This window comes from Aythya marila, assembly GCF_965140915.1.
Source record: "Aythya marila genome assembly, chromosome: 1".
Taxonomy (NCBI): Eukaryota; Metazoa; Chordata; class Aves; order Anseriformes; family Anatidae; genus Aythya; species Aythya marila.
In genome coordinates this window covers 193,103,629-193,226,545 of record NC_139042.1, presented here as the reverse complement: position 1 = coordinate 193,226,545, position 122,917 = coordinate 193,103,629, and the positions used below count along the sequence as shown (strand labels likewise).

General features: G+C 41.8%; 1 protein-coding gene across 10 annotated transcripts; it reads right to left on the bottom strand.

The window, feature by feature from the left end:
* Positions 1–4,001: 4,001 nt before the first annotated feature.
* ATXN7L1 (ataxin 7 like 1) lies at positions 4,002–119,418 on the bottom strand. 10 transcript variants are annotated; one of them, XM_082757080.1, is made up of 12 exons: positions 119,159–119,408; positions 118,585–118,653; positions 78,784–78,888; positions 36,780–37,002; positions 28,436–28,719; positions 23,614–23,696; positions 22,495–22,751; positions 19,856–20,048; positions 18,552–18,673; positions 14,392–15,343; positions 10,325–10,399; positions 4,002–7,283 (listed from the first exon to the last, which is right to left on the bottom strand). In XM_082757080.1, the coding sequence occupies exons 1-12, from the start codon at positions 119,271–119,273 to the stop codon at positions 7,275–7,277; spliced, it is 2,487 nt and encodes an 828-aa protein (XP_082613206.1). In that variant the 5' UTR covers positions 119,274–119,408; the 3' UTR covers positions 4,002–7,274. The 10 variants fall into 10 exon arrangements, with proteins under 10 accessions (XP_082613206.1, XP_082613204.1, XP_082613208.1 ...); XM_082757078.1 differs by having other exon boundaries at positions 4,004–6,853; XM_082757079.1 differs by having other exon boundaries at positions 4,005–6,324; positions 119,159–119,418.
* Positions 119,419–122,917: the final 3,499 nt, after the last annotated feature.

Below are 122,917 nucleotides of genomic sequence, written 5' to 3'. Positions count from 1 at the left end.
CTCGCTACAGCCTCCCTTGAGGTACCTGTAGAGAGCGATAAGGTCGCCCCTGAGCCTCCTCTTCTCCAGGCTGAACAAGCCCAGCTCCCTCAGCCGCTCCTCGTAGGACTTGTTCTCCAGGCCCCTCACCAGCTTCGTCGCCCTTCTCTGGACCCGCTCAAGAATCTCCATGTCCTTCTTGTAGCGAGGGGCCCAAAACTGAACACAGTACTCGAGGTGCGGCCTCACCAGAGCCGAGTACAGGGGGACGATCACCTCCCTAGCCCTGCTGGTCACACTGTTCCTGATACAAGCCAGGATGCCGTTGGCCTTCTTGGCCACCTGAGCACACTGCTGGCTCATATTCAGCCGACTATCCACCATCACTCCCAGGTCCTTCTCTGCCTGGCAGCTTTCCAACCATTCCTCTCCCAGCCTGTAGCTCTGCTTGGGGTTATTGCGCCCCAGGTGCAGGACCCGGCACTTGGCCTTGTTGAACTTCATGCAGTTGACCTCAGCCCATCGGTGCAGCCTATCCAGATCCTCCTACCCTCAAGCAGATCGACACACGCACCTAACTTGGTGTCATCTGCGAACTTACTGAGGGTGCACTCGATGCCCTCGTCCAGGCCAAAATGATTTTTTCAGCATCTCCATCACATGCTCCAGCTCCTAACCATCTCAGTAGCGCTGCACTGCACTCACCTCGGCACTCGTACTGCATTTCGTGCTGTGGAGGCCCAAGCTGGAGGCAGCTCTGCAGATGGAGTCTCACAAGAGCCAGAGCAGAAGGGGACGCTCGGTTCCTCAGACCCCTGCCCGCATTCTTGCTGATGTGGCCCGGTGTGGGGCTGGCTTTCAGCACTGCAGGGGCCTGTTACCCCCTACCACCAATGCCACCACTAACCCGTGTCCCCAAGCACCACGTCCAACCTCTCCTTGAACACCCCCAGGGACGGTGACTCCACCACCTCCCTGGGCAACCCGTCCCAGTGCCTGACTGCTCTTTTTGAGCAGAAATGGCTCCTCATTGCCAGCCTGAACCTCCCCTGGCACAACTCGAGGCCATTCCCTCTGGTCCTGTCACCAGTTCCCTGTGAGAAGAGGCCGACCCCCAGCTCCCCACACCTTCCCTAGTAGTGGGATGGTTTTAGAAAATAATGCCATCTAGTTTATTACACAATTAGCAACCCTTTGAGCAAAAATGTTCATGATTCCTCAAAAACAGGCTAACATTCTTGGAGAATGTCTTAAATACTCAGTTCTGTGAACTTTAAAATACAAAATGACGACTTGTTAGAGCAGACACCAGTTTCTCTGCCTTGCCCTACGCTGTCCCAGATACAAAGTAGGTAAATTTACTGAAACTCTACAGTATGTCTCTAGGGAGAGGCTTAGGAAAAAAAAAATCCAATGGAATATTTATCCAAGAAAGACATATTATTAGAGTGACAAGTAAAATGATATGGCCTCAGGTGTTACCAGCACTGAGTGGGAGATACAGCTACTGAAAAAGTTGGTTAATGAGTAACAGGCAGACCAGGGTTTGGTGTTAGGAAAATGCCCTCTGGAGGCCCTGTGGTGCATTCTTCAAAAAACAACCCTACTAGATGAGTCCCTGAAGGAGGAGGTGGATCGCCACCGTTGCTTCCTTCACGTTTGGCTCACAGGACAGGAGGGCTGTAGCCCATAATCCTGCTCCAGTGCAGCATTTCCTTTGGGAAGTGTCTGTGCTCGGAGTGTGAAGCTGTACGGGCCTTGGATGCACTCTGTAAAACACCATGAGTGAAAAACAGCTCCCTGCATCTTCCGTGCGTTTTCTCAGTAACGATGAAGGGAGGCTGGTGTGTTGGTGTTACTGCTCAGGCTGTGAGGCTGAAATACAAACCTTAAGGGGGTTAACAGGGAAGGAATAACTCCAGGCAAGGTCACAAACAAACAAAGCAAAACAACAACAAAAATGACAAGACAGCCAAACAACTGACTGCGGGTCAAAATATGAGAGAAGGAAAATGAGAGCAAACAGCTGCCATTTAAGGGTGGAGCTGGCCAGAAGGGAAAGTTTTTGCAGATGCTGTTGAGAGGTTCTTAAGACCGATGCCTATAGGGCCTATACATTCTGCATCGGTGGCAGGGAAGGCTGAAGAGTTGAGGCCAAGCAATCCTTTTTAATCAACCTGTGAGCTCTCGTGTGACACAGCACGCCAAACCTCTGGCAGGGATGGTGGTGTCTCTCCTGCAGCGACGCTTTGTCACCATTCCCTTCTCTGGCTCGGTAGAGGCCGGGCTGGAAAAAAGAGTGCTACAGCTCTGGGACTCGCAGGGTTACACTCGGGAGTTTGTCAGGCCATTTGTTTTATTTACACCAACAGGTTTTTACCTGCAGTGTTCTGTAAATGTGCCTTGTTCATGCCAAGCAGCTTCTCAGAAAAACTGCTCTCACGTGGTGTCACATCAACCTCGTTAACTGCTCCACATCAACCAAACCCAGCTCCAACTCCAGAGCCCAATCTTTCAGGTCTGGTAGAAGGGCAGAGGGGCAGCTGAATGTTCTGCACCACCTGGAACCCCTCCTGTTGCCTTTACCCTCGAAGTCAATCTCTCCTGATCCTGATCCATTTCTGGCAAGCTTCCCTTAACAAGGAGAAGTTTCCTGAAAGCTCCCTTTCTGTGGGGACAGCTGATCACAGCCTGGATGTTCTTATTCCTGCAGGCCAGCAGCATAAACCAAAACACTCTTGCACAAAGCAACCCAGCCCGTGTCACTGGCGATGGATTTTAACAAAACGAAACAAGAGCACACACACCATCTACCGCAGCTGCTATGGTTGAAGGACAAACGAGGATCCGCTGCTAAGGTGTCAGGTTATCTTTAGCTTAGGAAGTTAGGTTTTAAAAGAGGTGCGTACTTGGTTGGAGTAGAAGCTTTCAAGAGGTATTCGAGAGGAAACACAGCACTAAGAACTGCATGAAATAAACACTGTGTTCAAAAAGTCTGACTGTGCTGCATGAATCGCCTCCAAGTATTTCTGGAATCGGTACTTGGCTTGGCTTCCGATTGTGAATTCTGACAGATTTGGATGAGTAAAACAGACACCGGTTGCAGACAGCAATGACTGCCTTCTAAAATCAATATTTCTCTGGTAAAAACAGAAGCATAAGAACCGGAGTGCAATGAGTAACAAAACTTACTCAGTGATCTGCTTACCTCTGAAACTGGTGGCATTTAAAGCACGTTAGATAATACAAGAGGGTGCTGCTGCAAACAAAACACTTGTTGCGTAACCAAAAAAAGGGGTGTGGGGAACCAACTCCAAACAGAGAACAGCTTGTGAGCCAGTGCAACAAAGCAAAAAGTGCTAATAAACCACTTGGTCACATTTGGAAAATAATTTTAGTGGTCCCTGACCACTGCTGGCCATGGATGATGATGGTGAGCAACCAGTAACTCATGGTTGCAATATTGCATTTTCTTTTTTATAGCCCTCATTTCTAATAGCTGCAAGAAATATCAAATCATCTTGTAAACAAAACAAAACAAAAAATTGCAGTTCAATTTCTTGCTTTGAAGATCATCCATAATTGTGTCTCTTCCCTCCACTACCTCCAAGACTGAGTTTCCAGGTACTTCATGGAAGAAGCACAAAGCGTACATCTCCTCCAGACCTGCGGAAGAGGTTTGCTGTGAGAGAACAACCTGCAGTCCTCTCTGCAGAGCTGGGAAGTCAATGAACAATTTCAGTCACATTTGATCTGTAATTGGAAAGGGCTTTTACACAGAACAAGAATCTTAATGCCTAGAGATAAAAGTTGCATTTTTAGAATTAACAATGATAAAAACAAAAACTGGTTCTATTTTTACACTGCCTATTGAAGTCCAAATTCCTACATCTAGCAGCTCTGGCAAAGTTAATTCTTACACTGATAGAGTAAGAAAATGCAAATCAGCTCAGTGAAGGAATTCAGAAATGATTGATCAAAACAAAAACCTCAGCAGCTGATCATCATACATACAGGAATATTTTAGACCCGAGTGCCAAAACCGATCCTAGAGCAATTCAGCCCTGTGCAGACTGGGCAGGCCTTTTGGACCAGGAATTCTCAGTGCTGGCTACTGCATGCTCTGTTGGAGTCTCTGGGAAGAAAAAAGGCAGCCTTGCAATACATACCCCTTTCACTTTGCCAAGATAAATAATGACAAAACCCATTTGTTTCTTACAAACATATAAATTATTTTATTTACAAAGCCATGTTACAAAAAAAAAAATAATAATAATAAAGCAAAAAAAAAAAATACAATCGCTCACTAGAGAATATCTCCAGGCCCGGTGTTGAACCATGGCAGTATCAATCAGATACATGTTTGTTCTGTTTTTCCTTTTTTAAACTGTAAGCCATAGAATTTACTATTTACACCTACTTTAGACATTTATTCTGCTTACAATTATCACAAGCATGGAATGAATTCTATTTGATACTGCTAATACATAAAGGTGCAGGACAAAGAATGAAAATACTTAGTGTTACAAAATATGGATTGTAGAAAAGAAATTGGCTGTACAAGTATGGCATTTTTTTTCTTAGAATGATTGGACATGCTTTCTTCAAAAGTCTTCTGGAAAAGGTTCTAAAATCTGTAGTAGGAAAGCACAATATAGCAGGTGCAAATTCATTTCTGTGCAACAACAGTTATTTAATATACCCCATGACTGACCAGCTATGCAAAACCCACAGAGTTTTGTTAAAGTGCCATGGGTCAACAGCATAACAAAATATAAGGTGTAAATAGAAAAATTTCTTTTTTTCTTCTTTTTTTTAAAACAATAGTTCACTGAGAATCAGCAATAATAGAATATGCTGTATAAACTATTCTCTACAAAGGTCGATCAGCACTATTTACAATTGTTACATCGATACAAAAGAAGGCATACAAGTTATCCAAGTCGCTTTTTATGGCTGACGGGCCTATGCATTGCGTATGTGTAACAACCAAAGCTTCTGAGCCTCTATTGCTGGAAACAAATCACAAGATTTTCAGGCAAATGGGCAAGAAAAAGAACTACCGAGTGAATGCTACACTAATAATGCATTATAGGCTGGTCCAGTTTATATCCATTTATTCAAATGTTTGCTTCCATTTCGCTTTTCAGGCTGAATTTTTTGATACTTGCAATTAAATAATGATTCTTTGATGATGAAAGGCTGTGGGATTTTACTTGGTGCTGAACGTTCCTGAAATGCTGTCAGGTGTAAGCCAGTTGACACAAAATAACAAAGCAGCATTCAAAGGACAGGCTCCAGATTCCAGCTTTCCAATTAAAAGATGCATGGGAAGAGCTAAAGCTTCCTAAAACTACGAAATCGCTCCTTCAGTCACTGATTAGCATTAGTTCTCAGAAGCAACCACCAAATCTCACAACCACCGTTTTCCCTCAACAACTAGAAATAGCATTTCGTTGATTACAGAGGATGACTTTGTTACTGAGATTTTTAAACTCCTGCAGTTTTAAAACTCAAAATAAATTAAAAAAATCAACATAGTACTGCTCCTAAAACTGAACAAGACAAAAATTGTGCAAAAATAACAAAGATATGTACACATTTTTCAGTCTGAAGAAATGTACAATAAAAACATAATTCAAAGAACATTTCAAAAATATAAACATTGCTTAAACTTTCCTAAGTTTCATACTGTTTCTGAAACTATACGGTCAGTTAGCTCTGAAGTATAGCAAAACATAAATTATTACAAAATTAACACTATAAAAATTTATTTTAAGAATATTTCTAAACTTTTTTTCAAAGGGTCTAGCCTTGCTTATAATTGCTTAAACATTTTAGTCTTAAAATTTGCCTTAAGCCTTCTTTTTTTAAAAAAGAAAGTAGTAATAATCTCCCTATTTGCAGTCTCTCGCCTTTCCCCCAGATGTAAATAAACCAGCATATAAGTGCACTTTTAACACTGTAGAAATAAAAATTAACTCCTCTGTACTATTGTTCCAGTACCTAGTATTGGCTTCCTGATTATAAAATCTATATTTTATTAAAAAATTATTCAGTAATCCTATAAGAAACACTGTCAGTGCAATTCTATTAATGCAAGCCAATCTGCTCAACGCCCGTCCTTGCAAAGCCAAACTGTTACCGAAGTTATCAAGTACTGGGATGGATCTTAAGGGTCGAGACCTCCACCACGACAGGGGGATTTCGCGTGCTGAGCCTCGGATAACATTAACCACAGTTTGGTGCAAAAATCCTCTATGCATTGATTGAAGTATAGATTCCTTAAGAGCCTGATCCTGGAAGATGCTGAACACTCGGAATTCCCACTGAAATCATTAAATGCTGTAGGTAGAAGAGCACCAGTCAGGATTAGTCCCTAAAGTTGCAGTGCCCCAGCTGTTTGCAAATTACTAAGAAATGCACTCTATATTTATCCATAGGACAAGCTTAAATACAGAATTACTGTAATTTTTATTGAATGAAAAATTTTGGAGGTCCTTTAAATTCAAATCATGATTTTTTTTTCTTTTTTTTTTTTTTTTTTTTTTTTTTTTGGAATGTCCACTGTATTCTGGTAAGGAAACAAAGGGAGCATTGCAACGCTAACAGCTTCAAAAGGCATGAAACATAACCAAGCAGAACGCACAGATCAGTGGCAAATACAAGTGAAAAACTAAACAAATCACTATTACAGTTTTCTGTAAATTTGATTCTCTTTAAAACCACAAATTCATAAAAGGTTAAATCCATCTGCAGGACATAGAAAAGAAAAACCCTGTGGAGTAGGGCTGCTGAGAGCTAGAGATTATAGGCTGGTTCCTTTTCCTTGTTATGGAAGAGTCCTTATTCTACCAGTCCGGTTTGATGTCTTCTAAAAGAAAAACCAGAGCCAGGTTCAGAATCAGAAAATGTCTTTCAGTCCATAATACTTTAACAACGTCTGCATCTGAGAGCCACCTCAAACTATGAATCTATTTCAAGTCCATCCCTACTTACTGATTACATTTAAGAAAAGGACCTGCTTTGAATAAACTCGTTATTTCCTTTTGGGAAAGATTTTACTAAGCTTTGGCGAATCTTCTGTTCATTAACTGAATTTATCATTAGAAATAAAGAGCAGCAATTAGACAACAACTTTGAAGGATCTTTTTCCCTGCACAGCGTGTTTTCATGCATGATGGAACCCCATACAGCGCACACGTTGTCACCTTCCCTTAATAAAAAGATCTAGTTACTCAGTATTTAAAAACCACCGCATACTGAGGTCTTGAAGTATTAACACATGAAGGCACCTAAAAGCACTACGAAGAAAAAAACATTTGATTAGTTATAAACCTACAACAAGGTTTAAACAAAGTTTAAAATCTGGAGAAAACAAGCTTTTAACACAGTTCGTATAAACAGGTACAAAGAGTTTGATTGTAAAACTATCATTCCATTAATGCTTTTTAATACACAAGTAGATTTTGTAAGGAAAAGGAGTGTGTTGTTTAATTAAAGCAACAACAGTTGGAAAACCAGACATGCTTTTACGTATATAAGCACTTGTTCAGGTCTCAAATAGATGCAGCAAGGTTCACACTGAATGTGAATTGAGAACAACTCGACTGAGTTTAAGGTGAGTTTAATGTGATGGGGGGCAGCAGAGAGGCCCACCACAGTTGGCATCACAGCCCGCCAGTCCTAGGCAGGAATACCTGAGAATATAACGTGCCTTAGCAGATGTAGTAAATGACCAAAATAAACTCCTTTTGTGAAATGAGAACTATGGGCCCTCTTCTCTCCATACCAGTTTTGCCCAGGACAGAGCTCACTTTCTTCACACTGGCTTGCATGGTGCCACGCTTTGGGTTTGTAAGGCAAACAGTGCTGGTAACACTGCCACGTGCCAGCTGCCGCTGAGCAGCGCTCACACAGCAGCAGAGCCTTTCCTGCCTCTCATCCTGCCTGGCGGTGCACTTGGCAGGGGACACAGCCAGGCCAGTTGCCCCTGACCATCCAAAGGTGGCATCAGGAACAGCAATAAAAGCTGGGAGGAGGACGGTAGGACACTTAAAAGTTGTGGCATTTGTCTTCCCAAGCAACTGTTGATGAGGCCTGCCTTCCTGGGAATGGCTGGGCATCCCTCTGCTGATGGGACGTAGGGAATGAGTTCTTATTGCTTTGCTTGTGCGTGCAGCTTTTTCTGAACGCTTCATTTTCACACAGTCACTCTCCCTTCTCTTGAGAACCAGCAGCCTTCCTCCCTCCCAACTCCCCGCTCTGCTCCCCCGGAAAACTGACAAATTGCCTGGCCAATTGACGCAGCGGAGGGAGCCCAGAGGAGCTGCTCTGTACTCGTATTTAGCTTGATGGCTGCAATTCTGTTTCAAACTGAATTGTTCCAAATCTGCTTTTCAGGCTTGTATTCATGAAAACTTGCCTGGTTTATCCAACTGTTAAACCCCAGTGTGGTAACATAAATCACCTCTGCCTCCAGCCTTGCCTTGGCCTCCCTGCAATGGTTACAGTACTAACACTAAGCAAGAGAGCTCAGGATCCCCCAGTAATAACTTGATTGCCATGTCATACACTTGGAGATCCACTTATTGATACCTAATTAATAGCACGTTTATACAGACATATTACAGCACGCCTTAAGACTAGGAGTTTGTTTAGAGACTATTCAGTTGCCAAATTGGAGATGAAAGCTGTCAGCAAAGCAGCTCAGATTGGTTATGACAGTGGCAAGCATCTTTTAAGTAGGTAGTCATTATTCATGGTTCCAAACACTAAAACCCCATGTCAGTGTTAAAACAAACAAACAAAACTAAAAACAAGCAACAAAATGTTCAATAAAGCTTAATATGCCTTCATTTTCTTTTGTATTTCTATTCCGAACTCCATACTCAGTTAATAAACTGACAGAAACGTATTTTTTAACAATAAAGAGTCTGTGGGGCTTAGAGCAAGCAAACACTTCTGGTTTTGATAAATTCATGGAAACAGGCAGCTGAAAAGCTCAGCAATAGCCTCTGTTTATATACAGCTGCCACAAAATTGATGTCTTGTCCTGTTAGGTTTTTTCCCCATGGGATCTAGACAACAGATTCCAACAAGCTCTGCTCCTCGAGTAGCGTGCATTTTATGTCCGACAGGAGCAGGAGGTTAAAGCAGAAAGTTTTACACTTCAGAAGAGCTTTATCACGTTTGTCACTGGCAGTTGGCTGGCAGTGTCTGACACAGCAAAATGCCAGTCCCTCTGAGTGCTTGGGTAGGAAGAAACTTTCCACTTATTTCCCTTCAGTGTAGTTCTGGCCTATGTACAGTCCTTTGCATTCAGCACCAGGGGGGTTGTTTCACCATCTGACAGTTCATCTCGGGACGTGAGTGACTCAGAATATGCTTTACTGATGAGACAGTTGTGGGTTTTCTCCACTACAATAACCACAATTCTTTTACGGCATCTACATAGCAGAAACTAAGCAGCACAGCCATTTGGAGTAGCTACTGTGCCAGGCCACGTAACAGGATTCCAACACTGCTTGGCCACAGAGAAAAACCTGCTGGAGTTTTTATTTACTTGTGACTACAGCTTGGTGAGACGAAAGCCTTTTTCACACCAAGGACCTTGATAATGAATTCTTGAGAAATTACCCAGCTTGGAGAGTCAAACAGTACGGGCCACAATGAAAAAATTAATTAATCTATCAGTCCTCTGGCCAGCTGAGGGCTGGGCGACAGGTCCAACACCTGTCCTCACAAAGGGGCCGAATTACAGAATTTACCACCATTATCTGACTAGCAGTCTGTGTGATACACAGGCATGGCGTGAGTGCTGAGGATTTCACACACTCTAGGAGGAATTACACTTTCAGATTACTTTCTCTGAACAAGCGGGGCCTTCTGCCTTCTCTGTCCTGTTTCTGTCCTTCCCTCGCTGCTTTCAGTTTTTGCCTATTTTTAAATGCCCACTCTTCTGTGCCAGTTTGGGGACTTTGCCATGCCACCTCCCTCAGCAGCGGAAGCTGGATAGAAAAGGCACGCTGGCTTAGCTGGAGCCCATGGAGACACAGATTCTGCTGCCGCCGAGTTTGTGTCACCAGAGCAACAGGCAGCGGGCATCGCCTAAGCCAACCTGAACCACAGCACAGGTGGTGAAAAACAAGCAGAAAACTTGTTATGCGTAAACCTCAGAGGAAAACATCCTAAGTGAGAGGAAAAAAATCTATTAGTTCACTGAAAGAAAGCTTCTATACAGAACTGCATTTATGACAAAATTGTATTTTAAGGTTTTACAATATTAAATATTTCAAAAACCATTTATAGACTATTGAAGTGTAATTTTTTAAAAGCAACTTACTTGTCTGTTGTGTACTGGGTTTGATGTACTCGAAGGACTGGACTGTGACAAAGCTACACTGCTATTTTTTCCAATCTGAAAGACATTAATTGAGCAGCATTGAGAGTATTTGTCAGTGGAACGCAGATGCTGGTAATGGCCTTCCTTTTCCTGAATAAAGTGGCACTAATTGCTCTGCATTCGGAACACAGGTATTTTGCTAGTATAAAAAACCCAACAACTTCAGACAAAATTGTCATTACCTCTCAGAGCCTGTATTTTAAACAAACACATTTTAAAAGGCACATAAATACCATTACAGGTAGGAAAATAACAGTAAGAAATGGCTTCTGGTGGAATTTAGGTTGTAAAACCCCACCTCTCTGGACTGGAGCACTCGGCTGTCACTGGACTCGCTTGGAGCAGCTCAGTCGGTGCACAGAGCGCTCAGGGTCACTCCTGCCTTGTCCTGGGCACCCTGCCCACTGCTTGGGGTTCACCAGTTTAAAGCAACTGGCCAAGCACCACAGCATGCCCTAAGTTACTCTCCTTTTCCCCCCCATAGAGTCTCTTCATTTATCACTGCTTCATAAAGCAAATATTAACCAGTAGAATCAACCTCTGGAGGTTTAGATGTCCAGTTGTATCAATTTACTGGGTCAGAGAATGTCTTTGGGAATGAGTACGCATTTAACAGTATGTGTACATTGATTTTAAAAGTACTTCTTTAAAACAGTGTGATATTCAATCTGTATGTCAATCCCTGAAAGGTTACGGCACTCTGTAAGAGCAGTCTGCCTTAGGTTTTCTGCAGTGCCCCATAAGCACGTGGTAGATATTGGTGCTAAACAAAAGGGGAGAGCTGCTGGATCAAAGGAGCAACTCTCCAGGGGTTACAAGGCTGATAACAATGAACCAGGGCCCCCTGGTTACAAAATGGCAATGACTGGATCTGAACAGGATCCACATGGCCAGTGGACTTCAGGTAACATCAGCTCTAATCAGCTGATGGAGGAGCAGCAAGGCCCTGTCTTCTACATGCAACGAGAAATGAGGCTGCGGGTTTCCTGCTGGATGCATGGGACTCAGGCAACGGCTGGCAGGGCTTTCACCAGCATCAGTGTTTGCTCTTTCCCTTCTGCAACACCATTTCTTATTTTGCCATTTCATGTATGTACTGAGAAGCAGCCTTTGTATCCATATACGTATCTGCCCTTTCTCACAGAGACTCTCAGTTTTCTCTACTCACATCCTATCCAGAAGAAATGTTTAACGTTTTTATTTACAGCCAGTCCCGAAGGCAGTTCCCATGGCACGCAAACATTAAAAGGGCAGGCCTCTGCCTACCCTGCTCCCTCTCAGCATGTTTTGCATGTCACAGCTGTTCTTCTCCAGGCAGCTCTGTGCTGGATCAGGCTTTTCTTCAATATGCAAATCTTGGACAAAGACTCGCAGCCTTGTAAAATCTTTCCGAGCCATTCAGAACGCCGTGGCAAACCTGCAAACCTTTCTCCTCCATATCCACCACGGCAACATCCATGAAACTCTCGCACAACAAAACGCACACACACCTCCTCCATCTTCTGTACGACAAAAACAGCCTCTGAGAAATCGACTTGCTGGGATCCTGGAGTCACGAGAGGGAGCACCACGCGCCTCTCAGCCTTTCCTTCGTTCCGTGCTCCTCCGACTACTGGACTGACTGACTCGCTGCACAGCTCTGCGCCGAGCTGCCCCACCATCGTGTCTGAGCTTGGAGCTGGAAAGGCAGCGCTCCGCAACAGGAGGGTGATGCAGACAGGCTCGGCAGCTACAGCACTCAGTGTAAATAAAGAAAGATTGCCAATTGTGTTGGGTGTTTAGCGATGGGAACATTCTGAAAGCATTAGGGGTCAGGCCAGGAGTCAGATGATTTTTTCCTTTATCAGTACAGTGCAAAAACACGCAGTCAACACTTCCAGTTACTGCCTGTCCAGGCCAGACTTGAATAAAAAAAAATCCAGACCCTATCACCAGTCGTTTGAGCTTCTTCCTGTGTTCTTACTCTCTTAATTTGATTTGCCTTATTACAGCAGGGAATAGAAGAAAGATTTTAAGTAATACTGTGTGTTTTTTTTGTGTGTGCAATTTTTACTGTGACTGCATTTCTAGAACACAGCAAGTCGAAACAGCAGAGGTTAAAAGTGATTTCCAGTATTGTATTCTCTGGAGTTCTAATATTCACACATAGAGGACATAATATTACGAGACACATGTACTTAAGCGGATACAAGTGTCATTTGTTTATAGCACAAATAATCAGTAGGAAGAATCCATTTTGTATAGTGCACAATTCAGAATCCTTCTCACAAAGTCACCAGCTGTGAGCCAGGATTCTAAAACAAAATCAACTTCATTTTACCTTCTATATTTGATTGCTAGCGTAGCTCCAAAGACAGCAGTATGAGAGAAAAGGGATGGCTTCTACATATATATATACACACACATATATATACATCTGTAGGTGTATGTACACATCCATATGTAAAAACATTCTGTTTAAAAATCTGCATATCATCATACTCATTACATATATTTAACATTTCCTTAAGGGAAAGTGATTAGTGTGAATTACTCACACATTAACATGTATTCAGAGAAGACCTCTGATTGATTCTTTCTGGTTTATTTGCATCCATTACTACGCAACGTGCTGAAACACATCACACACTGGAACAGGAATGTCCCACAGGAACAGATGTAATCACTAAGAGAATCAGAGTTTGAACCTGGGACCTCCTTGTAGCTCTTTATATTGCCTGTATCTGTAGGACATCTCCAGACCACAGCAGCTACAGATATGTTTATGTAAGAAGTTGATACAATCCATTTCCTATTACCAAGAGTTGTACCAAACTAACAGTCTGTACTTTGTCTTCCCACTTGAGATACTTTGTCTTGGGGCAATTCAATCTTTTTGACACCTTCATTCTGTCTGCTGTATTAGTTTTTCATGAACTACTCAAATGATATGTTTGCTCATTCCCTTCTTAGACGCCCATTTCTGTCCGCTATTACCTGTGGATTGCCTTGCCCAAGATGTTACCCTGTCCAGTTCTGAATTCCACTTTATGTACAACATCTTTAGGAAATGAGTTTCACAACAGTTCATAAACAAAACAACCAAAAATTGTCCTAAGCCACCTCATCTGGTTTTTCTCAGGTATTCTGTTCTCTCTGTCTCTGTCTTTCAGAAGCCAGGACCGAGCTTTATTTTCTGTGCACTGCACAGCATTGCATGTAATAGCAAAATTAACCAGTACATCATTTTAAAGACAGCATTGGCAGCTTTTCCAGCAAAATTTAATTCACATCTACTTTCATCCTTATACAGCATCACTGAAAGAAAAGCCAAAGCTCTATTGTTAACGACAATGAAGGCCGAGCTTGCATCCTTATTTGTTGCACTGACTTCACCATTCCGAACACATGCGCACTAAAAAAAGGTAACTAAATGTCCATTAAAGGTCATCTGGTTAAGAGCTTAATTTCTTAGTTCTCCCAGTTTCAAACAGGAAACAGCATCTGAGGTCACACGTCTCAGATTTCCCCCACAGGAAAAGGTAGATGTAAGCATTTTGCATAAAACAAATGAGGTGACTCACATTGACATTAAAAGATGAATCAGCAACAAGGTTAGGAAAATGAAAAGCCAAAATGCTGACTCTTATCTTCCTGCTTTAAATGAGATATAATTTATTTCAGAGAGATAAGAATTAAGATCAGAAATTGGTTCCTAAAACTAATTTATCCATTCTGGACATTCAGTTTTACTTTAAAAATACAAATAGCTACTTTAGTAATTGAATAAAAATTCTGATTAAAATATTTTAAGTAAAAACAAACAAACAAACAAAACTTTCCCCCACCAGCATGTTTCTGTGATTGGTACAAACCAAATACAAATACAGTTCTGTATTAACCTAGAAAACACACTGTTCGATGGAAAACAATCTGAAGTGCACGTTTATTTTCTTTTTCATAATGCATGAAATATTTCAGGTAAGTCAAACATGACCGTCAAAAAAATAACTGGAAGAGTCCCTTACCTGTCGAGAGATGGAGCTGCTTGTAGGATCTGGCACCGCAGAAATAAGGTTGGCAGTGCTCTTTCTATGAACACTATTCATACCAGGCATTTTAGTGATTTTACAGGCTTTGCTACTAGAACTAGAGTTTTTACGTTTTTTTCCTTCTGATTTGTCGAAAGAAAGGGGTAAAGAAGACACTGCATTGTGTGCTCCCAGGGAGTGGTCCCCTGAGTGGTGCACAAGAGAAGATACAGACAGATTAGAAGAGTCAATACTGCTTACTACCATGCTCATGTGTTTCACTGAGTCTGTTGAACTACTTGATAATGAAGTCCGTCCTGAGGGCTCCGATTTGGCACTGAGTGGGCTTGTTCCGTTATTTGTATTGTGCACAGACATGCTGTTATAGGAAGATGTAGCCTGATAGGAGTTCAAAGTTGAACTGGGGTTCAGGACACAGTTCTTTTTGTGGGACCCTGAAAATGAAGACGAGGAAGATGTCTGCAAAGATAACGAGGATGATGACGACGACGATGACGACGACTGCGGCTTCTTCTTTTTGTTACTTGAAGACTCATCGCTACGAGATGACAGGTCTTTTACTTTTGAGGATTTGCTGGTTTTTGTTTTGGATGGCTTGTGGGATGGGGAAGGGATGACTGCTGGCACTGGTGACACAGCTGATGGCGCCTTAAAGGTTGAGTCCATGATACTTAGGCTCGCAGCCACGTGAGGAAAAGCTGTAGTGTGTGACATAATGGAATTCGTATCTGATGTTGTCACAAAGGCTGCGTTTGATAACATGGCTGATGTCATTATGTAAGAAGAAGTGATTCTTGAACTGATAGGGGTTGAAGGAATATACACGGCGCTGGGGTTGCTGAAAGGCTGTAAGACTGATGCGGGAAAAGGAGTGGAGACGTGTGCTGCTGGAGAAGGCATGGGGCTGTCTGCCGCAGGAGGAATTTTCCTAAATAGAACAGAAAAGGAGATTTAGATACACACAAAAAATTCCATCTGAACAATGCAGATGGGAAACAACTCCTGGGAAGGAAAAGTTTATTAATAAGGGCATTTTAGTTTTGATTCCTGTTCTACCAGTTAGACACATTTTAATATTCACAGTTCAAAATAAGTTCTACATTCTACAACAGCTTCAAAATGCTTTTACTTCTATCGTTTTTTCTGTTTAAACATAAGATTCCATTTTCAGGTTCTCTTATTAAGTTATGTGTGATTTAATACAAACAGCAAAAACCTACCACAAAGCATGTGTGTTTTAATATTGTAAGGATTCAGGAAAACTGGATTGTGAAGCGTATTTTCATCTGAAATGAATTTTCAAACCAGGCACGTTAATTCTATGAAGGCAGAGGAGACCTAACAGAAGAAGATTAGATGTAGCCCGACAGGAGTTCGAAGTTGCACTAGGGCAAGGTAAAGAATTACGCAGCGTAACTTTCTGCACAAAATTCTGCCATGGCACACGACTTCTAAACAGTGCAACTCCTCTGTTAAACCAGAACTCAGCTTCACTTCTGCAATGTAGCAATTATAGGTACGGTGTTACAATTAACCACTTTCTTGAAAATTTCATTTCCTTTTTTCTTTGCTTTACTAGAAAAAATAAAAAAAATGCAAATAAAATTCCCGATGACGGTACCTATCAACACACTAGATACTATGTTTCATTCACTGCCTATGTTTTGCCTGAAACTCCAAGTTGTAGAACAGTTACAAAATTAACCTGAACTCACAGGTCAGATTTGATGAGAGTAGTACATGGGTCAATTTGGGGGGCAGTTGAGATTTATTTATCACTGAGCGTAAAGAGGAAAAGGAGCAATCAGGTCATTTGGCTCATCCCTTTCTCAATGCAGTACTATCCCCAACAGCTCATCTGGGAGCAGGTTAGACAGGATTAACTAGTTAAGTTATTAATTGCAGCAATATTGAAAAATTGACAGAGTATTAAACAATGCTTGATAAGCTCTATAACTAGCTGAACACTATTCAAAGCATATAATATCACCTGTGAAATTAGTAGAATGTGTTCAACTTCCTCTCTATTAGGCCACTGATAGCACACCTTCTATTACTTTATCCAGTCCAGTGTTAACAAAGAAACAGGCTTCCGTAATGGTGTCTTGGAAGAGTATCATATGAGCTTTTCTCATTATTTGGACTAAAATTTAATTCTCAGTTTAATCCCGTTTTTATCATTAGAACCTACAGCCCACCATCATTCTGCCCTTGTTATCCTCACTACTGACACCTTTTCAATTTGCAGAGACTTAGTCCTGTCCTCAAAGAAGCATGATAAAGCAGCACAGGGTACTGTTTATAATAAAACACACCCTCTGCTGCTCTACCATAAACCAAATCCTAATTACTCGTGTTCTCACATAGTATTTTTCCTATGAAGACTCTCAGACAGAACATCATTTATGGTACAAATACGTAAGAGATTACATACAGACTATGCAACCAGAACTGAGCAAGCCCTACTGCCTGTGACTTGCTATGTGACTGAACAAAGCAGCTTATCAGGTCTGTTCCTCGGTGTATTTTTAAAGAAGAGCCAATGATTTATACCCACCTTTGTAAAATACTTTGAGAACTAGGATAAAATGCACTCTGTGGATGTTGCTATTGTTCTCAAATATGGCCTTGCATCCCTTTTACCTTTCGTCTCAGCTGGATGAGCCACAGCTAGAGCTGAACTAGCATCAGCTATAAAATCACAGCTTTACACACACCCCTGCTTGGCAAAGACAGGAAAAGATCAGTCCAGAGGACTGAGGACAACAGAAGAATACAAAGAGATGAAGCACTGTGAGCTTCCTATGTTACACAGACAAGTGAGTATGGATATAATACATGAAAATATTAGAGATTACACGAACAGCTGGAATTTGAGAAAACATTTACAATTGGATTTAGTGGGAGCAGAATGAGGCCTGTTTATTCCTTGTATCACAGAACTACAACAGAAATTATTTTAGGTCTTCATGAAAGGTGTGATACTAGCGACATTGATTCACGTGCCTGAATATCTTTTCACCTGGCAAATAAAGCCAATAGATAACGGGTTTTAATTTTACTATTTATAGAAACCAAATTAGTTTTATTTGTGGAAGGTGACAGACACTAGTTAGCTGCCAAATTTGCAAAGCAGAAGAGAGGAACCCGTTGTAGATCAAGCATCACCTGTCTCTGAACAGAGATGACACTGGCCCTTTCATGGCAAACCCACCCACCTTAAACTATGCCTCCCAGCGCTGTTATCACTGAGTTACCAGGTTAGTCAGACGAGCCAAGCTTTAGTGTTTCAAAAATATATGTAAATAAAAATCAAACCTTGTTTATCTAATGGCTGGCATCCAATGAATATAACACAGTCCTGATAATAAATAGTGACATGAAACACTGCACTTTAGTGTCATTATATTGGAAGAAGAATGCATGTTCCACAGTAGAATTTAAAAAAGTCATACCTGCAGACCCCATGAGTCTTTCAAATATAGTTGTATATTGTTTTAAAAAATAGCTTTTTTTTTTTTTTTGAAATGCAGTCTATTTTAATGTTTTTACACAACCTAAGCTTATAGTGATGTGGCACAGAGGTGTTTCAATACTAAGTCATAAAGAGAAAATTAAGACCTCAAAGCCAGGGAGCTTAAAGGGCACTATGGACTAAAAATTTCTATATTCCATCTTACATGTTAGCAAACGGGTACTGAATTCCTTATCACACAATCCGAGTCTCAGAGAGCAAAGTGTGAATGGTGATACAGTTGTGTGACACAAGTACAACGAGCTAGGCTAACATGTGTTATAAAACTGCATGGTATCAAGATGCATCTCCAAACACAGGAAACACTGAGCTTTAATGCACTTAAATGTTAACAGAACTAGTGAATTATTCCTCCCCAGATTTGGAGGGACTACAGAAAAGTCCTAAATCTGGGAGAAATCCACATCAGGATAGGAGATTGTTCTGCTGTGCTGCATATTCCTTAAAGAAGAAGAGAACATTTTTACTGGCATGGGCATATTACTGATGTGACTTAATGCAGAAGAAATTTTAAAAACAATCCCCAGTGGAGAGTTTAATTTTGTAGTTGTACAGAAATACAAATGTTGAACTACCCACCAAGTGTAAAACTCCCACTTACTTCCACATCTGTGAATTCAAGTGTTTTTCTACCATGGAGTTTAGTGCGAATCGAAAATGGTCCCATCTTCTGTCAAAGACGTAGTACCCTCTTCCCATTAAGCGACTACCATATGAACAAAACTGCAAGAAAAGATATTTCAACGTTGTTCATAGAAAAGTATTTCTACATTATGAAAGAATGATCATTTTTACATCAAGTAATAACTTTGTAATTTATATCACGAATACCTTTAAAAAGGTATTTCTCACTATCTGCAGCATAAATATTATTTAGCATGATGTATGAAATTTGCGCCTAATTTTTCAGCTTAGTGTAAAGTATACTTCATACTCCACTAACAATTTAGTTTACTATCAGGTAAAGAACAGAGGAAGAATATAAATGCTAAGGTACTGCTAAGGAAGTAATTCTGGCCAGTAGTACAGGTGGTCTGACACTGGAAAGTTCTCCTTTGCTCCAAGGACCACAGACAATCCTATAGTTACCCCAGTGTTAATTTTATTCTGCATATCATGTGGAAAACATATAAATGAAGTCTTTGCTAATTTTATTCCTTGGCTAGATCTTTATGAGAACCAACTGCTCACAAGTTCAAGAGTTCTCCCCCTGTTTCTTAGTTTCTACAATGTAAACAAATTCCCACTGCAAATCTAATGACACAAGGTTGCACTTTACTACTTACAATAAAATTTGCCACTAGCATGGGAGAAAGACAAAAACAGCTGCCGGAGAACATTCTTCAGCCCCTGCCAGAGCTGATGGGGTATGCTGTGCTCTACTTTCCATTTTTAGACGAATGAAGCGATAGCTTCAATGTCCACGTACACTCTCACATAAATGATATTTAATTACTGCTTCATAGCAGACTACAAAGATCAACGAGCACTGTAATAGCACCTTGCTGCCACATGATTTTCAGAGCTATAACCAATTGCAAGGGAGTTTCGTAAGAACTATGACAACAAATCATCTGTTCAAGTCACATTTAAAACACTGCAGCTTTTCTCTACAGCTTAGCAGAACTATACCTGATTTACAAACTATTGAGAAGAATATCTAAACCCAGAACTTACTTTCTCCTGCTTGTCCTGCAACCTACCAATGTTTGTCATATGCAACAAGCAGTCTTCTCTTCCTACCTTATCCCATTCATAAAGAGAACAAATGTGTTTGTTCTCTTTAGAATGCAGGCATCGCAATATAATTCCCTCATTCCTTACATTTTTACTGAAGTACATCTTTTTCTCCCCTCTTTAATGACTTAAGAATAACAGCAAGGCATGCCAGGGAGAGACACATACCCCAAGAGGTCTGGGATGGTGTCCAGAAAAATGACAGTCTAATTTCTCAGATTCTTCAGCTCCATCTGCTTCTCCTTCATCACTGGACAATCTACTGGTTAGATCTCCTCCCATGGAAGGCAGTGGCAGTTCTGGTACGTACCCACTGTGGTTTGAAGAACTGTTGCTGTTTATACTATTTGCAGATGATGGTCTAGAAGGAGAACAGACATTTACATCATCAGTGTTCGACAGCTCCAGAAACCCACCTGCCAGAGAAACGCTTCCAAGTAAATTACACCTGGAATGACCATGTAAAGGACAGTAAAAGATAAAGAATACCTGACACTTGGCCTTGTCAGAAATATATTGGGGTTATCACCAGGTTACCACTAACAGAAGCACCTGTGTGTTGCCTGAAATTTTAAATTTGCCGTGAAGTTGAGTTTAAGATCTTGAGGGAGGCAAAGTGTATTAAATATGCAAACAAAACCAGATGTGTGAAATCTTCTTACACAACACCGTAACTCTGCTACTTGATTAATCCCAAGTGTCCAGTTATGCTGAAATTAGCACACTAAATATAAACACGGGCGTTTAGCTTACTCCCTGCACAGCTAGTTTAGTAAGTGCAGTAAGTAGGAGGACCTCTTACATCATGGAGGATTTCTTTACCTCTGCCTAAAACCCAGGAAAACAAAGTGGGAAAGCGTGTACACCACAGGGCACAACATCTTCCCCTTCAAATTAACTTGGAAACAAACCAGATTTGAAGGTAGGTAGGTAGGGTGTGTGCCTGTGTGTGTAAAGGACTGGCAAATACAGTTTATACAACCAAGTGTGTATCTACATATATATATTTATATATACATGTGGAACTCTGAGGTTGGAAGAGACGTACACACTGAGCAAAATCAGCAGAACAGCAAGCTATCCAGCCAGCCTTCTTCAACCTAGTGAATTTATGCTATCAGCCACTAGACCCGCAGACAGGCGCTCTCTTCTGAACAGAGCAGGGGCTGCTTGACAACATCCATCAGCTAGAAACTGCTGCTGCAGTCACTGTTGCATTCATTGGAATTCATTGTGCGAGTGCTCTTTAGCCTTCGGGAAAAGCTGGCCAGGTCAAGCCAAGTCACTTTCAGTGAAACCAGACAACTTTGCCTCCGCAGAGCAGGCAGCACTCACATAACCCTTGCCAGCACCAGAGCAGCAGGCTTGCTGACTCCCAGCAGAGAGGTAGCAAGGCTTTTCCCTGGCACAGCTGCTTGCAAAAACAGAAAAGATGACACAACAGAGCAGCTGTAGCAGAAACAGAAGTATAAATTGTACAAACACAATGCATGACTGCTAGAATCCTTCTCCTCGTGTACCACTACCTTTCTTTGCAGTTTCTTCAGCTGACTCTCACTGAATCACATCCCAGTTTTGTTTCCGGAACACCTACCAAAAAACTGTCTGCCTGTCCCTCTGCACTCCTCTACATGTGAGGATGGCGTAGGTCACTCTTTTAACAGAGATTATGCTGAGTTCTCACCAGTTTACCTAAGTGTATTCTTTCATTCACTCCAAGCCCTGTCAGACCCACCTCTGTTGTTGTACAAACAAAATTGCATTATGACATGATGAACATAGAGAAAACATAGGAAATGTCTGTTTTTAAAACTCGAGATAGCAAGTACAACTAAAAATCACTTGGAAATACGGACTTTGTACAAAAGCCCCAAAATGGGCACCCAATCCTGACCAAGGCTTTTGCAAAGAACTGAAATATGAAACAAACAAAATATGAAATATGAAACAAAACCAAGGATCTTAGCTCCATCTATCCCAGTCCAAACGAGTGTAAAAAAAAAAACAAAAAACACACTCCAAAAACCAGCAGCCAACCAAAGCACATGGGAAAGTTTGCCAGAGGGTAAGGAGAATTCAGTAGCTCCAATACCTCGTGGCAGTTTTTCTAAAGGGACATTTTTGGAAGTTCACACTGTCTTTCCGAAGCCTGTCCTTGTCCTTTAAACGAAAAAATCTTTGAAATGAGGAAAGATGTGCTACAGGCAGTTTCAAATCTCAAGTTATAAGAATTAGCTGCTTACACCGTCATATACATGAAATCATACCTTTCTTTGAAGGACATTCTATTGATGTAATCGGTGAATTATTTGCAGAGAAAATTTCTATGTAAACATGCTGAAGTTTGCCACCAGTACTCCAATATATATAATCATAGGATCATACAATATCCCGAGTTGGAAGGGACCCATAAGGATCATCTAGTCCAACTCCTGGCACCATGCAGGTTTACCCAAACTTAAAATAAATTAACGTAAATATATTTTTATTTCCAAATGTGTCAGAAACGGTCTTGATCATTACTGGCCATCTTATACAAAAAATGCTGCTAGTCCAAGGTTCAGAGCAGCGGATGGACACCGCTCCTTACGCCATGCCCAACCAGACAACAGGCTACTGTGGACAAATTCAGGTTAATACAAGTATACTCTATTTTTTTACTGCTAAGAGAAATTCTTATAATTAATGTATGTTTTATCATGCAATAGCCCAAACACCGAATATTTATAACATAGCCTGTATAAAAGACTAGTACATTTCTAACAGCAACTTCAGAATGCAACACTTCACGCTGGAGAACTGCTTACCTCGGAAGTACAGAATTTGGTGGTCTAGATTTTGCAGGAGATGTTACTTTAGATTCTTGCCCAGAGTTCACTGAGGATCCTGACAGAGAGTCTTGTGCTGGTGTGGGCTGGCTCTGATAGCTTTCCCTTGCAGACGGTGGATGCTCTTTGTCTTTTGCGACTTCTTTTTCCCTGGATCGAGCTTTGTGTTCAGCTAGAAGGATGTCAAACTGTTTTTTACGGCCTGGAACTGCTCGTCGATGATTAAGTGAATGAGTCTAAAAATAGGGTGGTTAAAAAGCATTTGTGTGTGCATGACATTGTTTATGAGTCCTCTATACTTCCGATACACCACAACTCTCTACAAGATAAAAATCTACTTCAAACAACTTTAGCCACAGTTATGGAAATAAAGCTGTTATTCCACATTATCTTTGATAAATTATGAAGCAATTCTTAAGAAATGCCACATCGAGGCTAAAACTACTTCTGCAACAATCTTCATAATAGACTCTATTGACTTCCCCTTTCCAGCACAGAAAGCATAATTCCAATAATTGTAAAATATTAAGAAGTAACGTCACCGCAGCTCTTAACTTACAATGAAAAACTGATTTCATTGGATTGAAAAATGGGAATACATTTTTAAGCAAATGTAATTGATTGTCTCTACCCACAGGCAGCACATACACATACAAACGTTCATTATCAACATCTTACTTTGTTGCTTCTTTTTAACATGAGGCTTATTATTACCAGAAGTCAGCCTCCGTGTAATTTATCATATGAAAATCACGTTATATTTTCACTAAAAAGTGACTATACTTCAACATTTTTGCATATGTGAGCTAAAAAGAGAGTATTTAAAATAACTCTAGAGCTCCTACATGAAACATTAATGCTTTTTTTATAACGAGATGACAAGGAAAGAAAAACAAACATCTTTCTAGAAACATCAGTGGAATAATGCAGATGCTCTGATTCAAAGAAACAGAATTACTCAAAAGAATTACCTGAAAACAGCGTCTGAATACCATACCCATTGTCTGTAAGACAGGAGCAGGTATGACCTCTCAAACTACTGTGGTAGGATTTAAACTATAACAAAGCATCTGATATTTTATCTTCTAAGAAAAATACCTTGCAGGTGAGCGATCTTGTGCAAGGTTTCTTTGTTTCAGGATCCAGTACTCCACAGTGTTTATTTGGGTCAAATTCTCTTTCTGTTTGATGAGGGTGGAGGAAAAAAGGAGAAAAAAGCAGATTATTTCAGGAATTTTAACCGGAGCAACCATATTTGCAGGATTTCAATCACAGACTTCACAGGAGTAAGTCTGCTTACAAAGCTGTACTCAACACAGTGGTCTAAACGCGGGACCAAGCCAAAAAGTGGTGAGTTCAGTTCCCTCTCTAACACTGGCTGCCTGTGAGGCCTCGAAATGCAGCACTTGCAAATCTAGCCTTTGAGATCGACTCCGACACACACAGACTAAATACTGTAAGTGCTTTACACATTACTTTGACTTACTCAGAAACCCTGAAAAACAACCAGCGGTGCCTAAAATGTAAACACGAGATTACTGGTGACATTTTAAAAACAAAATTTATCTAAATCTGTCTCATTTTCAGGAAGTGTTAAAAAAAAAAAAAAAAAGCGCATGTTAGTTCTTATTTCCCTAAGTCAATGGCAGCAAGGAGCTTAAAGTTTGCAGCGATTATGAAAAAAAGTCTCATTTGAGTTCTACTGATGATTAACATTAGGCGTGCATTTAATATTTAATGTGCTATATTTGCATATTTCATTGTCATTAATATTTTAGTATTTATATACCACAGATAGAGTCACCTCCTTTAAGTTATATTAATATAGTTTTATGTTTTGCACTATAGAGCTGTAACAAATCTACAGACATAGAATTTTTATTTGATGCCACCTTAAACCTCCCGTTATCTTTATATTCCTAGACACAGTGTGTTTTAATTGGCAGAATGGTTTGCTTTTGTTTGATACTGGGATATAAACTATTTGTCAAAATCATTTTTAAATCTACAGCTGTGTTATATTCAGATAAAAATAATTATCCTATGCTTAAATGCAACAATTAATCCGAGTACTTAAATGTTCCTTATAAATAAACAAACAGAATCAGAGCTAAGATGAAGACAGCAATTCCCAGCTATGCTATAATGCTAGGACACCATACAGCAAGTGGAACAGCTGGAAGAAGAAATTTGAGGCCAAGTAGCCTACAGAAGGTAATTCTTGTCTTCCGACAGCAAAATTACTAGCAGTTATATGTATTCTAATATATATGGACTTACAAATGATAAAGCAAACATCAAATAAAAGGTTATGTTATTGGCCTACTAGCAGAAAGATACCAAAAACTGAGCTTGAAAAATATAGCTAATGCTATTTTTTTGGTGAAACCTAAAAAAATGGTCTGAAATCTGTCACACGCAGTTGTAGTTTCTGTGGCTTCTACAGGTCAACAGGAAGAGTAAAGTGGTCTGTGTACAACTAAGTATGATAAACATTTTTCCTATTTAATGGATGAAAATGCATGTTCAGGTTGAAGGAGTTAATTACTCCTGGTTTTCAAGTGTATGAGTTCTTATCTGAATCACCTGCCAAAACCCCAGAAAACACACAAAAACCCTAAACAAACTATATGGATTTATAAACGTGCCTTCTAATGAAAAATCAGTCCTGAAGGCAGTGGCAGGGCTGTGCAATGTATTCTGGAAGACACAAAATTGGGCTGTGTTGGACCAACGTGGAAACATACTGCAAAAATCAAGAATTTTGGGAACAGCCAGACTGCAATTTGTGTCCTGGCCAAGCAAGACTTTGGAGATTGATTGTAGGAAAGAGAGATTTCAGAAAACCATACAGAGGTAAAAGCTAAGCGTGTAATGGACTACAAGCACAAGAAGTGGAAGCCTCTGCCACCTACTGATCAGCAAAATAACGTGCTTGCTCTGAGGAACACCAAGTATTAAACAAACAGGAAACCACTTCTCCTGAGTGAAGCTTATGTGGCTGCTCCCGAGGAGTCATGAACAAGAAACGTAGCTACAAATACGCCTGGCTTGGGCAACACTTTAAATGAAGATTTTCACCTTCTTGTCAGTGATTAAATACAGCTTCTGTCTACTTTTGTATTAGGAATTGTGTAGATTCCTGTGCACATGCCCAGCTTGAGAAAGCTGTTTCTCCAGAATGGGTTTCACTTCCTTTTGGTGGCCAGAGCAAGGAGCATTGTAGCTTCACATACAGAAGGAAGGTCACACTCCTGTTTGAAACAGCACAGATATTCTTAAATAAAGCTTAAACCGGGCATCTGTGTTTTTTAGTTTTACCCCAAAGAGAACAAGAACTAAGGAAAATTTAAATACGTGGGGTTGTTTTTTCCCAGTTTGCTACCAGGGAACACTGATCCACTTGTGCTGGGCAGCTACAGACTGTCTTTTGTGGGTCCACGAGCTGACTCCCCTCGCTCACCGACAGTGCTCCTGAAAAGAGGGCAGGTTCATTCATCACCCAAACAACCACCAGCTCTCAGCAAAGTAAAAAACAACAACAACAACAACAACAACAACAACAACAACAAAAAAACAAAACACAAAACAAAAAAAACACCAACCAAGCAAAAATAAACCTTCAGCCACAGGAAGGGAAATGGTATGAGAGAAAGTGGAGGTTGCTAAAAAGGAAGGAAAACAGATGTAAACCAGACCTATAAAGAGTCTTCAAAAATTAACAGCTGCACCCCTGCATGGCAGAGGACAGGGAAACCTAAATCCCCAGGCAGCTTCTCCTTTTAGTGTGAAAAGAATATAATTTATGGTCTAACTAAAACGATCATCTTCTTGACCCTCCAAGCTCTTTTTCTCAGGCTTTATGCCCTTCAGTGTAGCAGGATCCATCAGAGTGACACACAATCTACAGACAATTAATTTACAGGGCTCACAGAACTTTTGTTCTTTGCATCATCACTGATTTATTGCCTTGCTGCACGAACACATGGGACAGCACAAGCAAGATTTAATGGATTTAAAATCTGATAATGATAAAGAAACTTTACTGCAAGTATCGGTTTTGCGCATTTGTTAGCCATCTAAAAGTAAACCAATGCCTGTCAGAGTGCTCAGATAGTCCTGCGCAGAGCCCCAGCCTACTTGGAAATTTCCACCACTGAAACTTTCCCTATCCTGGAAGAAATCATGAGTGATAGCTTAGAGACAGAATAATGATGGAGTCACCTCCACACACGACATGGAAGCTAAAGGAATGATACAAAAATGATTCTCCTTTATGAGCATATTTCAGCAAGCACTTGTACAAAGAAGGAGCAAGTATCTCCTACAGCGCTGCAGAGGTACATGGTGACATGAAGAAAATAAGTATCAATTTCAACTACCCAAGTAAGAATCGATCTGAATCGATCGGCTAAATTAAGCCCATAGAGCATTAAATGAAATAATGGTTTAAAACAAGCAACAAATTGGATCTTAGCAAGTAAAGAGTAAGTTATAAAAGCCGAACCAGCCACTTTTGCCTTTTTTTTTTAATGCTATCATGAACAACTGCTCCATTTTCTTACTTGCCACCTTTAACTAGTTAAGAAAGCAATCAGTGTGCTGAATCCTTGAAGGCGATGGCATTCTTCCATACCACACACAGCCCTAGCAAACACCTCTCACTGGTCTGGAATCAAGCCACGGATGCAGTACCAAAGAGCTAACTGCCAACTTGGAGAAAATGGAAAAAATAAAACTGATATTCTGTCAAAAATAGGACACACTCATTAACTGGAAATGAAAGCATTTTTCTTGTACACTTCCACTTGATTCAGAGCTTGTGCACATTTGGAAATTGTATGAACCAACTCTGCAAGCAGACGATCTAATGCGGATCGTGCTGCCATTAGCAGAATTAGCCTTTCAGTACACACAGGGAGTTGCTGCCCAAATCACAAAGCACTGCCAGCAGATGAATAGACCCTGCACAGCTTCTAAAGCAGTCAAATTGAATCAGTTGCTTTTGCTTTAAACGGTATATCCCTCAAAACACTTTATTTCCCCCCTTTTATTCGAAACAAAAATATGTTTTTGGCTTTAGAGGACAAATTACTTACACGCTGCCCAACAGCTGGCATGGGTTGCCTCTGGGGAGCTCTGTGGAAAAAAAAATCTTCCTCCAGCAGATGGCAACCTCCCGACCTGCCCCCCTGTGCTGTTCTGTGCTTGACTGGTAAATCTGCACAGGGATCTCCTCAGTGCCATACTGCCTAAGGCCAGCCAGAGCATTTCCATTTGAGATGCCAGTCCCTCAGCCTCACTGCCCTCTCTGCCTCAAAAAGATCAAGATCCCTGCGCTACCATCTTCTTACTTCACCCACACGTGAATCGCAGAGGTAGAAGTGGAGGAGGAAAATTATGACATTTAGGATTCCCCCAGCATTCCCCGTACATTCCTGGAATTTTCCAGTGTTCACTATCAAGAAAAATGACTGTTAAATAAAGTTATGACCTGGCGGATAATGCAATGTCCTCAGCTGCTCAACGTGGTCATGACCATAGTATAGTCACTCAACCCAGGCATATTATCTTTTGCTGTAGACAAACTGGTATTATATAATCGATGGAAGAAGCTTTCTACCTTTCTGTTTTAATGAGTTTTCTTCCTTAAAATTTTACATTTGACTTGTTGGCCAATTGAAAAAATAGACTAAGACACTCCACATTTAAGCTAAATGGAACATGCATTTTGAAAATAGTTTACACGTGCTAGGAGTTTGAAAGCTTTCTTTTTCATATATGTAAACAAGCATCTTACAGCAGAAAAATCAAAACAAAAACAGGCTACAGCAGTTTATTAGTACCTTATGTCTGAGCCACAGAAAGATAAATGAAGAAAGATGGACTACATCAAAAAGCAAACCACGACGCTACTCACCTGAAAGTCTTTTGTAAGGCTTGTTACTGCTTTTAGTGCCATTTTGGTGTTTCTTGTCTATTGAAGGAGCTATAATTCCTTTGCCGTTCAGAATCTTTTCTGGTGACGGCGGCACTGATTTAGACGTCAAACCAGATTTGACCAAGGTTGGAGCAGGTATGGTGGATGAAGAGGCTGAGGAGGAGGTGATGGTGGTAGTGGTTGCAGAATTCATTTTAACGTTGGCACCATCTGCCTTCACTAGATTAGGAATTTTCTCTAGACTGACTACTGGAACAGGAACACTGCAAAACCAAGAAAAATCTTCAAGTTGCGTTTTCTGTATCACAGATTCACAGTTCATTAACTCCCTTCCACAGATAAAAAGATTTTGTTGCAAGTAAAACATCTTCAGACCAAAATGGAAAACTTACTACAGTTATTGGCTACTTTTGTTCAATCAAATCTTTACAAAACCAGCCATCTGTAGAGCCTGGTAATGTAAAGAATTATGCAAATAAAGCTTTTCATTTTTAAATATACATTTCCTTACTATTCATAAACAAAATGATTCCTCGGTGCCTAGCAAAACACGTCCCCTTACATCCATGGTCTCATGCCATTAACACCAACATGTATCGGGTGTGTGTATGCCATGCTAAACTCACCATGACACAGAAGGAGTGTGCTAACAATATTTGCAGTTTAAACAAACACAAAAATAATTCATTTGCTCGAAAGTGTGTAAATGACATATAAATTCTGGGAACAAGGAGAAAAGACATTTTGAGTATAGCAGTCTTAACAGCGATCCCTTTAAAAGTATCACCATGCTTGATGAATTGAGCACTGTTTTTAATAAAATCTTGTGAATGTATGAATGGAAATCCCCACTATAATTATTACCTTGGTTGCCCCTTTTCAGAATAAGCTCTGCAGTAACTAACTTCACCTAATTTAACTACTGCAACAGCATTATTTGTGATGCTAACAGAAGTTACATTCTGAATTTGGTAGCAAAAAAGATTAACGCGAGTCATTTTTAAATCCAAAATTATAACAATATTTCTGAGTCATATCTGCATGAGGAAATATTCAACAATAGTCGCTGCTTTCAATCTTCCAAGCAACCCCCAAACTGGATGTGTTAGCCTACCAATTAAAATTCTAATTACCCCTCCTTACTGAAACAAACCCAGAAAGAAAACATTAATTTAAAAATACATATTTAATTTAAAAGCCTAAATGCTCAGAGCTTTAAGCCACGGTTTCTCTAGAGGCTACAAGTGGAGTTTCTTGCCAAAGTACACACTGCCGTCAGTGCCCCAAGACAGGCAGCAGTTGCCTGTCTGTACCTCACTGAACCCTTTGGGGTTTCTTGCCATTCATAAATTCCACATAATTCCAGTCTTTTGTGTCTGAAAAACGTCACCTTGCTATGTGAGGAATGGTTAGCAGGTAGGAAGTTGCTACGATCAGAAAAAGATGGCTTTGGCAGGACATCCTCCATGGGATGCCCTACAGAAGCACTAGAAGCAGGGGCCAAAATCACTCAAGTCCTGACCTTCATGGGATCCTACAAAACCTGTTTCCTGTTGGCTGCTGAAGATGCTAATCAGGAAGTGCAGTGTATGTGGCTGGAGTGGACTCTCCTAGAGCGTAAAGTTGTTTAGTTTTAGTCTAAGGATATTTTAATAAAGAAAAATGTATCAACAATGACAAACAACAGGTATATAAAATAAAAATTAAGCTGCAGGCACCAAGACACGTCCTGCAGCTGGAATTAACTTACATAAAACTTCCTTATCCTGTGGTATCATAAACATGCAAGTCAGGTGGTCAGAATACAGAACCAACTACAGTGAGATGCACAGTGTTGGCCAGTATGGAAAACAACTCAACTTACTCATAAAACCAGAATTGCTTAAGTACTTCAATAAAAAAGCAATCATGAAGCTATGATAAGAGGACTTGATCCTCTGGTAACTTTTTTAACCTGCTCTGAATTTACTAAGTTAAATGACAGATATAAATTATAACGTCTTAGGGTGAGGATTTATTTATTTTTGCTTTTAAGCTGCTGACAATTAAATTTAATAAAAATGGGAGAATTTCTTTACTCTAGATCAAGTAGTTTTACTACACAGAAACTATATATATACACATATACATGTATAATAGAGCTGAACAAATGTTCATGCCATTTATAAGGTTTGTCTTAATTCAAAGTACTGATGACACAGTGATAGAGTCCAGTATCTTCTCTGTTCTAGTAGCTAAATGTGGGTAATTTAGAAAAAGTTTATCTGCTTTGCGGTGTGCAGAACCCTAAGTCCTAGAGTACGTGTGGGTGCTCACTGTGAAAATGAACAAAACCAAAGGGAGGCTTTGGGTTTTGCTTCAGTTTTTTTCCAGACCAACAAGTCAAGCTTGAGAATAGGTGTAATTACTTGTTACGCATTTCACTGCAATGTTGATGAAAATAAAAACATTCTCGTATTTTAAGATGGCCATTCTATATGACTCCTGGTAGTCTACCATAAGTTTTTGGAGATCTTAGAAATTACAAATGATCACTTCTCTTAGTGTCAGTGGGAACTACACTCAACATTAAGGAACTCTAATTTCATGTCAGCATAACAAATAAAGATGAATTGATAGCTGAACTGCAATCTGGAAGCTGCACAGGACCAACAACCGTGATTAACTGCTAAGGACTAAAAAGCTAAATACATCAAACGCCCATATTTGTACTTGATGCTTCAAGAGAGTTCTTTGTCCAAACCATTTTTTGATTGAAAATTAAGGATTTATTCATAAAGTTCATTAGATTTTAAAAAATCTCCTTAATCTATTTACTACATATAAAAAACAATTTTCTGCACAAAGAGCCTACTCAAATTTAGTAAAGATAATGGCTGAAAGCAGACATGCAACAAACACAAGAAGAGGAAGGGCACATGGCAATCAGTGAAAATGAGAGTAGTGGGGGTACAGAAGATCGCCACAGATATGTGGAGAAAAATTTGTATTCATTAAAGACAGGTTGTTCTCCTCCTCCTTTTTACAAAGGAAACTAACAATAACAGCAGTATTTACCTAATGGTCAGTAAAATATTTATTAGCATGCAAAATAGCAAAAATGTTCAGTATTTTTTCTATACTAAGAATGAAGCAGGATAATGCACCTCGATCACAAAAAGATGGTTTTTGATTCCTTCAGTAACTGTAAAATGCTAGCTGAAAAATCAGATTTTTTTTTTTAAATAAGCAAAGCTGGACAACATGGCCATGAGTTCCAACAGAGCTGAAGAGATATCTGATGTCTGCACATTAATTTCTAACTGCATCTTGGAATATCTGGCAACTTAGGGAAGACAGCCTAGTGCTGATGTTATATTCACACCAAAAACCCACACTGGAAGGTCTTGGAAAGAATAATGGAAAAGCTAACAATAACAAACTGATAAACAATTTGTTCATATGGTTGTACTGAAAAGCAAAAGAAATCTGTTTTCACTTTCTGGTGAGGTTACCAGTTAAGCTGACAAAGATAACTGTGAAAATTCCAACTCTTGGAATGCATTATAAAATAAAAACACTTTAAAAGCACATGTTAAACAAACAAAAATCAAAAACTAGTTTTCAGAGATTCCAATGAGGGTGTTGCTAGTGGGACTTCTTAGCCATCATAACCCAGTCTGACACGATTGAAAACTTCACTGGCATTTAGAAACAAACACTGGATTCCTGTCGGTGACATTTGCTGATGGAATTAGGATTGAGGGAAACCGTGACAGACAAAAGAAGTTATAAAAATTAGCATGGGATGTTTGGTGAAATGCATTCATTCAAAAAATAGAATCAAATGTAAAGTTATACATGAAGAAAGGAGCTATTCAGTGTACAGTAAAATATGGGGAGAAAACATACTGGAAATACAGACAAAAATATTTAGTGGTCAGTGGATAAACAATATGAGCTTTTACTGTATTGTGCTGACATTAAAAGAAAAGGATATAGCAAACAAGATTTAGGAGCAGATTTACTTTTCTCATCTCCTCAGTTATATTGGTACGTCTCCCAGTTTTGCTGACCAGTGTTCAATACTGATGTTGATGAATTAGAAAGGAACCAGAGAAGCCTATGAATATATCTGAGGGCTACAGAAAGTGCTTTATCATCACAGGCTTCAAAACCTCATTCTCTTTTTTAGATAAGGTAACTGATTTCCCTGTTTTCTCATGTTCTTAAATAGACAGTAAATAGTAACTCCTTCAGTGGAGCCTGTGACAAACTCCTGAAACAAGACTGTATTTCCCTCCTCAGTAACTTGTGATAATTTCTTTCAGTTCCAAGTCATTACTTGTCAAGTCATTCCCAAGCAAGAAAAATAGTTATAGTATGTCACAATACTGGCACTCCTATCTCCTTATTACCTACACTTCCCTTTCTTCAGGCTTTATTAAATAATTTTCCCTTGCTATCATGTAATTTTGCTGTGTTTTTTTTTTGGTCATTCATAGCCATATTAATTCTAAAGTCTTAGCTACCTGTTCAACTCTTTTTTTTTTTTAATTTGTTTTTATAGGAAATAAAATTCAGAAACATTTACAAATGTAAAACACTTCCATTTTTTATTTCTGGGATTGCCTCTAGGTGTAAGAAAGTATTTTTGATGCAGTGATTAGAATATATGGCTCAAGTTAACTCTTTTGAATTTTGTTCACAATTCCATGTTGCATTAGAATTTCTTGACAAGCTTCACTTCCTCATCTTTTCTGTGTACAAAGGCGTTTCTTAAACACAAAGAAATAAAGACTAAAAGATGGTTAAAAGATTCCTGTAAGTGACATTACAAACCGTAAGTGGTTACACACAGGTATACCTTTGTCATCTTACTACAAAAAGACCATAAATTCCCTACATGTCGATGAAAACTACAAAATTTCTGTTTCATTTCCTTTATTTTCAGAATTTCTGGCAGGCAGCAGCTAATCCTCACGGAGGGAGGTCAAGGAGACTTGCTTCAGCTGGGATCGCAGGGCTAGCTGGCTTTAACACTTCACCGTGGTCTTACACTGCCTCAGGAGCATGGTGCAGGGAAATGAACATCCCGCAGCATCAGGGCAGTGCTGGGAAGGTGAAGTGGTGTCCTTCAGGCATCCAGGGAGGAGCCAGGAGCTCCAGGCCCCTGCAGTGGGGCCCATGGACCCCAGAGGTGCAGTTCCTCTGAGGAGAGGGGAGCAAACTGTGTCGTGAGGCGAGGAGGGATGACCAGAGACAGGATCAGCTCAAGTGGAGAGATGAGTCAACTGTCACCTCCTTGGCACCAGAACACTTTTTACAAATGGTATCTGGGCTGTTTTTATGGATCACCATCTCATGTTCATTATTATTGTTATCACTAACAATTAACTTATTTGTTGCCTTTTTCTATTTTCTACCTGTTTGCTGTGTCTCCTACAACCTCAACTGCAAGCTCCAGAAAACCCTGGTTCACGTTTATCTTGCGCACAGTGCAGTCGTGCTCCAGCAACCGCTCCGGTCTCTGCGCACTGCTGTATTAATAGCAACGATGCTAGAGAGAGACAGGAAAAAAATCAGAGCCGAGAGGTATTTCTGGATGATGTATTCACAGTAATCTCTCACATTCCAGCTACAAGAAGGCAAGGATTAAAACAGCAGAGACAAAAATGCAACAATCGCAGCTCTCTTTCACCTGAGCATTCTGATCACGCCTTCTAAAGCATTAGCTGAGGAGTCCTCTGAACCGCTGCAGCACGTCTCAGGACATGGATGTGAAGAAAACGAGCTGCTGGGTCAATGCTTAAGATGATGACTCAAGCAAATCAATAGTGAATTAACAGAAGAGCTGGGTCTACATGCAGGCAGGCATGCCAACAGAGATCTACTGGGCCATGCTGTCGCAGAGGCCATTTCTGAAACACTGCTATAAATATAGCATCTAAAAATTAAAAGAGAGACTGAAAAAAATGTGAAGGAATCAGCTAAGTGCAATAAAGGTTATTCCAGGTCTGGAAAGCACTCATTACAAGTGATACGGCTCCTGAATGAAGCTAACCTATGTATTTGTGGTGTCTCATAATTACTGCAATGTAACGGACAAAAGCACTGAATAACTGGAAGCTTCAGATGACGATAAGCTGTAACGCATGGATACATGATGAATTCTGTGCATATTTTTTGAGACAAATTTGTGTCAATTCAGTATGTCTTTCTAAAAGATAAGTGGGTGAAGTTCTATGCCTTGTACAGAATGGTGAATGGAAAATGTAATTCTTTTTTAAGATAAGATTTATATTTACAAGTAATTTCTCCTTTAAAAAAAAAAAAAAAACAGATCTGCTGAATAATTCCTAGAATTCTAAATAAAAATGACAATCCACTAATGGAACAGGAACAAACTGTTTGTTAACATCTCACTATAAACTGTGATGATTATCAGACTGATTTTATTCTCTAAGAAATCATGTAATCTACGGCACTTGACACTACACTCTGAAAGACAAGTTTACCGATGCCCAATTCGGACTGTCAGTGATCTGTTGTGTGATGATTACAGTATCTTTAACCAGTAGATGCCTCATTTTCCCCTGGTAAACAGAACCACAGTGTTATCTCCTTGCAGAGCTGCAAGAATTTGGTAATTCACAAAGTAGAACTACTGACATATTAATTGCCAAATAATTAACAAGTCAGTACAACAGTTTTAAACAACTAAATCTAACTTCTTAATCATCAGTAGATGTTTGGGATGTTCCCAATAATGGGAAAAAGGGTTGGTGAAAATGGATATTTTGTTCCCTTTCAGCTTTTACTGACAGAAAGCCATCTGTTGCCAAAACGGAGGATACTGTTTAGATTCAGTTAGCAGGCTGAAACATAGATACAGAAATTGCTGTCTTTAAAAACGGGTAACAGGTTTGTAGAATTAATACTCTGAAGACCTTTCTGAATTTCTTTTAATTAGATTTAAAATAAAAATGTTCATTCCTCTTTTTAACATTCACAATAAAAGGCCACTATTCAAGCAAGAGTGTTTTTTTTTTTTTTTAATAGTAAAGGAGGCACTTAGATGTTAACTAAAATAGCCCGTATCTCATGTGTGTGTGTGTAGTCTAAACATCCAAAATTTGTGTTTTCAGAATTATATACCGTAATTGTCCACAACATTCATCACATTTATAGAAATGGTGGGTTCTGACTTACAGGAAGATTAGATATTGACTAGGTTTATTCCAGTGCAAGGTAAATTCTATGGCTAGGCAGATGCTGCAGTCTTCGAACTCATGCCAAGGAGTGTATGTTTCAGGCAGAAAACATGAGCTACTATTTTAACATACTAGGAGTTTATGTTTTGTCTCACCGGTGAATGGTTTATTTACTGCTTTAAGGCAGTTGTGTCCAGAAATGCTACCTAAAATCATGACCCTCTTATGCTAGATACTGCATATTATATAAGTATCCTTCCCATTTGTAAGTAGATAAAGCTTGAGGAAAAGAAAAAGGAAGTCCTTTTATCTCACATTCACAGAAACGGAACTGAAGCTGAGGAAACTGAATTGTAACAGTAGCCTGTGTAGAAGCAGGAACTGAACCCAAATCTCCTGAGTCACCAACCTAGTGACCTAATCACTAAGCATCTTTTCTGTAGATAACTAAATATCAGTTTCTTAAGGGATAAAACAGTGACCCAGTTCTGCTCTCTTTTACGTCTTTGCAACTCTGCTGCTATCATCACAGTCATGGGAGGATGAACCTGTCAGTCTCAAGCCTAGATGTGTTTATCTATCACAGTACGTGATGCAAGACTCCAAAAAAAAAAAAAAAAAAAGTGATTTTTGCAGCTGGAATATTCTTCTGTCTTCTTATAAAGCAGCACACATTATCAAAAAGCAGAATGAGCTCCAATGGCAGCTGCCACTGAAGATAAATGACTATAACCAGTAAGTTTTCATGAACATGAACTAAAACAATGTTAAGAACTTTACAAAAATTATCTATTTAAAAGCATTGGTTTTAAGGGCTGATACTGTAAAGGCAGATGGACCTTGAAGATAGCAAACTGACTCAACATCTCACTTACTATATGCATCTCAGAAAGGCAGACATTTGATGGAACATCACAAGAGTAAATCAGTCCTTTTTCCTGTTCACATATATATATATACGTATATTTAAAAGACATCCCAATTTTCTCCCTTAAGAAATGTAGAGGCTTAAAAGGCAAACTTAGAAAAGATAAAAATAGACTTTTTTTTTTTGGCAATTGTGAAATGTATATATAGATACTGATTTTTTGAACGCCAACGGCTCAACTAACTGTTCTTTTGGCACTTACCATGGTTTATCCCTTGATACTTTTGAAGGAAAGACTGTGTGCTGTTTGCTACTGGAGGTAAGTAGATTGTCTTTGGGCGTTTTGAATGGCTTTGAGTTGCTGCTGACAGGGTTATGGCCGCTGATACAGGATTTCGGTTTCATCTGTACTAGGGATGTCCTGGAATTACAGGCTGGAGAAGCTGGAGAAGGGGAAGGTTTACACATTGAACCGTGTCTTCGTTCTGTAATGGAAAAATAATATACTTAACAACATTTCATAGCCTAACATTAAAAAAAAAAAAAAAAAAAAAAAAGAGGAAATTGTTCCTCTCTATTCTAGTTACAATGATTTAATCAATCCAAAGAATGATTACCAGTTCATTACTGTAGCGAATGTAATCATGCCAAAAGATAATTAAACAAAATCAACTCTGTAAAGTGCCCTGAACAATGTAAACAGAGCACAACAAATGCTAACTAGCAACACATATCTCCCAGAAAATTTCACTACGAAATCTCAAACTGTTGCTCAAGCACCAGGTACCCACCAGCACCTGTGTGAGCTACCCTGGGTGTCCCAGCTCCTTCAGATATGCAGCACCAGCCCAGATGACTCAGTGAAATACACCCTGATAGACAGGAGACTGCTTCTATCCGGGCTCATGGCAGATCCATGTGACCTGGTTACTGGGCAGTTTACCTCAGGACTGCCTTGCTCCAGTTTAATGGGAAGCTGTAAGGACAACATGAGGAAGACTGAGTGGTAGCTGAAACTGAGGGGCCTCCTGGCCGTGCTGGCCCCGCAGCAGGGCAACAGGCTTCAGGACAGGCAGCCGTCAGAGAAATTGTTTGTGTTTAGTCACTAATATTACTAATATTCCAATCTACATGTTCTACTCCTGATACTACAGCCATTTGCTTCGGAATAAAGATGTTTCCTGGGGAGAAGTGGTTTCCAGTCAGCGGCCGACCAGGCCCACACAGCGCTAGGCCATGGGCACAGCCACCAGACACAGCAATACGGCCTAAAAACTGACCCAGAGCGTCCCCAAGGCGACTCTCCCCTTCAATACACATCATTTTTCCTAGTCCAAAGCCTTCAGCACTGAAGCTGAAGAGTGCTGGGTGTTGCTCTCCGAGAGGGCTGGGGAAGCATCAGCAACCTGCTGCTCCATGGGTTTGTGGTCACATCCCAAACCCGGCGCTTGCTGCTTTGGTAGTTCAAGGATAACGAAGAAAAATTTTCCCACAGAGAATCAAAACACGACAATTTGTCAGGCATGTCCGCAAGTAAAAACTTGCCAGCAGCAGAGGGATTCATCCATGATTAATTTGCAATAGGCGAATACCTCAAGAACAAAGAGAAACGCTTAAAAAAATCTACGAGGAGTATTTCAAACTGTTTTACTACATCTCCAGTGGCTAAACAAAGGATTTTCCATCAAAGCCCAGCACTTCCAGATCTCCATACATTCACAGCTTTAACTACAAATGCTGAAATTCCCTCACGATTCTCCTGTAACCGAAGAACAAAACTTCCATAATTATTTTCAGTGCAAGAAGCTCTCCTCAACCCCGAATGGCAACCATCGTTTGTTGGTTTTCACCCGGCCACACAGCTCCGTGTACAGTCCCTGCCTCCAGAAGTCCTCAGCAGGATGTAATTAATTTACATTCATTTCACTCCACGTTTGTGTGAACAGCCATGTGAGCTACGCGTCTGTCTCTGAAGTGCAGTTCTATTCACAGATTATTCATTTAGTTAAATAATCGCTGCTGTGTTCAGGTTTACCAGCCTTCTCGGCAACTATTTAATCAGTTTAAATTAGATTAATAAAAATCTGCACTTTTACCGTTAATTACTTGAGGGCTAATGAAAAGGAACTGCTGTGTAACCAAGAAAACCAAGTGACATTGGTGAAACTTTGGAAAAAAAAACAACAACACACTCCTCAGATACAGATTCTATAAATTCTGGATCAATCACTACCCAAATCTTCACCATAGCTTCTGCTTTTCTCCAGACTGACTGCCCTCGAGTAAACCATATCTTTGATATCATCCCTAAGGATATATTTGGAAGTGAAATACACTACTCTGATATTAAAATTAATCTTCCGGAAAGACAGACATTCAAGATACTGACCATCTAAAATTATATTTAAAAGTCATCTAAGTATCACATGCCACAGCAGGTTATTTTTTTTAAGAGTCACCTTACACTGCATTTTTAAAAAAAACACCAAAGCTGAACATTTGGTGTTCTTTCCAAGACGATTTTTTCAGTTCATTAATTCCCCAGAGCCAAACACTACATTAACATTTTTTTAAACAATGTAACATAAAGTAGTAGAAGAGGCATAGCAGTAATAAGAAAATACAATAAGTGCATCCCACTATTTTAAATAAACGTTTACCTGTAAGATAGGGAAGGAAAAGCTCAGAAGATTCTATATTTTATCTCAGTGTGCCAGATTGGTGGTCAGTGTTGCGATCAGAACTGACTGCTAAATGTGGTGTTTCCTCTCATCTCCTCCAGCTCCATTCTTCCCCCAAAGCACAACTACAGAAAGCCCTCTGCGCTTCAGAGAGCCTCTGATACTTTGTGAATTAGCAGTGTTACTCAGCTTCTCTTGAAATTTCCTATATGCAAAATGGAAATTGTGACCCCTCTAAAGTCACACAGCAGGAAGAACATAAATAGCCGGGGCCGCACAACTGTTGATAGTGTCGGACACCACTACGACAGGGAAAAATCGACAAGGTTACTCATGCAAGGTAACATCGCCTTAGTGTGGGCAGCAGCACCTTACCAGGAGGGCTGCAGAGGAGTGCTGGAGGAGAAACTCCTCGAAAGGCGGCAGAAAGCAATTCTTTAAGCTGGGCAGACACTGCGGCAGGAGGTTGGGCTTGCCAAAGGTGTGAAACCTCATAGAAAATCCTGATGGTGGGGGCATAAATCATAGCTAAATATTGATAGATTTCTTCGCAAGAGCTGTTAGGATAAGGGCTATTATTGCAGGAGCTCCTGTTTCTGTGCGGTGCTTCTTTATCAAACTAAATTTCCCAGTCACATCTGTTCTTTAAAAATTTCTACTAATTTGTCTATTAATATTTTACTTATTACATTATTAATCTGCTGTTACTCGGCCTAATTAGTAAATTAATAGGTGAATAAAAGACATTTGCACATCAGATAGATATTATCAAGTCAAATATTCACGTGCTAGCACATCCAGAACATAACTAGCCATCCATGTAGAAGCTTCTACACTCATCTGCAGTTTCTACATAGATGAATTAGATCTAGCAGGGCAGATGAACTCACACACACACAGCTGTGGACGTATCTGTCCCTGTTTACTTGAACAAATGGCAGAGTCACTGGTTATACACGAACAGAAAGTAGGATGAAAGTTTTTGCCCCTAAAAATAATAAAAAAGTCCTGCAAGACAACTAGAAATCCAGTCACCGCTCCTAGAACACTGACCCAAGTTTTACACCCATTTCAGTTTCTGCAGAAGCTTACAGTGCTGTGAATGTGTTCAAGTTTAAAATATGAAAAATGCCCCCAACTCTTCCAGTTAATCTGAATACTTCCAACTACGCTTGTGCTCCTCAAAAATAACAACACACATTCTGTTTTCTTCCCAAATAGCAGTTGCTGTCAAATCCAAAGAACAGAGAGAGCACAATCAAAGTTGCAATCCTCTTTACCGCATTAATCCTTCTGCAACCTCTCAGCTGTCTCAGAGCAGCCACTGCAGCAACTGACAAGCAACATGTGACTCGTGCTGTCAAACAGTTAATGTATTAACGACAGGAATCGCAGAAGTTTAACACGCTCGCCCTGAATTCACGGCGCTTTCTGAAGAATTGATCGCAGATCGATACCGGTCGTTTCTTCTGGTTAGTGCCCAAAAGCTCAACGCTACAGACCGTCCTACCACACCTCGCCAACTCTGCATCAGTAGCATTGCGAACGATCTTAAACTTTTCCAGGAGATTCTCCATGTCCTATGGAAACATGGACGCAGTCCAACTTTCTCAGCCAAATCTGAATTGTTTGCTAGATGTGAAGTCCTTATGTTGTTGGAGACTTAACAGTCCCTGAATCTCCAGAGCTTCTCTCCCCTGCCCTTGCACTCAGTTTCAACTCCTCCTTCCTGCATCCTACAGAACGCAGTCCCCTACCTTTCCCCAAACCTTTGCTGCAGCTGCCAAAGTCCTCTAGGTCTGTCTTTGAATCTGTAATTCCACTGGATCCTCTTTGACTGGCCACCGGGGAATACTAGCAGCTGTTTTGCAGGAAACGCCACATCTCCTTCTAATCATAAGCAAAAAAGCAAAGCAATAGGAAGGCAACATGATCTCCAGATCTACAAATAGTGTGTGGGAAAAGAGGCAAAACACGTTTTGAAGTAGACTGCATTTTCTTTAATTTTTGCCTCGACTATCCCTTATGAAAGATGCAACACCCCCTTAGCTCTCAGCAAACCTTAAATACAACAACACAACATTAAATACATTGCTGGTAAATTATGCCAACCGCATATTTCTAGGTGCACTGCAGCAGTAATGCACCCAGAGAAGACCTTTTTATGATACTGAAACCACAGATTTCTCCAATTTGGACTACCAACAAATACCATGCACAGTATATTCCACCTAAATCCATTCTTACCCAACATGCTCTACTCAACATTCATCAAATCAAGTGAACAGCTTTTGCCCACAGTAAGCGTCTCATCCGCTGGCGAGACTTAGAAGACTGCAAAGGAAAGAAGTCATGAGACAGCTTGAGCGCAGAGACAGATACGCCTTTGGTCTTTCAGTATTTTTTGCAGGTACTTCAAAAAAAATCCCTCTGTCGTTGACAGAAGAGCACACTAGAACTTTGTCAGCAACAGTCATTTCGAAACATAATTCTCGTTCAGCACGATCCTACTTCCTGCATACAAGAGGCCTACAGCAAAATCAGTTTTAAGTTGACCCATGAGTAACTCAGTGACCCGGCGTGAGGGATTACAGCTTGGTACTACATTTGGAAAAAACAAGCAAAACATAATTGCTAACACCCAGAAATGTAAGTTATTTGCTGTTAATAAACAGATTTAGTTGAAATAAAACTCCTTAAAAGCTTATGTTCATCACAACGCTCAAGCTTGTAGTATTTAAAACAGCATAAACCTTCAAATCTGAGTGCCCTTTACCCACCACGAATACCATTTATTGTTCCCTATTTACAATAAGCAGATGTTAATGAAATTTAGTATCTACTCCACAGCGTGATTGTGTCCCAGCAGTACACCCGCCTTGTTGATGACCGTGTTACTTATGGTAACAGCAGACACCACCTATGCACGAGTTGCAGTTTTGCTATTTACAGTATATCCTGAGGTGCTTTGTTACACAGCCCTTCGCCGTGCTCAGTTGAGCAATGTATACTTACAATTTCAGCAAACAGTAAAGTGAAACCTTCCACCTTGTACTGATCCCAGTTCAAAGTTTAAAAATGCACTTGGCATTAATTCTAATAAAACCCAAACAGAAAAAAAACAACAACCACACATGCCCGAAAAGCTACGATCAGCCACCAGAAAATTGAACAAGTAGACTACTTGCAGAAATGTGTCATCCTGCAGTAACTGGCAGCTGGTTCATAACAAGAGTTCATAAACACCTTGTAAGCACTTTCATTTTGCAGCCACAGTCTAAAAAAAAAAAAAAAAAACAACAACCTAACAAAAGCCAGTACGTGAGGCTAACTAAAAATAAACTCCGATCTGAAGCTAACAAACTACAGCAGAACGTTGCAAGACCGAAGGACAACTTTACCAGCTTTTTGGACAAAATACTACTCCGAGTCCAGCTGAAAAAGTTTGGAAATTATATCCGCAAACCGTTCCTCCCTCCTTGCACCGTGCACTGTAAAGGAAACGGCACAGTCAGTTTCATTTTGATACTTCTTGTAAACTGACAAAGGAAATAAACTGCCAACTCAAACCCCAGCACCGATCCGCTGCACAAAACGCAGCTTGACAATTGCGAGCTTCATTCCAGGTCAAATGACATAATTGGGAAATTATCAAGTGCTAAAATAACCGCCGTTCCGCTCGTGTTTATTTACAATAAACACAAGCCTCGCTTTCTGACATAAACCCACGAAAACGGTTCTCCATTTCCCAAAAGCCTCCGACGGAGTAGGATCAGCAAAATTATGCAAAACATCCTGCGAGGAGAAGAAATGTAAACCGAGCCACTTACAGCGAGGAGCAGGCTGCCAACTTAATCTGATTCTACGACGACTGTAAACATGTACTTTTGGAACGTGAAGCGATTCCCATTGCCACAGATGCCGTCAGAGGAAGGCAGCGGCGCGAGCAGGCATTCTGCGCACGGCAAGAAGCGGGCGGGCGACCTGCCGCAGCGAACACCCCACGGGCGCTCGCGCGCACACCGCCTGTTTTGACTCCCGGCACTTGTTAAGCACCAAGTTTCAGGTCCTACCAGTTGGACACCAGAGCTGAGCCCGTGCCAAGGACAACAAGCCCTGAAAGCGGCTGCGTGCCTTTTTCTTTTTTTTTTTTTTTTTTTTTTCCTCCCGAATTGTTGATCCAGCCCAAGGAACTGCAGAAGTGAACCAAAGTGCAACATTAAAAGCGACAAGAAGCACAGCCTTTTATCAGAAGACACTCTTTTCTTTTTTTCTTTCTTTTTCTAGGGTGTTTACGTCTAAGGGAGCAGGGCAAACCTGCTGTTTTGCTGAAACATCTTTTATTTAGGGAAGAATGCCTTGAGCTTTTCCAAGGGTAGTTACAGATGAGACAGCAGGATTAATCTCTAGAATAACACTAAATTACTCCAAAGTGGCTAAATTTCTTAAAAATGGCCAAATTCCATAAAAAACACTCAGCATTTCCCAGAACACTTATTTCTTTTTGGTATAAAGCATTAAAAAAACAAAAGAGGAAGGGTCGAACAGACCTCCACCACGGCACACAAAAGCTTCAGATGGCGGGATTAATTACGCTGAATGTGAAACGAAGCTGCTGGCTACTTGCTTGCTTCTTTGCGAGTATTTTGAGATCTAAAGCTGAAGCTCCAAGGCCCTGCTGGTGTATGAGAGAGCCAGGAAAAGGATGGAAGAGTCAATACCTCGTCCTGGTGACAATGTCACTCCTCACGTCACGCCGTTAGGAGACCTAGATTTAATGCTGGTGCCAAGGCCTATTTCTTCGGCTCTAAAAGGGGATACTAATGATTTAGGATATTAACTTGCTTAAAAAAAAAAAAGACGTTGGAGATTTTGGAGGCACAATTCTCTACGTGCAATCACTATTTGCCACCTGACACTGCAGGAAAGCCACCTGTTTTTCTATCACAATTTACACGCTCTCCTCAGCTCAGAAAGACCAAAAATCCCTGGGCAAAAAAAAGAGCTAACAGAGCAAGTGAATCACGGGCACACACTGTTTTTTTGCGTGACACTCTACTACAGAAAAGCAAGGAGAGCTTAGGCATGGAAATTTCCAGTTCTGCTGGAAGAGATGCCCTGGTAGCCCAACACGAAATCTGAGAGACATCCCGAATTCCCTGGGAGGGTGTGGGGTGAGTGCATCTTACACCTCGTGCCCTGCGCTTATGCCATAAGGACAGCCCTCACCATCCTCTTGCGCTATTTTATTACCTGCTGACCAGTGGTGATAATATTTCCAGTGGTGGTAATACTTTTGCTCTCAGATCAGGGAAATATACTACCAGCCCTAACCTACGAAGTTGTCAAGCAATAGTACTTCCCTTTCAGGCAAAGGCAGCACCACAGACAAGTAAGAATTTTGTGGGTGATCTGTGTACGTGAAGAGAAATCTTTAGTTAGGATATTTATTGGATGTAACTAAACGTTGTATTCCAATATTAAACATAACGTTAGGAACGGCACGCTAGTTTACTAGAAATATAAATTTAAAAGCAACTCATTTATTCACTCCCCAAAGAATCTGGGGAATAATTTTACTCCAGACTGTTGCAAAAAGAGGAAAATTTGGTATCGCTGCTCCCTCACGCTTCATACCGTGTAGCAGAGCCCTTTATTGGGCCTAAGGCAGATCTTTTACACTCAAGGTCATTTGCTGATACCCATTTTTATTCATTTACTTGTATTTTTCAGAGATACCCCGGAATATTTTACCTACCTCCATCTTCAATGATATTTACAAAATAATTTATATACATTAATGTTTCAGGAACTCATCAGATGTTGCCCCTGTAATAAGACTATTACAGAAAATTTGTACTTCTACCTCTTCAATGTTTTGCTTAATCTAAGCAGAGAGAAAACAACACTTCTTTTGGTAGTTAAGATAGCCACAGACGAGTACGGAGGGACAGCTGAGGTGGCCTGGCAAGTCTCCACAAGGAGCTCAGGGTTAGGTGTCACGTATTTTCTCCACACTCAGACCCAAACTGATCAGACGAGCGGTGCTCAGCTCCTACAAAGCTGAACGCAATCACTACGGTTTTGCAGGTAACTGAGCTAATGGTGCGAACCATATCACACAGACCAGCAGAAGGCCATCATACTTCCACAAGTTAAAAACGCCTCTATAGGCAAAAGAATAAAACAAATTTAACAGCAAGATGAGCCTTGTTTAAGCAAAATACCCAGATTTCATGACTCCACCAAAACAATGCTGTAACTTACTGAAATTGGCCCAGAATAATAGTTCTGTAGCACTTGCATGTAACCTACTATTTAAAGCCTCTGGCTTTTTCAGCTCTGTTATTTGGGATCCAAACCCAGCATCTGGTGAAACAACATATTTCTTTTTTTTTTTTTTCCTATATTAACAACCAGATGTGCCATAAACAGAAAAATGATGAAAAATGTTTTTCTCAAAGTCCATGGGTTTGATCCCTAGATTTTCTCCATCTCAGTTACCCTGAACTTCTCCACCCCACAGCACCCTTACATTTCATCCCATATCCAGAGTCTTTTGTGGTCCCTGTCCCACCAACTTCCCCCAGCAAGGTCTAGAGGTACACACATGACAACTACCAGCACAAGTGTGCTGCTGCCACAAGGAAAGCTGTTCCCTGGGGGCACAGTAAGGTGTCTCCTCACAGTTGCTGATTTTCACAAAATCGCTGAAACTTGGCCTCTTTGAAGACAAATTGGCATGGAGTTAAAAATTCTTCAGCCAGAATCACTGTAATCACATGAGCCTTATTAGTATTATTTTCTGGAAAACTCAATTTGAAAAATGTATATGGTATTTTTTACCTGCTTTTGTGTATTTGTTACTCCTCATGGATATTCCCTGGCCTCAAATTAATCCCTTTGGAATATTCTGACATCTTTTAAAAATCAAGTTAACCAAACACACCTGCCCAAGAGAGGACTGCTGTTTTGTTCTGAAAACTGAATGAGCTTGTATTTAAGTTCCAATCCGTATTATCAAACCTGCAATAAAAGCAGCATAAGAGCTTTTTAGAGTATTTTTTTTTTTTTTTTACTTTTACAGTATTTTTTCATTCCCAGTGTTTTAGATAAATCAGCTCATGCGTTTTTTTCAGGCACCTCATTTGCCACAAGTAATAAACCCTATTATTTAGAACACTGCGGGAATACTAAATCGCAGCCTCCAAAGTGAATGTCCAAAATAATTCCCGAAGAGGTCATTTATTCCTGTTTCTCTCACTAATACAATCCACACAGAAAAACCCCAAACCCTCACCCTGCTACAGAAGAAAACTGTGAGCAAACCATGCTGAAAGGCCTACCTGTAAAGGCATTTTGTTAGCTGCTTCTTTTCCTTCAGAGTTCCTTTAGTTTCCCATTTATTTACAATTTCAGGTCCGAAAAGATGGTTTCTAATTTAACTTGCATCATTTCTGACATCTAACAGTGCAAAATAAGAAACTCAGCCCTAACTGCACATAAACGACGTAGATGTAAATCAGCTTAAGACAATCCATGTGAAATGCACCTGGTATTCTACCTCTGAACGTGTCTTACCCATTTGTCACTGCAAGTAACTCCATGCATTACAGAAGCCTTGCTGGGCATAAAGCTGTACCCGGTCATAACACCAACAGTTTTTCCATCACTGCCCTGAATGAGAGAGACTGATACATGTCAAAGATGTTGTATTGCCTCTGCCACATATTAGCGTGGCAGGAGTGGCACAGGGGAAAGAGGCAGGTGATTCCCATTACAGCTACACACCGAGGTGCATTTGTGATCTCTACACCATGGCAAGGCTGTGACAGCATGGCCGTGCAAGGCAGCTTTCCCTCCTGCCACTTCCAGTGCCATCCAGTTCAGGTGGTTTCAACTTTCTGTGCATCTTCTCAGAAGCACACACATGGTTTATTTTATAGAAACTTTTAGGACAAAATGAGTATGTAGAAACTCACCAGCTGACGACAGGGGTTATTTTTCCTATGAGGCACCCTAATTACTTTACTGTAATTAATTGCACAAGTTCAGTGGGAAAAAAAAATAAAAAAAATCACTTCTCAGGCATAACTCAACTCAAAGTAATTCCTGCAAGTTTCAGCACCGATGAGCTTGATTTGTAAACAAACAAACCAAGATCATTGCAAGTCCAACTTGTAAGCGAGTCCACATACGGAATCAGTTTTGCCTGAAGATATTTAACTATGAGAACAAGCATGCACTAAACATCTTCCCAAGGTATCACATTTGACATGTATCAGTTGGTTTTGATTTAAACCACCTGAGTCACTCGGAGCACAGGTAAAGCATTTTAGGATGATTATTTCCCATCGGAGCTGAGCTGGTGTCACGTCACTTCAGGTGGGAAGAATGAACAGCACAGCACAGCCTTTTGTCAGGGGACAGAGCAACCTCTGGCAGTCAAGAAATCATTACAAGGGGAGTAAGCTTGGGAGCTAACAGGAAGGAGAAAACAGTTTTAAGGGTAGGATTGCAAAGTGTACAGACGGTTATTTATAGAGTCAACACTCAATTATCCATGGTCAGATTATCTGTACCAGAGATGCAGAAACAAATGAGCTCCAGCTGGGCTCATTAGCCTACATGCAGCTCAGTGCAAATGTTCCTATACTTCTAGGGCTGGCGTGGGTCTGGAAATAATGCAACAACTTCTTTCCAGCATAAGGCCGAAGTCCTTTTTGATCTAAACTGAGACACTTTGGTTGTCTCCGTATGACATTTCCAAAGACAAGAACACCGGGGAGAAGGGCCCGGAGTCCAGCTGAAGGCACTGCCTTGCAGCATTAGCCCCGTGCCCCAGGTCCCGAGCTGTGTTAACTCAGGCCCCGCGTCAAGGCAGAGCTGGCTGCGTGCATTCCTGCCCTGCTGCGTCAGGGCTGTCCTCCGCCTGGACTCCGGGGAGCTCGCTGCCGACCAGAGCGGGATACTTGTGACAGCGCAGCAGCCAGCACCAGCCAGCATGGCAAACGCTAATAAAAACCCAAATACAGCTGGGATGGCCTCCGTGCTGAGGGGCTGAGCTGCAAGATCACTTGAGGTTATGATTTACAGCCAGGTCACTCAAGCCAGATACTTAAAGTAAGGGGAAACTTCAAATGCAAGCGTTTTCCTAACTGAAAGGAAAACAAAGCAACAGACGGTACCAGTCCAGGCTGAAGCGGTTTTCCTGGCCACAAAGCCAAAATTTCCCTGTAATTAGCAGTGAAATAAAAAGGTACACAGGGAAGGAAATGGAACAAAAGAGCAACATTGCTTCCTACCTGCCAATTGCTTCCTCTGAATCAAGCTATCTGTGCTCATGCTGCAGGGCTGAATCCTTTCTCCCATCTACCAGGAGACAGCAGACTCCAGAAGAGACTTTACGCTCTTTAGACCCTTCTGGAAGTTGTCTCTCCTCATCAAATCGATGCTGCTATAGCTGAAAGAAATCCTACTATTTAGAGATAATGCAAGATATTTCCAAATTGGAGGAGTTTGGAATTCTTTTCTTTTTCAGCTCTGGGAGTAACTTGGCCGAAGAGGCAGACGGAGGACAACATGCAGGATGCTGCCATGAAAAATCTCAGCTATAATCAGCTGACTCCAGCTTGATTACAGAGGAGGAACTACACTCTGTATTTGGCAAATTGATCACAGAGCAAGGCTTTTCTAAAGCTTATTGCTGAGTCTGCAAATTGGTAGCTAGACACAGCAGTAGGTTTAACCAGCAATGGCTAACAAGAGAACCAAAATGAACCATGCCTGAGCAACTGACCTTGTTTCTAAATACTGAAAGGAAAATACCTATTTACACCGAAGACAGCAACTTATAGCATGGAACTACTTAAAGTAGTTTCAAAGGCTAGCAAAAACCAAAGTGTCATGGTAGAGAACACAAGGTAGAGAAAGCAGCGATCTATCCCAGAAGAACATCACTGTAACACTTGCAGGAAATCTGCAGGTGCTAAATCGACCACCTTTAAACCCCTCCTTTCCTTCTCCCTAGTCCTAAATGCCTTGAATTCTAGGCTTCTTAAAGTCTGAAAAAGAAATAATTCAAGGAAAAAAAAAGTTCAAAACCAAAGTTCACCCCAATACTACTTATCAGAGACTTCTGGCAGTTCCAGTTGTTTTATCTGCTTAGATTACAAGTGCCTAACACCTAAAAGCTGATAGCACTAGAAGTTACAGAGGATTTATTGTCTTCGCTATTTTATCTTAAGACATTAAATTTATTCTCATTATTAGGAATTAATACATTTTGGGTAGTATAACACAGCCAACAAAAACGGAAGAGAAATCTACTGCTGTACATTATCTGCACATCTTGTGTATGTTTTTTTTTTTTTTTTTGAGTACTTACTAATGCTGGAGCATCACAAGCACTAGAAGGGAGCAGACTCGATTACTGATAAACAACTGGGAGGCAAAAGACTTTGCCAAATGTTTGACGACTCATATCAGCAGAAGGTTTACAAGTTTTCGCCTCTTATTTACTGTAACAAGGTACAGGCCAACGCTCCCCTCCTCCCCCCCACCAAATGCCACTGAACTAGGAAAGACCAGAAATGCAAAACACATGACCTGAAAGCACTGCGCTGAGTCTCAACTGTTGTAAGGTTTAAGGAAATACGCCCAAGGTATTTCCCCTTCACGTGGGCTTCTGCCACAGCAAATTTCAGCCTGCAGCTTCCAGGTAAACTGTCCGCGTATCTGTCAAGCACACACATGTGAGCTGTGTTTAAATAAACTTTCCGCTCCATTACTGCTCCCCCTGCCACAAGATATCAGCTCTAGCCAGGAACACGATTAGCAACAGGCTGTGAAACGCTTTCACAGAACTTCAGAGGTGACACTTACTGAAGGGCAGTGAAATTTTATGGCCTGAGGGCCCCGGGGCAAAGCATGGAGGCCAGCACTGGACCTTGTGTGTGACTGCCGCAGCCGTACCGCGACCAGAGATGCGATTTCTGTACCTGCTCCGCCTCCCTTTCAGAAGGTTCCTGGTTCACCTTTGCCTCCAACCTTGTATTAATACAGGGCTGCCTCACAGTGTAGGATCAGAGAGGGGCGAATTACAATAAGGTCACCTCCAGTCCTTCAGCAATTGCTTCCTCTGGCAGGCTGTCCCGAGGCATGGGCTCGCAGACTTGCTGCGCTCAAAGGGAACCCGCTTTCACAAGGTGCCTACGTTCACCCTGTACCAGGGACTCTCCCTAATCATCTTATGCCAATCCGCCGATCACAAATCTTAGAAGCAATTCCTAACTCTGTTCCTGGTTACTTTAAAATTATTATATGGAATCACAAAACCATTCAGGCTGGAAAAGACCTCTAAGATCATCTAGTCCAACCTTTAACCTCGTACTGAAGTCCACCACTAAACCATGCTAAGTTCTACATCTACACATTTCTTGAAGACTTCCAGGGCTGCTGACTCAACCACTTCCCTGGGCAGCCTGTTCCAAGAGCCTCACAACTCTTTCAGTAAAGCAATTTCCCCTAATACCCAACCTAAACCTCCCCTGGTGCAACTTGAGGCCGTTTCCCCTCATCTTATCACTTGGTGCTTGGGAGAAGAGCCCAATCACCACCTCACTACAGCTTCTGTCAAGGTACATGATGAGGAGTCCTCTGAGCCTCCTTTTCTCCAGGCTAAACAACCCCAGCTCCCTCAGATGCTGCTCAAAGACTTGTTCTCCAGACCCCTCACCAGCTTCGTTGCCCTTCTCTGGGGATGCTCCAGCACCTTAAACTCCTTCTTGTAGTAAAGGGCAACAGACTGTGGTGAAATAGACTACCTCTGTATGACTTCTGCTTTCCCCTTTAAAACTACCTGTCAAAATCTTTATGTGGCCACTTGTAAACAAATTATGCTATGCCGGTTTTGTAGTTTAATTAACGTAGAGCGGTACTGGTCAGATACCTCAGAACATCCTTAGCTCTACAGATAAAGCTCATTTAGCAGCCACAAACTTCCACAGATTTACAGGTAACCCCTCCATCAGCTGACACAGGTTTCAGGTAAACAAGCAGGTTTTCTTCCGACCCGGAAAATCCATACAAGTTTTCTAGGGTCACTTAGTTATAACTGTTTAATAAGAACATAATGGTGATAAAGAACTTCTTTCTCTTCCCAAATTTTTAGTACAAATAGAGGAAAGCTGTGATTGCTGCATACAGAAAGTAACTGAGCTGTAATCCATACTAGAGCACAGCAGAGGTGAAGTGGCAATGCCGATGTTACAGCTGATGGTAAGCAGCCCTTAAAGCCTGCAGGCAATCCTTGTCTTTCCAATAACTCCAAACTGGAAGAAATCAGATATATTTAGAGAATAACTCAGTATCATGACAGTACTCTCTTTTAATTTAAATTTACACAATTCAAGCCATACTGAAGCCTCCAAAAGCAAACGTTCGGTAGTTCCCTTGTTCTTTATTTAAGAAGCTCTATGGAATTTACATAAAGAAGTCCATTAAGAAGTTGACAGCTGCTAATTCGAGAGTCAGCAATTTCCCACTATAGTGGCAGACTGTGTTTAAACTGCTGTGGTACCACTGTCATGTTATTAATCAAGTAAGGAGAAAAAGGTAGGAATTATGTATTTCTGAAGCACTACCTTGTATCGATACAGTCAGATGGAGCTTGCACTGTTTTTTTTGGCACCCCACGGCACGTGAAATAGATGTGACGGTGCAAGCAGAGGGCGTACAAATACATACTATGAAAAAGGGAGAAGTCGTGGTAACTCCTCTGCAGGTATGGGTCCAGCTGAAGCTTTTCTGTGCTTTTTGAACCCTTCTGAAGGGACAGCAGTGCCGGCTGCAAGCGGCACCCAGCGCCTGCTCCCCAGCCAAAATCCCAGGCGCAATTCGTGGGGGTTTGTGCAAGCACGAAAATTGCAGGAGACATCAGTCCCCGAGACGGCAGGCAACGCGAGCGATCGATACTTGCACAACAGCACGCTGATACGGCTGGAAAGAATAAAAAAAAAAAAATCACACATAAAAAAAAAACCACCACAGATAAGCGAAGGGGCAAAGTCCCGCGCTCTCCTGAGGCGCCTCCTCAGAGGGGCGCGAGGCGCCGGCCCCAGCGCGCTCCGTGCTCCCTCCCCAGCCCCGGGCACCCCCCGGTACCCCCCGGGCACCCCCCGGTACCTGCCGCCGCCTCGCCGCCGCCTGCCCGAGCCCTCCAGCACCGGTTGTGGCCCGAGGCCTCGCCCGGCTCCCCCGCAGCGGGGCCGCGGCCGGCAGCGCTTCCTCCGGCCGAGCCCGCCGGGCCCCGGCCGCCATCCTGCCCCCGGGGCCGCCCTGCGCTGCGCTGCCCGCCGCGGGGCCGCGGGCTCCCCCTGGCGGGCCGGGGGGCGGGCTGCCGGGGCCGCTTTATTCGGTGTTTTTTTTTTTTTAAACTTATTTATTTATTTATTTATTTATTTATTTATTTATTTTACCTCTGCGCCCTGATCAGGGAAAGGCCAAAAGGCGACAGGTTCGCCAAGCGGCCCAGAAGACGCCAGCTCTTCTGAGCCGTTGTCCAATTCCTGCCTCAAGTTGAGGAAAACCCGGAGGAACGCCCCGCCAGCTACCACAACCCCTGGCCTCTCCAGCCAGGTTATGCGCTCACCTCGTCTCTCTGAGGCTGTAGCACTGGCTAAACTCCACAGAATAACACACAGTAATTAATTTGAATCACACATATACATAATCACGGATAGAATAATGGCCGGGGTTTGAATATCTCCACAGAAGGAGACTCCAACATCTCTCTGGGCAAACTGTGCCAGTGCTCTGTCACCCTCACAGCACAGAAATTACCACAATTAACGCATATTCTTTACAATACTAAAAGATTACACTTCTGAGGTCTTATTATCTTTGATTTTTACACAGTCACATCCAAGAGGACATGGGATGAGGGCCCTGCTGCAGGGCACTGCATTGCCCCCAAGCCCTCTCCTGTCCCCACAATCAGCCAGCCCCGCACAACCCTACCAGAAATGAAGGGCTCTGTGAACAAGCTGGGCTTGCCACAGCAGAGCTCCACATGCCACAGCACCTCTCAAGCAAGCCCACATGCAGCTGACCACTGCTGGGAATCCTAGGTTGCCCATTATCTGGAAATACTTCCTCAGGTGTAAGTCTCCCCTTTTATTCATTAAGGGGGAAGAGCACAGCCCACAGGTACAGCCCGTCAGCAGAAGCTGCTCCACCTGCAGCAGAGCAGTTGTCAGACCATACAGAAAGCCAAAAACATCTATATTTGCAGCAGCCTAGCACGGGACCCCAGTTGAATGTAAATTTATTCTCACAGCAGAGACCAACATAAAATACTCTGACACATGCAAGCCCACATCATGAGGCACTTAACAAGTATCTCAGGATTTAACTTGCATATATTTGCACACATGCATGGAGCCCTGGTCCCCAGGAAATTAAGCTCAAAGCTGTTCCCTGGGGCACTGCGCTCCCCGGCTGCTCACCCTCCCTGCCTTCTGTGGGGATCCCAGGGGGCAGGCGAGGAAACGGCCCCAATTTATCCGAGTCTCTTTCTTAACCACAGAATCCTCTGCCTGAGGCCCTGGAAGGAGAGAGAAAGAGGTTGGGGAGTGTGAAAATACAGAAGCAGCACTCTCAGAGATTAGTTACGGTAAGTAAGCTCTTCAGGGGGCACTTCGGGTCCTCCTGGCAGCAGTTTCCATAGGGCAGAAGACAGAACCGGATTCAAGACATCCCGACCCACTGGACCCGAAATGGAGCCCAGGCAGACCAGTAATGGAGCCAACAGATCTTTGAAGGTACAGAACCTGTTTTTTTTTAAAATTATTATTATTATTGTAATTACTTTTTTTTTCCCGTTTAATTTCAATGCGGGGCTTGAAATAAAAAGAAACAAACACAAAATGACAAAACAAAACCCAAAAAAACAAAAACAAAACCAAACAATATGTTGTATATTTGGGGTATGAATCTACCTAACCAAAACAATACTAAATGCTTCTGGGATTTCTGAGTGGGGAAACATTAACCCTGTAGGTACACTTTCCTCACAGAAGAGGTAATCACAGCAGCAAAGGAATAATGAAACAAAATAGTATTAAAAAAAAAAAAAAAAAGAGAAAGTAATCAAGTAATAAGTACAGAAGTAGTAGGTAATATCAATGTGTAAATAAATAAAACAAATAGTTAAGTAAAAATGCTTACAGACATGCTGATAAAAAGCTGACAAATTAAAAGCTTAAGGGAAATTCGGATTGTGTCGCATACTCCATCACTTATGGCTAGGATGCTACAGACACTGCTAATGCCCATTTGCATATCTCAGGCTGGTGCTTGCAGGGCAGCTGGCAGAGCACCCTGCAATGGGTAATCCTGGGGAGCCACAGGACAGCACGGCAAGTGAGTGGCAATTGCTGCCTCACATCCGCGTGTGGCAAAGTTTGCCTTCCAGTCCTTGAATGGCATGCAAGTCCCAGCATGGTTCTGAAAATTTAAATTGTAGCAGAGGTTAACGTTAAGGAAGGGTTAACTTCCGTGTAAAAACAAAACAATACACTATTTTGGGGGGGATGTGGGTTGGAGGGGCGCACAGTAACCATGCAAACAGCCTAGCAAATATAATTTTACAACGATGCTTTCAACTCTCTGAAAAATAAAATTCTACTATTTGAAAAGCAAGGCTAATATTAGCTTTTGATTAAGGTACACCCAGGAGGTTGTCAGTTTTCCATATCTTAATATTAGGTGTCTCAAGTGATCCATCAATAGATTGCCTGAGCCAGTGTTTCAGGAAGCCATAACCAGTGCTTTCGTTTTCAATCTAAAAAGGGGAATTCATCAACAATATCAAAACTCTTATTTAAATTTAAGAGGTCTTCTTCAGTAGAGATGAAGACCGCAAACATTTTCCTTATAGATTAACTTCCAGTAAATAGCTTTAGAAAATGCTCTACTAACAGAGACAGCTCATGCTAATGACAGACAAGTTGTGCACTCAATCATACGCAGCAAGCATTGCAAGTAATTGCTTTCTACCTCTGCAATTCTGATATGGAAGTTTTAACTACACAACCCAGAATCTTTAAAAAAAAGGTTAAAAACAAAACAAGCCAAGGGTGAGAAATACAGTATCATCGTGGATAATACAGAAAATAATTTTATTTATTTATTTTTTAATAAAGGATCACTCTGTTTGTTCGTTGCAGAGGCTTTAACTAGGTTAAGAAATATGGAGCAGCTCAAAGTGATTCCTTTGTAGCCTGCTTTTTTGGGTCTGTAAATGTGGCTCAGGTAATAGTACTACTACATAAAAATATTAAGGAGACTGCCTATTTGCCAGTGCATAAAATCAGCCATTAACACGCCTGATGTCAGCAAGAAGATGTTATCAAGGTGTTTTTAAGACTAATTTGAAAAGAAAACATCTCACCTCTGTAGCTAGCTTTGGACAGATGGAGCTGGGCTTGTCCCAGCTAAGAAAGGACAACATGCCAGCATCACTTTGGAGAAACTTCTTTGGTGCTGTGCAACAAAATAATATTCCTAAGGAATTTTCAAGAGAAGGCCTCAAATCTAAGAAGTGCTTTTCTGATGGACACCGTTACTGTCGGAGAGCTTTCACATTTTAAGCTATTTGACCCTGGGGACATTTCTTAGCACCCAGTACGTGGAGACTGGCGACTCTGCAACGTGTTCAGTGACTAAAACTTTAAGATGCAGAAACAAGAGTCCAATCTGTTGGGAGTATACGTGTTTCTTGCTAAAGCCGCGTGGGCCTAAAATAGGGACAAAATTAATTTTGTTTCCTCGTAGTGCTAGGTAGGTCAACACGCAGGCTTTTTTCCCACCTAGAAACAAGGCTACAGCTTCAGCAGTTCAGCACTGGCAAAAACAACAGAGCAGACTTCAGGCAAAAAAATTAACCCAGCACAGAAATGAAATACCAGCTCATATATTTGAGCAGCAGCCGCACTAAGTGTTTCAGGTTTTTCTGTAATTGTATATTAATCTCACTCTGAGGCCCAAATCAGTTTCCTAGTGTTTCAGTGCCATGGATATCTCAGCACCAGTGGACAGAAGAGGATTTTTAGAGCAGTGCAGGTCAGAACATTTGGGAAAGCCAAAATTCTACTGCTTTTGTCTGCAGAGATCATCTCAGAAGAATCCCTCAAGCTCCAGCTGATCATTTCTGCAGACTGCTGGTAAAAATTACTGGCAGGTGTCATATATAAACAATATTTAGCAGCAAACAGATTTCTATGAATTCCCAGTACCCCGACTCGACAACTCCAGTAGATCAAGTGTCTGATCTATTTTCAGAAATACACTCTACGAAGCTATGTCTGCAGCCTATAAAACACTCCTGCTACTCTTGAAGCATCACAGATCTTCATAAACAAATCAAACAACTATTATTGTATGGAAGAAGAGTACAAATCCTTGACTAACAAGTGGTGCTTGACAGACATTCAAGTTACACTTATGTTCTCCTGCACATCAGACAGATGCAGTCCCAAATTTTCAGAGCTACTCCTCCAGAAAGGCCATGGCATTCTGCCTTCCTGTTTAACCTCCAGGAAACAAGAAGGCTGGAAGGTGAGGAACACAGCTTTAACTGAGGCATACATTACTCCTGAACAGTTCATTCCTAAAACCCATAAATTATTCTATTATTTTTGGGAAACCCTAGGAGGCCTGAGATACACCCACTTCCATTTTTTTTCTGTCTGCACATCTGAAATTTGTCCATTTTTCAGGCAGGGAATAGTAATTTCAGTCCCTTCACTTGATTCCAGTCAGTCCTTGCAAGATGTTTGCCCCATCCTGCCTGATGAGAGATATATGACAAGTACAGGTCTCTTCCTTTTCAATCTGTATCCAGGCCAAGAAGCTGTTGCCCATTTAGATGTCAATAGACATTCAAGTGACAGTTTAAAAACAGCTCTGAGTACCTTACCAGCATAGGAAAAGACAACCCACTATCTGCTTTCTTAGGAAAAACGTCAGCTTTTCAGAAAGCTCGTATTCAATGGGTTCCTCTTTCTTGACCATGATCCCTAGGGGATCCTTAGACATAAGTTTCTCTCATTAAAAATAAAGTATTGTAACAACAAAAATAAACTATTAAACTATTTAATAACTGTAACTATTAACTATTAACGAACTATTAAACTATTAAGCTATTTATAAAAATAAACTATTAAACTATTTATTTTTGGAGTTGAACACAATTTTCTTGGTGTAAAACTTCTAACCCAAATCGTCTAAGCAAGCTGAAATTCCAAGAGGTGTCTGTCTTCCCAGAACGTAGCTACAGCTAATTGTAAGCAATCATATAAAAACCAGACCTTGTTCTCAATTACTTATAGAAGATGATCTGAACACTTGGGCACCTCCCCAGTGCCACGGAGCTCAGCAGTACCACTCTGGGTGCAGCATCGGGCTTACATGCGTCTAGGGAAAGAGATGAAACTAACCCTAAGAGGAATAAACATTCCTTCTCCAATATTCAGACCTGCAATTCTTAGAGCAAGCTCAGGAAGACAACGGGTCCTTCATTACTTCTCCTGTGCAACCTTTTCCACTGCTCTAGGACTCCAAAAGCTTCTGAGTATTTTTAGAGAGTATTTAGATGCAAAGGATTCATGTTAAATGATATGTGAAGATTTAATGCACAAGTAAAAATCACAAAAATTATACTTCTAATGTATACTTCTATACTTCTAATATACAGCAATGCTGCTGTATATTGTAGAGTTTTAAGCTTATTGCTGTAGTCCTTGTATGCACTTTGCTTCCTTAAGGGGTTAAATGGCAAAGGTCTCCAATATTAACTACTTAGAGCAAACAAGATCATATTTGTTGCTTGATCTGTGCAATGCTATAAAAATCTTCATGAGTGCCCCAAACTTGTATTTCTTAGCCTTAGCTTCAGGCTCCTCAATTCCAATTAATATTGATATCTCTTACTGACTTAATTAAAAGGTTTTGGTTCAGTCAGTCTTCTAGTAGTGCATTAGAATTAGTGACTTAAATTTAAATGATATTCACACAATTATTTTCATGTAATGTGGATATATGCATTTTGACAGTATTGCAAAAATGTACTTGCATAGAAGTTGCATAGAAAGTTGTTTGAAATTGTTAAACCAGTATTTACTTGCTTGTGGACATGAACTTCAATATATACTTTGGGAAAATAGTCCAGAGAGTATTTATCTAAACATACGGACGTATACTTGTACCTTTTGTACATAAAAAGTACACTCAGAAAATATGTCTTAAAGGTCACCTGCATACATAGGAGGAATATAGATATTATTCCTACATTTGCTTATTCACTAATTACACATTAATTTTCTCCATTATTTGTTCTGAGACCACATGTACCACCCTCAGACTTCCAGATTCTCTCTCTCCCCCCAAATTCTAAGATTAAAAAAAGAGTGAAAATGTTTCAAACATACCAAGTTTCTTACTTCTTTAGTTCTGATCTCCAGTCTGAGAAAACCATAACATCAGTGCGTTCTCACTAAATACACGTGCTCAGATAACGTACAATAAAAGCTGTTCTGAGGTAAATTCACAAAGTTTTTGCAGAAACTTGTGCTCAATCTGCTGCCTCTTCCCTGCTGAACGCTGTGCTGAGGAAGCCAATGTTCTGGATATGCAGCCCAGCAGGCCCCACCACTTTTTGTTTTCATTTAATTCTCATTTTCTACACTGCATATGGAATTTTAGTTATGTTGTCCCTGACAGAGTTTCTGTGTTTTTTGATAATATGAGCAGGCTCACTCCATACATTAAAACTTTCTCCCTACTACATCCCCTTTTAGGGTTCTGAATTCCTGTTGGAGACGAGCATGCCTTTTTGGGGGAAAAAAATAACACACTGCCACTAAATCTTAAGATATATCATCAGTCTGTGGATACCAACTAGCAGGAAAAACACTCAAATCCGAACAGGCATAGCCCAGAAAACATCACTTTTAGGTTAATTCAAACAGCAGATCTTTCATCTTCAAGGTCAGATGCCCTTTCCAAAAGATACGCTTTTAAGATTGTAGTTTAGATAAGACAGGCTGAGCCGATTTAATAATTAATTGCCGCTGCTGTTCCCCCTGAACCATGTACTCTCCCAGCTTTTTCTTTCCACTGCCCCTGGTATTCACCTGCTGCCCCGCCGTGCAAGCTTAGCTTGCTCAGCCAGCTGAAAGCTACCAAAACAAAGGGGGGAAAAGTGTGAAACCACAAAAAAACAACAGCCCAAACCTACCCAAATCAAAGCACAGAGCTTTCTCGTAGTATTTATAGCATCAGTAAAGGGTGCGAAGAGCCACAGAAGCGGGTGAGGAAGGTGATGATGTGAGCGGGGCAGGACGGGTGTGATGAGAGGAGCAGGTAGGGCTCCTCAGCAGCAGTGTGCCACTGGGGCAATTCACACCCCCATCGGGTGCCCAGCAAGCAGCAACCTGGCCAGTGACAGCCAGCGGAGCTGTAAAAGGGACACCGATGTCACCAGCAGAAAAAGCACCCTGGAGAGATGACGAGGTTTTCAAGTTTTGTTGCTGCTGAAGCAGGTTCCTCTCACAACCGAGCCTCAAACCAGTATTTTCTTCTTCCAATCTATGAAGAATTACCACGGCTGAACAGTTTATTCCTGCAAAGCATCACTGAGCACTGCCCTGTTTGTAAGGATGTCCTTTTGGAAAACAACAGCTAACACTCTGGCCCTGGCCACCCCATAGGTTGTGCCTCACGGCTCCTGGCTGCAGCTAACCGTGGTAAGGAGGACATGGCACACGCGGCAAGGACAGGCAACTCCTCACACTAATATTTTGAGAAACCAAACGGGTCTGGAAAGAACTGGATACAAAAGGAGAAAAGTTCTTTATTCGCTATCTATATACACCACCAAGAACCTGTCTTCTTCACTTGTGAGACCAAAACGAGAGCTGTGGAGCTTACTTTACGTGGCAGACCTGCTTCATCAGTGACCTGGTGCACCTAGGAAAAGCCAAAGTCATGCAACAGGGGTCTGCTACAGCACTTCTACACTCAGGGCACCTTGCTAGACTTGCGACACAACACTATCGTAATATTACTACCTTGCCTGAGAGACTCATCGATTTCATTACAAAAAGTCTAAGCCCTGCTGCTGAAAATTCTCCAGAACCAGAACTTGAACAATTCTGCATTTTTAATCTGCCCCCAAGTTTTCAAACTAGAAATATATTGCTGCACCATCTTATCTCCTAGTTAACTGAAAGCCATATTTTGAGTTGAACACTGCTCAGAAAATTTCACTATGTTAAAACAAAGTCCTACATTATAACAGTTTCACTCCATTAACATCAGGAAGTCAGCGAGCAATAAACAAAACAGAGGTTGCCTGTTAAAATAACAACTGGTATGAAAGACAGTGTAACACTCTTAGGCATAAAAACGTCACTGTCTGTTTGCACCACAAGAATATTGGTTATTGTATTTCTTGCAACCACACACGAGTATTCCATGCATTAAGAAAAGACAAATCACTAAAGCAACAGAAATCAGGAAGCCTTTCAATAGGTTCAAAATAATAGATGGAGGACATCCAAAGATACCAAAGCAAACTGATATAGTACCAGGAGAACTTTTCTGTAGATGGATAATCCACATTAATTAAAGCACTGCTAGATACCACTGCAGCTAAGCTGTTAGTTTAGCTTAATACTAAGACAAAACATTTTAACGTAACAATGTGGGTTACATTTTGAAAACTGTTTAGTCATTTTTGCCCTCAGTACAACCTAATGTTTCTAGGAATGCAAGTTATTTTTATTAGGCAGCCAGCTGCAGACATTGCTGGAAGTTAACTGCGTTAAGTTCCAAAAAAATGAGGAAAATTACAATTCTGCACATGCCTTCAAAAGTTTCCCTAAGACATGAATGGAATCTGTGTTTGAACAGCAAAAGTCAAACAATTTTGAAGCTCGATTAAAGGAAATAATGATTTATTTGCAAGGTATCTTTTGATTCAATGTAAAGCTGTTTGTGCTTCAGTGTCTGAGATTTGGTCCATACTTACAAGAAAGTATTGCTGCAATGATGTATTACAACATAACCTTAAAAAAAAATAACTCTGAGCAACTGCCTACATCTCTACATCCATGCTGCATGATAGGATGTGGAAAGCCAGGTGATAAAATCTTCCTTTTACAGAGAAATCAACAGAAAAAAGGTATTTTAAGCCATGGCACAGTTCCATATTAAATACTTAACGTAACTGTCATCAAATTAAACAAGTTATTAATTACTACAAGTTCACCCAGCAACACTTCCTATGCTTATTTCTAGATGATGAAATTATACTTTTGCTCATAATAAAAAGCACAGATTAGTTTTTGTAAATAGGCACGCTTTATTTTTTAAACCACCAAAATACGCAGTGTTTCAAAACTTCCAGAATTATTCCTGCTTTAGGCGACCTGAAGCAGATTTGCACACGCAGTGCAGTCGCTGAGGGCGTGCTAGCAGGACACCCAGCACCACGTGGACCACGCTTTACCCCTGAGCATAAAGGAGCCGTGTTGGCCCAGCATTGCGGCCGCTCAACTTGATCAAATTTTAAAAAAACTTGCAAGGAAATTCTCGGCAGAAACCTTTCAGACTCTGAACCCCCTCCCCATTTCTCCCAAACCAAACCGGTACACCTGCAGGGTGCCTCACAGGAGCCAGCTGTAGGGGTTTCCAAAACGTAAGGTGGCCGTGCTGTACCTGCGGTCCCCCTCCATCCTGGCAGGGTCTGTATCGGGGATGGGCATATTTAAGGAAAAGCAGACCTGCCCCCGACTGACAGGTAGCTGGAACGTTTTACAGACCAGCTGGTGCTGTGTAGCCGAAATCAAGCTTTAAAGCAAAGTTTGGGATAAAAAGGAGAATGGCAAAGCTTAACCAGTAAAGCCAGCGTAGGTCAATGCTGCTGCCGCCTCATCCAGTGTAAACGTCTCATGGGAAACGCACTAAGAAAAAGAACCCTGGCTGAAAGAGAAAAAATAAAAGGAAAAGAAAAAGAGGAGGGCCAGGCAGGGTGAGATCCTGCCTTGAGAAGCCCAGCACGGTCTGCAACACAAACACCGGGGAGCGAGCGGCTTCCTCTGCGAGTGAAGCAAGGCTCCGAGCCCTTCCTGTGTCACAACTCCTGCGCTTCCTTCGCGCGCCCGCTGCCGCAGCGACGCGCACAGCCTGCACCGGCACCGCGCTGGGGCTGCGGCCACTGCCCAGGAGATGCAAGGCACCCAGGGGACACACCCAGCTCCCGGCTGTCTGGACTGCCCGCTGAAATCACCTGTGATGGAACAGCTTATAACTTATAACGAGCTTCAGGTTTTTTTTTAAGGAAAGGCTGTGCAGCCACGTAAGAATGAAAAGTTGCTGCTCTAAAATTTACAAAAAAATGAAAGATAAAGGAAATACTATTTTGCATCTCACGTAACTCCAGAAGTCCACTTTACAAAACTGAGTTCAGCAAAGCTTTCTGTATTGATTCCCTTCACGGGCATAAAATGCCCAGGTCAGACATTCAGCTAGCTGAGTATGGCAGAGACACAAAAAACTTTCAGGTGATTACGTTAACTGAATCTAAAAGCAGGCTGTAACACATTTTCAAAAGTATTTTCTCATAAATGAAAAGAAAAACTACTACAAAGGTAGCGGTGAACTCCTCAAAATCATGCTTGGGTCAGCTGGAGTGCAGTAAAGTTCGCATTTGCTGAAGCTAAGAGAGGAATTTTGTGAAGTAAAGGTGTGACGTGATGAAGCAGCAAGATGACAGCTTTGTTAGGTGATAAGCACGTAAAGTGTCACCTGTTTTACTTGCTTTTCAAGTGATAATTGTGCAACTCTGACTGCAGAGATTATCTGCCATAAGCGTATTCTTGTGACATTAAACAAAACTTTCAAATAGATTCTAACTCTTCTTCAGCATTAAAGGACATTGCATTGTTTTCATTTTTGTGCTTTATATATTTTTTGAAAAAACAAAATCAATCTAATCCTACCCTAAATATAAAACTTAAAAACCAAAAACAAGACATGAGGCAATTCTACTAAACTGACATTGAACCAAGGTTCGGTTTAAAAAAGAAAATCTGTATTTTTTTTAAATCAGAACTACGTATAGAACAAAAACCCAGGAACTGAGCAGAAATAAAAATAAGGCAGCATACATTACTCAGTGAGTAATTAATGGTTAAAACAAAGTCTTGCATTTAGCAAGATGAATTGTTAGTGTTCAGCAGAAAATATTTGTTTCTATAGCTCTCTTATGAAACCATTATAATTTACACTCAAATATCTGTTTTCTGAACTTTGCTTTATCTCACTGATACCATCTAGCTAAAATTGCCACACACATCCATATCTGTGAGTTAAAAAAAAACAACACACACAACCACAACAAAAAATACGTTGTCTGCTTAAACTTTGCTTCTGGTGCACATGCTGGCAACACCTCCATAATTTCTTCATATAACTGCATCACATGATAAGCAACTGGAAATAAAACTGACCTAGCACATGCACTACCAAGTAACTTGAATCCCTCGCTGCGGGTGAGGGCGAAGCAGCAGAGCCTGGAGCCAACCTCGCCAGGTTTCACTGACACTGACCTCAGAAACGCACGGGAGGAAGGGATTTCACCTTCTCCTGCTCACGCTTCCAAAATCCGCTTTCACCTTCTGAGTTTTCATCATAAGAAGAGCAAAGGAGCCACTCACAGGATGAAGTTGACCGGGCATCCTTAAGCTAGGGCACAGGCACCGTGTCGGCTCAGTTCCCCCACGCCTGCTGGCAGCAGCGTGCTGTGAGGGCTCAGAGAGATGACGGGAGGCAGGAGAGCACGTGGATAAAGCTGGCACACCGTGTCCTGGAGGAAAGACCTGAGAGTGCGCACAGGCAGGATCTTCACTTGGCTCGTGCTAATTGAAAGTTAACAGCTTTTGGGAATTTCTCTTTCCAAGATCTCCGTAACTGGGAGACACCAAAACCAGCAATGCCTGTGGGGTGCTGCAGCCTAGCGCTCATGCAGTTCTTTCTTGGGTTTGTGAAGATAACGTTGGGTACAAGTGAAGCTGTGAACATGACATGGACTGGATGCAAAAACATCCCGAGTGGCTTCTCTTCCTAGTTCCCTAGAACAAAACAACACAAAACAGAGCAAAAAGCTCCGTTCCTTGCCTCAGCATGTGTTGACCTTTTCAGTCTCGTCCCTTTCCAATTGCAAAGCCAGGCTAGCTCTGACCTGACTGACTCCCAGCACGCCAGGTAAGGCTTGTGGAGCAGCAGAAGAAAACCCAAAGCGTTGCAGATCTTCCCAAGACTGACAAATGGACATGGGTGAGGTTCTCGTGACTTTCAGAACTCCATGCGAGGAAATGTGAACAGCACCCCTGGGGCTGTGCATTACGTTCTTGGGTATGTCCTTCCGCTGCTCTGGGGGGAGAACACTATTTTATTTTTTTGTATTTATTTTTCTTCTCCCTTCTACCTCGGCAAGAAAAACACCTGATCTTGACAGAGCAAGTGTTACAGGACAGCGGGGCTATTAGCACACCATGCACTTGAGAATATTCACCCTGGTGCACACACAGCCATAGATCTCTGTGCCCAGCAGTGGCACAGACCGCACTGTGAGGGAACGCTGAGCCTTTATCAGCCAACCAAACCCTGATAACTGCTGGCTGAGCATCCTCACCGCCCTCAACATCACTTTATATGCAGGACACGTCAGTAGCTATCACTGATCCAATACGGACAGGAGCTGATACCGCTATGGATTTTTTTCCCCCTCAAACATCCATTTACAATTCTCTGACTGGCTTTATTTTTCTTAAAGACCAGCAATTTTGGGTTGGTTCAGAGAGTGCTTTGCTTTTAAAATTCTGACTGATCAAAATATTTCCAACTTTTTATTATTATTATTTTTATTAAAAGGCCATTTAAATGGCTCTAAACATCAGGAAGGTGATGAACCCCAGTTAGAGGACTGCTTCCCTGATGAAAGCACTCCCCTTTCTGCCATAATGGATTTGAACCCAAGTATTTCACCCTGCAGAAGAGGACAAACTATTGCCAAGGGGGCTCAGGTATTTGTTCTCCCTTCCTCCTGCTGAAATTATTTCACTTTTTATAAACACGTTTTCTGAACCATACACTGGATCTTATATGTCAAAGGTAGGGAATGGCTCTTCCTTGCTCTGTTCAACAGCTATTTGGCAGCTTTATTCAAAATAAAAACTTTGATAGGACAGAAGAAATCAGCGTGGTCCTGAACTTGTGCCTTCCCGCACAGGGGGACTCGGTCCCTCAGGCAGCAGGTAATTCAGAGCCTCCCTCATTTCCTTCCATTTCTTTTCCATATGAAACACGCAATCAGAGAAACAGGCAAAGGCTCTCAAGCACGGTGGTTAGGGTACTTCCTGGGAGATGAGATAAATCCAGCTCCCATCAGCATTTCGTTCCCCAGAGGAGAACGAGTCTGGCTGAGTGATCACAAACTCCCACCGACACTAGGTGGCCTGCTTAAGATGCTCTTGATTCCAGTCCCCCCAGATTAGGGAAGGATAGGGTAAATCGGGTGTCCCACATCACACACAACCGTTCTGATCTCCAAACTACTGGGTAAGGGAACAGAAATCATTTTGAAAAGGTTGTCCTTTATTTCCTCTGTTTTTACTTCAGTCTCCTAAAAGAGATTTCAACTCAGGCCAAGTGGAACACTCTGCTTCTCTCAGCATGACATTTATTTTGTTATGAAAATGAGAGAAAAATTAGTTATACTCTTTTAGCCTTTTTAACACAAAAAACCTGTGTGTTTTCTTCTTTGGCAAGCTGGAGGAAAAAAAACAACTTATTTTTTCTCAAATGTGTCTACCCATTAAGTGGCAATAAATTACTCCCTAGTATTTATTCCAGATTTTTTTTTTTTTCCAGAAGGTTTTGTTTTATGGAATAAAACAAAGGACTGAGATCCCATCTCCAGCTGAAGGACGGGCAAGCTGGCTGCAGAGCAGGTTGGCAGAGCCAGGCCGTCTGCAGTCACTCAGGAGCTCTCCAGAACCCGTGGACGCGGTTTTTGCGTTATTAACCCAAAAGCAAAGCCTCTCGCCGAAAACCACCTTATACCTAAAGATCAGAAGGTACCATCAACGCTTGGCAGAACACAAACAAGCCGACAGCTGCAGGTCTGAAACACGTTCAGGCCAGAGTGGTAGAAACTATAAGGAACCAAATTAGCACACGTACAGATAAGTATGATATACTGGGGAAAGGTCAATGGAGTTTGTTAGAGTTATGAGTCACAAACGTACTGGAAGGCATAAATGAAAGTGTGGATAGGAGAAATCCAATTAACACAGACTATTTAAACTTATAAGTTAAAGGAAACCATGTATTTGCGTTTCCTAGAGGAAAGGTAGCTGTCGAGGGAGGGGAAGGAGCATTCAACCCCTCCTCCCGAAGGCTATCTACAAGGCAAAGAGAAGAGGGTGAAAACAGTCAGTTTTCTAGGCAAGAATTTCACCAATGGCATGCAACATGGGGCTGTATTAAGGCCGGACCTATCCAACATATCCAGAGAAGAAGGTGGTTAGCCAGCAAACAAGATGTTTGGTATTTAATTACTCAGAGAACTAAAGATGAAAATCAGCAGATTGCAGAAAGACCTAATGTTGCTGAACGGAGTAATAAACCAGTAAATGAGATTCAATGTAGAGAAATGTAAAGTGAAAGAATATGGAAGAAAAAAAAACCAACAATATATACAAAATGACGGTCTCTGAATTATTAGTACAGAATAATGAGGTACTGGTCTTGTAATAGAAGTTAATCTCAATGATCTGCGGTGGTCAAATGTTATGCAAGGAACGCAGCACGACACCACTGCTTCCCTTTCAAAATTGGTTTAAAAGAGCTGGGTAAGGTACAAAAACACACAGTGAGGACAGGGACGGGTCTCTATAGGAGTGACAATTAAACAGATGCAGACTTGTCAAACTAGAAAAGCGATGACAGAGGAGGGTTACGCTACACACTCATTATGAAGGTGGACAGGAAATGAGTGTTCGCTGTCGGACAACAAGTTCAAAACAAAAAAAGGGAGGTACTTCACACAGCGGACTGCCAACTGTTGAGAATCCTTTCCACAGGACCCTAAGCTGTTAAGTCTCCATTATGTTCAAAAAGCAATGGGTCAACAAAATTGTTTGGCAGCGCAGTGACAGACACCGGTCTTTGCAAAGTTCAATTCTTTTTTACAGAATTTCTCTCCTCATCTTACTGCGTTTCCATCTCCCAGGAAGGTATGCTGCACGCCAGGTTGCTGAATGAAAGGCTATCCTGTTCTTCGGTGACTCAGACCCCAACTATCTGCACTGATACAAAACTGTAGGATTTCAACTTCTACAGAACTATTTTCGGTCGAGTACAAACTCTTCTATTACAGCTAGTTCCTGCACCAAGGCTGTGATGGCTTCACACACGTTTTTAGTTAATGGACAGCAAAAAAACCCTCACAACCCTGCTACTGAAAACATGCTGTTCTGCACCGTGCTGTTCTCTGCAGCAGTGCCTGGGTCTGACTACGCCTTTCCTGCCCGTGTGAAAATGCTGAAAAGCTTTGCTGCTCAATTCAGCATTCCCTCTGAATGCATCTGGTGTTAGACAGCAATGAAAAGGTTTACTTACGCTGCAAACTAATCCTTTGTCGTCCTAGCCAAGTTCGAAAGCACCATTTTTACTGATAGTCATCTACCTAGAGTCACAGAACGAGAAACACTTGTCTCCAGACTCATCTGGACATCCCCGGGTAGTCCTGCCAGGGTGAGAAAGCTGGAAGTACACGCGAGGATGCGCTGGACCGCACGCTTCGTGCAACCCGATCAGCAAACACAAACTAAATCTATCCGAGCAAGTCTAATCTACATAAACCTTTTCTGTATTGTTGGCCAATTCCTGGCCCGTGTTTCAGCTTGCACAGATGTATTCCTGCTTCAGTATTTTGAGGTAAAAGCTGCACCAAAAAATGAGACTCCTCCCTGCCAATCCTTCTCCCAGCAAGCTGGATTTTAAAATGAAGCAATTTTTCAGTCAATCTCAAGCCTAAAACACAATTAAAAAAACAATAATTTTCTAGTTATGTAATTAGCAAACTGCAACACCAATGATAGACACATGGAAAGAATAACCCTATACAGCACACGATTTATTCACAGGGAATAAAATGGAAGCAGGAGCATAAAATAATGATAGATTAGCACTAGCGTTAGACGTATTTCTCATATGCAAGGCTTGATATTTTATGGAAGTATGGTATTAGTTATACTTCACTAGATGCAGAGCAGATGCTAAGCATGATAAAAGATTATTTTCTCGGATACCAGAAGTCTGTCCAAAAAAAAAAAAAAGGGGGAAAAATCTGTTATTTCCCAGAACACCAGTCAAGGGAAACGTTCCTGGTTAACAGCAACACTAGTCTCACAAGCATAAATAGCTAATGAGGCAGATTTCCTAAATTTTATTTAGGCATCTTAACAGTAGGTAGCTCTTGGTGCAGGAAGCTAAATCGAGCATTAAAAATTGACTCCAAATCAAACTACACACCTAGTGAGGTGAACAAGTTGCCCCTCATCATTCGCCTAATGTATTTCAAACAGTTCTCTCATTGTGTCTCATAGAATTTAATTAATTACTCTATCTAGATGAATTTAACAATTTTATTTTAAAACCAGAATCTTACGGTGCTTCTAACCTATCTGTAGTGATAAAGTGTATTTTAGAAGAAGGTCTAATTCAATATTTTTAGATTTGAATATGACAATTATTACATTAATACCACTAGTTAAATAGAATAGCATTAAGCTATTAAGATAATTACATGAATCACTACAGGATTGTGAAATGGGAAACACACAGAAGAGCTTCAGCTATAGTTGAAATGATGAGAATTTTAAGTACAGTATTTTATGCATGGAAACAAAATGTTTTGAATAGATTTGGCACTAGTCAGGTACCAAGACGCTGTATACTACTAGTACACAGTGAAACGAACAGAACATTTAGATTTTAAACATGCAGCTGTGATAAACATGTTTGCACACTGGAGGAAAATAAAAATCATGTTGAAATAAAGAAGAAGAAATACTTTAAAAATTCAGAAGAATTTATCTGGGATAAATATTATTACTGAGCATTGTGGAGAAAGTATCTGAAGTAGATTTGCAAGCCTTGTACTAGCTGGTTTATCAATAGCTGACATTTTCCTCTACTAAAAAATAGAATATTTTGTAAAATACCGAATAAATTCATTTATTCATGAAAGGCATTTAGCATAACTACTTCCAACTTAAAAACCAAACAAACAACAAAAGCTCTCGAACCTCAGCTCCATTCTTATTTCAATTGCTCTCCGTTGCACCTCTCTGCAAAAGGACAGGGTCTATCCTATCGCCCTCCGGCATGCCAAAGGACTTCGGTCTTCCACGCTGTACCCCAGGTGGCCTGTAGGTGTTAAAAGAGGCCATGGAAGTGGCAGCAGAAAGTGGTATTTCGGACCATCAGAAGTGGTATTTCTGGACAAGTAAGAGACTGATGTTCCTGCTTGCTTTCTGCTCACCACAGAAGCCTGATCGGGGCAGATGTGTGGGCTGGAGCTGGCCTCCAGGTGCTCTGGCCTCCTCCAGCCCTGGCTCTCCAGCACTGATCTCCAACCCTTCCTGCCCTCCACCTGACCCAGCTCGTGGCACAGGAGGTGGTCGGCTGCTAGAGAGGGCACTGCCCCAAAACTGCTGCTGTTTCCTTTGGGAAGAAGCAATGGACAGCAGAATCAGTTTTTTGAGGCAGCTTTCTGGTACAGGTTTTAGTAGATGAAGAGCAAGAAGTTGCTAAATCTATGCTTTGCGAGAAATTGCTAAAGATAACATACTATAAATGCATAGAAGAGTTAGAAAATTAACTATACCTAAAATGTTTAGGCAACTGTGAGAAGTCATTGTCGATGGGCAGGCCCATACGCAGGAATGACTTCAACAGGACTGAGATGGGACTTATAGCATTGGGTAGTGACTAATCCCAGCGTTAATTACCTTCTGTGAGACACACTGAGTACGACGCATCTGAACGTAGTACTACCAGAAAACAACCACACCCAAAAAAACCCACCACATTTTTCTTGCCTGATCACAAGCAGGATACATAAAGAGATAACAGAGGGAAGAGAGCTGCTCTTGAAACTTCTGTACTTTTGAATACAGCAAAGAAGCAAGGATTTCAGATTTGGGCCTTTGGCAAAGTTGGATTCCACAACTGTACCTTCTGGACAGTACATCACAACTTGATATAAAAAAGGATTTGTTCTTTCTTATCTTTTACTCAGCAAAACACTTCCAAGCAGCAAATTATAAAGCTTGTAAAACACCAACACCGCATTCTTTCTCTAGGATGGGAGACATCTACTTAATTCAGCCCAGGGAAGGCATGCTATGGAGAGCTCTAGCACAAACAGTCCCATTTCTAATTTTGTCAGGTTTTTACAGGTTATGATGTTAAGTTTTCACTGCACCTCTTCCCTCTGCCTCACTACCGCAGCCCCAGCCCTCCAGCAGTGAGGCAGTTGGAAGGAAGAGGCCCTAAACTCAGCCCTGTAAATTATAGTATGTAGGAGATTAAACTTAAGCCTAATGCTACAGTCAACCTTCAACAGCTGAGCTCTATAAATGGACACTCCTTAAAAGAAATCCTTATTGGTTACTATTTAAAACTACATCTCTATTAAAATCTCGACTGAAAGAAATTACAAGCGATACACATCTCCCATCAATGCCATGACAACACCACCCGCTTCGAGTATGCACGGTATCATTTAGCACAATTTGCTTGCAGGTTAAAAAAACATGTAAGGGCTCACTAAACAAATATTACCAATGAATACGCTATGCGAAAGAGAATTTCTATTGTTATAAATTAGCTTAGGTGTAAACTAGAACAATACACTTTCAGGGCACTGAAAAGCCCAGCTCTGTCAGTCTGCTTCCTCTGTAGATTTATTTAAGATCAGCACTGTAAAATTACAGCACAATCAAGGCACTGTAAAGGCAAAACAGAGAAAGTTAGGGAAAAGATGACTGATCGATGTTGTAGCCTCAGATTTTTCAATTTCATACACAGGTAAGGGGCGGAGGGGAAAAATTACTATGCTAAATAACAACTGTATACATGCTGCTCACTGCTGAGTGTCTTCTGCTGAATAAATCCTGCTCCCCAAAGTGCAGTCCCTTGAGAGTTCAACCCTGCCAAAACGTTCCTGCTATCTCATTCAAAGAATCTTTTGAATGAAGGAATTGTCAATTATTGATGCATTGACCTAGGGCGAATTTTTGAAGCATCTAAGTTTTTTATGGGCAGTTGTGAGCTTCCCACTTAGGCTACTCATTGACCTTACCTCTCTCTACATTATATCTATGTATCTATTTGTATATAGATATATATCAGAAACAGAGTTCAGACAGATTTATAGATAGATATCCATATATCTATGGTCTGTTTTAGGCTCTGTCACTGGTCATGAATTAGTAACAACAAACAAGACAGCAGTTTAAGCAGTGGAGTGATAGTAGAAAATATATATTTTAAAAGCCCCATAAAATACTGTGCTACTTTTTCTAAGCAAGCAGGCCAGCCAGTCTGAACACAGCTCCACTTTAAACTCGCAAGCTAGACTAAGAGAAGAAAACACGACAAACTCTTTCCAGCCTCCAGCAGCTCTCAGCAACCTGCAAAGTGAAGACAGTACGTTTGCTCTGAGCATCAGCTGTGCATCTTTCAGTCCCTGCCACAGTCCGTCCCTTGGAGCTGGGTGTTACTCTCTGCATTCAGGTTTACTTTGTGTGATACATCTCCAACACAAAATGCGTTTGTTGCTCTTGCTTTAGTGTGGCTTATGATGCATCTGCTGGTTAGGACATTCTCTTCTCCTAAGAGGTGGAAGATGAGAGAATAGCTCCTAGGCAGTAAGGCTACTAAATCCAAATCTCTTGCTTCCTGGCCAAGTTATTACAGAGAAGGCAGGATTTTGTTTTGTTTTGTTATTCTTGAATGAACATGGCCTCGCCAGTGCCTCTTTCATGGAGCTCTCTCTAGGGTACATCCAAAAAAACCCAACCCAAGCTGTCTGCAGTTCTGGCCGAGCACAGGAGCCAATACTGAGGTGACCAACACCCTCATGCATACAAGCAGCTACAAAGATTTTAATTTACTTCTTGATTTGAATTACATGTTAAAATTTCATTTTAGCTTTTACGCACTTAAGTACTTCTCTGAATCTGGCCAGAGTCTATCAGCAGTCAGGATACAGAGCTGTTCTCTCCAAGACAGATTTTCCATTTCTGCACCTATTCAGAATCCCAAGAATTGCTCTGACAGTCTAAAAATACAGCACTCCAAGAGTATGTAGGGAAAGAGCTGAATTCAGAAGAGTGCTGTTTTAGTTTTGCTTCTGCAAGGGTAACATCCACCCTATCTGGATTGTCCAGGCAACGACGTGCTATTTAAATTCTGCAGGAATGGTGCAGAAAATGGCTCGTGGCCTCAATTTCAGAGACTGCCGCTATGCTGGGCCCACAGAACTTGCATCGATGGAGTCAGGACCAACCTACATCACCTGCAAGTACCATTGCAGGAACTGGAGCTCATGTTTTCACCATAGACAGGAAACAGTTAGGTCACTGACTGCAATTTGGTCTTAAGATTTCTGATAGAAAGACTGTAAAGCTAGAGAGAATTTTTACATGCTTGTAGCTACCAGGGGGTTCCAATATAAAGTAATAGAAATGAAAGATACAGACAAAATGTGTGTATACTAGGCAATTGTACAGGTCAAGTTAAATGTACGAATACAGTACATATAAAATACTCAATTTCTTCTCTCCCATCCCCCCAAAAGAAAAAAAATATGGATTCTTGCCAGTCCAGCTGCTAACATTAAACTGTTGCCATATTTAACAAAAAGCAGGGGGGATGAGAGTAATTTTCATTATTGTAGTTCTCTTCTGCAGTGAAACCTTACCGTGTGACAGCCCCAAAGTTATTTGATGAGCAGCGATACCATATAACAAGTTTTGACAAGGCTGTGAAACAAGAAAATCCCAGCAACAGAAGGAGAATTACTGAAAATGCCATTGTCCTTGAAGGGCACAAGAACGCTCCCCTGACAAAAGGTCAAATGCAGTGGATAAAATATTAACAATTACAAAACCCCAAACAGGCGTATTTTGTAAAAAGCAAGCCACTGAATAATTGAAATAATATCAAAGCTGAGAGTAATCCATCAAACGTGACAGTGATACCCATATCAAAATCCTTATGCAAAAAGAGATGCCAGCTAGTGATGTTCCAGTTCGTGGTAAGAAAGCAAATTGTTCACACTGGAAGCTCAGCCTGCTTTTCTTTAATCGTGGTTCATTAAATTGTAACACACAGCTATTACAATGGAAAATAGCTAGTCTGAGTAATTCAAAGAATATAACCTCTCTTAGAAAATAATTATGATCTGGAAGGGAAAATAATTTATTTATATTCTCCTGTACTTCAGTACTTGCAAGCTTGTTTGTCTTTTAAATGGTGCTTAAACAGCCCAATAGAAGGATAAAAGGAAATATCCTTTTCCTCCTTTCATGAGGACATGAATAAGTTGACCCAAGGATTTATAACGCAGAAGTAATGAAAATTAAGGGCAGCTTTTTTCTTTTTTAAGGGATAAGAATTTTTACTTCTTAATCAGAAGCCTACAAAAAAACAACCTTAGAGACAAGAAGGAAAGACAGCAACGAACCTGCAACAGAGAAGTGAACAGAGGAGGAGATCTACACATTCATTTTTCCTTGACAAAACAAACGTGTTCTCCTCTATACACTACTACTTCATCAAATAGGGGTCTTAGCTATTCGGCTCGTTAAAATACCCTCCTCATTTTTTTGAAATCATTCCAGAGTATGTTTGGAAACTTTCCTTGATGATTATACTGCAGTGATTGTTTAAACCAAGCTTCGCTATTTAGCTTAGCTAATTCATGCCAGCCCCCCCCCCCCCTTTACTTTTAACACTTTTTAAACACATTAATTTGTTTCCTCATATTAAAAGAGGAACTCCAGATGTTTTGACAAGCTCTCTGCTGCTCCAGAGCTACCTTTTGTAAGAGGTTTTCTTTTCAACAGGAAAAGACCAAAGTTAGCAAGCCTATGATTGTATGGAACCTTCCTGAAAAAGCAACCAGAACTGGATCTGATGCTCTTTATTCTGGTAAAGGGTAATGCAGTTTAAGAATATCAAGCGTTGCTCCGAGTGCAACTAACAAAATAGAAACATCTCCTGGGAAATGGTACGGGTCCCATCTCAACAAATAACAGATATGTCTTCTCTTAAGTTCTGTGATAGTCTACGACAGACAGCTCAGCACAGGCTGCTACCCTAAAAATCTTCCAGAAAACAGATATATCGGAGAAAACAAACAAAAAACAAATACCAAGGACACTGTGGTACTTCAGGGATACTAAAACACTACACTTCCAGTGTCCCAAAAAGCGCTCTACATCTTCATTGAGGTCAGCATTTGAGAACAAACAGTCTCAAAACAAAAATTCCCCACATGCCAATATACTTAGACACTCTGCGAGCCATCTAACTAGGCTGATGCCTCATTTCAAAGTAGTTTATGGAGAAACAAAACAACTGCATGTTCGCATATTAAACAAACAAACAGAAACCTAAGATATTGTTGCACTGCAACAAGTCACTGAAAAGAACTGGACTCAGAAGCAAATGACACCATTCCAATCCTATTGTCGCTGACATGGTGATATATTATTTTCAGAGTGTACAATAGTACTGAGCGACCTCCAGAAATGATTTGATTTATATTTCCTACCCAGCAGCCTAAAACAGCAAGTAGCTCTTTCAGTTGGACTTACACCATACGAACATGAATGGTTTAATCCTCATAAATGGATGCAAATGCTTATCCCACAGATGTAAGGACCTGAAACTGCTCTTAATAGCTCAGCACTTCCCTTAGAGGCTTGGAGAGATCTCTTGCTTCGCAATGCCAAGCTTTATGCTGGGTTCATTACAAAGACTGTCAAGATCAACAAGTCAGTCCTCTAATCAGCCAGATCTCTTATTTTACCTTTCTAATTTCTACTTGTCTGAGGCTGTACGATGCACCACTTCTCGTTTTAAAAGCCTGAACCACAAGCAGATTTTTGTCTTTTTCTGCTCAATAGTCCAGGAAGCAAACCCTTAAAAGTTAAACAACAACATCTGCTTCTACAATCTCCACAACTTCCCAGTGCCATCGAGGATGGCTGCCACATGTCTGAAATTAGAGACAAATGAACCACTGGGTCGACTTACGCTCTGGAGAAAGGCAAATGCCATCAAGGACTCAAGAGAAGTGTACCACAGCCCAAATGTTCACTAAAGTAAGCATTCCAGTGCTGCTCCAAAGCCAAGACCTTCAAGTTACAATGCAGAGAACCTAGAGACATAAAGCACATGTCTGGCATGGATCTGAATCCTTACTGAGAGAATATGCACTGGATCTTACCAGGGATATTAGCAACAAACCACACTTTGCAGGAGATTCTGGGATAAATCTCTACTAGTCCTTGTCAATAGCAATAAAGGCTCCCCAGGATGCAGCCTTCAAGAGCCAAAAAAACCACCAGTGCTGGCTTCTAACTCTGCCTCATTTCATTGTCTTCGTTTCAACTTTAAAGCTGCAATTCAAGACATGTAAAATAATGCGTTTTACAGTAAACAGGGCAATCTAAAATAACCTCAAAGTCTACTGACTGAGGTCTTCTCTGTCACTGAATTTACAGGTATACTGCTGCATGACCTAATTAATTAAACAAAATTTGATTAATAAGATACATGTCTAGCTCTTCTTTTAATCTTACTCATTTCATATTAAAATGATTGTATGTTAGCCAATGTGTGCCAGTAACACAACCTGTAGTACTTTCAGCAATAAATTTTTTTTGGAAAAAAATCATTATTTTTCAATAATTACTAAGACCTCCAAGAACACTTCTCTCTTCTAAAAACTTTTTATATAGGTTTAGTACATCACCTTTACTGTTTTTTCTTTAAAACAATGCATATATATATATATATATATATATATAAAACAAATATATATACACACACACATATATAAAAAATATGTATTTAAAGCTCTTCTCTAGGCCTTCCAGCAATATTCTAGAATACCTTCCCTGAAATAAGTCTGCCTACATCAGTTTGTTAAGTATATTAAGTACAATCTTCAAGGGGCAACACCTCTGTTCAATTATTTTCAGTATGCTCCATTTCTTTTAATGCAGACTTTTTAAAAGTCTTTATTAACCTTAGGTTCTTAAATCAAGTAGTTCAGAATTTAACTCTCGGTTGTTCAGTGTAACAGGATTGTGATGAAGTAAAAGGGATTGCATAAATAATGGAATAATGGAGAAAAGAGAAAAAAAAAGAAAAAAGGCCAGTGACTCACGGGATCTCTGCAGTTCACAAGCAAAACACTAATGCTGATGTTAATTGGTTAATTCCAGAGAGCTCAAAAAGTTCCTTCCAACACGGATTACTTCACTTTCATCTATAAAAAATACCATTTTGTCCAGCTGTTTAGTTTTACAATATCCTTTTACAGCTCTTCAGTCTCCTCAATCTCATTTAAAGGACGTATCACCAGCAAGTTCTTCCACCTCTGCTCTTTCTAGCCGAGTTCACAGAATGGTTGTTTTGGCTATGCTACCCTGTACCAAACTTGGACATTAAGATAAAGAATTCAAAACACTAATCCAGCATCTCACTTTACACTTCTTGCAGGAGTTTCACATGGCTCCTACGTGAAAACAGGACCAGCTTTCATACCACTCTCCAGACCAGGTGGTCACATCCAGGAAAGGGCACAACTACCGAAGGCTACCGCACAGCATTGTCAATAGCTATGGGTCAGAAATTCAGCAGCATTTATTTTCTGTTCTGTCATACACCCCTGTATAATGCACCAATGCTTATGGCACCCACTGTACCGATCAGCACACACAGAGAAGCTTTTCTGCTGTCACCGAAAGAACCATAAGATACCTGAAGCTGGACAAGAAAAAACTGAGTATAAGAGCAAGAAGCAAATTTTGGAGACAAAAAACATAAAAAACCCACACAGGACTGCTTGTCAAAACCCTGGAATTAGCATCCTACCCCTCCAATTAATTTAGAACGTCTTTTTCATAGTAATACTCTTTCAGATCATAAATTACTCAGTGGATGCTAAAAGCTGTATTTCCTTATTAGTGTTTTTTCACAGTTATTTCAGTCTGGGCCAAAGGTACCAGTGAGTTGTATGACTGCTTTTGAACATGAACACACTTGCTACTGGTTGGTTGTCAGCAGTCCATCCGTACAAACCCAAGGTAATACTTTGTTAATCTCTCCTTCAAAGTAAATACACTTTTACATTTTCCACTTACTGAGTTGCTTTGCTGTCAAGAAGACAGAAAGGGACACAGGATTTATGAAATCTATTTGTTGTTCGTAGTCAAGGCAAACTTTGCTGGTTCTTTTTTTTTTTTTTTTTCCCCATCAATGTATTTCACTGACACCATCCTCAGTACTAGCTCCCATTCATTATTTTGCAATCACCTTCGAATCAATTTGATTAAACTGAATTTTAAGAAGAAAAAACTTTAAAACTTCAAGCAAATCTAGTCATTCCAGTCACATTTTGCAATCATTTAAAAAACAAAAGCCAGGAACAAAACACTGGACAAATAACAAATAAACCACCAGATAAATAATAAATAAACCAGACCTTGAGATGAAGTTTTTCAGAGATTATTTGAGAGTAGTTTGTTAATCAATAACAAAAATTTCTAATTAAAGCAGTTTTGCTTAGAAATAAACAAAATAAAAGTTATCTAATTGTCATACTAATTGAGAAATAAATATCTGCACATTTCTGGTTTCTCAAATGAACAGCTTTCAATAGAATCTTAACTAATGTGATGTAACATGCCAATTATTTCAAAAATTAAACCATATAAGAGATATAAAAACAAATCTGTAAGTTCCTACATATAAATCCCATCAGAAAACAATCCATCATAACATCCAAATTCTGGTTAACATCAATCAGTATCACTCACTGTGCCACTTTGATAAAAGACAATCCAATATTATATTATAACAGCTTTAGGCTAGCTAGTATCTAACTAACAGGATTTATTTATTGTAATAGGTTAATTTAGTATAACAAGTTCAACTTGAAAAGCCCAGCTTCTAGAACAACTAATTTAACTTCCTTCTTTACAGGAAGCATGCCTATTGAAGGCATTCCTGATATTTTCTGTGGAAATAACACAAGATAACTGGACAAGTATCTGCAATGCCTCTGTCACGATTGTATGCAAGGATTCTTAAGAGAACCATACGCTGGTTTGGCACTGTAATTCAGGAAAGAAAACATTCACTTACCGCAGTGTGACTGGAAAACCTGTGGCTTGACTACCTGATTGCAGATATTGCACACTACAAGATAGAAATCATCATGAGCTGGATAATGGCCAAATAAGTGCATATCTGTGGGAAAGTTAAAAATATATACAAGAATTAGAAGTTATGCTTTAAATAGATGTTAAGAAAAAAAAAAAAAAGAAAATACTGTAGGGCCGTTACTGTTATATTAACTTATACAAAACAATTTTATACACTGCTCGATTAGGGCTTCTTACTACGTTAAAGAGACATTTTTCCCTCTTCTGGGTTTCACGGAGCTGTGCTAAAGCTGCAGCCACATCCCCTCGGTCTGAGTCTGAACAATGCTCACTGCCAACAAGTGGACTGAACGTTTCTGTACCGGTCAGCCACAGAAAGAGCAGAAGAATATGTCTTTTAGCATCCCTTCCTAAGGATTATGTTAGAAAACAGGATGCCTGAGTTAGGCTCCATGTTACAATATTCCGAGCATGACTACAGAGTGCTGGAGAAAGTCTCCTGCTTAAAAGCTGGTTAGAATAACCAAGGTCAGCTTAAACCAGTCAGAAACACCATCCCTGTTTTGAACCAGGTGTCATGATGTGAAATTCCCGATCCTTTGCAAACACCCCTCCTTGTCCAAATGCCCTCCCGTTTGGTTCCCTGACAAGCCACAGACGGTTCCTGAGGTATTTCCCAGTGACAGCATGAGGAATCGCATGAAATCAAATGATGGGACAGGCAAACGATGACAGGCACTTGTCCCTCCCAGCTGAAACACAGACTGCAAGGCATGCATTAAGCCATTACAGGCACCGAGCACAGTGGGCTTCCATTACTGCCGAAGGCCTCCCAGCTCTGACACCAGCAGTGAGTTAGCGCGTTTCACTGCCTTGCCGCAACTTAAGAACAAGTGTGTGGACTCATCCGCCAATTTTCAGCTCTGAAGGCAGTCAGTACGGTCACTCCTGTTCCTGTGACCGTGTTACCACACCCAGAGGTGCTAACGAAGGTGCTGCTGCCTTTGTGACCGCACGCCTCGCGCCAGCTGCACAGATCGCACTGCTCCCCGAGCAGGGCCGCGACATCTTCGCTTGCAGTCATTTACTCAAGGACGTCACCTCTTTGTTGAAGGATGACACTAAATGACATTCCAGGGTTATTCAGCAGCTTCCAAAATCTATTAGAGAACCTGCAAGTGCGACTTCTGACTCAGCCTGAAACGCCAACCTGGCACCTTTCAGGCAGGCGCTTTTCTGACAGGAAGAAAAATGGGGAGGTCCTCGGTGAGGACAAACACGCACGGCAGCAGCTGAGCGATAACCATCAGTGATGAAATCTTACTTCTGCAATACGTTTTCGATGTGCAAGTCATAGTTTTCTTTAAAAATAGCTATTTATCTCAAAAAGCAACTTTAGCAAGTACATTATATCACCAGTTCTTAACAAAAGCAAGCATTTGGGGCCTAGCATTATTTTAAGTGATTCTGCCCTGTGGTCTTCCCTGCTGTGCAGTTGCCTGTGATGGCAGTGCTGGCAGCCATGAAGTGGGAAGTGTCTCCAGGCCACGAGAAACCCACAGGGCCCAGGACAACCACTCTCATGCTAATTTAGGCAGCACCACAGGCAGATGCGAACAGGCTCACTAACACATCCCTGGGCATGAACCAGCACTCCCGACCCACAGATATTCCTTGGTCTGACACGATGAGAATTATTTGTTATCCCCTGAAAACCAAAAGCCTCTTTCTCTGTTACTGCTCTTACCAGGCCATGAAATCCCACTGAAAGGTTTACTAATTGCGACCCCTTCGCGGTGCTAGCCTTGGACTACCCAAGGCTTTAAATGCACCACAAATAGAAGGAAGCAATCAACACATTCAAGGTGAAACTTAAAGAACTGCAGTAGTTAAATATAACTACTCAGGTAATATTTTTGTGCCATTAGTGTTAGTACTGATGATGCCAACAGCAGGCCTGTTTTCTTTCTCGTTTTTCATGTGGATAAGCTCATGATCTTAAAGATCACTTTACATCAGCAACTCTTACACTGGCAAAATCTCATGTCCAATTGTAACACATAGATTCTCACTAACAGACTGACAACCTACACAGAAAAGAGTATTTCTCCATGGTATAATTTGATACAAATTCTCTGCTCAAAAGCAACCATTTCATTACACTTCCAAGATATTTCAAAAACGGTTAAAACATCTCAAAGACTCGAAACTTTTGTTCCTTCTGCTTGAATAGCCCAGTGACAATCTTGCTATGAAAACATGCAGGATTTGCCCTTTGCAAACACAAAAGATGCTTATACTTGCAAGTTTTTTTTCCATTTTAAATTCTTTAAGTCCATTTAGCCTTCACAGCTCTGTATGCTAGACTATAAAATATGCCTAGCCCTGAAGCATATGAAATCTGGCTGGGTCTGAGTCTGAGTTTTATGAAGTCTGGCTGCAGGGAGCAACTTATAAAGACGCATAAGGTAGTAATACTGCAGAAATCTATCCAAGGACATAGAGTAAGAAATCAGGTTAGTTCACAGGATCACTGAATCATCTGCTTTTTCCACCAGACGTGGTCAAGGAGCCAGAGCAGTAAAGGACAGGTTCTGGTACCTGTGAGCTCACTGCACAATCCTGGCAAACAGCAGACATTCAGGTTTTGGGGATACCCAGGTGGCAGAAGCTGAGATGCAAGGAAACTGCACAGATGCGTGAGAGATCACACCCAGAGGGTGCCGTGAGAAGCACAGCATCAAAGAGCTGATGTGGTGTACAAGATGTTCCGAAAGGCAGCGCCTCCAAAGTTTTTTTCAGTTTGCAGATTCTTAGAAATAGTCCAGTGGAGGTGAAAAACCTCTACTATAAACGTGGGCCGTTGGATACTAAGTTGATTTACTAGCCACCTGTCAAAAGTCTACTTAAACTAACCCAAGAATCGCAAGGATTGAAGACCAGAAGTTGGAAATCAGAAGCAGAAAGACTACACAAATAAATTGTTACTATTTAATCACAGTACCTGCAAAACAAACTGAAGACTATCATTCAGACTGGATTCCTTAAAAACTCATTACGCAGGAATTTGTAAGAGGGAAAATTCATCATGTCCAAACAGGTTGAACTAACCCTGGTAGTTCCATCAATGCTAACAAGATTGGCACAAATTGGTCTTCACGATTAAACTCATGATCCACAAGCACGCACACAGTATATATAAATTATTTTTTAATTAAAAACAGTACCAAGCATTAGTTTTGTCTCGCCAGAAATTCCAATCAGGGACTCACTTTATTAGGTGTGACAGTATTACAAATGCAATCCGTATCATAGAGAATTGGGAATGAAGAAAACAAGGAAAGTACAAAATGATAAAGAAAGCAGAAAATAAACAAGCATACATCTTTTTATAGATGTTTTCTTGTTTTTAATAAGAACAGCCTAATGCTAGTATGTCCTACTCGAAGCAGCCAGGACTAAAGGGTGATTTTGGACAAGGAATTTGTTCTCAGATCTGATTACAGCCATTTGACAATCTAGATCTTTTTATGTGCAGCAAAAAAGACAACAGCCTCTCCAAAGATTTATCTTCTCGAGCCAACCATCACACCTCCTTGGCTGCTAAGCTGGAAGCAACAGCGATAAGCTTCTCAGGAAAGGTTAACTGTGGAGAAGAGAACAGAAAACAGCCCTTTCCAAAGCTAACTCAGGAAAGCCCTCTTCAGGAGAGAAGGTAAGAACATGGAAGAAGAAGACGGCAGATAATCCATGAATAGGGCGAGCACCTACCAAATGATACTGAAATCATTATTAAAGCACAGAAAGAACAGGGAGGGACAGAAGAGAGAAGGAGGATTGTGAAGAGTATTTGTTTTCTACTGACACTGTCAGAGTCTGTGGCCCACTTGTTTCCTACCTGCAAATACAGACAGCTACAAGTCCAAGGCAGAAGAAGAGCTGCCCACTGCTTCTAACGAGTAAAAGCTGTCCATGGCCCCCATCACAGTTACCTCATTTTACCAGAAGATGCTTTCAGCAGACTGGGAGTACGGTCTTGATGGAAGAACGAACAGAAAACTGATTTTCCAGTCCCCACAGGCTTTGTGGAAGGGTTCTCTCTATATACGCCTCTCCTCGTAGTACCAAATCATTGTCCCCTCAGAATGAAATCTTTTGGCCAGCCAGGTCCGTGATAGCAAACACTGACAACAGCCTTGCTTGAAAAGGAGCTATTTGACTAACAGGATGCGGAGTGTCCCATATCATGTGAAAAATATGCAAGATACGTGAAAATCAGAGACAGTGAATGCTGACTGTAGGAAACCTGACGTTCCTAGATTAAAATCTTAACCCAAATATTACTGTGTGTATACTTTGCCATGGTGCTTGGGAAACAAATGCAACTTCTGCTTGTAGTTTTATCACTAACATTTGCAAATAAAAAGACAGCTGTAGCCACATGACACAGTTTTGTAAGACATCAGCTTCGTAAAATGTGCATTGAAAACACAAATACCATAGAAACAAAAGAAAATGTTGCTTCTACAAACCGTGGCAGGAACATAAAAATGCAGGTGTCAAATACGACTTTTTATCTTCTACGACAACACACACAAAGGAATTATTTTTAGTTACAATCAAAGCCAGATGACTTATATGAAGTTCCTGCTCTGACATTATATAATTCATAATCACTTACATCCTACCATACAATAAAACACAAGCTAGAAGTAATCTAAAACACTCTTCCACTGCAGAATTAAGGTTGTTGAGCGGCAAGATCTCATAATATTGCGTGGGAAATTAAATTTTTAATGATGATCTTTTGCTATAAATTATACACACTTTAAACATTCTCCTATATATCAGCTGCTTCACTAAGTGTTCGCACAAAGCCTGCTTTAAAAAATATTAGTGATGCATATGGGAAAGAAGAGGGGGGAGGAGGAGAGATGGAGAAAGAATATTCAACTAACACTGGTTTAAAAACTAATAAAGAAAAACTTAGAAAAGGCAGTGAAGAGAATTGTAATGGGAAAAAAAGAAATCCATGTGCAGACACAGACTTCCAAATTCTGTGTCTAGGAACTTGCTCAGTATTTCCCTCTTGTTCCACAGAAGTGAAAAATCCATGCATCATTCAAAAATGTGGGAAAGCAAAGAATCTTTCAGTGTATTACATTACTTTCACATTTGAGATTTCTTAAAAAAAAATAAGTAATTTGAATGTTGACTTGAAACTGAAACAATATATTCAGGGTATTACTCAGAGAGCAGTTGAATGTGCTTGCATAGACAGGATAGCCTTATCTCAGATATAAGCGTCACACTCCTTGCATCAGCTTTCTTCTCCACCAAGTACAATTTTCCTTCGTTTTCTACTTTTCATGAAAAAAAAGGTAAGTTGTTCAGTAACTATTTATCCTATATCAACTGCATTTTACCCCTGAAAATGTTGAAGTCAGAGATGCAATTAATCACAGAATTATTTAAGCTGAGGAACCTCTGGATGTCATTAGTCCAAGCCCTTGCTCAAGTCATGGGTAACTTCAGGGTCAGAGCGACAAAGTAATGATCAAGCTGACTCTTCTGATGAATAAAGGCAGGTCATGGCTGAAGTAACCATGAAAATGAGGAAAAAGCAAAATTAAATATTCAGGACACAACTAACATAGAGCCAAACACAACTGTCCTAAGTCCTGAGCGATGTGCTTTGGGTGTTAGTATAAGGAACCAAAGACTGTGTATGATAAAAACACAAGTATTAATGAGAATAATACAGAAATATTGGACTTTTCAACAATAATAAATTAAACAAAACCATGACCAAGACAGAAAAAATGCAGGGAAACAAGAAACAGCAAATAGAACAGACAAGAGTCAGAGTGGTAAAAGGTCTAGCTGGTGACACCTTCAAACCAGACTGGGAACATTGAATGGCATGCTGCCTCCCAGGTCAGAGCAATCATGAGGATGCTGGCAATCCTAAAGAACATTGGCAATTTTCCATTAATTACAGTTTGTACAGGAAATACCACCCCCAATGACTTTGAAAGATTTTGCACTACACTGCATTAGGTAGGCATCTTGAAATTGCGTCGGGTATGGAAGTGGTGCCTTCCGTTCCCAAAGACCCATAACAAATGAAAAAAAACATACAGAAGTGGGAAATTAGAGATCTAAACAAGTGTAGCGGATTCATAGTATCTGTGGATTTTTCAGAACAACAAATTGCTTGTAGAGATTAGAAAGTGCCCTATGCTGACATTGCTGTTTTGGACAGGACACTGCATCAAGAGAAAAGAAACATAGGACAATGAGAAAATAACCAAAATAAGAGCAAGAAAGAGCTCTTCTTGCATAATTCTGAAGCCCTTGATTAAATTTATGCAGACTGTTTGCAGTCCCAGCCAATATTAATTTGGCAACACAGGATGAGAATTGCCTGGACTATCAGACTAATGCACCATAAGAATATAGGAAGAGAAAATGCAGAACTTGCATATCAGAAAGTACGCTGCATACCTGTGACACCAAGAAACCTCAGCTTTCCACACCTTAAGATACCTAAAGGGTAAGAAATTTGCTAATGCAAGTTCTTCCTCCTTGAAAAACTAATTTCTTAACACTTGCTAATATGGAGGCAGGCACCCTGTACCTCCTGGGGCAGGCAGAAGACAGCTCAGCTCATCTGCCTATGGAGTCTTTATTGCCCTCCCTGTACAATAAGACAAAGCACAGCCTCCAACACAGAATAAACCAGCAAAGTGCACAGCTGCTCTTGTATTTGCAAAGGCAATTGATTTCTTCTGTAACAACTTTCTTTCCATAACATTTTATGACACTCAAAATATGTTATTTTGCAGTTTTCTGTTTCAGTTGTAAATCAGGCTTCCAAAAGAATTTAGACCAATCAAAGTTAGGCACTGGTACTCCCCTGTGCCATCAATTGTCTGATTACACAAGGAGTCACGTTCAGAAAACTCTGAACTAGGAGCAACATAGCAAGAGGAAGGACAAAACAAAACAGGAAAACGTTTTCTGGCAGTTGAATTCCCTGAGCTGTCCCGTTGCAGAGCCTGATGACCACTGCTAACAGCACAAGGGAGGGGAAGGAAATGCACAGCCCAGCACTGGAGAGCAGGAGGACCCACAGCAGGTAAAACTGCAGCAGAGCAGCTGAGCCTTGCCAGCTTGCTCTGGAATCTCTCACACAGGTATCTGTGAAACGTTCAAGGAGGGCACTAAGCTCCAGAAGCAGCTTTGTAAAAATAAAGTTACTTGTGGCTCAATTAAAGACGGCAGAAAGCAAATGGATTAATTTGTACTGTAAAATTATTCTGAACCACATCATCTTTTATACAGTTCTTTAAACATTTCTAACACTTCAGATTACTAAATTGATCTTTAAAACTGAGTTCCCACTTTACCATTTAACTCCTCAATTATTTTCTGCAATGTAACCAGACAGGTTAATTTTTACCTTTTCAGTTCCTGAGCACGCTGGCTCTCCTGCCTGTCCCTCCATGACCAAGCCTCCTCTCTTTCTGATGCAAAGGGTGTTGGCAATAACGCTAAGAAACCAGAGCATGTTCAGAAGGGGCCACGTGTCACTGGGGTCTGTTTGGATGGTTACGTGAATTTCTGTTAACACTTCGTTGTTAATTCTTTATAATGAGATTTCCTACCACAGGGCAAATACAAGCATTTGCACAGGGCAAATACATTGCATATGGTTGCTGCAGCTCAGGACTGGAGAGGATGGAGGTGGCCCTGCGAAGGAGCAGCCGGGGCAGAGACAGACCTTCCCCTGCACTGCCCCTTCTCTTCTGAGCCTGCATCCAAGAATTTGGAGAGCAAGACAAGGCTGAAAGGCAAAGGCAAAGGAGTTCAGCAGGGTGACGGGCAATAAAACCCGTGCTAAGGGATCAGAAACATTGCCTAGAGATGGATTGTAAAGTTAAGGCTTATAAATACTATCTATCTCAATTCACTATTTAAAATTAAGTGCAGTGTAAAGTATAATCATAATGTATGAACATGCAGCAACTGTAACAACCCCGGTTACATAAAATACAGTCTACAAAATTGTGACTGTTCTTAAGTTTTTCTTTAATGATTAGATTACACTGCAGGTAAATTAATCTTAAGGATATTAATTGTTAGGACCCTGTCCATATCCAGAAGCAGTGATGACATCCCATTTGTAGAACACACAGCACAACTACTCCTGAGCTTCTATATACAGAGAATATGGGGAAGAAGCCCTGCTCAGGAGACCTTCTTACCCCACCAAAGCAGTAGCTTTCCTTTAGATGCTCACAGATATCACTATTGAAACCACCAAAGAGTGAACACGTCCACACACAGGTGTGCACACATGGGAGACAGAATATGCAGGAGGACTGCCTGTCTATTCATCAGACTTCTGATTGCTGCAGTGCCCACAGCCAGGCCAAAACGGAGGAAAGGCTGGAAAGCATCTTCATTTCCCTCATAACTCAAAGTCACTGCCACACACTTGACTAGAGCCTCCACGAACGTAGCAAGAGAACAATTCTTCCTCCCTTGAACATGTATCAAGAGGAGGCTTGTTGCAAATGAGACTTGTCAGCACAAGTGGTATCCATCATGGATGATGGGACTGCATTTCAGTTCGGATTGATGTGTGGCTCTCCAGAATTAGACGTCTGACCTTTAGCAACAGATACAGGGTTTCACCACACACAGACTTTCTCAGAGACCTCCACAGCAGGTGGGCTCTGCCAGCTTTTCTGCTGGGACAGCACACCTTGACACTGAAAAAAAAAACAACACAAAAAAAACCAAGAAGAGATCTCATGTCTGCCAGTTAGCTACAATAAGTGACTGAAATAGAGTTTCAGCTTCTGATTTTCTGTCAGGAAAAGCTTTCTGATACACCAAACACACCGAAAAGGCAAGGAAACAACCTGAACATACTGGGACTGCAGAAGTAGAAGGGTGAGGATCTAGAGATACTAAAAGCCAGCTGAAATGTTTGGTGCCTTTTTAATGTTTTTCTCAGTATTTCACAGAATTTTCTAACATTTTTAAGCTACAGAAGTACTCAAACTATGAAGAGGGTACCTGAGACCTCTCCTCAGCTTTCACTTTTGGCATTACAATGGCTGATGATTACCACAGGGCAACGGCTTGGTATCACCATTCTTCGTGAGAGTAGTGGGCAACCCTTGCTGAAGATCGAGACTAACAGGGTTTAAAAAAGGATATCAGACTTCTGCAAGGCAGGAGAGTCTTGACAAGCTAAATAAATTACGAAGTGAAGAGCCAAAGCTGAAAACAGTATCAGTGACAATCAGGGAACCTTTTTCTGGAAAGACGAGCCATGCAAATGCTCCTATTGTAGGCCTACCTCTTTTTGGTAGTTTGGCACTAGGCATTTGGCTAAGAATGCTAACGGGGAAGGAGGTTTCTCTTTTAGCAGTTGTGAAGAATGTCTTCTCTATTCCTCTACAGCCATCCATCCAAACACAGATGATTTCCAAGATTGCCAAGATAGGCACCGAGCCAGCCAGCAGGGCAAACAGTGCTTGGGGAGTGGAAAAAAAAAAGTTTTTCCAGTTCCTTGGAAGTGAAACACACAGAATTTGAAGTGGGTTGCTATACAGCCTCCCTTACACTTTCTTTATCAGACTCACATCTTCTTTCTGTCTGAGCTTCTCGGTCAGCATTTGGTGTGATCCCACTTGGAGCCCGACTGTTCCGAGCAGCAGGGCCTAGTCCAGAGGGCAGCCACTGGATCACAGTGGTCAAAACAAAAGATAAGGGAAAAAGGGTTGAGGATGCACACGTTTATTAACTTGAGCTAAACGCAGGATATTCACCAACTCCTGACTTCGTACAGACTGTCAAAAATACTCAGTCACCCCTACAACTGATATGTACCACAGCAGTGGGACCGACAGCGACACTGATCCCAAGAACCTGTTCCATCTGCATAAGACATTTCCTCCCTACAGTACACCATCAAAAAAAAAAAAAAAAAAAAAAAAAAAAAAAAAAAAGCCTTTTTAAAAGAAGAAAAAAATATTAATGCATTTTTATTCAGGAGAAAATGCAGGTCTTTCTCTACTTCAAAGCAAATCTTGCAAATACCTTTTAATGTTCAAATTTAGTCGACAATTGCTAGCTGACTACCTCGAGGAACACAATGAGCTATTGTGGGGTTATTAGAATAGCTGAGAAACTGCCAGAGTGACCAGAGACATTTTTTTTAGTTCTTGTTCACCAGAAATGTCACTTCTGATTGTGGCTAGACAAAGAGGTGAGAAGACAACATCAATTATTGTCAACTACTGCTCTTCATTACAGCACAATAATCCTACGGGTTCACTATAATCAATAAATATTTACTAATGACATAGATAGTTTATTACTTAATTTCAAACCAGCAGGCTTTCTGCATGGATTTAGTGCAAAGATTTGAAATATTTTGTTATGCGAGTCAAAATAAATACCTGAAATCAAAAGAAATTAATAACCCTTCTCCAAATTACACAACCAATGTACTACAGATCACCTTTGCAATAGGTCATGGGTCACAGTGAACTTGAAAGTGTTTTTTCCCTTATTTTTCCCCATTTGCTAAAACAATAGCTTAACAATAATTTAGCAGTTTAATACAAGATCGAGTGATCTGAAAAAATAAAATTTGAAAAGAAAGTAATGTATCTGATACTTATTAATGTTTTACCTCTTCCCCCTCCTCCTTTTTTTTTTTTTATTTAAAAGAAATGTTGAATACATCTATGTTAGGGGCTCCTGCGTACGGAGAAAAAAAACAAACAGAAATGTTTTAGATACAATTAATTTGTAATAAATTGTTTTAGTAAATCCATCATCTGAAGTGCTAGTAACGAAATCCTACAAGGAGTGCAGGTTTGCTTATTTCCTTGACAATACAAACCAATAAAAGTATGTTCACTCCATAATCAGTCCTCAGGAGAAAATCCCACTAGTGAAAAAACAAAAAACCCTTCACTCCTATTTCTTCTGTGCAGACTGCCATGCAACAGACCTGAATCCTCCAACTGGCATTTTCATCATAAACACCCTGCAAGACACAACTGGCACCGATGTGCGGGCCTGGAAAGCTGCATTATCTTCTGCAGAAGAGCAACTCTGGTTTAGGGCAGTACAACTGGACTGGAGGAGAGCTGGCTTCGTTCCTGGCTCCAGAACAACATACTTGTATGACCCTGATTAGATTTTTCTGTGCCTCAGTATCCCATCTCTAAAATCAGGATAATATGCTCTTTGTCTGCCTTGCCTGTTTAGATTGCAGCCTTTCTGTATTCTCTTACTATTTGTCCATACACTGCAGCCACAGTGGGGCCCTTCTTTTTGGCTGGGCCTCCTCTGTTACTACTGAACAGGGAATGAATAAGATAACTCTTGGTATGTTTTAGGACTGCTCTGTGACAATTGCGATGCTACTGCAAGGACTTAAAGAAGTCTTCATAACCTTTACAGGAGCATTTTCAGACCCAACTGGCACACATCGTTACAAAAAAAATCATAGAATCATCATAGAATCATAGAATATCCTGAGTTGGAAGGGACCCTTAAGGATCATCAAGTCCAACTCTTGACACCGCACAGGTCTACCCAAAAGTTCAGACCATGTGCCTAAGTTCACAGTCCAATCTCTTCTTAAATTCAGACAGGCTCGGTGCAGTGACCACTTCCCTGGGGAGCCTGTTCCAGTGTGCAACCACCCTCTCTGTGAAGAACCCCCTCCTGACGTCCAGCCTAAATTTCCCCTGCCTCAGCTTAACCCCGTTCCCACGGGTCCTGTCACTGGTGTTAATGGAGAAAAGGTCTCCTGCCTCTCGACACCCTCTTACGAGGAAGTTGTAGACTATGATGAGGCCTCCTCTTCTCCAGGCTGAACAGGCCCAGTGACCTCAGCCGTTCCTCGTACGTCTTCCCCTCCAGGCCTTTCACCATCTTCGTAGCCCTCCTCTGGACACTTTCCAACAGTTTCATGTCCTTTTTATACTGTGGTGCCCAGAACTGCACACAGTACTCGAGGTGAGGCCGCACCAGCGCAGAGTAGAGCGGGACAATCACCTCCCTTGACCTACTAGCGATGCCGTGCTTGATGCACCCCAGGACACGATTGGCCCTCCTGGCTGCCAGGGCACACTGCTGGCTCATATTCAACTTGCTGTCTATCACGACCCCCAGATCCCTCTCTTCTAGGCTGCTCTCCAGCGTCTCATCGCCCAGTCTGTACATGCAGCCAGGGTTTCCCCGTCCCAGGTGCAGGACCCGGCACTTGCTCTTATTGAACTTCATGCGGTTGGTGATCGCCCAGCTCTCCAACCTGTCCAGATCCCTCTGTAAGGCCTTTACGCCCTCATTTGAGTCCACAACTCCTCCAAGTTGGTGGAGAAATATTCTTCTTTGTCGACGTTATAGAAAACTATTATGTATGCTTTACAGAAGTCACACTTTTTGAGTAAGAACCTATATATACTAAAGGTTACTGCTCTCAAAGTATCATTTGCTGCTAAGGAAAGTCTGCTTCCTCATACGCAACAACTCAGGCATCAGAAAACTTATAGAAATCTCAAATCTAGTTCCTTCTCTCCCAAATTGTTCCACACATTTTTACAATCAAGTTACTATTTCTTTATGACAAATAAAGAAAATCCCTGCTGCTTTAGTACACCTAGGATGCAATATCCAGCAGTGAAGTGCAAGTTTGGCAAATATCATCTTATACCACTAGGTTGCTACTTTGAAGTAAATGACTAATGGTTAGCCTTGTCCATCAAACATTTGGTGTCTACTCTATAAATAAGTTTAAGTAAATTTTCCAACAAGACAATAGTGACTGAATGAATTCATTGGGGCACTTTCTATGCAGCCACAAGCACCAATTTCAAATTCTTCCAATAATTGCCTGTCTTCTCCCAATCTCCAAGTTCTCATCAATCATTCTGTTTTGTTACTCCGACTCTCTCTTAAAAAGACTGAGAGCATCTTTTAATATAGGAATTCTCCTCTTACTGAAGATCCAAGGTGCCTGCTGGTTCCTAATTGATAGCTGGATATTACATGAAACTGTATTGTACTACTATTTTAGAAGTACACAATACTTCCTACGCCTCTCTGAGAAGTTACTTTCAGACAGACTTCCAACAAAATCATGTTTTATCTCCTTCTCTCTTTCCTGTAATGATGACTTTTACATTGTATTTCCAAAAGATCCTGGAAGTGTTTAGTGGCTTGAAAACATCCAGCCACCTCATTCAACAATTGGCAATAGACAGGGAGGGTAAAGATGTCCCCACCTTACAATGCCTCGTACGTGTACAAATCTCTATCTATCTATCCCAAAAAAAAAGGGACTTCTAAACACAAGTCTCAGAATTTGCTCACAAAATGCTACGTGAACTCAGAGTTGCAGCTGTTTCCACAGTCTATTTCACAAAATACAGCACGCGTGAAGAATTTTTGTAGTCAATATTGCAAAAGCCTAGAAGATGGCAGCTAGGAGGTTAAGCCTGGAGCCATCCCTCCTTTTCTTTTTCCTCCGCACAACTCCAAATGACACGAACTTTATTCTCATCCTTGTTGATGTGCAGATTGAGGTACCACTTCAGCACTCATCTGGGCTTTTATTTCAGTGAGAGGGTTTTATGCCGAAGAAAAATACGTGAGAGAAAGGTCATTAATGGATAACAAGATGTAGAAATATGAACGAGCAACTTCTTAATCAAAGTTCGAACATCCAAAAACTCTACCTCAAGGCCACTCAGACAAAACAGTTGAAAGAGGAGATCTATTTCTAGCAGATTAAAGAGCAGTCTTTAGTTCCACTAACACACAACTCCAGAAAACAGCTCTCTCGTTTAAAAATTCCGCTCTCAAGGGAATCATTATCCTCGCAAGTACGATCAGTCAAATGTTTTCCTCTCTCAAAAAAGCATACATATGTAATCAGTTCTTACACCGAGATACATATAGTACAGTTACGTGCAGACCACAAACATCTCCAGAATAAGAATATGCTCCTGCTGGTACACGTTAAGTATAGATAAACTAGACTGGCAACGCGGCACGTGGTAGTGGTACAGTGAGCTCTTCCCCGTTCACTCACTAAGGAATCACAGAACTGTAGGGGTTGGAAGGGACCTCCAGAGATCATCGGGTCCAGCCCCCCTGCCAAAGCAGGTTCCCTACAGCAGGCTGCCCAGGTAGGCATCCAGAAGGGCCTTGAATAGCTCCAGAGGAGACTCCACAACCTCCCTGGGCAGCCTGTCCCAGTGCTCCGTCACCCTCACCGTGAAGAAGTTCCTTCACGTGGAAGACCAGGAGATAGAAGCACCTTTGCTGGACTACCCAGGGCCATGCTAAAAGCCTGCTGCACACCTCGGGGAGTTCTTACCTCACACAACCCTGACAGAGAACATGGCCATGAATGGCACAAGGGCCAGCACAAGCCCAGATGGCACAAGAATAACCATCAAGGCTTCGATCTGAGCACCCTAAAACATACGTACACATTGCATTCAGAGGTATTCCCCTCCTTCCTTCAGTGGTACTTCCCACCAAGTTATAGTTTAGTACAGATACAAGATCAATGACAATGTAAAGCCTCAAAATAAAGCTATGTGGTTAAAGCCATCATCCTATAAAGGACCAAACCCTTGTGATGAGACATACTAGTAAGATTCACTGCCTAGATAAGAGAAAAATTATGTATTCTTCGTTATCGCTGCATCAGGCAAAATAGGTCTTAAGAAACTTGAAGAGCTTTTGCCAACTAAAGAATGAATAAAAGAAACCATAAGAAGTTCCCCCTATGAAATATTACGCTATTTCAGCTCTGAAGGCTTTCAAAAAATTCAAAGAGCAAATTTAAAGAAACCTGCAAATCTGGTAGTACTGAAACAGCAAAAGGAGGAAATGAAAAAGCAATGGAAGAAGCATGTGCTATTTGTATATGTCAAAAAAGATCATCTCTGCTTCTCATGCTGCACAGTACATCCTAATACTACAAATCATCAGTTTAATATTGCCACTTAAAGGCATATACACTAATATAATAAAAGCTATAAATAGGGCTCTTTCCTTTAATGAGGGAAAGTAGTTTATTAGTTCAATCACATTATTGTGCTATTTCATTTTCTGCCACCTATTGAATATTGCAGAAACCTTATTGTGATGTGCGCACGTAATTCTCACTATGTCGTTTAACACACAAAATCATTTCATGATTTCATTATTACAATTGCAAATGAAGACTCTGAAACTTAGAACTTTGGAGTGTTTTTTTTTTTTTTTTTTTCCTGGACAGGTTAAAAACGGTGGCGTTTGGGGCATGAAATCCTTAAAATAAGGGAAGATAATTGTTTTTCTTTCCTCTGCCTTAAACATATGACTACAACAAACCTTCCAGCCCACTTTTTCACAACGTTACTTCATTTTCCACTATTTGGCAGCAGCAGTAACTTACTAGGACTTCATGGTGTAACACAAATATCACAAGGTAGCGTTTCTGAGGGCTGAGGAGCCTTTCTGTTTGAAGGAAGACCACTGCGTGCAATGGAGAATCAGCATGCTGATTCATTTCTTGTGATGTGCTACACTGACCTAAAAAGCAAGGAGGTTTTACAGCCATTGAGCAAGCCTCTCAAAGCAACCCCAAGACAGGTTTCCTCATGGCAGGTAGGCAGCAGCAGCTGCACAGCTGCTGACACCTGGATGAGGTTAGGATATAAAGGGCTCAGCTCTTTCTGCTGGGGAACCAAGACCATCCTGGGAACACGCACAAAGAAACCTGCCTCAAGATTAAAGCAAGCTGCTGAAAATGGGTCTGCTCAGTGACAGTCTCAGGTTCTCGGGGTTAACGTGTGAAAGGTGAGTGACATTTGCTGACATGCCCTGGTCCAAGAAGCGATGCTTTTGCCAGCTCCCAGCTTCACCTCGCCCACCTACCAGCTCACTGCAACGAACGGACCACTCAGTGCTTCTAGGAAAAGTTGTCGGGCATCAAACTGCAGCATAAGGAGGAATCTCTCTTCCAGCATTATGCTCTTTTAATGACTGCGTGTAGCAAAGAGGTTATTCATTTGCTTAATCCAATATTAGAGCATCGTGCTGGCTCTGCAACAATTAAAAAGTTAATTAAAAAAATAAATCAACAAAACAGTTCTATCTAAAGATAGGATCCACGTTTATTCAGCTTTTCTTTGAGACTGCCGTGCCTCCTGGTACTCCACAATTTATTTAATTGTAGAGATATTGGTACAAGAGGTCTCCTAGATACAGCCCAAGATGCAGCTTTTCACAGATACTGAGTTCTCTGGTGCACACCTGGCCCCAGCAGTGATAGCACCTTAGCTAGATGAAGAGAAAGGAGACAGAGAAGAAAAACCACCTCCTCTCGTGCATTCAAGATACACTCCAGCATCATAAAGCAACATAAAGTCAGTGAGATCCGTGGACGGAGATCACGTGAGACCTTTCCACCACTCCCACTAAATAAAAACATCCCCCAAACTATTACAAGGAACAAACCTACCCCCCATTTATATAACTGCACGGGTCCTTAGAGGACTGTTACTAATTACCATGCAATCCAGCAGATAGGGCAGTGGACAGAGGAGCCAAACCCTGCATTCTTGCACCAGCCCACTGAGAAAACCTTTAGCCAAATTTCTTGAATTCTTCGTGTTGCTTTCCCTGTACATCAGAAGCAGTTACGTACATTGTAACTCCTAATTCAACATTTTAAAGCTTAATGATTAAAAGCATCCTGCATGAAAACAAGTAATGTACATGTTTTAATACATGTTAACGCCTTATCTGCAAGTTTATGCGACAATTATAACAGTGTAAGTGAGGGCTAATTCCTGTCCCAACACTCCATCTAGATACAAAATCCCTGGTATTACTATTTTTCCCAAAAGACCAAGTCCAACAAAATTCAGTTTGGGAAAAAAAAAAAAAAACACAAAAACAAAAGCACAGCAAATGGGCTACATATGGTATAACAGCCATGCAAGTGAACATCTGCCCACTGAGAACTGTTTGCACATTCTCCAAGCACAACTACTTCGAGGATCTGAAGCAAACTCTGAGGCTGTATTTCAGAGTGCAGGAGGTCTGTACGTGTCCTGAGGGATGTGATGGATCCCAGCACAGGACCGTGCCCCGGCCGCTGCTGCGGCACCAGACCTGTAGGAGCTGCTTGCCTCAGGGATGCTGGCAGCAGCTGGCTGAGATTGATGTGGTCCGTGGCTTTAATGAAGGGTAAATGAATATAATGTCAGACAGGACCATTATTCTAACCAGAACAGGCTGTGAAATTCTTGCTGTTAAGGAGGTAAAACGCCTGAGAAGAGAAGAAGTGCAGGATGCACTAACACCCCGCTCAGCACAGTGCAAGGGAAGACCAGATGCATCTGTGGGGTGCTTGTTGGAGTATCACTCAGAGCCTCAGGTCACTGATGTACACCTTCCTTCCGAGTCTCCCCTTTGGCAGATGTGGGTGTTTTGCTGAACTCGGTATGTGAATGGCATGAGACACTGCTTGAGAACGTAAGATCCCTGCTAACGAAGCTCCTGCAGATGATCTAACTGTTCTGTGATTAAATACTGTCCTGTTTCTGAAATTATTGTGAATCCTCCTAACAGCTAAGATCTGGAAAGGATATTCTCTAGTTATCAGAGCAGAAGTGTTCAACGGGGCATTTATTTTTTTTCAGGCGTTCACGATAGAAAAGTCTCCGCCTAAGGGAATCTCTGGAAGCCAGACCACGTCGCCTCTCACAATGGCAAATACAAAGCATCCTCAAAGCTTCTGTCATGGGCAGAAGAATCCTAAACCAGCTTTGTACCTCAAAGTGCATTTGTTATTTTAAGTCTCCAAGTTCAAGTGGAGTCCATCATTTGAAACATAAACAGAGTCAAACGGCCACAGTTTAAAACTTGTCTTTCATTTAATTGTGAGCATTAAAGAACCAAGAATCTTTGTAAGTTTATAAAACCCAACTCTTTATTTTGATTAAAACAACATGTTTCTGCAATGAAAAAAGCCACTAAGAGCTGTAAAAATCACTAACTATGTGGAAGCAAATACTCTGAAATAAGTTACCAGGATGCATAATTGCTGCATGACTATACAATAAAGTCAAGGCAGTCTGGAGACTTGAACTATAAATTTCCTTGCTGATTTAATGAATTTCTTTAATGTCTAAACTAATAACTTTATCACGCATTTCCTACATTTGCAATATTTGTTTGAAGAATACTTGCAACATCAGTTCAACTGTTAAAAATCCTGTAATATTACTGCATTTTCTCATCGTAGTTTGACCTTATCTCTGTTTTACATTCGTGAGTAACAACAACAAAAAATGTTTCTTCTGGCTAAATAATCCTAAACTCATCATAAACACAGATAAGAACTTGCTAATCACAATTCTGTTCCTTTATCCTTTAAGTGGCAGCAGTTGCCATTTCATGCACCAACTGAATTTTATGGGAAAAACTGTCAAAGGCATCAACTATCAAATTCAACTACAATATACTCACAATTTCAGTAGAAAACATGGGCATAAACAGGATCCATCCTCAGATTCACGGTCTTAGCCTCTAACTGTGCATACATAAATACAACTCTTACATGGAAGTAGATCCTTTTAACAGCAAGCAGTGTTGCAACTCCCTACCAGCTACAGTCCAGAAGCTAGCCAGTTGGCCCATATTACACTGAAAATTGATTTATTTTGGTTCAGTATCAACAGGCAGCTACCAGAAATTAATTGATGACATCTCCCCTTGTCAAAGAAAAAAAAGAAAATACAGATTAATCATGAAAAAGAAATCATAATGCTTTAAAAAATCACCAGTGATCGTTCACGCCCAGTTAATTATCAAACGTGCCCCGATTCTTGCTGAAATAAGGCACTCGTAGCTAGCTTAGAATCGCTGTTTACATTCCAAGATAATTCACAAGCACTTTACAACTGCATGTTTCAATAACCTTACAAGGACTTTTATTCCTCTGTGGAAACAGAGTATTACAAAATGTCAAACTTGTTGCAAAACTGTTGATGAAATTGTGAATAAAATAATCCCTGAAATTCCACCAAAAGAAGATACATCACACCAAAAATAATTAAAGCATTCCTCCCAAATGAATACTTCTTCACAAAAAGTATTCTTAACATTTTTATAAATAATACAGGACTATTTTTTCCAGCTCTGTCACCAGCTGTTATTTCACAGGCTGAATTATATTTCACTTTATTGAAGTTACAGAATAAAATGCACAAAGGCCTAAACTTTATTTTAATGACCGGATTACTGTATCAGCACCGTGACATGTCTACGAGGATATAGAGAGCTCCTCGGTGGCATATCTGGATTCATCTGCATACCTCTCAAATACATGAGGAAGACTTCTAGATTCTAAAACCACCAAACATAAATAAGAAAGAAATGCCATCAGTTCCAAAACAGTCAAAAACCTGAAATTTAAAGGCTCCTGGACGTATGAGGTGACCAGGATCACTCCCGGTGGGAGCTGTCCTGCTGTTCATGAAAACTTTGCCCCCTGTTTGGTCGGGCAGAGTGCTGAGCACACATTCCAAGGGAACTGGAAGCCAGCGGTAGCCCAGACACCCTCAAAACTTGGGACACTCTAAGCAAACAGAAACTTAATCATTTACCACGCTTCTCCATGCCTTCCATCAGATTCAGACAACTCGCAGGCTCCTGGAGGATTCCCACCTGAAGCACTTGCACACCCAGCAAATTGGGTGAGAGGGCAAGCTAGCGGCCAGGACACATCCCCAGCAGCTTCAGATTTGCTCCCAAAACATAACATCTCCCCCTGCTCCTCTTCCCTACCCTCCCCCAGGTAATCTCCTCTCACCTCGAGCCCTCTGTCCCCTTTCACCTCTCCAAATCTCTCTGGTTAAAAGCAATGCTATGGCAGAAATGGTGGGAGAAACTCCAAACCAAGTAAAAGAAGGAATCCCATGCAACACTAGGTTCCTTGCTTGCTCCCTCAACCAACTCCATAGGGGTGCTCTGGGACAGTTATTTTTTCTTGTTACGAGAGCAAACTGATACTCCCTGAAGTGAAAGGAAGCCTCCATCAAGTTACTGAGTGCTGTGACATCGAACTGCTACTCTGCCATCTGCTTGGAGCTAAAAGGAAACTGAGGAAAAAAAAACAAACAAAAAAACCACATGATTTTAAGGCATCTGAGGCTTCAATACACAGGTTAGACACCTACAGTAGAGTGCAGCCCATATATATTCCTGTATAAATAATACAATCCGAAGTAAGGTTTGCCAGTGGATTTTGCTAAGTACCTTGCTGTGTTTGACTGCAAGTACAGCACAAACACAACACAAAGTGTAAGGATTCTGAAGACATCTTCCACAACATGTTTTTTTTTCTAGAAAGATTCAGAAAATAAGTTTTTCTCTCTCCTTAGGCAAAAGAAGAGTTAGAACTTAATTTGCCAGCAGCAGACGGTGTAAAGCTGTGGCTGGCCTCGGCCCCCAGGTCCCCCATCCCACCCTCCACTACCTTGCTCTCCATGAAATCAGCAGCTCCTCAAAGCGAGGCAAAACGGGATGTAGGCTCCATGCAGATACAGCTACCCACACTGGGTAAAGACCAGGAGATAGGGCTATTGGGAATGTCGTTGAAAATGTGCTACGTGCAGCAATTACCAGCAGCAATTCTTATTTCTTTTCCTCGCTCCGCTCCCATACAGTCTCCCAGTGAAGGCACAGCCAAAGCACTCCAGCAACAGAACTGGAGATTTCTTTTCCATGTTTGGAGCAAGTCATTTGGCCTCTCTCTGTTTCTGTTTCTCCATCTGTGAAGTGTCGCAGAAAGCTTGAGAGGCTTAATTTATTAACAGGCTGCCAAGTGCTTTAGACAAGTGTGTTACTAAAGCATTAAAATTGTGTTCATTGGTTCTGAAAGGGTAAAGCGCTAGGCAAATCAAAATAAAAACAACAATATCCTTCGAGGAAGGCTACTCTGTTTGAATGCAGAAGTGTCATGTTTGTCTTATTTGCCTTTATAGGAAAAAAACACCTCCAGACTTTAAGTGTTTTATTACAGCAGGACATCCTGAACCCTCCTTTCTCCCCATGTCCCGTTACACTCTTGGAGGAGGTGATAAGCAGGGACAAACAAAACAGTAATGCCAAATGAAAGTGACACATGCCCAGTCAGACTCACTGCCTCCAGGCCGCAGGGAGACCCATCGGCAACCCCTAATTGACAGCAGATGTCAGCTACAGGTTGGCTGAGCGGGGCAGAAAAGAGCCTGGATGCTAATACAGGCACAGGCAAAGGCAAGCTGCTCCCAACACCTGCAAAACACAATAGACTAGATACCGGTAGTGAGCAGCACTCAAGAGCTGGACTTCTTTCAAAGCAGCATCCACATAGAAGTTTTATACCTATACAAAATCAGGCTTAAGTCATTTGCCTTTTTTTTTTTTTTTTTTTAAATAAATATTCCTTTAGCCACCATATTGGAATTGTAGAATCACAGAACCATTAAGGTTGGAAAAGCCCTCCAAGATCACCTGGTCCAACCACCCCCTGCCACCAATGCCACCACTAACCCATGTCCCCAAGCACCACGTCCAACCTCTCCTTGAACACCCCCAGGGACGGTGACTCCACCAATTCTCAAAGCCACTCCTGGCAAGACAAACAGTGCACCTGAAGTGCTGACAATGGACCAGGGTGATTTAAAAATGCCAGCTATAAGGTACGGATACATATTGACCAAGCCCTCATAGTCTAGTTACACTTACAGTACATAACACCTACTTGTTGTAGCTAAAGCCACCTATGGTAAGCAGCAGCTGAAACAAAATAAGAAATCCAAAAGAGAGACTGGCAACAACAGCATGTTCATTTCCTTGCGTTTTTTCAAATTATTAAAACACGATTAGCCCAAAGAGGTTAATATTCTTCAACACATCACAAATGAAAAGCAGCCTGCATTTTGGCAAAAGACCCCCAGCCCACACTGCCGAGGTTATAAAACCAGATGAGAGACTATAACCGATGCCTGAAAAGAATGTCATTTTGTATCACCAGACATTAAGAAAAATCTCAAAACCCAAAACATGATTGCAGAGAATTTTCTAAATATACGTATGTAAATGTATATATATTTTTATACACACACACACACGTGTATTTTTAGGATAAAAAAGTGGATCTGTTGCAATCCACCTGTAGGAATTCAGCACGTAGAAACGCTAACGCTGCAGTGCCATCCTTCATCTTGTTCCTGCTAACCTTTCTGTGCACTTCAGATCTTTTCCAGCCTGCAAACAGGCTTTGCACCACACTGCTGCTGTGCCTTAATGCCGGTAGGTAGCCGAGCACCACACAGCTGCTCTGTCACAACCCCCCAAGCAGCACAGGGGGAGAAAATGTGATGGAAAACCTCACGGGCTGCACAAGAGCCAGCACACCACTCACAAGACGGCCCGATCCAGCTGTCAGGGCCGTGCACTAACCCTCTGCACCCCCAGGCTCCCACAGCAGCACGAGGTGTTTCAGTTCCACGCCGCTCAAAGCCCACACTGCAAAACCCACCGTGCCTACAGCATCCCGAAGAATCACCATATGCTGAAAGCAACCTTTTTTTTTTTTTTTTAGTTCCTCACAGGTGTGGCTCTCTCTCAGCAGGTGACTGGCAGCAAGAAGCGAGGGTTTCAGTTCTATCAGATGTTCAGAGAGCAAAGTGCACCTCTCTGGGAGCTGGCACCTGACCCACGTGCCATGCCAAGCACGCACTGATAGCAGTTAACGGGCTCCTTCACACAGCTCCTTCACAGGAGCTCTTCTGGCTCTGCTGTCGCTTGTCTCCTGCAGAAACATATCTTGACGTTTTGATAAGGGGAATGGAGAAGCGAGGAAGGCCTCTTTGTAATCAACAGACATCAGGTGAAACTCAGGGTTCAGGATGCCCTGACTGTTTTAAGCCATCGCGAGCTACACGAGGCCCTGAAGCTCTCCAGCTTGTTTCTCCTACAGCAAGTACAGCTTTTGGAAGATGACAGTCCAGGTCAATTTAGAATTTGAGACCGCTGCATGACAATCCAGAGCACGACTTTTAATTATTTTTTTTTTTAAACATTTGCCTTGTTCCAGTAGAAGGCAAACGAGAAATAAGAACTTTGGGGCTGTTACCTTCCATCTTGATTACGAGTGATGAGAAACAGCACCTCACAGGAAGGTGAAGCCTTGTCTTGAGCTTTCTACAACACAAGTTTCCATACATTTACAGATCTTTATCTGACAGCGACAGTAAGCCAGACCTGCCTAAAACACAGCCCAGCAAACCACTGCCTTGGCTGGTTACCCTGGGCAGACGAAGTCACTATCTGACTGCTTCCTCCAGCTGCCACGAAGCTGCCCCTACTGCAGGATATCAGCCTCCTTCTTGAATTCCTGCTTTCAGATTAGAAATTGAACTTTGTGATGTTTTATGTCAAAGTATCACCTTTTGTATTTGCCAGTCTCATATGCAGTTTATCTTAACAGAAGTATGGATTAAACAATGAAGAAAAGGTTAAGCAGACCACGTATCTGCACGAACTTCCAATGGTTGTAAGCATTCTTCAGAGCAGATCCTGGCTTAATCCAGTGTTTGCGAAATTGGGGATAGAGGGACCTATATGGTGAGGGGATTATGGTGGTGATATTCCATCCAAACCTTCAGGTTAGCTCACTACACACATAAATGTTCTCTATTCCCAACTAAGAGCTGACAGATCAGCCCCCTGCCAAGCTACATCACCTTGTCCCCAGCACCGAAAAGGAACTGAGGAAGGATCAGCCTCTCTGGACATTTAGACCCTCCTCCATGGTACGACTCCAAGGTAGCTCAGGCCAGGTGTGGCCTTGACATTCCTGGCCACAAACAGCTGGAGCTCGTGCAGAGGATTCATGTGGCCCTGGAACAGGACGTGCACTGACACACGCTTGGAGCAAATCTCATTTCTCACTTCACAAGTTGCTTTAGCCTTCCCAACTGCAGAAAACAAAAACAAACATAAACCCAAAGCCTAAACCTGATCTGCAGTCCTGAAATTCTTTATTTTTTATTGGATGTGGAGGCCCAGAAATTTAACAGTTCATACACAGAAATCCAATATCGAGTATTTTCTTTTTTAGAGCCTCAACTCACGAAGCTTTATTTTACAAGTTTTGCAGGCAGTAATACTGGTAAGGGGAGGAGGGAGGAGAATTTATAAACGTGAGTTGTAGCACATTCACCTTCCCCCTATTTTTGTGTACAATGCTTGCAGCAGTTACAGAACCACCGAGGTCGGGGAAACCTCGGTGTGTCTGCACTGGCAGTTGGTTAGGTGCTTCCTTTAAGCCCACATACACAGCCTCTAAGTTGAGGAGTACCTTAAATCAGCCCTGCTGTGGATATAACCAGGAGAAGAGGTGACCCTCTCGCTCAGGTTATCCCCCGATTTTATAGCAAAGAGAGAAACTAAATGATTTAAATGCTATAGTCCTTCAAAAAAATTCTACTATTTCTTTTGCTAAACCAGGACACGGAGTTCTCCCACAGTTCATTAGAAATTACAGAGCCTCTTACTTACCATAAAGATTGACCTGCCATGCCCTCATAAATCCACGGGCAAGAGGGCAGCACCAGAAAAAACAACACGGTCACAAAAGTTGTTTTCCTCTGCAAACAAAGCAAAGCCAAAGAAGATCTTTGGGCCCAGCTGCCAGTTACGTGAACCAGGGTGAGAAGGCACAAAAACGACCTGCAATGCTTCTAAGAAGGCTAACAATTATTTCGTAAAAGATTAAGTTATTCTTAGAATTAGCAAATGGAGAGATATTTGTGGGTTTGATTGGTAAAATAAAAAGGGAGAATGGAGAGCACTACTTCCTCTTTTGCCTGTTCCTAGGGGACAGTCCCCTCTCACCCACCCTGCCAGCTAGCTGGCTTTTTGCTCTGACCACCTCGCCTTTCACATTAACCTTTCTTTTAACAAAAGCAGCATTTAGCATCTATGCAGTTTTACAGAGGGGAAGAATTAAGAACAAAAAGCTTGCTTATGATCTGGACTGAATGTCTATGTTAATTCTGCCCATAGAAATCCACCACGTTCCTCTAGCTTCACAGCCAAGCTTTTTAGTTTGTGAAGGCACTCTCCCTGGGAAGCACCAGGGCCTTACATGAGGATTTTGTGCAACAGGGAGCCTACTACATCCCTTGATAAGCTGTTCCTATTTAATTGTATCGTTAGAAAACTGCAACTTACTTCTAGCCTGAACTGATCTAGCTTCAGCTTTCAGCCACGAGAATCCCCTTAATCTTGCTGACAAAGAGCCACCGAACTGACAGATACCTTCGCCCTGTCTAAGTACTTACGGACTTATCAGGTAGCCTCTACCGTCTGTTGATAAACTAAATAGATTGAGCTGCTTAAATCTTCCATGCTAAAGCTGATTATCCAGACCTCAAATTAATGTAGATTTTTTCTGAACCCCTTCTCGTTTTTTTTCCATCACCTTTTTGAGTGCACACATCAGAAGTGAGATGTAGTTTTCCTGTAAAGCTGGGGAGAAAGCAGCAGTATTCACCTCCCTCCTGCTCTGTTTCCCTGTCGTGCACTTCCAGCCTTTTTCAAGGCTGCTTTGCACAGGCATGGTTAAATTTATCAGCCTTCTGGAGTAAACCTTCCTTCTCCGCTTATATTCTAGATGAAAGCTCCTTCTAACACAACCACCTCAGAATGGACCACGACCAAATTTGTTGGTTTGTTATAGTGTTTTTTTTTACCCCAATTGTACAAGCTCTACATCTAACGGAACATATGAGTTCAATGCCTACACTTCACAAAGGAAAAACCACAGAGCAAAAAATGACGTTGCAATCATGTAATAGTTCCCAAATTTAAAGGTACCTCCTTCAGCTGCTATTTCCTTCAATCACCTCACCGCTCACCATCTATTTTGCACCCCGGCGTACTGATGCTCCCTCGTATATTCACCTCGTGAGGTACTGGGTGGACACAGCAGAGTTTATTTTAAGCAAAATCAAGTGGGCACAAAGGAAGGTTGCTTCAGGCTAGAGGCAGTGAAAGGGCAGAGCCGTAGGCTAGCCGTGGAGGATTTAATAATGCAATAAATCACCCCATGTAGTAAAAATTTATTGCCTGCTATGATCTTCAATCGGATTGGTGACCAACTGGATCACCAGCTAGCTTCCTCTTCTGTCTCAGATAGAAACATAACGCACCTATGGCCACAAAGTAGCTAGGGTAACCAAAATAAAAAACTAAAAAGTAAGATCGTATCCTTTCCTGGTATCCACCCTCCTCACTGGCACAGCAGGTGCAGGGAAGAAGATGACCCTAGTGACATTTGCACGGGAAAGCAGCAAGCAAACTAGGTTTTGGAGAAGTAACATCAAGTCCCACTTTCAAGTAAGTTTAAAATGAGAGAAAAGCACTAGAATTAACACTAATATTTATGGTGACTGTGTACAACACACTAGTATTCAGGGTGACTTGCTAAAATACAGTGAAGTACCTTTTTTTCCCCCCTAATAACAACTGGCCGGTTCTCTTAAGCTTGGTTCAGGCAACTGTTCTTTGGGGGAAAAGATTAGCCCCAGCACTTCATTTCAAGAGATGGCAGCCTTTGATCACTGTTTAATTTTAATAAGCAAAATTTGGTGCCGTTGGGAGCATCTTTTGGAAATTTGTAAGCACGGAGCTAGTCTGTAAAGTACGCCACAACCTCTCACAGGCAAAGGTGAGGCACTTTGGTCTAAAAATGCTGTGTTTTGGTTGTTTGTTTTAAATTAATACATCCTGTGTTCACACTGCAATCTAGAAATGAGGTATTGCTCCTTTCCTTTCCAAATCATTATGCAATAAAACGTTTCGGGGGGGGGGCTGGATGCCACCCTATCAGCACACTGAAGGCTTTCAGCATTCTTTCATTTAATTCCAGCACAGGTAGGATTAGGCTGTCAACAGCAGCCATATTTACATTCAAAGTCCCCCGTTTCGGTGACAAACGGATTGATTTCTGCGCATAGCTGTGGAACACCTTGGGCTTTTTCCCAAGGAAAGGTGATACACGAGAATTATTGGTCGTTACTTGGTTATTTTTGTGATTTCTTCCCATTCATTCACTCCCTCTCATCGCCAGCGATGGGTGTGCTGCAGACACCGATCACATTTCATATCCTTCCTCTAGATACACACACACAATCTCAATTATTACTAAAAGCAGTTTTAACACATGATTTCAAACGCAGGGAAGTCCTTCTCACACCTTCACAGTATTAAAATGAAGACGCTTCCAAAAGCACGTTCTGTGTTGTTCTCACATCACTCTACACTCGCACGTGGTACTTCCAACACCTGCCATGAAAAGCCCACCTTGGAAGGGTTCTCCTGAAACTAAATCCAAACTCTTGAGGACTTTGGTCACAACAGATTCACTCTAAGGATGAAAGTCCATAGCAAGAGTCAAAGCTGCTTACAATTTCGTATCCCATTTAGCCTCTAATCCCACAGCACACAAATAAATGGACATAAAAGAGCTAGTGAAGAAGAAGAGAATATGAAAGAACGACAAATGCTGGTGCGTACACATTGTGTTTGTTTGTTTGTGTTCAGTTCTGGGCTAGTATCAAAACCAGGGCAGGTTTCAGGAGAACAGATGAGGCTGAAGCCTAATAAAGAAGGGAATGTTTAAGTATTTAGAGAACAGAGAGCATGTTTAGGAAACGGATTTAAGGAAGAATAAGATTTATCTTTCAGTAATGACACCGTGTGTCATTTTTGCAGTTCAACAATTACAAGTTGTTTCACTTTCCAGCTCCAAGACACTAAGATAATACTAACAAGACGCAAAAACTTTTTTTTTTTTGCTTTTTTTTTAAATGAACTGCTTTCACTAGAAAACTCTTCTGCACACATCTTCCGTGTATGCTCTACTATCAGCTTTGATGCCTCCTTCCTCCACATCAACTAATTATTCTCTGCCTCCTTCAAATTCCTCCTTAAAATAGCTGTCAGCATGCCATTTTTCAACATTCATAGACAGACTTTTGTCTTCACAACACACACTGCTCAAAGCTTTGTCTGAAGTACATTTGAAGGTCTCTAAAATACAGACCACCCCTTCCCATTTTTAGAGCTACCCCTTTCACTCATTTTACACTATTTAAGCATGTAAGTTACACACCTCTTCAGAGTTTTTTCCAAACATACTTACTAAAAAGGCATTAAAAAAAAATTCAAGAAGCCTCACATTCAGAATAAACTGCCAGGAAAGCAAGAAAGCTTCACCATAGTTTTGTTTTGTCAAAAAACTCAGAAAACAGTCAGGGTAGCGACAGGTATCTTGAAAGATGGAAACATAATGAAAGCTGCAAATAAAATCTGCAGCATTCCCTCATTTCAGAGATGCAGTCAAGAAGACTATTTTTTTTTCTGATGAACAAGAAACCCCAAAATACATGAAGCTGCATTATGCTTTCCAGAGCCTAAATACCTACAAAGCTGGGTAACACACACCCAGTGTGCTGTAGGTTTTGATATTAGCTGGAGAAAACTTACCCCAAGCACAAAATATACAAAAAGTCTATAAAAATACAACTATGTGCAGCTCACCATAATTCTAAGAGCTCAAACATTTTTTCTCCAATTTCTCCTTATGTTTTTGAATGGCCATGCTTTCAGTTTCTTAGTGTATTTGCTCAGGATTCTCTAAGTCTTCTAGAAAGCCAAAAAAAAAACAAAATAAAAACATGAATCACAGAACACAACTGTGGACTTAAGAGACCTTGAAGAGAAAATCTGAAGACTTTTTACAAACATTAATTCACTCTCCACAACTGCAAGATGTTTATGAACTAGTTGGATGACTGAACACTTACAGCAGGCAGGGAGACAGGCAGAAAGCTGCTTGGGAAAGAAAGGAAAGGTAATGAATAAAACCTCCCAAGCCAAAAGATCAGCTCAGTCATCCTCTGTGTGTGCAGACAACTCTTTCTCCTCGCATTCTTCTCTTCCTGATCCTTTCCTTACACAGATGTTTAGATCTACTGAAGAAGCGTGAAAACCTGAGATTAACATCTTAAAACACCGCGTTGCCTGTATCAGGAACAGCCGCCATTCCCATGTAACACCTCGAAAATCATTAAGTCCTGCTTCCTCAGAAGGAAAAAAAAAAAGTGCTGCATCAAAACATGCCTGTCTGTAGTAGGTAGACAGTGCCAAGCTCGCTCTGCCATGCAAGACAAGCAAAAGTTCGTGTTTACCAGAGCGCTGAGGCTACACCCTGCACATTATGACTTATTAGCCTGGGCCCAGTCCATGAAAATGTAATCGTATGGCCTTGCCTTAGCTCTCAGAGCAGGAAGCACAAGTCAGGATTAGTAAGTGAGGGCTCTTGTAGGCATACAGCTGCTCCTGATGCCCTGTGAAGAACAGAACCACTGAGCTAGCAAAGCAAAGCCCTTTGATCTCCCTCACGGGATGTGTTAGCTATAACCAGTGAACAAAGCACAGGAGCCTTCTACTGCCAAAGCCATGGTCTACACAATCATCGCTCTCCTTGGAGAAAGGTGAGAGCCTCTTGATTGCTCCTCTTCTTCTTCAAGGCTTTGAAGCTTCTCAAAGGCACGCCATGGATTCAGACGCGGGGCAGTCGGGGAGGGCGAGCTGCCAGCAGTCCTCTCTCCAGTCATCTCCGAAATAATCTTTCATCGGGAAACCTGACCCAAAGGCTGACCCAGCATATTCTGACTGGCATCAATTTACTCCCTCAGCACCGCTTGTTATTGCCAGCCCATTATTCCCGATACCCAGCACTCCACCCTCTTCCACACTTACTACATATTTTTGCCCTTTCTGTTTCTACCTTTGATGGTTTTTTTTCGCTTCTCCTTGTTATGACGAGGTCTGACTCCACCGATCCTGAACCCATGCTCATTTTAATGATATCCTCCTTTTAAATACCGTTTCCACTGCTTTATCCTTGCCTGGCCTAGAATTTGCAGTGGAAAAGGGAACCAGTCTGGAAATGAGGTTAGTGCATTCTTTTTCCCCCCTCTCTCTCTTTCCCTGCTGCTTATTAAGCCGTGCCATTCCTCCAGTGGAGCTGAACCCACACCTGCAACTTCAGCCTTTTTTCCTCCTCCTTTTGACTCACTCCTCGAGCCTTTCCTCCTGTCCATCTCTTGCTCCACAGCAGAACACAAATACAAGAACACGAAAGAGCCAGAAAAAAAGAACACCGCAGAACATCTGTCCAAATCCTCTCTTATCACCCCAATCCTCACATCTCCTTTCCTGTTTTTATGTTCAACTTCTTTCTCCTCCTGCTCTGACAGCCAACCAGTATTTCCCCTGTCTGGGAGCCTACCTCTGATCCTGTGTTTCTCTAACTGCACTGCTTCTCTTTCTATCCATCTTTCACCTTTAAACTCATTATGAGCTGTTTAATGACAAATTACACTTGCAATTTGTCTCCGGCTCCAGCCTGAACTCCCTTCAGCTGTCCCTGGCAATCCAAAGCAACTGCTTTCATTAAAATGTCTGAAAACCTCTTAGTACTGCAACGTCACCAAATCTGTCCTCCGTAACCCTCGTGTGTCTTTCATAGAAAAATAAATTTCTCCTTTTGAAGCATTTTCCTTTTCTGATTTCCGTGATTCTGTGCTCTCCTGCTTCCCTTCCTCCCTCTGTCAACTCTTTCACAGGTCACTGAAGGCCTCCTTATTGCATCTTCATCTTCTGCTTGGGCCCTACTGAGCTACAATTTTTGCCTTTTCCTTCTGTCTGGGAATCCCCCAAATCACACACTCAGCTCCTTTGAACACAGGTCTCAAACAGAGTAGATTTATCTCTACACAAAACTCTCAGCCTATCTTTCTGACACCTCTCGTCACCGAGCAGCTGTCAGCTTCAGCTCAGCATGGCCAGAACAGACCTTAGATTTCACCTCTCCCCACCCTCTTGTCTCCGCTGTCTTTCTTGATCGCTGTGGACAGCAGCAGCATCTCGCCCATCATTCAGATATGAAATACGATGTCATCTTTGACAATGACTTTTCTCTCGATCCATTTACTCGGGCTACATCTGTATCTAAATGATTCTCCCTGTCTTGTATCCTTAGGACAGTCTTCGCTCAAGATCTCCAGAGCTAAAGGTCTGTCCTTTGCCTCACAGTAGTCACTAAGATATTTTTGCCGCAACAAACATTCTCCTGCTTATTCACCCTGTTTCAAAAGTTATTTTGAGGAAATAGAAAAAAATGATCTATCATTACTCTACATCCTTCTGTGCACAAGTCTCTAGTTCAACTTTAAGCACTGGAAACAATTCAGCTTTGCTTTTCAGGTTCCTCTGTCTCAACTATGTTATACTGCCCAAATCCTACTTGCTCTCACATCATTTGCTCATGTTTCTAGAGGGTTCATGACGGCAGTGTTCATTTATTAAGCTAACAACCAGGCCGTATTTGCATTCAGGCCAGCTTCCACCCTCGAGTAAGGACGCCTTGCAAGCACTTGCAGCACTACTTCACTGCTCTCTGAACATCACCTGAAAGCTTTTCTTGCACCATTCTAAGAAAAGCATGCTACTAGCAGACAAAGTCTACCATCTATCATGCTGAGCAACTGTGCTTTTTTGATTTGTCAATATTAAAACTCCTGCTTTGACATGTATTTAAAAAAATAGTTCTCTGTGGCACAACGATTTCACAACACACACACACACGCACATGCACACAGCCCTGTGCCTGTGCCCTGCACAGCGGTGTCCAGTCCCTGATGGGGCTCCTACACATTGGGATCCTGCAAACAACAACACTCCCTTCCTACTGAGGGCCGTGACAGATGAATTACTTACATTCACCCAGCTCATTGTCCTCCAGCTGACTCCATTATCAGCCCCAAACAAACAAGTTTTGGCTCTGTCGATGCTTGCTGCGGTGGCGTGGCTCCAACAAACTTTTCTGATCTAAATCATCAGGAGCATCCTGCCTGCCTCCACGGGGCATAACTAAGAGCTGCTGAAATAATTACTGGAGAGGTTAACTATCACCTGATAACCGACCTGACCTGCACAAGCAGCCAGCCTGAAGGTGGCTTCCCCTAGAGCAGAGAACACCCCTCAGAGATTGAGGGATGAACACACGTGATGATTTACACTTCTGTAAATCCCCACTTCCCCCATTCTGACCATTTCAACCCACAAGAATGACAAGCTAAAGCCACCTTCTGCTACCACAGGGGCGTTTCAGTCCATCCTGTTTTGTCTTAGTAGGCAAGATTCAAGAAACTTGTCAACAGCTATTTCTTCCACGATGCTAGCGCTGTCCAATCCAAATAAAACTTCAAAATCCCAGAGTCTCTGCCCCTCCTGCGTCTAGCCCCACCGCAGGAGGAAGAGGAAGAATGACTGGACAGAAAACATCAAAGACTGTGTAGTAGGAAGAAAAACACACAACATATAAACAAAGGAAAGAAAAGAGCACAGCAAAGATCCCCTCACAGACTCAAACCTCACAAGCACTCGTCCTTTGCCAGTCATTCTTACATCTCGATGTTTCTTCGCCAGACATTCTTCTCTCTCTTCTGCCCAACACCTGCTCCAAGCGAACGGAAAGGGAAGCAAGCCCAAGCCCCTTGTGTGCTGTACGCGGCTCTGTCACAATACAACTGCTTCCGTTTTGCAGACGATTCAGGAGGAGCCTGGGGACTACGTGAAACTGCACTAGAAATAAATTGGTACCAGCAGCCGTACAGGACCTGGAACTTCTGCCTTGGAGTCCTCTGCTACTTCTGGCTGACAGTCCTTGGGATCTGGGACAACCACGTCTTTCCTTCCCCAGACACCACACATTTTATATACACGCGCTCACCAGCACCAATAAGCAGTAAGACCAAACTATTCTGAAGGCTTATTGCTGTCAAGAACGCAGGGAGGAAGATATGTTGGGCTGTATTATTAATATAACGTGGTGAAATGTGAAAGGAGACTGCTGAACAATAATCGTGGCATTTCACAAGTATGGCAGACATCTCTATTTCTCTTTAGCGTACGACCACAAGCAATCAGAAAGCTCACTTCAACATCATCGGTGGCTTTCATGCATAACTTTTAATAAGCCACATGAGTTATGACGCAACCAATTCTTTAAAATCACCAACAATCAATCACAGAGAGTGGACAGAGGAAGAAAAAAAAGAAATGAGAGAAATGATGCATGCAATAGTTGGTTTTCCTCTGCCCCATATCTGTCTTCAGTAACTGCAGGATTCCATCTTCAGTCTGAGTCAGCTCAGACAGATGCACAGCACGATGACAGAAACTGGATCACTTTACCCACACAGGGTCTCTCCCTCACCCAGGAGGAGAACCATCAAAGACTTCTCGCTACAGACTTGCTGAGAGATCTGTCAAACACCCTTACTGTTTCACTACAGCATTAGCCACAGGTTTTTTGGCACATAAATTACTAGCTTCACCTGGCACCCTGCACCATAAACTCCGGAATCAGCTTCTTCAAGGACAAGCCAAAGAGATTCTCCACCAAGCTGAACTTGGAAGACAAGAGACGTTCAGTAACTTGACATCAATCCATACCCAATAGAAGCTGACAGTATTTTTTGTTAGTTATTCTAAAATTACTCTTAATAACAAGCTGTCATGACACTCGTATAACCTTATGGTGGAGTTAACTCTGAGAAATACTCATCCATACACTGCTTTTGCTGCAAGTGATCTTCCTTAGTGATGCACGTAGCGTTAGACATCAGAACTTCCCCTAGAAATTTCACCAGAAATTTAAGCTTTCTGCCAAGAGATTGAATGATCACTCCAGCAATACATAACTTAAACAAAATGTATTTTAACCATGTTTCCCATAGGATTTTCCACTGTTCCCATCTCATACACCTCAGCCCTGGCTAAATGGCCAACATCTTTTGCCGTGAAGGTAAAACAGAAGCTGATAATGGCCTGGTTTTTAGTTACCTAGGAACAGAAAGCCCATTTCTTGGAAATTACTCCATTTCTCAGTGGCAACTTGTGTAGTCCTTCTTTAAGCATGGAAACCTGTATTTCATCTATAAACTGTAATCCACATGCAGAGGCAGATCAACAAGGAAGCACATGTGATTCTGTATCTCAACTGAAATTAGATACACGTTATTTCACTTTCAGCTTTGACAACAGGGCTTGGGGTGCACTGCCGTAGACACGCCGTTTCCCTCTCTCTCTCAAGTCCCGAGATAAGTTCCAACAAGCAGGAGGAATGTCAGCGCCAGGTCTCTAGTGGCAGTGCTGTCTGTGGACAGAAAGCCACACGTGCTTTCCTCACTGGCATTCAAGAGACATACCTCAAACTAAAGGAGGACTAAGCCCTTCAGAGCAACTCTTGCAGAAATACAGGGAGAACACCTGAACATGAGATATGCTCCACCTAAAAAAACAGAGCTTTTGAAGAAGTCATTTACAGAACATCAGTTTTAGATCCATATTCAAAAACCTCAAAATCCCGATTCAAACCACAGAATGACCAGAGAGCACTCCCATTACTCTGCTTTTGTTACCCAGAGTGTGGGTTGATGAGCTAAAGGACATAGACTCTAGCCTCACAGTTACATAGTTGTTTTCTGAAAGCTGACCTACAATTCTTGCTAAATTTCTGGGCACAATCACACACAAGGTTTCATTCTTCCTCCACCACTGGTCCTCAAGACGCGTTGTCTGAGGCCACAACCAGGAGCCACTCTGCTCCCGAAGCTGTCCACGGAAAAATAAACGGAGGCAGGTATCACATCTGATCAGGAATTCAAACGCCAGAGCCCAAATGATTCAAACCCACTGCCATTTCTCGTCCTGAAGAAAACCCCCATCAGGACCTTTGCTCTTTACCCTTATCCTCAGCATAAAGATAAGAATGGTAAGGAAAAGTTCCTCTTTAGGACGGACACATTTCTGTATCCTGCAAATTCTCAGGCTGTTTGCTCACCAAGCTCTACCTGAATATTACATCTGCTTAAGAACCAGTATCTCTGGAAGACCTTATTAGCCTACAGGGAAGAGAAAGAAAATTTTACAGTATTCACCCCTCTCTTTTCCCCACTACAAAACCAAAAAGAACCCAAATCACCAACTAAGGTAAGGTGACCTAAATCCACTGACCTCTTCACCTCTTTCTTTTGGGGCAAGCCATTACCATCTTATTTCCCTCTCAGCCCTTCCCAACATTCCCCCCCACCACAAAAAGGTGAAAGATGAAGGCAACTAAAAAAAAATAACAGCTTATTCTTAAGTTTTTCTTTGATATGTTTTTAAAGGAGACAGACATCACCCTCCACAAACCACTAGCAAACAAAAAATTAAAGAAATCAAATCAACTCCCTGTGCTTACATTAACCAGCTGCTTGCTTTCTCTTCTTTCACAATCTTCTCATAAATAATTTTAGTTCTCTTCCTTGTTTTTCATACAGTACAATGCTGTATGCTACAGCTTTTTTTTTTTCCCCCTACAGAAGTGTTCCCTATCATCTCCCATCCTCCTTAACTTCTTATTTCTCCATGAGGAATGATAAAACCATCAAGATACTTTTCTGAAGAAAAAAATACAGTGAGCAGAGCTAATCAGCATCCTTTTAATTTTGTTCTGATGTTACCAGGGCATTTAACAAAAAACTTTCCATCAGATATTTACGTGGGAAGTCAAAACAGGAAAAACACTGGAAACAATCACCCAGTAGATAAAAAAGCTCTGGTTTGCACGTACAATCTTCAAGTCAAATGGTCACATTGGGGGCTGTACAAGTATCGTACAGAAAATCCCAGATTTTAATGCAACATCAGAAAAACTGAACAGAGTATTTTATGTAACATCCTTAATGCTAAACAATAATGAAACAGTCTGGTTACTGACAAGATTATCTAAGACAAAACACACACATCATCAGACCGAAACCTCAATAATACAAACCCACTGAACTGAGAAACTGAAGTTGACTATGACACCAAGTACCCAGATTTAGATCTAAATCCCACAGGTCATATTTAACCCTGCTGTAGTTAGGAAAGATACACAGGATATCTTTTGCTCCTTTTAACAGCCTGTGTCTGCCTAGAAATACTCCCAGCACTTAATCCTTGCGCATTTGCTAACCTGATTTTATACACAAATAAACTAGAGTTCCGCAGGTAAGAAAAACCTCACATTCTTCTGTTTTCTTAAATGCTGTATAAAGTCAAACATATGCCTCCAAAATTAATCTAAACTCAGTTGCAGGTTATTACTGGCAATAAAATGCCACAACATCTATTCCAAGCACGCAGTTATGGTGACTTTTCACAGGACACAAATTGTCAAATAAATACAGGCTCGTTTTGTTATGCATGCTATCAGTAAGAAAATCTTCAATTCTTCAAATCTGCCATTCGACTTTTTAAAATTCAATATAAATTCCAAGTGCATCTCCTATTCTGATAACCCCTCTTCTAGCTAAGCTGGTTGGTTGGTAGTGATTTCTCAGATAAGTTACACAATACTGTTTCAGCTTCCTGATTAGATAAGCAGATAAAGTTGTTTTTATTTTTTTTTTCTCTGGCACACACATTTATGCATAAAATTTTTCATTTTCTGTGAACACTTGCAACTTCGTAATCCCCTCTCCACAAATCTACGTGCCAGTAAAAGTCAACCATGGACAAACTGCATCACTGAAGGAAAACATAAAGTAAGTATTAGCATGCAAAAAGGAATTCTGTCTACAAAACTGAACAAACGTTCAGGAAATTTCTCTCCCTCTGTGCTGCCTATATACACACACCGTAGAATAAAAGAAAGCAGCGAGCAATCTTCCTATGGCGTTATTCCTTCCCTACAGATGGGGCACAGAGTGCACGCAGCCTCAGGCATCTCTTGTGTTACAGAAAGGAACAGCACGGCCGGACTGTGACCCCTTGGCCCAGGGATGTGCTAAGAGGTACCCACCACGTTGGCAGGAGGGTTTGGGAGCCCATTTCCCTGCTGCCACTGCAGAACATCATCTCCCGAGTCCCACCCGGGCTGCCAGGAGGAAGAAGAGCAGCCCGTCACTTAAATAAACAGAGGACGCGACCAGAAAGGAGGCAGCGACACAGGGATGAAGCTGGATGGAAGCATTTTTTTGACACCTGGTTCTACCAAACCCAAACGAGCCCCCTTGTCATGGTAGGGAGGAGACCATCGCCCTCCCACCCCTTCCCCACACCATCCTCCCTACGAACAGCTTCACTCACCCAAACGCACCCCTTGCCTAGCCGCCTATAAGGGATATTGACCAAAGCTGACAAAACTCAGACAAATATTACAAGAAGCAAGCGTGGCAAGATCAGATTTTCCACTGTCTTTGTTGAACAGGGCTGTAATTTTTAATACTCACAGTCCTGTCCGTCTGTCACCCCAGTTACCTTATACACATAAAGCCTGATTTCTGTAAGACACCGCTTACAATCCCTACACAATTACCTAAGACTGCGAAGCAAAAATGAGTTGGGTTTGGTATTAAGACCCACCACAACTCCAATCCTTGTCTATTAACAAAGCAAATAAAAAGAGTCAACACCTCACGCAAGAGATGTGTGCAAGATCCGAATAAGAGCACAAGCGTCTCTGCAAGTATGTCAGCAATGTTTTCTGTAAACCACTCTAACCCTTCAAATTTTTCCCCACCTTTACTCTTAAGGATAGCGAGGCTCAGGGAAGATTTACAGTGGGCGTTCAGACACACGGGTGGGTGTGGTGAAAGCACCTGTATTAACAGGCTGCTTAAGTGAATGCAGTAGAAATATTTCGACACACGCTAATTTATTCAAACTTTTGGGAAGTTCTTTCTAAGTGATCCCAAGCAAGTTACCACTTGGAAGCAAAACAATTCCTAAAGCTTTTTGTTTGCTAAATAGAGCAGTCATTTTTGTTCGTTTCTTGTTTTTCTTTTAAACTGTACTGCAATGCAAGCACTATAAAAACTAATAAGCAGTTCACACCTGTCACAATCAATAGCAATAACGACATTACGCTTTGTTTGGAAATAATTTTTCTGGAGAGCACGTTTAAATAGATCGCCCTTGCTGGAGTCTCTAAACTCCCCAAAAACAAACAAGGAGAGACTACAGCTCACAGCCTAGACTGAGTCGTTCTAGGAAACGATTTGCATATTAGGTATGACTAAGGAGCAGTGATGTTCTTCAGTCTGTGTCTCAAATAGCTCCACAATGAGAACTTGTGCTCAAGGACTTCTAGGCACAAAATATTTAACCTCAACAAATGATGCTCCTTATGGAGGCCAAGTTCCAGTAGCAAGATTTTTGTTCAATTGCTTTTGAATCAAGTGTATGCTCAATGCTACGGATGGACTCACAGAATGTTTGAGCCTTGAACATTTACCTATAAATAAGCTACGTTAGAATCCCAGTTCCGTCTCTAACTTATTTTTGGGCCGCAAAATAGAGTTCAGGCACATAAGAGTCAAGACGGGAATACAACCAAGCTTGGCGTCTCTGTGGAGGCCTTTCAAAGTGGAGGTTTTATGCTACTTTTAATTTATTTTTATTTAATGTGCACTCCACTCCAATCTTGTAGTTTATCACACAAATTTACGTTACTGATTAATTCATTCTTTTTCTAAGGGCTCACTTATAAGACATAATATTCAATTGAGCTGCCAAGATGCTCAAAATTAAACATGCCTGTAATGACAACAATAATATGATGAGAAGCTTAACATCATTTCAGAATATGTATTATGACATTACAGGTAATAGTGGGATTTCTCTCAGCACCCATAAGTCACGGAGAAGTTTCACTATGATGGGATCACTTGTTATGAACCGATTTCACAAGTATTACTCGCGATGGGAAGGTTACAAGTGCATAACACTGATCCTAACAGAACAGGAACAAATGGAACGCTACATGAGAGTATGTCCCAAACCATTTCACTAGCTGCATTAGGTGTTACTCCAGTACCGTGTTAAGGACACACATCACAAACAGAATGGGTCAGATGGGTTTGTCTACGCTCACCAGTGAAGTTTCTCCTTCAGCAACTGACAGAACTATGTCAAGTATGGCATATTAGCAAATACCATTAGCCTGGAATTTGCCTGTTCGTATTTATGGCACCAGAAAACCTTATGACCCAGATGACCTTTTATATTTGTTTTTGCATAATACGCATGACTTAGCCTGGCATAAGGTGGTATTAGATGCTGGCCGCTTCAGTTGACTGTAAATCACATTCGGCAGTGAGAATGAAGGAATAAAACGTGATTTAACCTAAAGTGAATGAACTCAAAGATCGCGAGAGACTATTTCAATGAATAAAAGCGTTTTTTGCGAGAGTCGGCAACGATAACACAAGGCTTCAAGTTGATGCCCGGGTTTACACGCTCATCTTCAGCGAGGAGCGAGTGGATCGTTGCGCCAAGAAGGTCCTCGAAAGAAATCCAATATGGCCACTGACGTGTGGGGGTGCCTTTTGACTTAAAACCGCCTCATCCCTTAGCACGCTGCTAGCCTCACGCCTAATATCACGCATAATACACCTGTTCTGCTCCTCGCACTTGGCGCGAAGTTGCCCCGGGGACGGCCACCTGCCTGCACCCAGCCCCCGGGAGCCGGCGGACAGGTAGCGAGGCGCGCCACGCACCGTCCACTTACCTTCTTTATTAAGCCTCATCACCTCCCTGCTCTTTCCACCCTCCTTTCCAGCCTCTTCCAGCTCTACACCTGCGGGCGAGAAGCGGCGTCAGGCAGGCCCGAGGGGGGCAGGTATTGTTCAGTGCTGGGGAGGGGGGGGCGAGGACCTTGCGGGGCGATTCCCCCCTCACCGCCACCCCCAGCCCGGGGGCACCCAGCGCCACGCACACCCCCCACCACCCCCTTTCGGGGCATCCCCCTCCCCGTTTCTCTCCCTCCCCACAATTCCCGTTTTTTTGGGGTGGGGGGGTCCAAGCGGCGGGGCACGGCGGCACACATGGCAGCGGGGGCTCGGCGCGTCAGCTGAGCGCCCGGGGGGGCGGCACCTCCCGCAGCACGGCCCGGCCCGGCCCGGCGGGCGAGGAGGAGGAGGAGGAGGAGGAGGAGGAAGGAAAAGGGATTGTGGGGGGGGTGGGGGGTGAGGGGGGTGGTGTCGGCCCCGCCGCTCCCCTCCCCCGGCCCCCCCGGCCCCTGCCCCGCCGCCGGGGGAGGGGAGCGGCGTGCGCGGAGCCGCGGGGCCGGTCCCTGCCCTTACTGTGCGGGGGGGCGGCGCCGTGAGCGTGCGGGGGGGCGGCCTCCCGCACCCAGGCGGCCCAGGGCTGGCCCAGGAACGCTTCGGGACTGGGCACGGGCCGCTCCAGGGCCGCCATGGCGCCGCGCCTGCTCTCCTGCCCCCCTCCTCGCTGCTTTCCCCCGTTTCCTTCGGCGGCGGCGGCGGCGAGCGAACGAGCGAGACACGGGATTCGAGAACGCCGCACGTCATCCTCGGGACGTTCCGCCGCCCACACGGGGGTAGTGTCAGCCCCTGCTCCCTATCAGATCGGGCTCCCCGCCGCACGGCGCGCATGCCCGCGGCGCCCCCCCCTCCTCCTCCTCCTCCTCCTCCTCCTCCTTCTTCTCCTTCTCCCTCCCTCCCCGCTCCGCCGCGCCTGCGCTGCGCTCCCCTCAGCCGCCGCCACAGCCACGGCCACCAGCGGGGCCCTGCCGCCCGCTTCGCCCCGCAGTAAGTGCCCGGGACGCGGTGTCGGGAGCCCGGCCGCGCCCTCCTGCCCCTCGCGCCCCGGGGGTGTCCGGCTCGCCGCTCGCCATTTTGTGGTGCGAGCCCCTGCCTCGGAGGCGCTCCGGTGCCGCCGCTGCGCTGAGGCGAGGGGAGCCGAGAGGCTGTAGCGCGGCGCACCTCGCGCAGGTAAGGAGTTTGAGAGAATAAACCGACTGCCACAGGGCCGCACACGCACACCGGGGGAGCAGCCGGCGCTGTGCAGGCTCCACACACGGCGCCCTTCATCCCGCTGCTCCGAGCCGAAGAGCGAAGCCTCCAGCTCAGCAGACGCCTCTCAGGGTGTTGATGTGGCCCTCCAGGTCCCATCCTGCCTCTCCTTCAAGGCCCTTTGTCACCGCTCCTTGCTGCCCCAACCCCCTGTGGGACACTGCATGCGGTTAATTTAGGCTAAAAAATACCCAGGGCCGGCCCAAAGGTTGGAGCAGAGCCCAAAGGTGAGCAACAAGAGTAGCTCAAGTCAGCAAAGCAACCTGGGGATGGGCACACAGCACTGCAGCCTAAAATGGATTTAAGTGAATTTCTTACAATTCCATGGAGATCAGGCTCTTTATGACACTACAATGGATAAACACTCAGGGTAAAGGACAAACTCCCTTTGCCTCGTATACACTGTCAACAGATGCTGTATTAAATACAGACAGCGTTCACACTCCACCTCTTCCAAAAAGTAGCTGGAATATACAAGCCCCATCTTTAATATCTGGAGGCAAGCCTAAAATCTTTCATACCATATGGCCTGGCCAGAGTGCCTCCAGTCATGTAACACTAGCTACAAGAAACTACAGGAACACAATTAAAACAATCAAAGCAGCAGAAAGCTCGCCAAAGTATGCCTCAAAAGAAAATCAGTCAATCGCGGCAGGCTTGTTAGCAACCAACGTGAAGCAGCCACGGGATGTGTAACCTTAGATACACCACACGTGCAACTTCCAGAAGCAGGAAGAGCAGTCTTGCTATGATACAAAGCCCTGGTGAGATTTACCTTGAAAATTAAGTACAATTCTAGTCAATAGTTTAAGTTAATCTTCCCATAAAACAGGGCGGAAAGGGTTATCAGAGAGATCAGAGGAATTAAAAGTCTACAGTATGAGAAGAGCTTGACTTAGTCTAGCAAAATTTAGCTGGAAATTGATATGATTGATGTTTTTAATTATCAGAAGACATAATCATCAATGGGGAAGAAAAAAATAAAGAACAAATAGACATAAATTGCTTATGCCAAGGTTGAAAATTAGAAGGTTTCCGGTTATGAATGAACTATATAATAGCTGCGTGCAAAAACGGGACACTGGACTTGACAACTCAGAATAAAAATAAACCTATGTTTCAATTTTCATTAAACCATCATTACAATACCAGACTATTTCCTGATTTTTTTTTTTTTTCTTAATACTTTCAAAGCCCCCGCTATTTCTGTTCCTGGCAATTAAAACAAGCACCTATTTCAAAATTAAATACTTCACGCTCCTGATTTGAATAGCACATTACGACAAACAAAAAACATTAAACTGTGCTCACTGCAAATAAAACTTTAGTCAGGAATAGCGAGATGGAATTCCTTAAGAGGGATAGTAAATGTCATGAAGTTAACGGTCAACCGTGTTTGGCATTTGTGCTCAAACTGACTGCAAGAGAGTGGAGCAAAAAGCCTTGACAACAGCCAAATAGTCTGGTAATTAACGAAGTTGCACTGCACAGCCTTATGCCATCATGCTTCTGTGATTACCGAAGATAATGTATCTGGAGAGAAGATTCAGAAGGAAGATGCGAGCACCCAGGAAATCCCCATCAGTGAAAACCAACATAAGATTTCAGGGAAGTACATATGGCCAAACATCTAACTAATATTAAACACTGCCACAGGATACACAAGCAATAAAGCAATTCCTAACCACACAACTGAGAAAAAGGGGAGGGGGGAGGGGGAAACTATTTAATACAAGCTGCCACAAAACAAGCAAAAAAGTGAAGAAACTTTCCAACTTTAACACATGGCACTAATCTACATGCTGCTTACCATGACACACTGCAGATCTACAGTCTAGGCTCTAACAGAAACAGACCATATGAAAGAACATTAGCATAAAATCAAAGATGCAAGATGTACCAATTCCCTCCTAAAAAGAAACAATCCAGTGACTTACAGTTTGAGAGAAACGTTTCCAAAGCCCTCCCAAAGGAATTCTCCCTCCTCCCTACCATATGTATTCAAGAGCAACATTATCATTAAACAAATGGTTCCACAATCATCAGAATGGATGTGCTCAACTTTCCAGTGATCACCACCTTTACTTTGAAAAGTGCAAGCTCTGCTTTGATTGTGTCCTCACCACCCGTGTGATCTGCACCAAGGAACGAACCCCATCCCTTTGGCTTGTAGGGTCCAAGCCCTGAAGCCGCAGAAAAGCAGTCTCTGTTCTGCACCAGGGTTCCTCCTCAAACCTGTTTCACTCCAGATTGGAGCCAAAGTGTGCAGCGTGGATGGCTGTATGTTTTGCTCCAGAGCCCTACAGTGAGACAAGAAGGTGGGCGACCTGGCAGTTTAGAAGCTTCTGCTGTGGTGAATTTGAACTCAGGCTGCAGCTTTGCAGCAAAAGGGGCATTCAGATGGTTTCTTCTCCCTTTTTTTCTTTCACAGCATTTGTAGAAGGACAATTTTAGTTAGGACTTTTTACTCCTCTTTCAAATTTGCTGGTATCAGTCAAAGAGATCCAAAAGTTATACAGGGAGTTAATGGAACCAGAAGTTATAGATGGAGAGAAAAAAAAAGGGAGGGAAAGGCACAAACATTCTAATCACGGAAGACTTACTTCCACAGGAAGTGAGTAAAGAAAATGCACATGAAAGTGCAGATGAAACATCCTTTATATTTCTTCTCCACCTGCACACACAAAAGTTTAGTTCTTTTATGACCTTGAACAAGTCACTTTGCCACAGCAAAAGAGTTCAGTCAGTCAGGAAAGGTGCTTCTTTCCTTCCCCAGTCCCTCTGGATTCTTTTCTGTTTGTTTCAAATGCAAAGTAGGGCTTCCTCTTACTATGTGTTTTTCAGAATTTGGTATAATGCAACCTTGATCTTGGTAGCAGCTTCTAAATACTACACTGATTTAATCATTACATGGAATTAAAAAAGAAAACTATAAGCAAATTAAGGCGTTTAACTAATAAGCAGTAAAATACGGATGAAACCTAACTCTAATCTTTTTAATCCATATCTCACTGGTCTTTAATAAGA

What these genes read in the sequence shown, in the direction of transcription:
- ATXN7L1 (XM_082757079.1), bottom strand. Translation starts at nt 119,273, where the DNA reads ATGGCGGCCCTGGAGCGGCCCGTGCCCAGTCCCGAAGCGTTCCTGGGC. An exon ending in GATGAGGCTTAATAAAGAAG is followed by an intron (nt 78,889 to 118,584) that starts GTAAGTGGACGG and finishes ACTTTCCCACAG; the next exon opens with ATATGCACTTATTTGGCCAT. An exon ending in GGTTTTCCAGTCACACTGCG is followed by an intron (nt 37,003 to 78,783) that starts GTAAGTGAATGT and finishes TTTCCATTACAG; the next exon opens with AACGAAGACACGGTTCAATG.